The sequence below is a fragment of the Bos mutus genome, chromosome 8 (assembly GCF_027580195.1).
Source record: "Bos mutus isolate GX-2022 chromosome 8, NWIPB_WYAK_1.1, whole genome shotgun sequence".
Taxonomy (NCBI): Eukaryota; Metazoa; Chordata; class Mammalia; order Artiodactyla; family Bovidae; genus Bos; species Bos mutus.
The window spans coordinates 25,676,215-25,820,393 of NC_091624.1; the positions used below are offsets into that span (position 1 = coordinate 25,676,215).

At 44.2% G+C, this 144,179-nt stretch overlaps 1 protein-coding gene across 3 annotated transcripts; it reads left to right on the forward strand.

The window, feature by feature from the left end:
* Positions 1-7,323: 7,323 nt before the first annotated feature.
* SYK (spleen associated tyrosine kinase) lies at positions 7,324-115,021 on the forward strand. Of its 3 annotated transcripts, none has more exons than XM_070375229.1 (14): positions 7,324-7,484; positions 57,458-57,872; positions 60,171-60,331; positions 76,942-77,077; positions 80,325-80,406; positions 80,791-80,834; positions 82,502-82,570; positions 91,607-91,694; positions 93,355-93,532; positions 97,261-97,470; positions 98,329-98,518; positions 108,016-108,156; positions 109,300-109,412; positions 112,657-115,021. In XM_070375229.1, exons 2-14 carry the CDS (start codon positions 57,471-57,473, stop codon positions 112,727-112,729), a joined length of 1,887 nt encoding a protein of 628 aa, XP_070231330.1. In that variant the 5' UTR covers positions 7,324-7,484; positions 57,458-57,470; the 3' UTR covers positions 112,730-115,021. The 3 variants fall into 3 exon arrangements, with proteins under 3 accessions (XP_070231330.1, XP_070231327.1, XP_070231329.1); XM_070375226.1 differs by lacking the exon at positions 7,324-7,484 and adding an exon at positions 50,044-50,144; XM_070375228.1 differs by lacking the exons at positions 7,324-7,484; positions 82,502-82,570 and adding an exon at positions 50,044-50,144.
* The last annotated feature ends 29,158 nt before the right edge of the window (positions 115,022-144,179 follow it).

Sequence of the window (144,179 nt, forward strand, 5' to 3'; positions counted from 1 at the left end):
CTGTGATGAACACTGGGGTACATGTGTCTCTTTCAATTCTGGTTACCTCAGTGTGTATGCCCAGCAGTGGGATTGCTGGGTCATATGGCAGTTCTATTTCCAGTTTTTTAAAGAATCTCCACACTATTCTCCATAGTCGCCATATTAGTTTGCATTCCCACCAACAGTGTAAGAGGGTTCCCTTTTCTCCGCACCCTCTCTAGCATTAATTGTTTGTAGACTTTTTGATAGCAGCCATCCTAACTGGCGTGAGATGGTATTTCATTATGGTTTTGATTTGCATTTCTCTGACAATGAGTGATGTTGAGCATCTTTTCATGTGTTTGTTAGCCATCTGTATGTCTTCTTTGGAGAAATGTCTATTTAGTTCTTTGGCCCATTCTTTGATCGGGTCGTTTATTTTTCTGGTATTGAGCTGCATGAGCTGCTTATATATTTTTGAGATTAATTCTTTGTCAGTTGCTTCATTTGCTATTATTTTCTTCCATTCTGAAGGTTGTTTTTTCACCTTGCTTATAGTTTCCTTCGCTGTGCAAAAGCTTTTAAGTTTAATTAGGTCCCATTTGTTTATTTTTGCTTAGTAATTATATTTTTAAAGAGTAGCCTTCTAGGCAAATGCATGCCTACCTGTTCAGACTTGTGAAGAGAGGACTTATTTTTGAGCATAAATTTTCCCATCCTTTTAAATCTTCAGTGCTTGGGATTATGTCTGACAATAAATGACACACAATACCTGCTTGCTGACTTAAACTTCATGGAAAACAAGAAACCAGAAATTCTCACAGAAGACTTGATTTTCTCAGAGCCACAAGAAAGGGGGAGCACTGGGATGACAGCCCAGGCTTAGCAGCCTCTGCTCTGTGTTATCACTAGCTTAGATGCTGGCATCCAAGTTCCAATGCTTTACTTGGTTCTTAAGTAATTTTTCTCTTTCTCTGTCTATTCAAAACCTCACTAACTATAAAAAAAGAAGGAAGTCTGTAATTTGTAGGTGAAAAGTCACACTGAGATCATGGTTGAATTGGCAGGGGATCCCAGCAGCAGAAAGAGGCTCTTCCTCCTGCCATGTTCAGTGGCATTTTAGAAGAGGGATGGATGTGGCCAGGTTGGGGAAATCACTGAGATAAAGGAATTCATCTCATTACTCTGCCAGTGATTCTGGCTATTTAACCAAAATTGACTTGTCTTCATAAGATAAGAAAGGGCTGAGCTATAACATTTTTTTTTTTTTGAGCTATAACATTTTTAAAAGTTTCACCTACATTTTAAAATTATTACAATGGTAAATTTTGTGTCATGTGACTTTTATCTCAACTTAAAATAATTTGTATAAAAGTACACCTGATAGTGTCCTAATTCCGGGATTTTTCTCCTTTATATGTCAGCAAAATTTTACTCTTCAATCTTCTTATTTCATTTTTAAGTATTTATTTATTTGGTTGTGCTGGGTCTTAGCTGTGGCACATGGGATCTTTGGTCTTTGCTGTCACACGCGGGATCTTTAATTGAGGCGTGTGGGATCTAGTTCCCTGACCAGGGATCGAACCTGGGCCCCTTGCATTGAGATCTCAGAGTCTCAGTTTCCCAATAAATAAATTGAATTATAGTTGATCTACAATGCTGTGCTAGTTTCAGATATATAACAATGTGATTCAGTTTACATATATATATAGTTATAAATAAATGTTCTTTTTCAGATTATTTTGCCTTATAGGTTATTACAAGATATTAAGAATAGTTCCCTGTGCTGTATAGTAGGTCCTTGTTGGCTATCTATTTTATATATAGGTAGTATGTATATGTTAATCCCGAACTCCTAATTTATCCTTCTCCTTTGGTAAGTATAAGTTTGTTTTTTATATCTATGAGTCTATTTCTGCTTTGTAAATAAGTTCATTTGTATCATTTTTTTGGATCTCACATATAAGTGATATCATATGATATTTGTATTTCTCTGTCTGGCTTATTTCATTTAGTATGATAATCTCTAGGTTCATCTATGTTGCTGCAAATGATATCATTTCCTTCTTTTTTATGGCTGAGAAATACTCCATTGTATATGTATGCCACATCTTCTTTATCCATTCAGGATGTGGAGAAAAAGGAACCCTCCTACTCTGTTAGTATGTATTAATCTAACATCAGTGTTAGAATGTATTAATAAATTGGTACAGCCACTATGGAGAACAATATGGAGATCCCTTAAAAAAATACAAATTGAGCTAACATATAATTCAGGAATCCCATTCCTGAGCATATATCTGAAAAAAACTAGAACTCCAATCTATACATGCACTCCAGTGTTCATAGAAGCACTATTTACAATAGCCAAGACATGGAAGCAATCAAAATGTCTGACAGCAGATGAATCAATTTTACTGTTTAAGCAGTTGTAGTTAAATATTATTTTATTTGAAAACTAAAGTGTCATGTGTAACTGTGTATTTTTTATCTGAAAGAGAAGAAAAATGAGGACCTTGCATTCTAAATTTTAAAATATATGATCTATACTCTATAAGAAAAAAAAATGTGTGGCATTAAATTTTGGATAAAAGTGGTGAGATATTCAGGGAGTATCAAGCTTATACCATCTAGAAAAAAGATAAAGAACCCTTCCTTCCCTTTCACCCCTACCTCTCTTCTACCTCACCCAATAAAAAAAGGAAGGGGGAGAAATAAAAATGTAAAAGTTACCAACAGTAACCAAATGAGAAAAGGAGAAAAGGAGAAGCCCTTAATGGCATGAACTTAGAAAAGCGCTGGCTCATCCACAAAACAGAACTTTGAGAGTGTCACGATGAGGCCATGTCCCCACCTCCCAGAAACCTCATCTTGTGAGTCTACAAAATCCTGCCAATTCTTGCTGAAATCTTGAGAGAAGTAAAAAGGACTGTTCTTTTTCCCAATTTTGACCAAGAAGTAGTGAAAATAGTTGCTGTGGAGATGAGGGTAAAAAGAAAAACGTCAGCAATCTGGCATGACTCTGTCATGCATGTAAAGAGTTGGGGAACTGAGCGAATGCCCCAAAGTGCTCCCCAAATAGTTAACTCTCCCTTCTTCCTCTGCCAAGGAGGATTGCACACGCTCACTCAGTCATGTCTGACTCTTTGTGACCCCAAGGACTGTAGCCTGCCAGGCTCATCTGTCCATGGCATTCTCCAGGCAATAATACTGGAGTGGGTTGCCTCCTCCAGGGGATCTTCCCTTGTCTCCTGAATTGGCAGGCGGATTCTTTACCACTAGTGCCACCTAGGAAGTCCCAAGGAGGAGTGAACCCTCATATATTTATTATGTGTGATGTGGGAGAGAGGAGCCCAGTTAGTACAACACGACTCCAGCTAAACATCCCCACCTTCCCTGTGCAAAGCCTATAGTAAAACAGGCATTAAGTGAATAAATATTAATATTTTATTATTCATATCAATAATAGTATTTTATTATTAATATAAAACTACCAATATTACCCAGACAGAGGAAAGAAAAAGATTCTGATACAAGATTCAAGGAGCTATCTCTCACAGGTGTGCTAAGTCACTTCAGTCAGGTCTGACTCTTTGCAACCCCATGGACTGTAGCCCTCCAGGCTCCTCTGTCCATGGAATTCCCCATGCAAGAATACTGGAGTGGGTTGCCGTGTCCTCCTCCATGAGATCTTCCTGACCCAGGGACTGAACTCAGGTCTCTTACGTCTCCTGCATTGGCAGACTGGTTCTTTACCTCTAGCGTCATCTGGGAAGCCAGTCTGGCACAAAGAAGCAGAACACAATGAAGGGTTGCCAGCGTGGGCAAAACAATGAACTAGTAACAATGCCAAGAAGATAAAGAATCAGAATAAAAGTTGAAGGATGCAAGATGAAGAATCAGAATGGTTTGGAATTCTCAACAGCAACACTAGAAGCAAAAACGCAATAGAATAATAACTTTAAAATGTGAGGAGAAGTCATTTTTGAACTACTATTTTCTATACAGTCTAAACCATCAATCAAATTTGACAGTAAAAGCATTTTGGATGTGGAAGGTCTTTAAAATACCTATTTCCACTTCCTTATCTGGGATTCACATCCCCGTTGGCAGTCAGCTAGAGCTCTAACCGCTTTGGAGGCCACTACTACACGGCTTATCTTATCAGTGTTAAGATACCCACCACAGGTATTGATAATTACCATGAGAGATATTAAATATAGAAATATATGACTGCCTAAAGTATTTTAGAGACATGCATCGCCCTTGAAGATGAATTGTGCTGTATCTTCTTCTTATTATGTTTCTTTTTTAAAATAAATATCTATGTAGAAGATTGTGTTCTACCAAAATGATCAAGTGAATTAAAGGAGAAAAAAACATGGAATACAAAAAATATGGACTCAAAGATAGAAGAAATGTGAAAAGAAGCACAAAGCAGAATCAGAGCAAATGAATCCTTGAGAAACTGCAGCCACAAGTTGACCATAGAAAGAAAGAAAGTGAAGTCGCTCAGTCATGACCGACTCTTTGCAACCCCATGGACTGTAAGCTACCAGGCTCCACTGTCCATGGGATTTTCCAGGCAAGAGTACTCAAAAGTGGGTTGCCTTTTCCTTCTGCAGAGGATCTTCCCAACCCAGGGATCAAGCCCAGGTCTCCCTCACTGTAGCCAGATGATTTACCATCTGAGCCATCAGGGAAGTCCAAGTTGACCATAATAGTGCCCAAATTTCCAGTCCAGATTCATGTTCCCTAGTTGGTCCCTAAAGACATAAGCTGAGAATTTACCTTAAATTGTTGACATACTAGTTGCACTCCAGATTGCTGACAGAAGCAAAGGCAAACTCTCTCTGAAATAACAGACAAACAAACAAACATACTTTCACCCTGCTGCTGCTGCTGCTAAGTCACTTCAGTCGTGTCCGACTCTGTGCAACCCCATAGATGGCAGCCCACCAGGCTCTCCCGTCCCTGGGATTCTCCAGGCAAGAACACTGGAGTGGGTTGCCATTTCCTTCTCCAGTGCATGAAAGTGAAAAGTGAAAGTGAAGTCGCTCAGTCGTGTCCGACCCTCAGCGACCCCATGGACTGCAGCCTACCAGGCTCCTCTGTCCATGGGATTTTCCAGGCAAGAGTACTGGAGTGGGGTGCCATTGCCTTCTCCTGGGCCTCAACTAATTTCCATAAATAACTTTTCAAGGACAAGGACTGGCTCACAGTCCAGTGTAACTAAGTACAACTAAAAAAGCCAGGCACTGTAACACTCAGACAATATAAGTATATAATCAAGACTTTATAAGGTGGAATTAACACAGTAAAACCATATATATATATATATATATATATATTTAGTTTTGAAGAAATACAAAATAAAGAATCTATAAGGAACAGGAGATTTTTTTAAAGTAACTGTGTCTGGAGTCTGTAGGACCCTTTGGGTACAAGGCTTTGTTAGGAAGGATTCCATAATCATAGCTAAGATTTATCTCAATGAAAGCTAAAACAGCAGAGTCAGCAAAGGGAAATGACACATTGCAATGAAGGAAGAAAGATTGGAAGAAACATGTTGACTTTTAGGAAGATTTTTTTTCCCCTAGGTATTTCCGTGATGATTTTTTTTTTTTTCATCTATTTATTTTTGGCTGCACTGGGTCTTTGTTGCTACCTGAAAGCTTTCTCCAGTTGCTACAAGCTGAGGCTGCTCTCTAGTTGAGGTCCACTGGCTTCTCATATCAGCACTGGCTCTAGCTCACACAAGCTGGTAATTGTGGTGCATGGGTTTAGTTGTCCTTCCTCCCCATCCCCAGGTGGAATCTTCCCAGACTAAGGATCAAACTCATGTCCCCTGCACTGGCAGATGGATTCTTAACCACTGGAAAACCAGGGATGTTGATAATTTTAACATTTTTTTTAAAAAATCATGAAAAGCAGGCTAGTTAACTTTAAGATGACTCAAAGGTGGGAAGGACTGTAGCAGTGCTAAAAGGTGGCTTAGAGATGGATGGAAAAACCTCATCTTATCTCCCATAATCATTATCTAAGGAAACATTGTAATCTTAGTAAAAAGCAAAACAGATTCTGTAGCCTCTGTTTAGACAACAATGGCTATTTCCTTGGCTATTTGCAGTAAAATTAAGTCCTGTGGTTAACAAATAAAGTGAAAGTCGCTCAGTCCTGTCCGACTCTTTGCAACCCCATGGACTGTACAGTCCGTGGAATTCTCCAGGCCAGAGTACTGGAGTGGGGAGCCTTTCCCTTCTCCAGGGGATCTTCCCAACCCAGGGATAGAACCCAGGTCTCCCGCATAGCAGGCAGATTCTTTACCAGCTGAGTCACAAGGGAAGCCCTAACAAATAAAACCATAATAAAAATCCTTCACTTGAGTTAAAAATTTAGTGGTAAAAATAAATGGAAGAGAATGTTTCAGTGGAAAAGTCTGAGGGGTCCCACTGGAGTCTAAATGCCTCTTATTAACGTTTTTTTCTCCATGGCAACTTTAATCTAACACCCTATATATTTTATTTTATTGATTATATTTTGGTTCAGCAATGGTAGGCAGAGTTACCAGGGCAGCCAGGGTTTGAAGCTGTTTTACGGGAAGATTCTAAAGAGGGCTAACAGGAAAAAAAAAAGGGGGGGGGGGGAGGAGAGAGAACCAGGTAGGAGTTTTTAAACCATTTTAAAGACTACAGAGAAAGATGAAACTTTATTTAATTAAACGTCAGAACCGCTTGTGGTTAAGAGGGAAGCAAGTTTAACTCATTGTCAAGAACCTTGTAATAATTAAAGCCATCAGACAACGGATCGGTTGGACAGGCTGGGCTCACCCAAAGGTGAGCTGTGAAATCTGATGTTCGCTTATGTCAGGAGACCACCTGGGACGACGACGTGGGCCTTCTGACCACCAGTCAGCAGGAGCGTCTTGGGCTGGTGATTAGAAATAGACCACACTGTGACGAAGATTCTCTTCTCAAAAATTGCACCGCAAATGGGCGTGACCCTGAGTGCCTGTTGGTCCTTGGAAGAATCACGCAGCAGGCAGAACAGGTGGCCAGAGGGTCCAGTTGTTGGCCATGCCCCCTTTTTGCATATGAAGCCCCCTCGTCTGGGCTTTCTGCGCCCGGGGAGTTGGAACCGAGCGCCCACCTGGCTCCCTTCCCTGCTCCCCTCCGGCCTCCTGCCTTTCAGGCCGACCCCGGGAGCCTGGTTCCGGAGAGCTCTGGCCGCCGATCCTCTGCGCTGGGCGCTGGGGGCGCACCGGGCACACGGGGCGCACGGGCGGCAGGGCGGGCCTGGGGCAGCGGGGCGCGGCAGCTGGGAGGAAGTTCAGGGCCTGCCAGGGCGCGTTAAGGAAGTTGCCCAAAATAAGGAAGCGTCGTGCACTGGGCGACTGAGGTGACTCCGGCGATTGGAGCAGCGAGGAGGAGCGGGTGGCTCGGCATTGTGCCCGAATTGCCCCCGCGATCTCGCCCGTCCGGTTCTCGGAGCCCCGCGCCCCGCCCTCGCCTCACCTGGCACAGGTAGGTGGGGCCGCGCGATCCCTCCGCTTTGGCTGCAGGGCTTGGGAAGGCGGCATGGGAGGGGAGAAGGCGCCGAGAGAGGGAAAGATGCGGCCCTTCCTCCTTGGCCCGCACAAGACCTGTGCCCCCAAGCACACCCGGGCAGGTACGCTCAGGGCCTTCCTGCTTTGAAAATCGGAGGGAACGTTTGATAAAATATTTCGATTGAGAGTTAGTCGGTTGTGCCAGCTTTTCTCCTAAACCTAGTTAGTGTCTCCTGGGCTCCGGTTTCTGTACGGGAAGCCAGGGGCGGGGCCTGGGGGCCTGGGGGCTGTGCGATGGGGCCCCCAAACTCCAGGTGCTGCCGCGTGCGCAGCAAGTGCGGAAGCTGCTGGGTCCTGGAAGACTAGCTGGAATCCTCAGGCACAAGAAACTCGATGTCGGGTCTCGGAAAGAACATATTTTCGTTTGGCCATTTACAGAAGTCACTGGAAAATTCCACTGAATTTATGGAAGTGACTCAATGTAGAGATGTTCGTACGCATGCAAAGGTTTTATTTATACTTTTACTACAGAAAGAGCAGTTGCATAAAAACATGAGAGTTTCTGAACCTTTACTAAAATGTAGCATGATTGCCTTTTTTTTTCTTCCTTCACATTCTCATGGTAAAATAACTTAATTAGCCAGTGAATGACTTGAAGAGCAGGAAAGTTTGGTGTAGTAAAATGCGATGATTTTGAGTTAAAGATTTTTTTGCACTATGGCAGTATGGCTTTAAAGGGCTTCCCCTGTGGCTCAGCAGTAAAGAATCTGCCTGCAATGCAGGAGTCTCAGATTGGATCCCTGTATTAGGAAGATCCCCCGGAGTAGCAAATGGGGTCTTCAGTATTCTTGTCTGAAGACTCCCCATGGACAGAGGAGCCTGAAAGGCTACATTTCATGGGGTCGCAGAGTCAGACACGACTGAAGCGACTTCACGCATGCGTGCACGGCTTCAAAACTTTAAACCTAACCTACATAATGATACAAAGGCGATTCATTTTTTGGTTTGTTTGGATATCAAGAACTAAAAAGACAACCACTGGAGAAGTTAGAGTTTGAATCTTTGGCCGTTTGCAATGCAGTTGCTTGGCAAATAGACTCCTTCATTGTGCAGTATATTCACAGGAACCAACCCAAGACACTCCTGTTGACTGGTGACCAGCTGGCCCTTACCATCTTGCCAGGTGGCCTTTGGAAACCGGATTGCAGATTATTTTAATGAGTTTGCCTGACTCCATCAAAGATTCCCATTGACCCAAATAAAACTGTTGGCTGGAGTTGTTCTTTTTCTTAAACCCTAGAGGTAGTTCTGCTGCTGCTAAGTCACTTCAGTCGTGTTCGACTCTGTGCCATCCCATAGACGTCAGCCCACCAGGCTCCCCCGCCCCTGGGATTCTCCAGGCAAGAACACCCAAGTGGGTTGCCATTTCCTTAGAGGTAGTTCAGTGTGTAGTTAAAAGACTTGGAGATAGCTCACATCTGAATCTTTGTGTTAAAAAAAAAAAAAACGGGGGGGGGGGGGATGATAGAGAATTCCTGAAAGAAATGGAATTGATTCTAGTATGTGTTTTCTTTGTTGTAGTAAAAACAAATTCATTGCTGTTACTCAGGCAATATTTTCATTAGATGCAACTAAATTCGTTGATGTGCACACCTCTCTCCTGTCCCCGGATAACCAAAACAATGAATTTCACCTTTTTCTCAAGTGCACATGGAACCTTCTCCAGGATAGATCACATCCTGGGCCATAAATCTAGCCTTGGTAAATTCAAAAAAATTGAAATCATTCCAAGCATCTTTTCTGACCACAATGCAGTAAGATTAGATCCCAATTACAGGAAAAAAAACTATTAAAAATGGCAACATATGGAGGCTGAACAACAAATGCTGAATAACCAACAAATCACAGAAGAAATCAAAAAAGAAATCAAAATATGCATAGAAACGAATGAAAATGAAAACACAACAACCCAAAACCTGTGGGATACTGTAAAAGCAGTGCTAAGGGCCAAGATCATAGCAATACAGGCATACCTCAAGAAACAAGAAACAAGTCAAATAAATAACCTTACTCTACACCTAAAGCAACTAGAAAAGGAAGAAATGAAGAACCCCAGGGTTAGTAGAAGGAAAGAAATCTTAAAAATTAGGGCAGAAATAGATGCAAAAGAAAAGAGACCATAGCAAAAATCAACAAAGCCAAAAGCTGGTTTTTTGAAAGGATAAATAAAATTGACAAACCATTAGCCAGACTCATCAAGAAACAAAGGGAGAAAAATCAAATCAATAAAATTAGAAACGAAAATGGAGAGATCACAACAGACAACACAGAAATACAAAGGATCATAAGAGACTACTATCAGCAATTATATGTCTTTGAACTAAAAGATTTAAATACGTGTAAAGTATTAGATGTTTTAAGTGAAAAATCTTGTCTACTAAAATTATTTTATCAAATTGTTTTGTTTTATCTACACTGAACTTTTGCTTTGAGCTGTTTAGAGAAATGTTGCAGTAAGATAGAAACTTTATATTTCTTTATTTTACTTTTATATAAATAAAAATTTATTCTTTGTATTTAGAGTGCTTCAATATGTAGGATTTTAGGAATCATCTAAATAACTATAATGTTCTTAATGTTTTAATCCAGAAATAAAAATAAGGTGTTTATTTTATTTTATTTTATTTTTACAAGATATTTTTGTTGTTTATTAGACTTGTTTGTATTTGTGTGATTTTGGTGAGTTAATCAACAATTTTCATTATCTTTTTTTAAATATAAATTTATGTATTAGCTCTTTACCTTTCCTGAGGGCTAAAATTGTCAGAAAGTTCATTTTATTGCTAGATTTGCGTTTCAGAAACCATTCACCTTAGCCTTTTTTAGGTTTGTATTTATTGTTCTAAGTGCAGGTTTGATTTCTCTGTTTTTAAATCAAAGACTTCTTAATAGAATGTAACTTATGCAGCACATAGCACATCCATAATCATTATCCAAAACCCTGTGCCAAGATGATGTTTTGGAATTCAAGATTTCTCAGAATTTAGAATTCAAATTTAGAATATGAGTTTCAGCCTTGAGAAATCCATTTCTCAGAATTTAGAAAGGTGTGCAATGCAAACTGACGCCATATACGGCACACCACTCCGACAGCCTGGGCAGCCTCCTGTAATCCCACGTGTTAATATTTCTGCACCAATAGTGTGAAAAGTCTCACTAAGTGGAATAAAGAGAGGCTACAAATACTGTGTGCCAGTTCAGGGCAAGTGTTGTCACTTATGAGGTTCCCTACAAAACTCACCCAAAACCTTGTTTTTCAGAGCTTTGTGGAATTAGGGCTAAGGAACTGAGACGGTGTTAGACTTCATGGAGCTACTGTTTGGTTTTGAAAGCAAATTGCATTTCTGTTGCCCAACAAGTCATACTTTCCAGTAATTAGACAAATAGTTCCCCCGCCTTTACAGAAAGTTTGAAATAGCAAGACTTCCCTGAATTTTCAATGATAATTAAAATACAGATCCTCTGAGTGAGAATAGGATGTTTCATCCTTTCTTAGAGACTTTTCAACAGCAAAGTTTCTGCCACTCTGATTCTAAAAAAAAAATGCAAGAGTTACTTAAAGAGGAGGTATTATCACCCTTCACAACTACAGCCTGTCTTTGGAAGAAATATTGCTTCCTGTTCACTTTGTTCTATCTGTCTCCGTTATCTGTGCCTAAGGAATGGCCCAGTATTTTGTACAATCTAAGCTACTGTTTGCTTTCTCAGCCTTCCACCATATAGATTTTTTTCTGATTCCCTAAGTCACCCCCTGCCCCGCCCCACAATTTCTTCCACTTCTGGACTAATTTAGCAGCAGCAGAGTGGAGAGAAAATTAGGAACTTAGGCCAGTGAGTGAAATTTTTAAAAAAACGTATATACGCTGAACATTGCTTTTCTTTTAAAGCAACTGAAATCAAAAGACAGAGTCTTAAAGAGAGACTGGAATTAAATTGCTTGACTTAGTTATGTCTCACCATCTTACCTTTTACTTTGGAACTGAACAAGTTGGGTTTGTTTTTTCATTCAGGAAAAAAAAGAGACTTTTTTTTCCCTTTCTCTTTAAAAGTGGGTGAAAAAGAGAGGAATTGTAGGAAGATTAAAAAAAAAAACTCAGCTGATTGGATTTTAAAGGGACGGTTTTATTCATTCATTGTGGCTTTGCATCAGCAGGAATATTTTCTATTAGCTTAGAATTTTTTCTGGCAAAATGTTAGCTTGTATCAATTTGATTTTTTTCTTTTAAGAATTAATTATGTAAGTTTTGCCCTATGAATCCTGAAAGGTGGTTAAATTGAAATCTTAAATATAGTCAAATTTAGCCACTGCCAAAGACACCAATAGAAGGAAGAATATTTAGTTTCTATTACAGTAGGTTTAACAAATCAAAAAGGACTCTCTCTTGATTCTTTTGTTTCTGGGAAATTATGTATCTATTTGTGGTGGCTGCTAAAGGCTGAAGATAGGAAGAGAAAGGTGAGGATGATGTAACACCTCAGTTACCAAGGGAAGTGTACTGAAAACTTATGATGGACGGTTTCTGGTAAGTAGCTTTCTGTGTCCTGAGGGTACCTGGCTCTGAAACTGGAATTCTAGCTTCTGTTGCTGGAGAAGGCAGTACCTCTCAGTGCTGTGCTAGAGCCCTGGAGGGGAGCACAGATTTGAGAGGACATTGGGCTTCCAGATTGGCACACTGTGTGTGAGGTATTTGATCTGAGCAGAGGCTGGGCAGACTGCAGGATTGACAAGGAGAGTGTAGGGCTGATATCACGTAAGTGAGGCTTAGGCCTGGATACAGTCAGTGGGGCAGTGTGAAAGGATGGAAGAGGGCTGAGCACCAAATTTTAGAAAAAGTCACAATTTAAACATTGGTTTCTTTAGTTATACTCAGTGAGGCTACAAAGAGCATTTGAATATGCAACAATTAACCTTCTCCTTTCCCACTCCGTCTTCTGTCTTAAATGCTAAATCTTCATGCTGTGCTAGTCAGTCTGACAATTTATTAAATCTATCCATTTCTGTTCAGCTGTCATGGAAATGTTTTGGTGCAACCAGAGTTAATCTTTTTATTTAATTTCAATATATAACAATACCTTCCCATCCTCTAGTACTGGTCCCCAAAAGCAATCTTTTAATATTTTTAGCTATTTCTTCTAGAATTTTCCTTCTTATTTCCTGATGCTGTGTTCACTTGCTTTTTATATATATATCAGTTTAGACAATGCTGATTTCCTATTCTGAGAAGTAAGGACATGGCAGTCCTAGGATAATTATTATTATTACCCAAGATAATCTTTCTGTGTGCTTCCCCAGTCGATGGCTCAAGGGGTAAAGAATCCGCCTGCAATGCAGGAGACACAGGAGACATGGGTTCAAACCCTGGGTCGGGAAGATCCCCTGGAGGGGGAAATGGCAACCCACTTCAGTATTCTTGCCTGGAAAATTCCATAAATAAAGGAGCCTGGCAGGCTACAGTCCGAGGGGTCACAAAGACTCAGACCCTGCTGAACACATGATGAATGGATGGCTGGAACCTTAGCTGGTATTTACCTTGAGATTTTGTTTACTAATAGAGCATGTTGTATAGTATAGTTCTATTTTCTTTCTTGAACCTCAAACTGTTTTTCATGGGGTAAATTCTTGTTTCATTTTTGTGTTTTCTCAGTTGGTCCTGTGCCTGCGGTGGTTCGCTCCCCAATTCTCTGACATGAAGCTAAACCGCATCCCCCACTCCCAACTCGGACTCAATTTCTTACTGAGTCAAATATGTCAAGCACTCTATAAGTTCCATTTCTTTCTTTTTCTGGAAACCCCTGCCTCTTTGCATCAGTCTGACAGTTTCTTTTCAGTCTTGCTACTCACCTATTAATAACTGAAGTATATTTGGGGGTGTTGGTTAGCTAAATATATTTTCTGCAAGTTGCTGTCCTGTACGCATTTTGGAGTCTTAACTCTTATCAACATTCATGTACTTTTTAAATCCATTGTCATAATTGTTGAAAACATTTCCCCCAAATTTTTGATTTCTATGGTTATTTGCTTATTTGTGTAATTTATTACTTTTTGTAGTTTTTGGAATTTTTATACTTTCTCAGCTCGGGGCATATTCTGAATCATGCTTAGTGAAAGATTATTCTTAGCTCCAATTTAGCGGTTAGCATCTATATTTTAAATCAGTCTCAGTGTCACCTCTGTATTTGCTCTGACCCTGATGTTTTATTATTTGATTAATGGGAATATGTACTTTCCTGGGAATGGGGACTCCACAGATTTTAAAAATCAGATGACTGGCCTCAATTCTCTTGATTTCTGAAGTGGGTGCTATGCAGTTTTAAATGGTATTTCCTAGGAAGCTTTCCTTGCTTAACGTTTCCTTGTTTCCTTATTCTTAGACAGAATAAAGCTGAGTAAGCAGGATCATTGTCCTGGGCTTGCTCATGGCGTTTGTACAGGTGGTGTGCATGGTCAGGGCACATGTCACTGAACTCTCACACCCCTGTGATCGTGGGATACACTGGTTCTTGGAGCATCTTGTATACCGGGGCTCCCCAGGTCTATTTTGGGGAAAAGCGGGTAACCTGCTGCCCCTTTACAAGATCCTCAGGCTTTGCTTAGACGGAGGCAGAATGCTAAGTTTATTTTCATCTCAAACACTAAGAGTATTGGAATCACTTGATTGCCCTAATGCTTCAGTCACTGAATATTTTTTATCAACAGTGGTTGAGAGTACGGGGCCTGAAGTCTCATCGGGTTCAAATCCCACTGTTTTCAAGCTACTCTTTCAGTCTTTGTAGATGGAAGGATTACAGGGGATTTCCTTGTGGTGCATGGTGGAGACAACATATGCAGTAATCGTACCTGGCCTGTGGTTAGAACTGGCATAACGGTCACAGTCTTTCCCAGGTGGGTAGCTCTGGGAGTCTGCCCTGCAGTCTTGGCTGGGACTAATAATAGCAGTCCCAAATAGGTCACAGATGAGTAAGTACTGTCTCTGAAGCTTTTTTCTCTGACCTCCAAGATGGGAGAACTTTCTATCATTTTCTTTTTGAAAGGTGTTGACTTGCATAACTGATGTCTGAGTACATACCCATTGGCGAAGAATTCAGATATGACAGGTGACACTGGAACCCTCATTGACCACCACCCTTTGCCCCAGCCCACCCCAACTCAGGGAGGGCAGCTTGATGTACAGTGTTCTAATCTAGCATCCTGTGCATTCATGTGTGTATATATATGTGTGTATTTTTAGAAGATATAGTGTGTGTGTGTGTCTTCTTAATACCAGTGTCATCCTGCAACTAACTTTTTTAATCAACAGGCTTGGGGGAGCTCTTCCTATCAGTGATCCTTGTGTCTTATTCCAGAGCAGAAAATATGATTACTTATTGACAGACATTTAGGATTTTTCTCTAATTTTTGATATTATATACAAAGCTGCAGGGAATGCACTTTTTCTTTCATCTGTTCCCTCTCTTTTACCCTTTTCATTGCACTTCATGGAACTGACAAGTTGATCATTTGCTCAAGAAAGATCTTCAGCCCTGTCCATCCTGTTTTTCAGTCCAACTATTGAGTCATTTGTATTTTAGCAAATAGGTGGGCAAGCAAGGAAGGAAGGTAGTTAATTCTTTTATTTTTTAAGTGATACTTTAGGCTCTTCCAGATACTTGTTTTTGTTACTGCTTCCAGCATGGACATTCTCTTCTTGCTTCGTGAGCTCTATCTCCTTTGACACCTACTCATTTGTTTGCCCATTTGGTTCCTTACCTTTGTGGGGTTAGCTTTCTTGTTGTGCTAGGATGTGTGCTGGTCTTGTTTCAGAGATGGCTTTGGAGTTAGTTTTTAAGGCTGTGTATGTTGCATGGCCCTCTTTTTACCTGTCACCCATGAGGTGGGTCTGGAGAAGGGAATGGCAATCCACTCCAGTATTCTTGCCTGGAGAATCCCAAAGACAGAGAAGCCTGGCGGGCTACAGTTCGTGGCAAAGCAAAGAGTCGGACACGACTGAGCGATTAACGCACACACACACATGAGATGGGAGGAGTGTGAGATGTGAGCAGGACAGGATGAGCCAGTAACCACGGTGTGGGGTGCAGGCACTCTCTGTTCTTTGCAGATGTGGCCATACTCTGCCTCTCCAAATGCACGTCTTTCCTGCGGAGGGCCTTCTGCTGCTCTTAGGGGTGCCAGCAGCTGAGGAGGTGGAGAGGGTTTGGCAGCCTGCCTGCTTCCCACTCTGCTTCTCCCCCACCTCACCCACCCCATCCCACCCAGGCTTTGTCCTCACCCACCCCATTCCACCCAGGCTATGTCATTTCCAAGGCACCACGCCCTTGACTCTTTGCAGCCATCCCCAACTGCCTGCACTTAGGCTGTGGTTTCCTAAGTTTGAGCCCATCTTTCTTTGAGTCCTTCAAGGGTAGTGAGAGTTTCCATTCCACTAGCAATCTGCTTCCTTTGCTCCAGCATGGTTATGGATTTATATTCTATATTCTTGTTTTTAGTGCTGTTTCTTTTCTTTCTCTGCATTTTAAACTGCTGTTTATACTTGAAGGGGAAGTCCAACACTTCCTTTTTTTCAGCAACACCAATCAGCTGATGGTCATAGCTGTGAAGGAAGTGACAGGAAGGAGGAGGAAGGGGAGCTCCCTAGAGCAGCCGTGAAAGGCAGACTTAGGGGTTCTTTCATCTTCCCTATTGCCCTGGGAGCTGAGCTAGCCCTTCTACAGCTTAGGCAGGAACTGTTTCTAGAGAGAGGGCTGCATTGTCAAGTCTCTACTGATCATTAGGCAATTGCTAGTCCTGAATCATGTTTCTTAGAAGTGTGTATAAGGATGCCTGGGATGTTAGAGGGGGGAGGGATCTTAGGGACCATCTAATTCAACCCCCTGAGAAGCAGTGAGGCCCAGAAAGATGATGTCACTTGGACTTGTCCAGCCACTAAGCAATGCTGCTGTGAGTTGAAACCTAAGACCCAGGTGTTTCTAATCCAGAATTAGACTCCGTATCCAATTCTCTAATGAGGAGCCTAAAGGGACCTGCTGTCATGCCTGGTGCTAAGATTTAAAGTCCTATCAGTGGAGGCAGCCAGAGGACAGAAGCCCAGTTTGACATGTCGATTTCACTCTTTTACCAGTAGTTTTAGAAAACTTGTTATCTTCACAAGTTTGTGTTGAGAAATTAAGCAAATTCAGTAGGAATAGGACCCAAAATTCCTGAATCCATGAGAAGTTAACGTGGGAAAGGTTAACTTTCAAATCTACCACCCAGAGTGAACTAAAGTAATGTGAGAAGATTTAAGTAAGGTGTAAAAGGATACTTTGAGCCTTTGTTTGCTCAGATATCAGGCTGATATCTCTGCCACTGTCCCCACACAGGATAGAATCACTGCTCTCTGCACGTGTTATTGTTGAGAGGGTTGGGAGGGGGCATACATGGTGTCCTGAAGATCAGAATGAAGCAGGAGATAAAGGAAAATTTCAAGGGAAGTTCTGTTCCATGGTGGAAATATTTGTGATGCAGGTGGGATTTCAATGGTTAGAGTCAAAGGAAGGCAGGTTGAAAACTGCAGGGGAAGGATGCCTTCTAAAAAGAAGATAGAAAAGTCATGCATGTTTCCCCAAGAAGCCAATATCTGCAAAAATATGTGCAAGATATTCCTTCTAGCTTATCCATTTTCCACAGAAAACTCTGGAAACTATCCACATTCATTAATAGAGGAATGGTGTATTAGTTTTCTAGGGTCCCTGGAGCACAGTACCACAGACATTTATCACATCACAGTCCTGAAGGCTGGAAGTCTGAGATTAAGGTGTGAGCAGAGTTGGTTTCTTCTGAGGCCTTTTTCTTTGGCTTATGGATGGCGTCTTCTCTCTGTATCTTTACATCTTCTCTCTGTGCATGTATCTGTAATTTCCTCTTTTTATAAGGATATCAGTCATAGGGAATTAGGTCCCATGCTAATGACCTCATTTTAACTTACCTCTGTAAAGGCCTGATTTCCAACATCCCATTCTGAGGTACTGGGGGTCTGGACTTCAACATATGTATTTGCGAAGGGAAGTAGTTCCTCCTACAACAGGTAGTTAAGTGGAGCCTGCCACCTCACCCCCCACCCCACCCCCCACCGTGGACTTGCTATGTAGCCACAGGAGCATGAAGGAGCTCTCCATTATCACAATGGAGAGATTTCTTAAGCCAGCTGAAGTGAGCTCTGTGCACAGAAGGTTATGAAACAAGATGTACATCACACATAAAACTAAGCAAGTTAAAATGCTCATGATACACTCTTCGTTCCACCTTAGACTGGCAATTTTATTTTTTTTTTTTAAATGAAACCTATGAGACCCAAAGGAAAAAAAAAGAAAAGTAAGAATGATGAAGAGAGACAAATTCTACAAGATCTTAAGGGAAAACTGCAAAGGAACGTGGGGCAACAGACGCAAACTCCACATGGAATTTGGTGCAAAGCAAGGGTGGCCTTTCCCATCAGTCAGGAAAGGGAGCATAGGTTATTAATTATTGGTCGTGAGAAAGCTGACTGATGATTTGGGAAAAATAAAGCTTTGCTCTGTGAACAAAAATAAGTTCTGGATTGAACAAAGAATAAAAATATAAAGTGCTAGAAGAAAAAAATTGAGTTATAAAATAACTGGAGTGAAGGCCTCTCTAAATATGGTAGAAAATATGAAACCATAATAGAAAAAGGTTGATGAGTATGATTTTCTAAAATTGCAAACAAGTCCTTATACAAAGGGAAAATATAAATAAGTGAGGGAAGAAAAACACAAAAGATACATTTATTTTCAAGGTCTGTGGTAAAGGATTAGTAGCTTTCATAGGCAGTGCTGTGCTGTGCTTAGTTGCTCAGTCATGTCCGACTCTTCAATCCCGTGAACTGTAGCCTGCCAGGCTCCTCTGTCCATGGGATTCTCCAGGCAAGAATACTGAATTGGGTTGCCATACCCTTCTCTAAGAGATCTTCCCAACCCAGGGATTGAACCCTGGTCTCCCACATTGCGGGCAGATTCTTTACCATCTGAGTTACCAGGGAAGCCCTCATATGTAGTGAGTTCTTATCAATGAGAAAAATAAACACATTCCAATAGAAAGATCAGTCAAGGACACAAACAAGCAGCCCAAAATGCAAATGAACCAAAAGCATGAGAATATGCTTTGCCTCTCTGTAAACTCACGTTGATTTAAGGGTTTACTGTATGGTGAGACGTGGGGAAGGACACTCCCACAGGTCAGCACCTGCAAGGCGGTTGGGTAATGTCTTTGGAAATATAAAACACACATGTGTTTTGACTCAACAATTTCACTTTTAGGAACTTATTACATGCATAAATTGATAAAACTGGGGAAATATATATATGCATACTGTAACTCATTGCAACATTTTATTTTGCAATAGGAAAGAAAGAAGGAAGAAAAAAATTTGTATCAGGCTTGATTAAATGAACTGTAGTCTCTCCATATACTGGAATCATATGTGGTCTTTTTCTTAAATGTGGAATCTTATAAAGTAAAATATAAAAATGTTCAAGTTAAAAGCAAGATGTAGTATGTCACTATATTTTTAAAAACGCATGCACATAGCAATGTAGGCTACACTGGAATGTTATTTGCTATAAAAAGATGCAGGTCTGCTTATACCCGTGTGTGTGTGTGTGTGTGTGTGTGTAAATATGTAGAGAGATTCTAAAGCAAAGGCACCAAACTGTGAGCAGCAGTTATCTAGTGAGGGCAGCAGGGGAATTGGTTTGGAGAAAAAAATGTGAAATGTGCATTTTTACTTTGCATACAGATGTTTCAGTGATTGTAATGAAATGATGAGGTTTGTTTATGGGGCTGGAGGCTAAGTAGGAAAGGACCGGGAAAAGAATTAATTCAAAAACAAAGCATCAGTTATGGCTGTTGGGACCGTACTGTCTCTGAGGTGTTAAGTTTGGAGAGGTTGGGTAGTTTGCCCAGAGATGTACAGCCAAGGTTTGCAACATGCCTGTACACATCCATCATCTGAGCTTGTCTCACTCACTGATGCCCAGGCTGCCTCCAAAGTTTCTGACGTGGTCTGGCATGTGACCTGCCTTGGATATTTATTGTTAAGGTCTCCTCACCCCTCTGGCACCAAGTGCAGCAGCCAAGGTTGAGAACCACTGGTTTAGAATTAGTTTGTGGGATTGTATAGCACACAAGCATAGCCTGACACAGTTCCACCAAATGTGATTTTACTGGTACACTGGGTATCATGGCAGCTATGTGTGCCTCCGATTGAAGAGACTCTGGGCATATTAGGTGGTACATCCCCACTTTGTGTGTGTGTGAGAGAGAGAGAGAAGGGGGAAAGGGAGAGAGAGATTGACTGAGAGAAGAGTGATTGAGATAGAGAAAACTCACATATTTTTATGCTTCAAGCACTCTACTCTTTGGAAACTTGTACTCATAACATCTGGAGGCCTGTGGAAGTTTTGGAAGCATGAGTGAGAATGTGAATGTGCTCTCAGCACCCTGCTGTGAGACTTGTAGGAGGTGAGAGCACCTGAAATGATTGTCCAAGAAAGAATGTGTGCACTGGTCCGATCAGACAAACCACTCATCACATTTTTTACCCAAGATAATGTGAATGATTATCTTTCAGACCAGTTTTTCGTTACTCCAAGTCCACTGGCCTTATTTACTCTCAGACAGTGTGTCGTCTGCCTGTTTCATGTGAGATGGTTTTTTCTCATGAGAAGGATGTAAATAGTCTTGCTCTGGGTGGAGAGCTGGGGCCTGGGTTTCCTGGTGACTGTGGCTGCTGGGCTTTGAAGGCTGCAGCAGATGTTGACGGAGGGGCCACTCTCTGTGTGGACCATTTAGGGACTTCCCAGGGGCTGGCTTCCCAGGTTCTGGGCTTCCTGGTACTGACTCTGTCCATCCAGGCATACACGTTGGGGCACTGAGCAGCACGCACATGGGAAGCCCCAGGGGCTCATACGTGCACTCACATTTATATTGTGTAATGAAACTTCTAGGACCATGACTGTGACCTATAAATGGCCAGCTCTGAAAGTCTCTCTGGGAGGCGGTGTGGGTGATGGGAGCAAGCCAAGCCCACGGCTCTGATTCTGTTACCGACCAGGGTTTGTGGCCTCCTTAATCAATGGAAAGTGGTCAGAGGCCAGACAAGAAATTCAAACGAAGCTTTATTGGGGCACCCACAGCAGTGGGGAGCAAAAACAAGGAACAGTTTTCCTTGCTTGCTGCCCTAGTGAAAGTGCTTTACTTCCTTATATGAAGTGAGGGTAGGGGTGGGTCCAGGGGTCAGACTGGAGGGGTGGCTTAGGTGCGCTGCCCATTCCTTTAGTGGTGTTGAGTGCAGGGCGCATGCACAGTACCCTACTTTTGCTTTCAACCCACAGCTTTTGTTCCTGGCTCTTCAGAAGTGATGGTTGAGGCTTGTAGGTCTTTTTTGTATCTCATCCATAATTTGCCCCAATTGCACATGCACACAGTTACTTTAGTCCCTTACAGCTTCTCTGTAATTTTTTGCTTAAGGAGAGGTTTGTCCAGGTACAAACACTGCAGCAAAGGGTCCCAGGACCCAACCTGGGCTAGGTGTCCTCACCTGAGCTAGATGTCCTCACCTGGGCTAGGTGTCAGAGGCGAGCGGCAGGCAGTGCCCAATTCCATCATTCCTTGAAACTGCTTCAGCCCTGGCCACCTCATCACCAAAACAAGGCTGGAAAGACCTCCCCTAGAGTGACTGTGGCTCCAGAGACACTCTGTGCAGAGCTCTCAGCAGACTGGCTTGCAGACAGGTAGGTGCTCTGCAGAGCAGTCATGGTTGGGTAAAGATAGTCAAGGAGCTATGTAGCCTCTGGTTGCCTGGGGATTGAAAAAGAGGGTCTGTCAGGGGCAAAATGATATTAAAAGACTTTATGGGAAGGTCACAGAAAGAGTCAAACCTGGGAAACATAGTAAAAAGTGGAGACATCACTTTGCCAACAAAGGCCTGTATAGTCAAAGCTATGGTTTTCCAGTAGTCATATACAGATGTGACAGTTGAACCATAAAGAAGGCTGAACACCAAAGAATTGATCCTTTTGAACTATGGTGCTGGAGAAGACTCTTGAGAGTCCCTTGGACTGAAAGGAGATCAAACCAGTCAGTCCTAAAGGAAATCAACCCTGAATATTCATTGGAAGGACTGATGCTGAAGCTGAAGCTTCAGTCTTTTGGTCACCACCTGATGTGAAGGGCCTACTCAGTGGAAAAGACCCTGATGCTGGGAAAGATTGAGGGCAGGAGGAGAAGGGGACGACAGAGGCTGAGCTGGTTGGATGGCATCATCAGCTCAATGGACATGAGTTTGAGCAAACTCTGGGAGATAGTAAAGGAGAGAGAAGCCTGGCATGCTGTGGTTCATGGGGTTGCAAAGAGTCAGATGTGACTGAGCTACTGAACAACAACAACAACACAGAAAGAGTAGCTCTGGCCCAAGTGTCACTTGACTCTGAAGCAAGTGTGTGTCTATTCTTTGGTGGTGCCCTGGGGAACCCTGCTGGGTTTTAACAGGCAGCTCTTATGGTGTGTTCTCTCCTGTCCCCAAGTAACTGGACAAGGACAACCAGCTCAGGGGGTCCTGGCAGCACTCTAACCCTGAAGCTCTAAAACACAGTATGACATTATTTTGGACCCCAGTCGTGTACTTTTACATTGGTTTGGAGACCATGCTGAGGACATTGTTGTGAGCTCTATGCTTCCAGCATGGGGCCCTCTGCGCATGTGTAGAGACTTTTAATGTCCCCTCCTTACATTTCAATATGTCACATATAGTTTGAATACAGTAAGCTAGGTATTTGGAATAAAGTGTGTCTCTTGTTAATTAAGAGAAAACCTGGAGCCCCAAGCTTGGCCCAAGTAGAAAAAACATCTGGAAGGGAGAGGTGTCTGGACCACACAGCGTGTTCCTTGGGGTGAATTTATGAGATTCCCATTGCTGACCTGCAGTCCTATCACATTGGTCCGATGGAGGAACTGCCTGCTGCTCACCTCTGACATCTTGCCCAGTTGAGGACACGTGGCCTCTCTCCAGCTTCCCTGGAAAGGATCTAGAACTGTGCTGCTCAGAGCATTGCTACCAGCCACATATGGCTGTTTATACTGCAAATGCTTAAAATGAAATAAAATGTAAAAATCAGTTCTCGATCACAGTGGCCACATTTCAGGGGTCACCAGCCTCATGTGGCAGGTGGCTCTGTGTGGGGCAGAGTAGAACTAGTATCTCCACTGCAATATAGTTTTGGGACAGATTAACCACTCTGTGTTATACCTGAGCCCTATGGGGTCCTTCCTGGGGAGCGAGGAGACACAAGGTTCTATCCCCCACACACCGTTCCTCAGCCTTGGTACTGCTGTGTGTCAACAGTGCATTGTTGCACTCTTTTGCATGTGTGGATCCTGGGTGCCTCCTGTTTCTTTAAAGGACTCAAGCCTCAGAGGTGATGGTGTCAGCAGGATGCCCACATCCCTGAGATGAGACCACAAGAATCAGGTCTGGCCCTTTCCTTCCCAACACAGCAACCTCCATCACACAGATACACACACAGCACATATACATGTGCATGCACACACATGCACACGTGCACACACCATGACAGTCTAGTTTAGTGACAGGTCACTCACATAGGGCCTGAAATGGCTCCCAGTTGTGCTCTTGGAGCAGTCTAATGGGAACCCCGTCTTGGAGAATACTAAGTAATATATCCTGGAGTTAAGCACGCTTGGTTCAGTATAGTTTCTGAAAGAATAGGCTCCTTTTTTGTTCAAGAGGATTTAGAGTTAATGGGGAAAATTTTAGTACTGATTACCTTCTCTGCAGTAAAATAGAAAATCCAATGCCATTTCCTCAAAATACCTGGAATCCAAAGTCTGTCCATTTTAAAAGGAAGATTTGAAGAGGGAATGTATTCTTCCTCAAGGCAAAATGAGGAATACTGCAATGCTGATCACATGACCATGTTCTGTTCCTGCCAATACAAGAAAACAAAAGACTCTCACTTCTGGGAACGGAACGTGACCCCGTGCATTTGAGAGCTCCGAGGGCAGTGGAAAGGGCAAGGCGGGCTGAGAGGCAGGTGCATCCTGTGGCAGGCAGCACCCGTGGAGCCTGTGATGGGGAGGGGACGGGCGGAGGGACCCACCCTGTGCGGGGGACCCACCCCAGCTGGGCGCCTGCCCGGTCCCCAGGCTCCATCTTTGCCTCATCCTCATTCTGGGCGGCGTAAGAGAGACGTGACATTTGCCTGTCTCTGAAATTCCTGTGCTGCTCAATTTCGGGAGAGATAAAACACCACAAGTGAAGCAGTTGGACGGGTTTGCGAATTATAGAACTTCCTTTCATGATTCAGCCCGACATCAGGAAGTGCAGCAAAACGTGTGGATTCCCAAGCGGACTTCATGCCCCACCCCACCCCCGGCCGTCACGCACGCGCGATGGGCTAGGAGGACTTGGGGGCAAGACACTTCTACCTGAATCGCTGAGTTAGCACAATCAGTATGTCTAAAAATCAGTGTGTGCGGAGGCTTTACTGAACTAAACATGATTTCCTGAGTGCCTTTCTTATTTCTTCTTTAGAATTCTGTGTAAAACTTTGAATTTTCTACTCTTTCCATTTTTCTTCCATTCGGTAGCCCACGCTGTTGCTCACGTCATCAGCCAGCTCTGTTTGGGCCAGTTTTGAACCTTCGGTACAGAGGAAATAATTCTAGAATAGTGGTTCTCTGTCCCCGCTGCTCACGAGAATCACTTGGAAAATTAAACAGACAGTGCTATCTCAGCCCCACCTCTGGAAGTTCTGAGTTTGGGTTAAGGCACGATCACCAGTACTTAAGGTACCCGGGTGGTTGTTACCTGGGTCCACGTGAAGAATCACTGTTCCTGCCTAGAGCTTTGCTATTGAACTTACTGTTGAAAACATTCTTCTGTGATTTTATGTGCTCACACAACACTGGGGCCAGCAGCACAGGCCCTCAGACTTTAGACTCTGTAGGCTGCTGTACCGACCTCTGTCCTCCCACCCCCATCTGCACAATAAGAAGCATCTGGAGTGATTTTGAAGCAGTCTTGGAGGTGTAATGGGCCTGCTTGGCCTTTGGACTCTTGGCAGAAGCATTAGAACCTGTCTACCACCCACAGTACTTTCAGTCCCTGTCCTGAAATTGTGATGTTTGTAACCAGCCCTTAGCCCAGCTGAACCTTTTGTTTCTGGTCTAGACATGCCCGACCCCTCTGGGAACATCTGCCCTCTGTCTGCTGGCTTGGAGCATGGCTGACAAGAAGTCTGAAGCCCAGAACTTTCCTTCCTTTCCTAAGATCCTGGATAAGAGAATCCAGGGGAAGTTGAAATTTAATTGAAATTCTAAACATCTTTCCCACCCCTTTATTTAAATTCTCTACTTCAGGAATGTCAATCTTACACACTTTGGTTCTCCTCTGTCCTTCTAGTCTTCTTCTGTTGTATGCTTCCACTCTTTGTTCATTTCATTCTTTTCAAGCTACTCCATCCTGTCCATGGCCTTATTCACAGTGTTAGTATCTGTTCTCTTTTTTTCTGTTGGAAATAACAGACATCATTTCTTTCCTGTGTTTCCCCCTGATTGCTGGCTTATTTCCCATGACTTTTCTTGCCTCCCCACCTCATCCTCTGCCTTTTGTGTCTCCATTTAGAGCTACTGTTTCTAACAGTGGCTGTTCTGTTAAGTCCTTTGGCTCCATGGTGGTATGTGTGGCTGTGATTTCATCTGCCCCTTGGGACGATTTTCCAGCCAGTGTTCTTTGTGTGCTGTTTGTTTCTCTTGTTGCTTCTCTCCTTTTTTTCCTCTTAGTGTCACTGTACAGACACAAGGTAAGTTCCTCATCTCGGAAATGAATCATGTCAGGGAGAGGCCTAGGATGTGTTCTAGCCTAACAGAATCTTTTCCTCATTTTCAGTAATGCTGTGTGTGTTTCTGTGTGTGTGTATGTGTGTGAGAGGGAGGAGAGAAAAGGAAGGAAAATGGAAGGAAGGAAGAAGGAAAGAAAGGAAGGAAGGAAGGGAGAGAATTGGCTAAACCTTTACTTCTTTCAGGGTGGCTGCCAGCCATTCAGAATCTCCTCTCTACCCCCAGGGGATGGCAGGCTGCCTTCCACCTGCTCAGTAGAAGCCCCATCTCTGCAGGCTTTGAGGTCTGCAGAAGCACCTCTGCTTCCTTGACCATCTTCCTTAAAGGAATTCATGCTCCCAGGACAAAACTTTGCTGCATTTTCCTGCTCCCCTCAGATTGTTGTTCAGGGTGAGTGGGGTCTATTAGTTTCATGGCATTTCTCTTGTTTTTTCTAGAGGGTGATTTTAGAATGAAGGGAATTGTGACATCTTTACTCTATCAACATCCAAGCTATCTGATATTTTGATATTTATCATATATGACAACCTAGCATGTTTGGCATTTTTATGGAGCAACTACATTTCTACAGGAACAGTTAAGAACAAACACACAGAAAACAACTTCAGAATGACCAAAAAACTTCATGTGGCACTCTTTGCTTCTGCCAGCCTCTCCAATCTACCTGTCCAACCGAGGCTGTTTTGTTGGCTGGTTTCTTGATCTGTTCATTATATTGATTCACTGAATACCTCTCACCAGCCAGGAACGGTGCTAGGTGCTGGGGCTATTGCAGTAGCCAAGATCCCTCTCTGCACTTAAGCTGTTTCCAGTCAAGTTGAAAGAAGGAGCAGGCCCAGCACCAGGACTTGATCAGATATGATCTCATTTATTCTTCACTGCAACCATTTAAAAACTTCAGAAAAGTGCAACATCACTCATAATTAACAAACACTGCTGATTTACCATTTTTTCCCTTTCTTTCCTCTAAAAGAAGAGCATCCCAAATAAAGTAGAAGTTGTACCCTTTTTGAGGAGAGTAACTTCCTAAGGCTGGAGAGCTGGTGAGCAGCAGGGCCCTCTGAGTGCAAAGTCTGTTTATTCCCTTACTTATTTGCTGCATTGCCTTGTGTATATGGCATTGATTATGACATGTGAGCTGTACAGCTCATCTACAGCAAACATCAACACCTACGATAGTAAACCAGACAGACTTTTTTTTTACACAGTAGACTGATTTTTAGTAAATGTAATTACTGCTTACATTTTTTGAGAGTCCCAAGACACATCTTATTCGAGAGCCAGCAAAAAAAGGAAAACGTGGTTATCAGGAGGGAGCTGAGATGAATTGAGATATAAATTTCCAAATATTAGTATCTCTTAACCCTTGTGTTGATGTTTTACAGTAGCCTGTACTTTTCCATCTACTTTGTGACCACTGAGCCCCCTTGTGAATAAAAAATGAATCTAAGACTTATATTTAGCTTTCCACAGGTTCCATATTTGTAAATTTGCCTGCTCACCAAATTTTTTCTGTGACCCCTGAATCAATACCCATGATGCTTCTGTGGCCCTTTGTGGACACATGCAGAGCAGCAGAATACTTGAGTCATCTGATGTGCTTGTCCCTAGCTTAGGCTGAAAAAGGTGAAGTTCTGCCTTCTAGTCTCAGCTCACCCTAAGAATGGTGCTCTTTTTGACATCAGTTGAGTAGTGTATTTTTTGTGCTTTTTTTGATGATTTTACAGTTTAAATTGATCCCCAAACACAGTGCTGAAGTGCTGTCTAACGTGCTGTGCACAGGAAGGCTGTGATGTACCTTAACAGGGAAAACACGTGTGTAGGGTAAGTTTCCTTTTGGCATGGGTCATAGGGCTTTTTTGTGAGTTCAATATTAATGAATCAACTATATATATATATATAATACAAGATTTCTTTAAACAGGAACATCCAGAAAACAAGGTTATGTATTATTCGGTTAATGAAAAGATAACATGAGACTCTTAGGAACTTAGCCATGTATTGCCCCTTGTAGCAATGGGTTCAATATTTGCTAATTCAGTGTTAGTGGCAACTTTATAAAACATAATTACCACAAATAACTAGGAATGACTGTTTTATTTCATTTTTGTACAAATCAGGGAAATAATTTTTAAAACCCAGTTAAATGTGATTGTTTTATGAGACATGGTTTTGAAACAAATGGACTATTTTATAATCCAGTGAACATCTCCTTAGCCTTGCATTTTGTATAGTTATTAAATTAGCAGGTTTTTTCTTGAACTCCTACCGTGCGCCTGTCACTACTCTGGTACCAGGAGGACATTGGTGAACAGGTTCAGAGGTCAAATGAATCCTTTTAATTCATCAGAATTTAAAGTCCTAACACTAGGACTTCCCTGGCAGTCCAGTGGTTAAGTCTTAGCCTTCGAGTGTAGGGGTGCAGGTTCGATCCTTGGTGGGGGAGCTAAGATCCCACATGCTGTGCAGCCAAAAAGCCAAAGCATTATTGTAACAAATTCTTTAAAGATTTTAAAAATGGTCCACATCAAAAAAATCTTAAAAACAGAAAACATCCTCACGTTTCACCAAGGTCATTTCTGTTTAAATTTGATAGCAAACCTAGTGATTTCTCAAAATAAGAATCAGATTCTTACATTAGTGTTTTTCTTATGAGAGATTAATTTTTCATAGCTAGTATTTTTAAGTAAATATCTTTATCATAACCAGGGACTGATTTTATGCCAAGTTCCCTCCCAGCTAGGTGCACAGTGGGAAGCTGGTAATAATATACAGTAATATGAACCCACCAGAAGGTCCTTGTGTCTCACTGTATTCAGACCCTCAGTCATCACAGCTCATATTTGGCCTAGGCTGACTCAGAGGCTGTCAGACAGAAACCCCTCTGCACAGCAGGGTGCCAACAAGCGTTTTCCTCCAGTGAGGTCTTTACTGCATCATACAGCTTAGGTGCAAAAAGACAGGTCCACGCCTGGAGCATGCCTGGGGAGCCAGCACTCTCCTTGTACAATACTCAAGACAGCTTCAGTGTCCCACTGGAAACAGGCCAAAGATTTGGTTTTTGTCAGAAATTTATAGTTCCCCCAGTCCAGATGCAATTTATAAAATAAAATGCTAATTAGCATGAGTATAAGCAGTGCTGCCTAAATAGGTGGTCACCACCCAGCCAATAGGAGAAGGGCATCTTCTAGGGGGAGCAGAGCTTATTTTTTAGGTGGGAAATGTTGAACCTAAACAATTCTTGTGATAAAGGTCATCTGTTCCTTGGAGGGTAAAATGGTAGTCATTTTAGCAGTTGGAGGTTTCTGTGAACAAAATATTTTAGGTAACATCATAATAGAGAATATTTTGTTTCAGGCTCTGTGTTTTCAAAGTTTCTTGTACCTTATTCTTTGATACGCTCCATCACTTTATGTGCTTGGAGAGGGGGTGTTTGGGTCTAGCAGGCTGTGGTCATCCCCACTTTTTCCAGTAAGACCCATGTGCTGTGCTTAGTCACTCAATGTCCAATTCTTTGAAACCCCATAGACTGTAGCCCAACAGACTCCTCTGTGCATGGGGTTCTCCAGACAAGAATACTGGAATGGGTTGCTATGCCCTCCTCCAGGGGATCTTCCTGACCCACAGATGGAACCAAAGTCTCTCACATTGCAGGCGGATTCTCTACCGTCTGAGCCACCTGGTTAGCCCTAGTAAGACCCATAAATCCACACTTTTTCCAGTAAGATCCATAAAGCCCAGAGATGTCCTTGTGGATAATCGTGGACCCTCATGCCGTCAAAGTGGTGGTTGATAGGGACAGGCTTAAAATTTGTCTTTAAAGCCCATATTATGCAAGACAGGTTTTATGCTCATTTTTAAAAATATTTTTGCATGAAAAAACTTACATTTTTATCTTGAATATTTTCTAATATGCTGACCCGTGTATTATGCATATACTCAAAGCTTAGTTGTGGTACTATTTTGCCATATTTTTTTCTGAAGTGCACTCCAAGTAAACTACAGATGTTATGAAATTTCACCCCTAAACACCTCAATGTTCCTTTCATAAAAAAAAGGCATGATAATAATAGAGTTATCCCCCTCCCACCACAGTTAGCATTAGGGGAACACTTGTAATTACGGTGTCATCTGAGCCTGCTGACAGCCACAGAACCATGGAGACAGGTGAACATGCCATCCTAGAAGTGAAAGGATGAGAAAATCTACCGAAGAAAGTCATTTCCACCAATAGTGAAGGTGCACGCTGTTGTTACCCTGACTGCCACTAGGCCACCCTCATTATCAACCTGGGGCGTGTCCCAAGTGCCAGGCCGTGCACTGTGAGCACTTCATACACACTGACAATGGAATCTCCACACCACTATTGGAAGTGGGTTCCAACATGACCCTTATTTTCCTTATGAAGAAAGCTGAGGCTCAGCTGCCTGGTTTAAAAGCAGTGGAATCAGTGTTTGGACCCAGGGACTCTGTCTTGAGCTGGGTCCCGTGACCATGTCACAGACCACCTCTCCACCCCAAGAATGCAAGGCTTTCTGTGACTCTACAAGAAGGTTCTGCCTAAAATAAGGCATGGAAAATGCAGCTTGATCTTACTATTCAGGTAAAAGGGAAATGTCAACATTGCTTTCAAAGCACAAGGCCCTTAATTTTGCACAGTTATTGTAATTTTCTTGGTTTAGGCCTCAAATGTTTTTAATGGTTAAGCAGAAGGAAAAGAAGGGAATTAAGACAATAAGGTCCACAATGTCCCTGTAATTTGCCACAAGATTATGATTTATTAATTAACCAGCGCTTCCCAGGTAGTGCTAGTGGTTAAGAATCCACCTGCCAATGCAGGAGACTTAAGAGACGTGAGTTCAATCCCTGGGTTGGGAAGATCCACTGGAGGAGGAAATGGCAACCCACTCCAGTATTCTTGCCTGGAAAATCCCATTGACAGAGGAGCCTGGTGAGCTACAGTCCATAGGGTTGCAAAGAGTCAGACATGACTGAAGTGACTTAGTATACATGCATGCAAGTAACACGGGACAGTATCTAAATGGGACATACGAAGGTTTTCTAACTATCGTATTTGGGGAAGAGTAATTTTTTTTTTCCTTCTGCATTCCAGATCTGCATGAAAAAAAAAGACATCCAGTCAGTTGAGGCAGAAGTAGTTTAGGACTGGTCTCAGAGTTCCTGGGGAGAAAGTAGAGAAAGGGTATGCACTGTATGTCAGAGGATGTTGGGTTCTCTAGTTATTTAGAGTGAAATTGGGTGGACCAGACTTAGGACCCTGAAGTACCTGTGGGTTGCCTTAGATTTGAGATGGGTCGCCTGTCTGGAAAAAACTGCAATCACACATCTCACTCACTCACTCATTCATTATTCATTCGACAAATGTTTATGGATCAGATAATCACATCTGAATCATTTATTCATTCATTTATAAATTCATAGGTATGATGTAGTTATAGACCATCTACTATAGAAAAATCATATCTGATTATTCATTCTTTCATTTGACAAATGCACATGGATCATCTGTTAAGGAGTAATCATATCTTATTACTTATTCATTTATTTATTTATCTGACAAATATTTTTGGGCCATCTCTAATAAGACAGACACCAGGTAAGGGTGAAAGAAAAGAGACACCATCTTCCAGTTTCAGCTCCAACAAGTAGAACTTGTTGGAGTGTTGTCAACTTTTATTCTTAGACTATTACAAAGCTGGACTAATTGAGAATCAGTGATACTTTTTTAGATTTGGGAAACAGAGGTCTTAGGACATATTGGCACCTAGAAATTGTAGATTTGAGATGAACTATTAGGGCACCCATCTGGATAAAACTGCAGTTACATCTCACTCATTCATTCATTATTCATTTGAGAAATGTTTATGGACCAAATGTTATTTTTGGTGCTTCCAGAAACACCAAATCCTGCTTACCTAGAGCAGAAGCTATTGGAGCCCTAAAGAGACAGAACTCTTAAATGATCATTTTGGTGAGGCCAATTGTGGACTAGGTTGAAAGAGAAATTTCAGTGAGTCACAGTCTTAGGAAGGTCTCCACTTTCTCTGGCTTTATCTCTAGAAACCTTGTTTTAAGGGTACCTGGGGTATGGTAAGACACACAGACCCAGAAATAACTGTCATGAAGATAGAAGTTTTTATACCCATCAGATCAGATCTGATCAGTCACTCAGTCGTATCTGACTCTTTGCGACCCCATGAATCACAGCACGCCAGGCCTCCCTGTCCATCACCAACTCCTGGAGTTTACTCAAACTCACGTCCATCGGGTCAGTGATACCATCCAGCCATCTCATCCTCTGTCATCCCCTTCTCCTCCTGCCCCCAATCCCTCCCAGCATCAGAGTCTTTTCCAATGAGTCAACTCTTCACATGAGGTGGCCAAAGTACTGGAGTTTCAGCATTAGCATCATTCCTTCCAAAGAAATCCCAGGGCTGATCTCCTTCAGAATGGACTGGTTGGATCTCCTTGCAGTCCAAGGGACTCTCAAGAGTCTTCTCCAACACCACAGTTCAAAAGCATCAATTCTTCGTCACTCAGCCTTCTTCACAGTCCAACTCTCAAATCCATACATGACCACAGGAAAAACCATAGCCTTGACTAGATGAACCTTTGTTGGCAAAGTAATGTCTCTGCTTTTGAATATGCTATCTAGGTTGGTCATAACTTTCCTTCCAAGGAGTAAGCATCTTTTAATTTCATGGCTGCAGTCACCATCTGCAGTGATTTTGGAACCCAGAAAAATAAAGTCTGACACTGTTTCCCCATCTATTTCCATGAAGTGATGGGACCGGATGTCATGATCTTCGTTTTCTGAATGTTGAGCTTTAAGCCAACTTTTTCACTCTCCACTTTCACTTTCATCAAGAGGCTTTTTAGTTCCTCTTCACTTTCTGCCATAAGAGTGTTGTCATCTACATATCTGAGGTTATTGATATTTCTCCCGGCAATCTTGATTCCAGCTTGTGCTTCCTCCAGTCCAGCGTTTCTCATGATGTACTCTGCATATAAGTTAAATAAACAGGGTGACAATATACAGCCTTGACAAACTCCTTTTCCTATTTGGAACCAGTCTGTTGTTCCATGTCCAGTTCTAACTGTTGCTTCCTGACCTGCATACAAATTTCTCAAGAGGCAGATCAGGTGGTCTGGTATTCCCATCTCTTTCAGAATTTTCCACAGTTTATTGTGATCCACACAGTTAAAGGCTTTGGTATAGTCAATAAAGCAGAAATAGATGCTTTTCTGGAACTCTCTTGCTTTTTCCATGATCCAGCAGATGCTGGCAATTTGATCTCTGTTTCCTCTGCCTTTTCTAAAACCAGCTTGAACATCAGGAAGTTCACGGTTCACATATTGCTGAAGCCTGGCTTGGAGAATTTTGAGCATTACTTTACTAGCGTGTGAGATGAGTGCAATTGTGTGGTAGTTTGAGCATTCTTGGCATTGCCTTTCTTTGGGATTGGAATGAAAACTGACCTTTATACCCATAGATCCTTAGAAATAGGAGGTATAGCACACCATGCAGGGCTACATTAGGAAGTGCCAGGGTTTGCCAGGATGCAGAGGGAGAGAAGAAAATGCTTACAAGAGCCTTGGTTGTGGTTTCTGTGGGAAAGAACAAATGAGATAGAGTAGGTAAGCTTGGAATTGGCTAGTTTGAATAATCTCAGTGGACTCTAGTGCATACAGGCTGTTCCTAGTTGCCTGGCACCTGACCCTGGGATGACTGGGGAACACTGGCTTGGCATGTAAATGAGGAGGGTGAGGGACTGCTTGTTTCAAATATAAAGGATACACTTGTAGGAGAGTCCAGTTGAAAAAACAAAACTGAAACTCTTACCTACAGAGGAATAAGGATAATAATCAGAGCATACGTCTCATCAAAAACAATGCAAATGAGAAATGGTGTGGTGAAAGATATGAAGTGTTGAAAGGAAAGAGAAAAAAAAGCAACAACCTAGAATATTATATCCATCCAATTTACCCTTCAAAAGAAGGATAAATAAGGACTTTTCAAAAACAGAAAATTCGGGGACTTCCCTGGTAGTCCAATGGTTAAGACTTTACCTTCCAATGAAGAGGATGCAGGTTCAGTTTCTGGTAGGAGAGCTAAGATCCCACATGCCTCATGGCCAAAAGAACAAAACATAAAACTGAAATACTATTGTAACAAACTCAATAAAGACTTAAAAAAAAAATTCACCACTAGCTGACTGCCCCTACAGCAAATATTAAAAGAAGTTCTTACTATTTAATAGTAGAAGGAAAATGATATAGGTACAAAGCTTGGATCTATGTGAAAAAGGAAAAAAATAAGTTATTTTGCTTTTCATAATCATAATTGGTCAGAAGGTAACTGTTTAAAGCAATAGAAGTAGCAGCATATTGGATTATTATAACATATGGATACACAAAATGAAAGACAGCATTGTCTTGAAGACAGGATGGAGGAATTCAGAACACCCTGTTATGAGGTCCTTGTATGTGTAAAGCAGTATAGTGTTATTTAAAGATGGAATTTAAGTTTTAAAATGTATAGTGTAAGCTACAGGACAATCACTAAAATTTTTAAAGGACATGCTGAGAAGATATAAAATGCTTGATTAAAACCACAGAAAGCTGAAACAGGAGGAAAAAAAAGAAACAACAAACAGCAGTGAGTAAAAAAAAAAAAGATACAAGCGTTGTAGATATTAATCCAATTAAGTCAATAATCAATTTAAATGCAGATGTTATAGTGAAGTCGCTCAATCATGTCCCACTATTTGCAACCCCATGGACTGTAGCCTACCAGGCTTCTCCGTCCATGGGATTTTCCAGGCAAGAGTACTGGAGTGGGGTGCCATTTCTTTCTCCAGGGGATCTTCCCAACCCAGGGATTGAACCCAGGTCTCCCGCACTCTAGGCAGACGCTTTACCCTCTGAGCCACCACAGATGGTATAAGCCTACAAATTAAAGCACAGAGATTGTCAGAATGGTTTAAAAAACAAGACACATCTACTATCTACAAAAAACCCACTCTAAATGTAAAAACACATATAAAGTAAAAGTAAAGTGATGGAGAAAGATATTCCATGCTAACACTAATCAAAAGAATATCAGAGTAGCTATATTAATTTTAGACAAAGCAGATTTGAGAAAATGGAAGAGTATCAGAGATAAAGAAAGAGGCATGTTACATAATAATAAATGGATCAACCATCTAAGGAGACACAACAGGCTTAAACATGTGTGCACATGTTTAAGCATCAGAATACATAAGCCAAACACAGAACTGAAAGGAGATTAGACAAGTCCACTATTACAACTGAAAATTTCCATCACCTCTGCCAGTAATTGATATATGAAGTAGATAGAAAATCAGAAGTATATATATGACCTGAGCAGCACTGTTTCATCGACTTGATACTTATAAGATATCCAATTCAACAATGGAAAAAATCAAGCAGACCTTATTTTGTTGCACTTCGCTTTATTGGGCAAAAGCCATAGCTCAGATAGTAAAGCGTCTGTCTACAATGTGGGAGACCTGGGTTCAATCCCTAGGTTGGGAAGATCCCCTGGAGAAGGAAATGGCAATCCACTCCAGTACTATTGCCTGGAAAATCCCATGGACAGAGGAGCCTGGTAGGCTACAGTCCATGGGGTCACAAAGAGTCGGACACGACTGAGCTACTTCACTACTGCCTTTCCTCCCTTGAAGTCTTTGATGTTAGTACCTGGATCTGAAGTTCTGTGTCTCTGTAGGAGGTTTTCTGAGAGACTGTATGCTTGCATTTAAGGGCTTCCCTGGTGGTGCAGAGGTTAAAGCGTCTGCCTGCAATGTGGGAGACCTAGGTTCGATCCCTGGGTCGGGAAGATCCCCTGGAGAAGGAAATGGCAACCCACTCCAGTATTCTTGCCTGGAGAATCCCATGGATGGAGGAGTTTGGTGGGCTACAGTCCACGGGTTGCAAAGAGTCGGACACGACTGAGCGACTTCACTTCCATTTTCACTTTATTGTGCTTCATGGGTATTGATGCTTTTTACAAATTGAAGGTTTGTTGCAGCTCTATGTCAAGCGATTCTATCAGTGCAGTGTTTGCAACAGCATTTGCTCACTTCATGTTTCTGTGTCACATTTTGGTAATTCTCAAAATATGTCAAACTTTTTCATTATTATATTTGATATGGTGATCTATGATCAGTGTATCTTTGGTGTTACTATTGCAAAAACTTTATGACTCATTGATGGTTGATGGTTAATATTTTTTAGTAATAGAGTATTTTAAATTAAGATATTTATATTATTTTTAAAACAATGCTACTGCTCACCAGTATAGTATATACATAATATTTATTAATATATGCATGTACTTCTTGAGAAACAAAAAAATTAATGTGATTAGTTTTATTGATATTTGCTTGTGTGCCAGTACCCGTTCTTCTCAAACTCACATGGAACATTCACCAAGACAGAACAAATTCTTGAAAAACACGTAAACAAATTTAAATGAAAAAAATATGCAAATTATGTTCTCCAAACATAATGGAATTAAACCAGAAATTAGTAACAGAAAGTTATAAAATCCCCAAATGTTTAGAAATTGAACAACTAACTTTGAAATACATTGTGGGTTCAGAAAAAAGTCTGAAGATAGATTTTAAAATACTTTGAACTGAATAAAAATGAAAATACAACTTAACCAAAATTCACGGGATGCATCAAAAGCAGTGCATACATTAGAGCATTAAGTGCATATGTTAGATAAAAATAAAATATAAAATCAGCAAACTGTTTTTCAACCTGACAAAACTACAGAAAAAAAGAGCACATTTCTCTAAAGCAAGAAGAAGAAAATAATTAAAATTGGAATAGAAATAACTGACATTGAAAACAGGAAGACAATAGAGAAAGTTGATAAAACTCAAAATGGGTTCTTTGAAAAAGATCAATAAACTTAATAAACTTTTAGTTAAGGTAAACAGGAAAAAAGAGAGAAGACACAAATTAGCAATATCAGAAATAAAAAAGAGGTCACTGATTCAGTGGATAAGTGGACAATAATGAAATAGGCCTGGCATGCTGCGATTCATGGGGTTGCGAAGAGTCGGACACGGCTGAGCAACTGATCTGATCTGATCTGATCTGATAACACAATTCGGTTCTCACTAATGTGGTAAATTAAGTGAAACAGACTGTCTTGAAAGACACAAACCGTTGAAACTCATAGAAAGAAAACTAGCTTGAATATCCATGTCTTTTCAATTTAAATCAATAATTTGTAACCTCCCTTCCAAAAAAGCACCCAGAAAAGACGGTTTCATTGGTGAATTACTTAAGGAAGAGATTATATTAATTTTCAAAAATTTTCTCTTCCAGAAAACAGAGGGATGGAGAGACATCAGTAGAAACTCTCATGTGGATTCATACAGATACAGAGGGATATATACAGAAATATTTTAGACATGTATTACATATACAGGTTAAGTATACACATGTATTTCTTTGCTCTGTCATGTAACAAGGTCTAGAACAGTGACATCCTGGTAGCAGCAAGCATGCCTAGTGCCCAGATCTTGAGTCCCCAGATCCTCAATAAAAAGGAATACAAACCACAGATTTTGTGATAGGAACAAAAAACAAACAAGATAAGCTTGGAGTATCTTGTCATGCCAAAGGTAAAGAAAACAAAACAAAAAAAGTCCCCCAAAAGCCCCACAGTGATGCAGGTGTGTCAGAGGAACACGGGAGCCAGTTATAAGTGTTCCCATAACCAGGCTGGAGTAATTTAAGCCACAAAATAAAGTAGCATTAGATTACAACCTAATGGATAAAAAAATAAATATCCACGAATCCATACTTACCTAATAAATGGAGAGAATAGACAAATCTACTCTGCAGGAGAATTTCAAACAATTGATATAGATACTCTCCCCTCAGGGAGGTATCTCAGCTGTCCTTAAGTGCAAGTCATGCAGAAATTCTTCCTTCCAAGGAGGGTAATATGGAAAGGGGATGGGGTGGGAGAGCAATGTTGCGGTGGAGAAACCTGACAACCACCACCTCTGCCAAGGATCAAAGATTAACATCAGTGGTTACAAGTCGTGTTGATAGTACGCAACTTACGTCTGTGTTCTTCCTCCCCAAAACATATAACCCCCAGAGTAACCATGAGAAAAACATCAGATAAACCTCAGCTGAAGCACATTCTGCAAACCACTTGACCAGTATTTCTCAAAACTGTCAAGATTATAAAAAACAAGGAAAGTCTGAGAGCATGTTGTAGCCAAACAATTGCCTAAGGAGGTATAACAACTAAGTATAATATGATATGTTGGCTGGGTTCCTGGAACAGTTAAAAAAGTTACAGTAGGTAAAGACTAAGGAAACCCAAAGAAAATAATAAAGTATAATATAATAATTTGTCACTGTTGGTTCACTAATGGTGAGAAATGTGCCATACTCATGTAAGATGTTAATAATAAGGGAAGCTGGATGTAGGGGTATAGGAAAGCTCCCTGTACAATCTTTGCAACTTTTCTGTAAATTTAAATATATCATAAAATTAAAAGTTCATTTAAAAAGTGAAAAAGAGAGAGAGGGATGAATAGATATCTCAGCCTGCATTTTTCAAGATAGGAATTCATCAAATAATCACACACATTTAAGTAAAGGTAAATTAAAATTAAGTCAGAACTGTGGTCAGTATTACAACAGAAAGGCACATGGTACCTTGAGGGGAGGTGGATGGTCTGAGCACATCCGGGATGCTGTACAGAGAAAGCCAAGGGTAGTAAGATCTGAGGGTAACTGATGTGGATGCTAAGAAATTGGTGTTCATCCTGAGATCAGAGAGCAGACAGTGATGAATCTTTAGCAGAAAAGTGGTGTGATTAGGTTTTGATTGAAAAGTGGATGTGTTTGGAAGGTTAGAAGATAAGGTGCATGAGATTGGTGATACATTATTTTCAGGAATGAGGAGGGGAGAGAACTGTCTGAAAGGGCTTAGTTTTTTTGTCTGCAGCAGTTACATGGATGGAGTTCTTAAGCCAAAATTCTTGCAAATTGCTGGTGATGCTCGTGTTGCAAAGCCCTGAGCTTGCATTTGGATGTGTTGATAGAAGCGTCTTTTCACATTCAGCTGAGGACCGGAAGGCAGTAGCTAAGAGAAGGGCTGGCTTCCCACACTGGCTCTCCCACTAATACCTGTGCGTGTTTTGAGAAGCAACTGACTTTTCAGAGCCCAATACCCAGATGTGTGAGTTGGGGATTACAGCAGCCACTATCTTTAAGGATATTGTGCAGGTCAGCCAACACCCTGCAAGGGAGCTGCTTCTGCTTGCCATCCTTGTCATCATCCATCTCACAGTCATCAGATGTCAGCACTAAGCTTGTTTGTGCCTTGGGTTTATCACTCATAAAATGGTAATGCTTTTTTGCATTGAGCTGTCATTTTTGCTAGCTTTAGGTACAGATTGGCTACTGTTACTTTTCTGAACACATCCTTGTGAGTGTCCTGGCCTCACCCAAGAAAACCACCCGCCGAACTCCTTCCAACTTCAAGTGTCTGGAGAGGGTGTTTCTCCATCTTGCCTTTCCAAGGATATTTCCTCACCTGTTTCTGGGTGAAGCCTGGCTAGGCTCCTCCACCTGTTTTTCCAGGTGAAGGGAATGGCACAGCCTGGAGTGAGACATTCACATTTGTGCTTCCTGCAGAGTGTGTGGGTGTTTGGTAGATCCTTGGAAAGCACCGCCTGTCTCAACTTGAAGGACCTCACAAAAGGCCCTTTGTGAAGTTGTGTCTCCTGCTGGTACTACAGGTGGCTGTCTGCCAGGAGGTCTGAGAGCAGAGTCAGAGATGGCTGGCATGGGTACTCTGACGCTGAACTCTGGCCTTCCTGCCATAAAGACCATATCTGCTCACCTCTCCAATCTCCAGACAGAAATTAGCATCCTGAGATTGCTGATAAGTCCTTTCCTAGGATTTCTCTCTTATTTGATCCAGAGTTCAGGTGGAATTTGATATTTATAATGTCCTAGGGCTGTTTATGGCACCCCACTCCAGTACTCTTGCCTGGCAAATCCCCTGGACAGAGGAGCCTGGTAGGCTGCAGTCCACGGGGTCGCTAAGAGTCAGGCATGACTGAGCGACTTCACTTTCACTTTTCACTTTCATCCATTGGAGAAGGAAATGACAACCCACTTCAGTGTTCTTGCCTGGAGAACCCCAGGGAGGGGGGAGCCTGGTGGGCTGCCGTCTATGGGGTCACACAGAGTCGGACACGACTGAAGTGACTTAGCAGCAGCAGCAGGGCTGTTTAAGGGATTTCCCGGGTGGCACTACTGGTAAAGAACCTGCCTGCCAATGCAAGAGACCTAAGAATTGCAGGTTCAATTCCTGGGTTGGTAAGATCTCCTGCAGGAGAACATGGCAACCCACTCCAGCATTCTTGCCTGGAGAATCACATGGACAGAGGAGCCTGGTGGGCTACAGTCCATTGGGTCTCAAGGAGTCAGACATGACTGAAGTGACTTATCACATACGCATGCATGCAGGGGCTGTTTAAAGTATAAAATAACCAAGATGACTTTGGTATACCCCAGCTAGCACTTCGGGGCTTCCCTGGTGGCTCAGATGGTGAAGAATCTTCACCATCCTGCAATGCAGGAGGCCCAGGTTTAATCCCTGAGTCAGGAAGATCCCCTGGATAAGGGACTGGCTATCCACCCTAGTGGGCTTCCCCAGTGGCTCAGCATAAAGAATCTGCCTGTAATGCAGCAGAACCTGCTTCAATTCCTGGGTCTGGAAGATCCCCTGGAGGAAGGCATGGCAACCCACTCTGGTACCCTTGCCTGGAGAATCCCGTGGACAAAAGAGCCTGGCAGGCTGCCTCCATAGGGTCACACAGAGTTGGACACGACTGACGTGACTAATCAGCAGCAGCAGCAGTATCTACTCCAGTATTCTTGCCTGGAGAATCCCCATGCACAGATGAGCCTGGTGGGTTACAGCCCTTCGGGTCACAAAGAGTCAGACACAACTGAGTGACTAACACTAACACACACCTAGCACTTCAGGACATAGTTCCTTCAGTAAGAACCCTTGGGAGAGTGAATTTCCTGACTGGCTCAACACAAGCAGGCTAAGCCATTGGCACGCTCTGTTCTGGTGGGTTCCATGTCCCTGGGGGGTCCATTTGTGCAAGTGAACGAGGCCAGTTGCGTGGGGATCTGCACTTCTGCTTTCTGGCTGCTTCGCTGAAATGGGAGGAGAAGGCCCACTTCCCTAATTGCAGACACAGCGCAGACAGGAAGGACTCCAGTTGGTAAGGCTTGTCTTCTGCTTTCTCTCCATATCTGCTGTTTCCCCTTTAAATACGTCTCTCCGTCTTGGGCTTTTTCACTTTCCATGCTCCGTGCTGTCCTGGGCTTCTAACTGCAGACCTGCACTTGAATCCAGAAAAGGAAGGTAGGTCAGATGTGTGGGAATCAAGTAAATCCAGAATGGTGACCTTGGAGCTCTCCCCTCTGTGACTGCCCACAGGAAGGGTGGTGCACTCGTATTTCAGGGAGTTCATGTCTGTGCTCGTGCGCTGTGTGTTCTCTGCCCTGTGCAGGCAGTCTTCTCCCACTGAACACACACCCAGAAGAGCAGGACTCTGGTCTTTGCCATCCTACTTCTTGCCTATAGTTACTGTGTAGTCAGACCATCTCTCTCTTTCATAGAACCCTTTGCCAGCTATGTAAGCACTGGATATATTTATGTCACAGGTTTATGACATCTAAGGATACCGTCATATGTTTCTATAGTATTTTGCCATCATGAATCACCCATAATTATTCTTTCACTGACCAGAAAAAAAGGGATGGCAATTTTTCATGTATGCCTAGTAAAACTTTTAGTAGCTGTGATCCTTTCATTTGTGTGTCTATGTGTGTGTGCTCAGTCATGTCTGAATCTTTGCAACCCCATGGACTGTAGCCTTCCAGGCTCTTCTGTCCATGAGATTTTCCAAGCAAAAATACTGGAGTGGGTTGCCATTTCCTCCTCCAGGGGATCTTCCTGACCCAGGGATTGAACGCTTGTCTCTTGATTCTCCTACATTGGCAAGTGAATTCTTTACCACTGTGCCCCTTGATTTAAATGTGGTCTGGTTTCTCCAGCAGCTGCAGGTCCCTGTGAATATCGTGTGGATGAGGTGGGGGTACAGGAAGGTAAAATAGTGCTCAGAAGCCAAAAACCTTCTCCAGGTACCGCCAGAGGGGACAGGACAGGCCAAGTTACTGTGAGGTAACCATGGCTTTGCGAATAGGTCCAGACGTTCTCTGAGTGGGAAGGGGTCTTGGAGGGTCATCTGGATCAGGACCAGGGAAAACTCAGTAATTTTACTGCCTGTTCAAATTTCCTGTGGGATATGCCCAAAGGAAGAGAAGGGCAGTGAGGGGTATCAGCCACCAACAATGTGAATTCTCTCATCTATGACTTTATCTGTTGTTTTTAAATTTCCCAAGAGCAGAGTGTGTGACCAGGTGGTTTTCAGGACACAATGGTTGAGTGAGGTCCATGGTGGGGGTTGGAGGTGGGGAGATGTCCTAGGAACCACTCTGGGTTGACCCAGGCTTCAGCCCACAGTCAACAACCCCAAGAGAGCATGAGAGGGCATCACTAGTGACCACTTGGATGCGTTCCTGTGCTCACTGATTCTTCACTAAGTCTAGCTCACTTTTAATAACTGAATCCTTGTGCATAAATCCAGCTTCATGACGAGCATGCCTCTGACCCAGTGCCCTGGCAGAGGAGTGTCTGGATAACCTTCCCTCCCTAAGGGAGTTGGAGCTGGATTTTCCTGCCTTGAGGTCAGCAGGCACAGTGTGGGGGACTTTAAACTTCTTCCCTGGTTCCCTTCCCAGTTGTGGCAGCAGGCAGCCCAGTTTCACCCCATCTCCAGACTCCCTTCTTCCCTACATCCTGGAGGGAGACAGCTCAATTCCCTTCTCTCTCTACCAGCTCCACTTGGGGAATGAAATATTGGATCATGGCAGAGGTTCTCAAATAAGAAAGTGCTTGAAAATTGCCAGGAAGTTATTTAAAATCCAGACTTGCCTTCTGTACGCTGTGTCTCTGGGCCCAAGCTGGGTCGGGAACCCCATTTCCAGGGCTGAGCCTCAAATGCACAGTGTAGTGAATTTCCACCAAGACGTTACATCTGTAGTGGCTCTGGCCAGTCACACTGGGAAGCGAGGAGAAGTGTAGACAGTAGAGAATCGGGGTCTTCACAGTCCTGGGGATGGAAGCAGGGCCCCTGGAGAAGATTCCACCACCCATGAGCCACTTCTGCTTGCTCATTGTCTGGAGGCAGGGAAGTCCCCTTCCTATTCCAGGGGTCCTCAACAAAATGAACTGCACATAGAAGATGCCCAAAAAACATCCTAAATGAATAAATGATTCATATTTTGAAATTAAATTCACAATGGTGGGCTGGTTGCTTATTTGTAACCAAATATATTGAGAGTTAGAGAAGGCAATGGCACCCTACTCCAGTACTCTTGCCTGGAAAATCCTATGGACGGAGGAGCCTGGTAGACTGCAGTCCATGGGGTCACGAAGAGTCGGACATGACTGAGCGACTTCACTTTCACTTTTTACTTTCCTGCACTGGAGAAGGAAATGGCAACCCACTCCAGTGTTCTTTCCTGGAGAATCCCAGGGACGGGGGAGCCTGGTGGGCTGCCATCTATGGGGTCGCACAGAGTCTGACATGACTGAAGCGACTTAGCAGCAGCAGCAGCATATTGAGAGTTAATGTTTATGTTAAGTGTTAACGTTTCTGTAGGCATTGATTGTATCTGTGATTTGTGTTAATCATGTTGAGGCAGTATTGGGTGGATATAATAAAGAAGTTCTTGAACATCTTTGTGGAGCCTGAAAATCCAGATGTTGGCTGAGATACATCAGTATTTCCTTGATGCATTTTCAGCACCTTCAGGGTTTTGAAGGCAAGGCAAAAGAACTTGGTTTTGAAAGTTTGGATAACATTTTCAAGTATTGGAACATCTAATCTCTTCTAAATATCAGTGTAACAGTGTTCTCTCCAGCCTCAGACTTACTTTCTGTGTCTTAAATGCGTGTCTCTGTATCTAAGAATCTCTGTGCTTTACCACAAATGCAGAACAGGGACCACTCGGCAGAAGTTGTAAAGTATGCCTCTGCCTTGGGAGACCCGGTCTGAGGCAGTGTGACCAGCCCAGCAGGCCTCAGAGGGCCTGGGGACAGCCCTGCAGGGTGGTCTCCCAGAAGGCCAGCTGGTATCACTCAGGAAACTGGACGGATATGGGGCCAACTCAGGCTGGGGACTTGGGTTCTGTTTCTCCGTGTTGCAGCCACAGGTCTGTTCACCTGTTTTTTTTTTGTTTGTTTTTTTTTTTAATTGCAGCCAAATCCTATTGCAGAAGGTAGTGCCCAGAGCCCTTTGCAGACTGATGGAGTGCAGTCATCTGCTGGTGTTGTTTGGGATGGTCCCCCTGCGTCTCCCTTTGCCTGATCATTTCTCATAACTCATCAGCCAGAGCCTGACTGGCCCAGGAAGAACTCTTCTTCCCCCCGGGCCAAGCTCTGTCCTCTTACTTATGAAAATTAATCAAACCTACAGATGCGGTTTTGCCTTTTACCCAAGTCCAAGTACTTAATTTTCTCAGCTTGAAGCTGCAGAGGGAATTCCCAGGCCAATTTTATCAGGGTTGCTTTGCATTGAGGTGCCTGTGTGGCGTTGAGCAAGATATCTTTTTCCATCTTCCTGATTTTGTTCCCCTCCGTGGTAGGGCTATGACAGAAATTGTCCCTAGATGGTGTCCCCCAGAGCACCATTAACTGTTGGCACTGTCACCTCCGTCCATATTATAAGGGGAAACTGACCCTATGATGAGAAATCAGCCTACCTTTAATGTGCTAAGGTTCTCCACAGGAAGTAGAAAGGGCTGAACGCTTAGTCAGGGGCAGCACCTGCAGTAGCCATGGTTTGATGGGTCTTAAAAAAAGCCGTGAAGTGCAGGTCAGGGCTGGTGATAACCAGGGCAGATGGGGTTTTTTAAAAAGAACTTGAAAAAGAAGAGACACATGCATATGTATAACTGAATTACTTTGCTGCACACTTGAAACTAATATAATATTGTTCATCAACAATACTAAAATACACAATAAAAATTTAAAATATGAGGGGGAAAAAGAAAAAAAATACAAATAAGCAAATGATCAATTTGTAACTGAAATTTTTAGCACTAAAATACTGGGATTTTTTAATGGAATCTATGATTAAGATAGACATTATGATCAATAAAAATATTCCACACTCTAAAAGATAAAATTAAAATTTTTTAAATTACAAAGACGTAGGCTACCTCTTCTAGTTCTACACCAAGTTTAAAAGCACTGAAATGAACACAGATTTAGAAAATAAGAATAATACATTTAAGTACACAATCTTATGTTGCTACTGTTTATGCACTAAGTCATATCTCACTCTTGCGATCCCAAGGACTGCAACCCACCAGGCTCCTCTGTCCATGTGATTTCCTAGGCAAGAATATTGGAATGAGTTGCCATTTCCTACGCCAGAGGATCTTCCTGACCCAGGGATCAAACCTGAGTCTGCCGCATTACATGCAGATTCTTTACCACTGAGCTACCAGCAAATCCCTTATACCAAGGCATCATTGTGTTTCTACCCATGAAGTGGAGGCTCTTCGGGGCAAGTGGGAGAGAGTGGAGGAGAGTCACACATAGCCGATCCTCATTATTCATGGATTCCATTTTTACAAATTCACCTTCTTGCTAAAATAGATTTGCAACCCCTACATCAATACTCACTTTGATTTTGTGGTCATTGGTCTACATGCACAGGACAGGGAAAAATGTGAGTCACTCAAGTCGTTCCCAGCTGAGGTTGAATGAAGGGTCACTCTGTCCTCTTGTCTCAGCTCATCCTGCAAACAGGTATCCTTTCCATAGTCTCTTTAGTGCCATGTTTTTTGTATATTTTTGTGTTTTTGTTGTTGTTGTTTAAAAGGGCCCCAAGCATAGTGCTGAAGTGCTGTCTGGTATTTCTAAGGGCAAGAAGGCTATTAAGTGACTTATGGAGAAAACACACACTAGATAAGCTTCCCTCAGGCATAAATTATAGGGTTGTTGGCCATGAGTGAGCTGTTGATGTCAATCATATATACGAAATGAGTTTCTTTAAACAGGAACACACATAAAGTGAAATTATATATTGATCTGTTGACAAAAATATCATGGGTCAGAGGCTCAAAAGAACCCAACCCAATCTTTCTGTATGAGCAATAGTTCAGCATTTGAAAATTCATTGTTCACAACACCTATATAGAACATATATATGCACGCTAAGTTGCTTCAGTCGTGTCTGACTCTTTGCGACTCTGTAGACTGTAGCCTGCCAGTCTCCTCTGTCCATGGGATTCTCCAGGCAAAAATACTGGAGTAGGTTGCCATTCCCTTCTCCAGAGGATCTTCCCAACCCAGGGATCAAACTTGTGTCTCATACATTTCCTGCATTGGCAGGTGGGTTCTTTACCACTAGCACCACCATAGAACATAACTAGTCACAAATAATGACAGTCAACTATGGTTTGTTTCATGCATTGGATGAAAAGAGAATAGAGCCAAGGGTAGCAATATTGACATGATAGAGAGAGGAGGAAGAAGGGAAGGAAAGGATGCTATGAAAGTGAGTGAGTTACAATGTTGTCAGAGACAGTAACTTACTCTCAACTTTAGGGTCTGCCTCTGATCCCGGTTTCCAGGCTTGGATACCAAGGCCTTTGCAGGGCTTGGGGTCAGTGCCTCTGATGGTCTTCAGTGTGTAGAAGTGGGGATAGAGGAAGACAGACTGGGGTGGCAGTTCCTAGGGGCACTCACTAGGTACGTGTATCTCAGTTCCCTCCCTCCTGACTTTAGGGGTTCATCTCTTCCGTCCTCAATACCTGGAAGTTTTATTCTGACTCTGCCAGAACCTAGCCTCTAGGTACTTCCCTTACTCAGTCCAAGACCTGGGGCCTTGTTCATCAACAAGTCATTCAAATATTTATGAAGCAGCTTTGTTCCTCTCATCTGACCCTATTCCAGGTGCTGTATTAGTGATCTGTTGTTCTACAACAAATTTCCCTCAGCTTAGCAGCTTAAAACAGTAATAATCATGTAGTAACCCTCACAGTGTCTGTGGGTCTGGTTTTGAGGTGGCCTGGCCTGGCTCACGGTCTCCTGTGAGGCTGCAGTCACAAGTGCTGCATTGTCTGAAAGCCCATCGGGGCCTGGAGGACCCTCTTCTGAGGTGGCTTTCCCTCCTGGCAAGTCCATGCTGGCTGTTGGCTGGAGGTCTCAGTTCCCCAAAGAGCTCCTTGAGCATCCTCATGACTCGGTATCTGGCTTTCCCCAGATTGGGACTTTCCTGGTGGCTCAGATGGTAAAGAATCTGTGTGGGTTCAATCCCTGGGTCAGGAAGATCCCCTGGAGAGGGGATTGGCGACCCACTCAAATATTTTTGCCTGGAGAATTCCATGGACAGAGGAGCTTGGCAGGCTCTAGTCCGTGGGGTTCCAAAGAGTCAGACACGACTGAGTGACTAACACTGTCACTTCTTTTTCCCCAGGGTGAGTGATCCAGAGACGGGAAAATTGTAAAGGCCTTTATAGACTAGCCTCAGGCATCACACATTATCACTGTGCAGTCAGCCGTCAGTCAGGGTAGGAGGGCTGGAAAGGATCTGTGGAGCCATCATGGAGACTGGCTGCCACGTATACATTCTAATTTTCCACCAAGCTTTGCAAGGTGGAAGCCCATTTTTAGGGGTGTCTCTGTTCTAGACAGGGCTTCCCTGGTGCCTCAGATGGTAAAGAATCTGCCTGCAATGTGGAAGACTCAGGTTTGATCCCTGGGTTGGAAGGATCCCTGGAAAGATCCCTCTAGTGGCAAGCAAACCCACTCTAGTATTCTTGTACGGAGAATTCCATGGACAAAGGATCCTGGTGGGCTACAGTCCATGGGGTCACAAAGAGTCAGACACAACTGAGTGACTAACACTTTCTGTTCTAGGCAACAGGAAACAATACAGAAACACACTGATCCTTATGAAATATCTATTCTAATGGCTTTCAAGATGCAGACAAGGAAAAAATAGAAGGTTTTAAAAGCTGAGGTGGATGAGCGTGCAGATTCCAGCCCTCCTTTCTCATGCTGAATTCACTCTGAGTGTTCTCTGCTAGGGAAAAAATTTCCTTCCACCTGAGTTGTAGGTTCTAAACAGCTTTTGTAGCTGCTATCCTGGGTGTGAGCGGCTGTACCTAACCTTGCACGCAGGCTGCTCCTAGAAGGGTGACTTTTTCTTTTAACTTTGCTAATCTTATCTGAGACATTGTGTTCATGATGACAAGCATGGGCTATTCCTCTTAATCTATGAAACTGCTGTATGATAAGCTAGAACTACACAAGTGATATTTTCCAAGCTAATTGCATTGTAAAGGGCAAAGGTTGTGCAGGCAGCCTTGGCGCTGGAACTGGGGAAAATGGACTTTGAGAGGTTAGTTGGAAGGGGAGATTGTAACATGTCAGAAGTGCAGAGCACAGTGCTGCTTAAATGGAATGAGACAGTCAGGAGGATGCTCGTCGGATTCCAGGGGTTCATCATCTGTCCCATGAATCCGTTTCTGTAGGCTCAAGGCGGGGCTGCTGATGGGGCTCCTTAGGTGAGGCAGCCAGAATCAAAGCCCAGTGATGAAATAGTCTCTATTCTAGAGATAACTCCTCCGAGGGCGTTGAATGCAGTATGAAGCCTTAGCTGATTAGGCAGGATTTAAAGTAAGGAATCATTGTCTGTGGTTCAATTCGAGCTTCGCTCATCCTTGTGTGAGAAAGTGTTGCGGGTGGTGTGCGCACATGCACATACACAAAGATACACACTCACATCACACACTCCTTTCAAGTGCGGGCTGCCCATACCTCCCCCTTCACCATCCTGCCACGAACCATTCCTTTTGTTTTTTATTCAGAGCCTCCGTTCATGGAGTCCCAGTTGCCATGGGCAGCCCCCGCACCATCCTTTGTGACTGTAGTGAGTTACGGTGACTTTGGTGCTAGTGCCACCACTTTCATAGGTACAGAACTGTGGCTCTAAGGGGCCTGGGAATCAGGAACTGGGATGGGATGCCAGCCTGTATGGCGCTCAGGCTCTGCTCTGCACCCCTGACTCTGCTACCTTCAGAGTCAAGGCACACTTACCTCCACAGGGCTCTGTTCCTTTCCACCCCTCCCTGTCCTGTGCTCAGAGTGATCATGGTAATAAATGAGAGAGTGGGATATTCATTTATCTAATTTATTGGTGAAGATGCTCTAGCAATGGAAAGAACACGCAGATTTGTGGGCAGACCTAATGATTAACACAATGACTTCCAGTCAGGGGACATTTGGGGACTGTGTCCAGGGAACTTTTGGCAGTGTCTGGAGATGGTTTTCATGATTAGGGGATGGGAGAAAGCTGTTGGCATTACTGGCAAAGGCCAGGATTCCTGCTACCCAGCCTATAGTTGATAAGAAGCCCCAGAGCAGAGAATGATCTGGCCCAGATGTCAAGTGTATGAGGTTGAGAAGCATGGTGCTGATGCATTGAGAGGTGACAGATGGAAATGGGTGATACCAATCAAAAGAGTGTGAGTTGGGCACATGCAGCCTTCTTAGTATGTAAATAGAGGGTGAAGGACGTGCTTTGATCACATGCGATAGGGCAGCTTTTCACTTGCCAGTAGCCCAGTATGGCTACCAGGAGCTGAGGCCAGCCAGGGCCACGTCTATGGGCCGCTGACAGCAGCTCCAGAGGGACCTGTGCATTTGTGTGTTTAGATCTTGGCCGTGGTGTCACAAAGCCAGCTACACCCTTAAGAGGGTCTTGGGCAAAATGGAATTGTGTGGATCTTGAAAGAGGTTGGACGCGTGTTCTCCAAGGTTCTCTCACTCTGGCACCATGCTCTCCACCTGGGCAGAGCAGCAGCTGCACAGTGAGAGTTTATATACTAAAGTAATATGTATTCACTGTGGAAACTCTAAAAAGGAGTGAACAACGCATTTCCCTTTATTAGGTATTTTGTGAGCACCTGGGAAGCCCCTAAGTGTTCAGGATGCGGGTCAACTGTTGGGGTTGCAGGTCAGTTTGTGGACCTCGGAGCTTACATTATACATGGGCCTGCTTGTGGTTAATGGATTCAGGAAATAAACCTTTTCAGGAGATGAAGATAAAGGGGGTCATGAAGCCACCTTAGACTCGGCCATCAGCATCACCCCTCTGAGGAGGTGACATGAGCTGAGACCACAGGCTTGAGAAGGAGGAAACCAGCCAGTGGTGGGAGGGGGTGGGCGGGTGCAGGGGGAAAGCGCCATGGCCAGGACAGGAAGAAGGGTGGCGTGGCTGGATGTGGTGAGCACGGGTGAGATGGGCAAATGGGCAAGAGAAGGAAGGGGCTTGGGCCAAATCAAGTAGACTTTGAAGGTCAGGGGAGGAGGATGTGTCTGAGAGAGGGTGATGCCTCTGCCTGCTGGCGGGGGGCGTCACGGTGGACCACCAGAAGAAGGGTCGGATGGAAGGGGGAACTGACGAGGTAAGACTTGCATTCGCATGAGCGAGAGCTGATGAACATTCCACCCAGGGAATGTCAAGGGAAACAAAGAGAAGCCATGACTTTGGGATACCTTTTAGAGGAAAACTGATGAGAGCTTCCTGGAGATCAACTGGTCCAACTTCCTTCAAGAGTCCTTGATGGAGACCCCAGTCCTTGATGGAGCCCCTTTGGTCTTTGAATGAAGCTCACTGTTTCCCAAGGGGACACATTACTGGGTGGGCTGGACCCATCTGAAAGAAAAGATGTTCTTTTTCTTAATTAATTTTTAGTGAAGTATAGTTGATTTATAATGTTGTGTTAGTTTCTACCATATAGCAGAATGAATCAACTATGTGTATACATGTATCTCTTCTTTTTTGGATTTCCTCCCTGTTTAGGTGACCACAGAACCCTGAGTAGAGTTCCCTGAGCTATACAGTAGGTTTTCGTTACTTATCTGTTTTATATATTGTGGCATATATATGTTAATCTCAATCTCCCAGTTCATCTTGCCTTCTCTTTTCTCCTTTGTATCCATATGTTTGTTATCTGTATCTGTGTCTCTATTTCTGCTTTGCAAATAAGATCATCTAGTTAGCAGATTGGGCTTCCCAGGTGGCTCAGTGGTAAAGAATCTGCCAAAGCAGGAGACACAGGTTCCATCCCTAGGTTGGGAAGATCCCTGGATGAGGGCACGGCAATCCACTCCAGTATTCTTACGTAGACAATCCCGTGGACAGAGAAGCCTGCCAGGGTACAGTCTATGGAGTTTCAGAAGAGCTAGACATGATTTAGCAACTAAACAGAAGCAAGAAGTGAGTGGATTAAACATGCATGATGAGTGAAAGGGAGGGATCCTGAGTCTTTAGGGTCTTGTCCTGAGCAACTGGTTAGAGTTAATGTCATTTTCTTAATTAAGAGAGGCTCAGGGAGACCATACATGAGCAATTGAAAGCCCATTTTGGGCATCTGAAGGTTGAGTTGCCTTTTAGATTTTCAGTGGAAGCATCAGATAAGCAGTGTTTAGTTCAGAAGCTCAGCCAGGAGAGGTGGATGTGGGATCCATGGGCACATGGAGGCCATATGCAGGGAGAAGACGCAGATGAAGACCCCACACAGGGCTGCAGAGTAAGCAAAGGAAGGAGCCATGGTTGGGGGAGGAGTTGGCCAAGCAGAGGGACTGACCCACTAAAGTGTGGGTTCTGGGCAGCACCCACTGCTAACAGGAGATCAGGAAGGACAAGGCCCTCGGAATGACCTTGAGTTTGGCCATGTAAAGATTGATGACACTGGTGAGAGTAGATTCATGGAGCATGGAGTAAAGGCCAGGCAGAGGATGGTAGGCAGAAGAGGAGGGGGCAGAGTGGACGCTTTGACAGAAAATACAGAAGAGGCCAGTAAACCCAGCCACAGCCCTTCCTCCATCCCCACCGTCCCCTCAGACCTTCTCTCTCCTTTCCCACTCTCCAGCTGTATATTATTATGTACTTTCATACATACAACCTTTTAAAAGCAAAACTGGATTACTCTGGACACATTATTTTGAAAACTGCTTTCACTTAATCATACGGTTACCAAGCCCGAGATCGCCACACCGCAGGCCAATAAGTTGAGCACGAGGTGTAGGGACAAGGAATAGCAGCTTTATTCAGACCGAGAAGATGGTGGAGTACTGTCCCCATCTCTTCTAGAGCAAAGCGGGGCGGTGAGAAGATAAAAAGAAGTTGGCGCTAAGTTGTTGCAAATATTTCTTGGTTCCGGTCAGACTGCAGGGGATGTGCTAATTTCTTCTTTCCTGTAGTCATTCACAGGTTGACCAGGTCAGGATATTTCCTGTGAGCTAACCAAAGATATTTTAGCTTAATGTTCAGGCATGGGAGGTAGGGTTCCCAGAGGTGGGTTATTATGTGTACATTAAGCTATTGGGCTTCCCTTGTAGCTCAGCTGGTAAAGAATCTGCTTGCAATGAGGAAGACCTGGGTTCAATCCCTGGGTTGGGAAATCCCCTGGAGAAGGGAATGGTTACCCAGCCAAGTATTCTAGCCTGGAGAATTCCATGGACTGTATAGTCCATGGGGTCAAAAAGAGTCAGACACAACTTTTACTTAAGCTATAGGCAGCATCCTTTAAGAGACTGCTCAAAGCCAAAGCAACAGAATACAAAGGTTAAAGAGAAATAGATCCAATATGGAGTCAGACTTGTTCTTCCCATTATAATACCTGGGGCTTCCCTGGTGGCTCAGCAGTAAAGAATCCACCTGTCAATGCAGGAGACACAGGTTTGATCCCTGGGTTGGGAAGATCCCTTGGGAAAGGAAATGGCAACTCACTCCAGTATTTTTGCTTGGGAAATCCCATAGACAGAGGAGCCTGGTGTGCTACAATCCATGGGGTCACAAATAGTCGAACATGACTTAGCAACTAAACAGCAACAACATCACAATGCCTGCTGCTGCTGCTAAGTCACGTCAGTCGTGTTCGACTCTGTGCGACCTCATAGACAGCAGCTTACCAGGCTCTGCTGTCCCTGGGATTCTCCAGGCAAGAACACTAGAGTGGGTTGCCATTTCCTTCTCCAATGCATGAAAGTGAAAAGTGAAAGTGAAGTCGCTCAGTCATGTCCGACTCAGCGACCCCATGGACTGAAGCCTACCAGGCTCCTCCATCCATGGGATTTTCCAGGCAAGAGTACTGGAGTGGGGTGCCATTGCCTTCTCCACTTAAGTCTCCACTTAAGTCACAATGCCTATTAGTCAACAAATAGTTTGACCACCTGCCGTATACCAGGAGCTGTTCCAGGCATCAGGACAGGGCAGTGAACAAAATCTTTCTCTTCTCACCTCCCAGAGCTGGCACTCTGGTGGGAGGACCAAGACAAGAATCTGTCTTCAATAGCAGATTACCACATATTAAAAGGTTGTCACCCATGGAGATGTGCTCTGGAGAGCAACTTAAGCTGGGAAGAGGAATGGGCTACCCCAGGAATCACAAAACATTATTTCATGTTATAAAACATTTTCTTGGTGTGAAATCCACCTTGAATGTGTCTCATAAAAAAGCCCCAAGAGCCAGTGATGCTGCAGTGTTTTGAGGTTTTGCTTTAAGTTGAAGTGTAGCTGATTTACAATGTCGTATTAACCTCAGGTATACAGCAAAGTGATTCAGCTATACTTATATACACACTCTTTTTCATCTTCTTTTTTTATTATAGTTTACTACAGGACATTGAATATGGTTCCCTATTCTATACAATAGGGCCTTGTTGTTTATCCATTCTACATAGAATAGTTTGCATCCACTAGTCCCAAACTCCCAATCCAACTCTCCCCAGTGCTGCAATGTTTCGAGGCTCTCATCTGGTAATAGCATGAAGCCTCACCTTACTCAAGAGCTACCTATGCAGGTATGCACCAGCTGAGGTGATGGGGGTGTTTGGGAGGAGTTGAAGGGCCTGGTGGAGAAGGAAATGACAACCCACTCCAGTGTTCTTACCTGGAGAATCCCAGGGACAGTGGAGCCTGATGGGCTGCCATCTATGGGGTCGCACAGAGTTGGACACGACTGAAGCGACTTAGCAGCAGCAGCAGCAGAAGGGCCTGGTCCATGGAGACCAATGGCCTTTTTCGTTTCCCAATTTTTGAACTTTAGAATAAAGTGGTTTCACACATGGCAAAAAATAACTGGGAAAGTTGAAATAGACAAAAAACAGGTAGCAAGTTCTAGGCACTGTCGAGGAGAATATTACCCTTGTTGTTATTTAGTCACTCAGTCGTATTTGACTCTTTGTGGCCCCATGGGCTGTAGCCCACCAGGCTCCTCTGTCCATGGAATTTCCCAGGCGAGAAGACTGGAATTGGTTGCCATTTTCTCCTTCAAGTGGATCTTCCTCACCCTGGGGTAGAACCCGCATCTCTTGCACCTTCTGCATGGATTCTTTACCACTGCACCACCTGGGAAGCCCCAGGGATATTATCCTATTACCCTGGAAGGCATATTATTCTAGTGGGTGTTAAACAGAGTTTGAGCTACAGATTTCCCCTGGGGTCCAGGGAAATAGATTCAAGCAGTGCCTGTGAGACAGTGCAGGCGGAGAGGGGAGCATGGCAGCAGGGAAGGAGCTGTCTGTACCGCTTTAGCAAAGTGAGCAGAGCTACTGTCTGAGGAGCAGGGCTGAGAACAGCAGGGTGGGGATGCAGCTTCTGGGCACAGTGGCTACAGCAGAGGTGACCATCGCCCGTCACCACAGCCTGTGCTATGGAGAAGGTGTCAGGTGGGTGCTGGTGGGACCTGTCTGAAGAAGGCATAAGAAGAGCATCACAGATGTTGTTCACCCTCCAAATTAAATAGCCCAAGAATCTTCCTTAAGCTGTCCTTGCAATAAACCATCTCTACTGTCAAAACCACCACCGAGAGCAACGGCCCAGTGCATCTTCGTCAGGCCCTCGCCCAGTGTCACCTCCAGCACAGGAAATCACACCATCAGAAAAGGGCTACTCGGCCAGACACTGCTCACACTGAGGGCAGCCAGGCTTTGCTCTCCCAGGGAAGCCAGAGAAGTGCCACCTGCTGAGGCTGAGCCTGCCATGCTCCATCGGAGCCATTCAGGAGCCTCCCACTTAGGGCCTGGAGGATGGGCCTGGCAGGCTGCCTTTCTGCCTGTCTCCTGTCTTGTCACATTCATTCACTTCAATGTGGGATTCGCAGCAGAAGGCCAGCACTGATGTAAATGTTAGTTGCAAACTGATGAATTTTAAAAATGATAGTGGTTAAAGGTTTATATAAATTAAAAATACTTATTAACACTTACGATATTGTTTTTGAAGACTTAACGGTTTTCGTTGAGCCTAATGCTGGGTGGCAGCTCTGTAAAAAGTCCCCAGAAGTAGGAACAGCTGAGAGTAAGGGTGCATCTGAGGCAGGTGTGCAAGATGGTGTGTGACCCAAGCAGAGGGAGTGTGTGAGCCAGGAAACAGGAGGGGGCAGCCATGGGCTGTGGACTGAGCCTGCTAGGAATGAAGCTGACAGGAAGAGATGGGTAGGGTGAGCTGTAGGGAACTGTGTGGATATGGGGCAGATGAAGCAGGAATAAGAGGGGAGAGCCTCGAGGGGAAGGGGAGGGCAGTGATGCTTACAGCTGTGCAGTTGGGGAGATGCGTTAAAGAGCCAGTGGGAAGAGATACAGGGGGCTTCCCAGGTGGCGCTAGTGGTAAATAACATGCTTGCCAATCCTGGAAACATGAGATGTAGGTTCAATCCCTGGGTCAAGAAGATCCCCTGGAGGAGGGCATGGCAACCCACTCCAGTATTCTTGCCTGGAGAATCCCATGGACAGAGGAGCCTGGAGGGCTACAATCCAGAGGGTGTCAAAGAATTGGACACAATGGAAGCAATTTTACATACATGTATAAGGGATACAGAGAAACAGAACACATGCCAAAGCCACTTGAAACACAAGCCCAAGAGAAAAACAAGTATTCTCAAAGGCTGTGGGTTCCTGGCTGGGGTAACGCCTGGGCTTTGGAAGGTAGGCAAGTGGTACGTGGAAATCGCAGCCTCAGATGCAGTCAGAGCCAGCTTCGACATCACCCAGATTGCTGGCACTGCAGCGAGGCTGGTCCCTGCTCTTAACGGAGTTCAGGTGATGTGCAGGCACATGGAAGCTGGAAAACTGATGGGCTGCAGGGGACAGGAGTTGGAAAGGCAGGGGGGCCCACAGCACATGGCAGGTGAGGACCTGAAAGCCCCATTGCAAGAACAGAGCAGAGCATGAGAAAGGAGTGCAAGGGCCATCACCGTGGAGAGGGGGCTGAAGTTGTAACACAGACGGCACAGACGTCTGTGAAGGAGACTTAGCCTGAGAAGGAGAAAGAAGCAGAAGAGAAATATTGTTCTGGAAAGACATGTCTACTCACTGTCTTTCCAGAGAGTGCTTTTGGTTAATAGCAGATGTCTTTGCCTTAAGAGAAAATATGAGCTGTACTTTTAAGAGAAAACAAAACCTTGCTGAGCAATGAATGTTTAGAAACTTCCACAAAGAAAAAATAATGATAGTCAAATATTAAGAGAAGTAAGCAAGAAAATTATTTGTACAACCAAATTATAATAAAACCTATCTCTTTTTCGGGGAGAGGGGGAGGTGCTCACTGAGAAATATTGATTTGGCAATATTACCTGGAGAAAATTTTTACCTCTACCAGGCAGGTATTATGTTTTATTGTCCTTTTAAGGTAATTCCTATTGAGAAGAAACTGTTTCATGTAATCATGTGTGCGTACAGGTGTTTGTGTATCTGCGTCTCTGAGTGTGTCATGTGTGTGCATGTGTAACATGAAGGGGTGTGTGCTTTGCTCTCTCAGTGTACAGATGTAGTCATCTAGATACTTTTCCATTGACGACAAGCCGCTTTTGGATTACCCTTTTGTATACTTTTTCGACTGGTAATTTAGATTCTTCTCATCTACAACCACAACTGATCAAACAATCTTCCTGTCAAATCATCTTCACATTTCTCTTCTGAAGTGTGTGTCTGTTTAGTGCAAGAGGTAGCTTTTTTGTGACAGATGTCTTTATCAAATGTGGAACCTACACGATGTGTTCAATATCAGCCATGTGTTTGGTACAAGGTGGGTGCCAGGAAGTGGTATGGAGGAGAGCAGGGAGGGGTCTGCATGTTACTGAGGCCTGGGGTTTCAGGAGGATGACACTTTTCATGCCTCAGGGCAACTGCTTGCCTGTCCTACCTCCCACCCAAAGGTTTGATGTGATATATAAACATGGCCAGTGCTCAGCTCTCTGGGGTCCAACTACAGTATATGACACAGTAGTCCCTCAGTGTTTACGTAAAAGGAGTCCAGTAACATCTTCACTGCACGTAACTGACCAACATGAGTGGTCTTGACAGCCATCTCCATCTCCAGAGAGCAATGGACTCCTCTGGGTTCTGTCCCTACGTCCCGGTGACCGGAGTGAGAGCTCCTGAGTCTTATTTTGCAGGATAACTTCTCTTTTTAGTTTGTCTCTTATAATTCTTTGTTTACAACAACAACAAGAAAAAAGAGAGACAGAGAGCTTGATTTGGCTACATTGGTCCAATGCTGTTTTTTGGTTCAATATTGAGAGGATGTGTTTGAAAATCTAATGGTTATGTGGGCAGAAAGGAAGAGGGCAGATTAGCTCGGGCTCTAGACCCAAGTCCCAGAAGGAAGAGCATCCCGCTGACTGGAGGACTTTCCTCCAGGGCTGGAGGGTGGGTCCTCTAACAATGTCTTGCCATTCGGGTCTTGACCACTGCCTGATCTCTGTTTTGCCTGAAGGAAAGGCGCAGGCATGGGTGACGGCGCCAACAACCTGCCCTTCTTCTTCGGCAACATCACTCGGGAGGAGGCGGAAGACTACCTGGTCCAGGGGGGCATGAGCGATGGGCTCTACCTGCTGCGCCAGAGCCGCAACTACCTGGGTGGCTTTGCCCTGTCAGTGGCACACGACAGAAAGGCACATCACTACACCATCGAGAGGGAGCTGAATGGCACCTATGCCATCACGGGTGGCCGGGCCCATGGCAGTCCAGCCGAGCTCTGCCACTACCACACCCAGGAGCTGGATGGCCTCGTCTGCCTCCTCAAGAAGCCCTTCAACCGGCCGCCAGGGGTGCAGCCCAAGACTGGACCCTTTGAGGACTTGAAGGAGAACCTCATCCGAGAATACGTGAAACAGACATGGAACCTACAGGTGGGTGGCGGGCAGTCCTCTGGCAGGTGTGATGAAGGGTCTTATTGCTCACAGGGGCCCTGGAATTCCACACGGGCACCCAGTTGCATAAGAGCTATGCAGTGGTGCTTCAGATAAGCAACCTTCTCCTTAGTCATCAACATGGGCCCCCAAATGTCTCACTCCAAGAAGGCAGCCTTTCCTCTTTTGTGGTCACGCTTGAGAGGGTGGGCCCCTTTGTGCCAGCAATGTGGGTTTCTCCACCACAGGAAACCACTGTCACCCAATTCATGCTGGGCCCTTTCAAAGCAGGATCACTGGGCAAATACTTGTTTTTATTTACCTAAGAGGGTCATACTGAACACACTGATTGGCACTTGATTTTACCCCTTCCTAACATCTCTTCCAGAATTTTCCATGTCAACAAGCACACAGCTAAATCAGCCCCTTACTGGCCATCTGATAGTCCCTCCTGTGGACTATAATTCATTTTACTAGCACATATTGGTAGACACCTTCATTGTTTATAAACAGTGCCCCCCCTAACATTCTCCTAACCTTTTATCAATATCAGCAGGGTAACCCCAAACTGGTTGGATTGAACACAGTGAGGGATTTGGATGTGATGACAGGTTGTCATCCAAAAAGGTCCCAGAGGTTGTGACAACTTACATTCCCACCACACACTCTCCATAGCACTTGGTATCAGGAGGCTCCAGGCTGGTTGACAGTCTTCTGATCGGACTCACGTGTTGAACCATTTCCTTGCACTTTTTGAATGTATGCTTTTTATATATACAGGTGGATAACAGTAAACGCTTTTTGAAGATTCTATCCACTCACTCCTTTACTCCTATAATATGCTCTGCACTGAATTCAGTCTTGCAGACCAATACTATGGATTCTATATTTTTCACTAGTATTTATTGGATATGATTTATACCAAGGGTCCTCCAGGATCCAGTGCTTGATGATCTGAGGTGGAGCTGTTGTAGTAATACCAGAAATAAAGCTCACCATAACTGTAATGTGATTGAATCATCCAGAAACCATCCCCCATGAGGTCAGTGGACAAATTATGTTCCACGAAACTGGTCCCTGGCACCAAGACTTAGACCATCCTTTTACTCTTTTAATCAGTGAGGTATAATTTACACACTATGAAAATTCATCCCTTTTGAGTGTACAGTTCTATGATTTTTTTTTTTAACAAACAGGTGACATCACGTAGCTCCATCCCCAGCCCCAATCAAGATATACAACAGGTCCATCACCCATCAAGCACCCTCAGGACCACCCCCGACTCCAGCCCCTGGCAACCCCTTACCTGATTTCTGTCCCTATAGTTTTGCCTTGTCCAGAATGTCATGCAAATGGACTCACACAGCATGTAGCCTTTTCAGACTGGTTGCTCACACCCAGTATAACACATTTGTGAGCCAGTTATGTGTCAGTGGTCCCTTCTTTATTGTGGCTGAGTAGTATTCCACACTCTGTTGCTTTTGCCCTTTGCTAACTTTGAACCGGTTACCTCCTTTGTATGTAGCTATTACTGCTTTTGTTTTTCCTCCCATCATGAAGCATGACAAAATGTTCAGATTCACCTTCTCTTCTACCTCCCCTCCTCTTTTCCCTCGCCTCAGGGGTTGGTTATGTTTTTATTTTCACTTCTTCTGGTTCTTTTTATAACTTTGAATCATCAACTTGTGTTCTTCATTTACTACTGTAATAGGTATCTATTTCTCTGCTACTAAGTATGATTAGGAAGTTAATTCACCCAGCTGTCAGCCTCCTTCTCATTCTTGTTTTCCATGTTGTCATTTCTGCATTGTCAAGATTTATCTCTTTTTTCTGTGACCACATCTGCAGTTACAGGCAGCAGCATGTGTAAACACTTAGTGTGAAGCCTTTTAGGGGAAGACAGGAAAAAAGCACGTCTCTTTGCTTGCACACATCTTAAGTCTTCCAGATTATCATTAAATGATCAAGGTCTAATATAAAACAGTCAGTTCTAGGAGGTGATTGATTGGGAGAGGGCAGGAGGCCCATTCTCTAGACTTCATGGATTATTCCTGATGGTTTCTAAAGCCCGATGTGTCTTTGCAAAGGCCAGCCTCTGTATTCTAAAATCTATTTTTTAGTTATACACTTGAAGATACTTTAACATACAAGGTCTATTAACTTTCTTTATTGAATGAACAAACAAACAGATGTGATTTCATTTTACCGTTTTCAGGACTTAGGCCAGATTGGACCTGCTTCATGTGTCTTTCTTGTCACTTTCACTTATTATGGCTCCATCTCCTCTCCTTGTGACAGGGTCAAGCTCTTGAGCAGGCCATCATCAGCCAGAAACCTCAGCTGGAGAAACTGATCGCCACCACAGCTCATGAAAAAATGCCCTGGTTCCATGGAAAAATCTCTCGGGATGAATCTGAGCAGATTGTCCTGATAGGATCAAAGACGAATGGAAAGTTCTTGTAAGTATTATGTCTTTTCCCTTCAGCCACTGGCACCAGGCCTGCTTGGACAGTTAGGAGTCACTCAGCCCTCCCACCCCTGAACTCCTGGTGACCTCTGAGAGGGATCATGTGCTATCAACTGAGACACGCATGTTGGTTGTCATATGAAATTGACAAATTTCATATGACATCTCAAATTGAAGCCATCTCATGTAATTCAGCATTTGTTTTGCTCAGTCTGGCCCCAAAGTGAACCCTCTTCTTGGGCACTGAGGGACATTAGTTAAGAGAATCTTTTCAGCCACATATTCTGCTTTTAATGACAAACATGGGATGTGTAATAGTATGCATCCACCCATGTTAAAAAACAGTGCAATATGTTTGCTCACATTTGCCCCAAGATCTCAGACTTTGCTTCTCTTTTTACTTGGAGAGACATGCCAATGGGGCAGATAGAAAAGAAAATTTTCTGATAGTCACTCATATGAAAGGTTAGCTCAGGAACTTGATCACAAGCAGGTGTGTGAACTCTGGCCTCATAATCTCAGAAATGAGGTGTGCATCCAAAGCCCTGCTCACTATTATTCTCAATGGTCAGTGCACCTCAATCCTGGAGCTGCTGGAGATGCAGGTCACCTCAGGGCAGGGTTGGGGGTCCAGAGAAGGCCAGGAGCTGTCTCAAACAGGTGTTGATCTCATTCCCCTGAGATGCTGTGACCAAGGGGATGGAGGTATGCTCACCTGTGCTTGTCGCTACTCAGTGATCACACCCTAGCTGTGCTGACTGGGTGCCCCATCCTGGCCTTGGACAGTTACATAGCAGTGTTAGCCCTGTAACCAAGAATGTGGAGACACACCCAGCTGGTGTTTTAAATTTTTCCTATAAATAAAAGTGTTTTCTCTGAGTATCCATCTATTTAAAGAATCAAAGTAAATTTAGTTGCTCGGTTGTGTCCAACTCTTTGCAACCCTGTGGACTACAGCCCACCAGGCTCCTCCATCCATGAAATTCTCCAGGCAAGAATACTGGAGTGGGTAGCCATTCCCTTCTCCAGGGAATCTTCCCCATCCAGGAATCAAACCCCAATCTCCTGCACTGCAGGCAGATTCTTTACCATCTGAGCCACCAGGGAAACCCGACTTTACCATAATCCCTTTTATTTAAGAGGTGAGGTGATCTTAAACACAATACTTTTTTAAAAAAGTGATCCTAAAAGCAAGCATAGAGCAGCCCGAGTGGGCACACAAGGTAACTGGGATGATACTTAGTGGATGCAATAACAGCCACTGGTAGAGATCCTGGAGCAGGAAGACATTTTCCCCTCAGTGTGGCACCTCTTGGCTCATTTCCCATGAGGTTTGGACTTTTACCACCTTCTTAAGAGTAATTTCCAACACACGTGTCATGGGACTGGGCCTATGGCCGCCTGTGGGTTAAGTCAGCCCTAAGTTGTATTATCCAGACAGCAAGGCCTCCTGCCTTCTTGCCAGTTCAGAAGCTTGCTCTCAGGCTCACTGGGGAACAGCTGCACTCAAGGAGGCTGCCTTCTTCCGACCTAGACAAGGGGGTGCTGCAGGGGACACCCACCGTGGAACAGCCCCACAGCTATGGAGTCCTTCCTACTGAATCTTCTCGGGCCTCATTCAGGTTTCCCTAAAGAATGTGTCTCCTCCACACTATCCCATCATTTAAATGAACTTGTCCATCTGTGGACCAGCATTTAACAGTGTCCACAGCTGTGTGTGTTCTTGGGCTTCCCTCATGGTTCAGATGGTAAAGAATCTGCCTGAAATGCAGGAGACCTGGGTTCGATCCCTGGATCAGGATGATCCACTGGAGGAGGGAATGGCTACCCACTCCAGTATTCTTGCCTGGAGAATCCCATGGACAGAGGAGCCTGGTGGGTTACAGTCCATGGGGTCACAAAGAGTAGGACATGCCTGAGTGACTACACTTTCAGAGTTGTGTGAGGATCTAGATGTTGACTCCATCTTGGACTTTGGAGATGGAGATCTCTGCCTTGTGAAGTCCACATCTCACTGGCAGAAGTAGACACTGAACAATTGAACAAGGGCTGCCCAGTGCATTGGCGCATTTAAGGAAGGGACTAGAACTTGCTGTGATTGGCGGTCTGGGATTCTGTTTTATGCTGGGTAATCAGGAGGGGCCTTGCTATGAAGGAGACATTTGAGCAGAGACCTGAGGGCAGCCAGGAGCCATCCTGATTGAGGGAAAAGCCTGTGTGGGTTCCCAGAGGCAGGAGTGTGCTCGGAGAGTGAGGCCACCATGAGGCCACTGTGGATGGTACAGAGTGTGGGGGGTATGGATGGAGGATAGGGGCCAGGCCACTGCGGGCTCTCCAGTATTAAGAAGACTTTTCTTTGGGCAAATCAGTACATCTACTTTTGGGGAGATGTTAGGGCAGATACAATTGAAGTTCATGGGGACCCATCTGGCTGGGTGTAGAAAGAGCCAGTGCAGAGGAACAAAAGTGAGCAGGCTCACCAGGCCCACTTGTATGCGATTATATACATTTAAACCAAAGTATGATGTCCATTTTTCTGCAGAGATTTCAAGGCCTTCACCTTCTCATGTCTGAGCACAAGAACTGCCTTTAATGAATGTTGGAAGGGGGAGTGACATGGGTGTGGTGGCTGCACCAGCGTGGCTGGGCTCTGTGTCTCTCCTGTGCATTCGGGCCCTTATTATTGGGAGCAGCAGTTCATTTGCTTCCTCTCTTGTCCCCAGTGACCCTGGGGAAGAGGCCAATTTCAGCACCAACCTTCTCTTACCCTAATGTTTACAATTCCTTGTCCAATCTCATCTTGCTGCTTGATTTTATCACTCAGGGCTGATGATCCAGCTCATCATTACTTGCAGTTCTTATGCAGGTCCATTCCCAGCCCTCTGGACATGGTTTGACTCCAGTTGGCCGCCCATGACCACCATGTGCTTCTTATACCGCCACCAACCTCTTCATACCGGCTCAGAGGTGCTTGTTTCCTGTGCCACCCTGTCTAAGACTTGCCAAGACTGGCAGATCTTACCTGGAACACGCCCACAGCACATGGAAGATGTTGAGAATGTAGGAGGTTTTCAGATTCAGAAACAGAACCCATCCTCTGTGATTCCTAATAATGGGCTTCGTTGTGGCTCAGACAGTAAAGAATCTGCCTGCAATGCAGGGACATGGGTTCAATCCCTGGGTCAGGAAGACCCCCTGGGGAAAGGAATGGCTATCCACTCCAGTGTTCTTACCTGGAGAATCCCAGGGACAAAGGAGCCTTGTGGGCTACAGTCCATGGGGTCAAAAAGAGTCAGACATCACTGAGCAACTCATACATACATGGATAGCGCATGAATAGGTCACACGTAATGTTAAGTACTTCATAGAAGGTTAATACATATAAGTGGATGTCGAGTCATTAATGAACATAGGATAAAAGGCCAAGGGACACCCATGGCTAATGTTGAAAGTTTACAGTTTACATTTAGGAATATCTTGGAGAATCGAGAGTGAAAATATTAGATTCACTCTGGAATCTCTGGTCTGCGTTGTGGTTCAATGAAGCAGATCCCCAGCCTTCATCGTAGAAAAACAGTTTTCTTGCCACCCACAGAAACCATATCTTAAAATGTCTGAGACCTAAATGAGGTTATAAATCCTCTCTAATGCAGTTTAAAATGCAGAAGGTATGGTCCAAAGACTCTTAACTGTTGAGATGATTGTGTCTGGGGAATCTGGCCAACTCAGATTGTAGTTTTTCCTCCTCTTGAATTATGGTATGAAGTACATTTGTGGTGGCAGAACTTCTGAGCCAAGAGGGACCTCACTGCTGATGGTCTAAATCCTTTGATTTTCAATCAAGGACTTAGGTGGAGAAGGCAATGGCAACCCCACTCCAGTACTCTTGCCTGGAAAATCCCATGGATGGAGGAGCCTGGTAGGCTGCGGTCCATGGGGTCGCTAAGAGTCAGACACAATGAGCGACTTCACTTTCACTTTTCACTTTCATGCATTGGAGAAGGAAATGGCAACCCACTCCAGTGTTCTTGCCTGGAGAATCCCAGGGATGGGGGAGCCTGGTGGGCTGCCGTCTATGGCGTCACACACAGTTGGACACAACTGAAGTGACTTAGCAGCAGCAGCAGCAGCAAGGACTTAGGCACAAGGGAACTTGCCCAGGACTGTCAGGCAAGGAGGAGATGAGGGCTGGAATTTAGGGTCTCTGATGTGTTTGGACGGAGAGATTGCTATCATTCAGTTGCTCAGTCATGTCTGACTCTCTGCAACCCCATGGACTGTAGCACTCCAGGCTTCCCTGTTCTCACTATCTCCCAGAGTTTGCTCAAACTCATGTCCACTGAGTCAATGATGCCATCCAACCATCTTATTCTCTGTCACCCCCTTCTCCTGCCTTCAGTCTTTCCCAGAATCAGGATCTTTTCCAGTGAGTTGGCTCTTTGCATCAGGTGGCTAAAGTATTGGAGCTTTATCATCAGTCCTTCCAATGAATATTCAGGGTTGATTTCCTTTAGGATGGACTGGTTTGATCTCCTTGCTGTCCAAGGGGCTCTTAAGAGTCTTCTCTTTTGAACCATAGTTCAAAAGCATCAGTTCTTTGGCACTCAGCCTTCTTTATGGTCCAACTCTTATATCCATACATGACTACTGGAAAAACCATAGCCTGAGAGGAAGCAGCAGCAAAATCCATTTCCAGGGCCTCTCCCAGGCCCCAAGCCACACTGCTCTCCCCATGTAAGGCATGGTGCCAGGGTGTGTCACTCAGAATGCACACTCTCTGCCTTGTCTCCTGTCCACATAGCGCTGCTGGGGCTGCTCAGGAGTGGCTTTATGAAGAGTGGCCAAGATAGACATTATACTGTCCTTGGATAATAATGGATGTAAGCATAAAGGCTCTCTACAGAGGGAATAGACAATGTGGTCTACAGAACCCCCCACCCCCACAGTCACCTGCGGCATTTCTAGAGGTAGCTTTTCATCACCTGCTATAATGGGCTGAATGCTGTGTCCCCACAGATTAATATGTCGAAGCCCAAGCCCCCAGTGTAAGAGATTTGGAGGTGGGGGTTTTGGGAGATGATTAGGTTTAGACAAAGCCACAAAGATGGGTCCCCATGATGGGATTGCATACGAAAAGGAGGAGACAGGACTTTCTCTGCCTGCGCACACTGAGGCAAGGTCATGTATGTGAGTGTACAGCCAGATGATGATGGTCTACAAGCCAGGAAACAGGCTGTCACAAGACATGGGCTCAATCAGCATCTTTTTAAGAAACGTTTTATTTTGTATTGAAGTCTAGTCAATTAGCAATGTTGTGATAGTTTCAGGTGGACAGCAAAGGGACTCAGCCGTACATTTACATGTATCCATTCTCCCCCAAACACCGCCCACGCCCCCAGGCTGCCTCATAACATGGAACACAGTTCCTGTGTTATGCAGTTAGGACCATCATCTTGATCTGAGAATTCTACTCCAGCACTATGAGAAAGAAATGTCAGTTGTTTAAGCTCTCCAGGTGTGGTGTTCTAAGGTACTTGTCCATGTCTGGGGTCTAGATGGCCAAGGACCATCTAGGGACCCCCAGCCAGGTCCTGTGAATGGCGGCCAGAGCTCTGCCTCTTTCATGACACCAGGGACAGAGGCAGAGTGGACAGGCTATGTTGAGAATGTATCCCCTCGGCTCTCTGAGGCCTCATTTGACAGCATGGTTTGCGATTTTGAGAGATTAGTCACAGCTCAGGTGTGACTACAAAATGAGTTTGTTAGGAAAGGGAAACAAAGCTTACTTTACAAAAAATTTGTATCCTCTCCCCAAAAGGAAAGATCCAGAATTGGTGGGGTTCAAAGCCTGTATAATTTGTAGATCTTCTTTAAAAAGAACACAAAATTAGGTACAAAATACAGTATTTTAGAGTCAGAGAAAAATCACAATGAATTGCAAGCTTCTAAAAAACTGGTAAATACTTCAGACATACAAAATTTTGAAAAGTAATATAATTTTTTTAGTTAAGTGCCTGACATGTGTCTATAGCACTTTTTATTTTCTGTGTCTTTTGACTGCATAGTGCTTGGTTGCCTCTTCATTTAACAATAATTTGGCAATATTTCCTGCATATTGAAAAAAGAAAACTTGGTCCTTCCTCTTGGGTCACAACTCATTCTAAGTAACGCATGTCCATTTTTAGGATTACTCTCAATTCTGGAAAAGGAAGTTGGAGTGGAAGAGAGAGCGGTCTTCTCTGGCTATGATGAAATAACTTTTACAAATTATATAAAACTCTAAGGCCATGTGGTCACACTGCTGGACCTTGCTTGGGCCAGATGAGCCTATGGGGATGGGCTGTGGTCAACAGGCCTCTGACCATCTCGTGTATAAATATCTCACCACGTGGTTCATGCAGGGCAGCTCAGAGCTCTTACACCGGCTGCCCCCAAGAGCACATCATGTCTGTTGAAATGTAATGTGCTGGCCCCTTCATGTCATCATGGAAGCTATCTCAGAACAAAAATGCTCTACCCATGCCATGTTCTGCAAATATAAAACAATGGAATTGTCACTTTCTTTGTATTTAGTCTCCAGGTAAACATTTTATTGTTTTTGGCTAAAGATCCTTGCAAGTCTTAAAGAGTCGGGAGGGAGTTCAGTGACCTTTAAAACACACAGATGGTGGCTTCTCCAAATGGCTGAATTAACCTTGCACAGAGAAGGTAGTAGTTTAGATCTATCAAAGGAATCATCACACCAGTAAGTCGCCAATGCCATTTTCACTATGGTTCTTATTGTCTGACTTTAAACAGAAGTATGCTGTTTAAAAAATAGCCTTTCATTCCACAGAATAATGAATTCCACCAGATATATACCAGGCATTGTGACAGCACCGTGACAAACGAGACAGACTTTGATCCCTGCCCATACCGTGCTTGCCTAACTGCATATTGTTGCTTCAGTCATGTCCAGTTCTTTGCAGCCCCATGGACTGTGGTCCCCCTGCCTCCTCTGTTCATGGGATTCTCCAGGCAAGAATACTGGAGCGGATTGCCATTTTCTCCTCCAGGGGATCTTCCTGACCCAGGAACTGAACCAGAGTCTCCAGCATCTCCTGCATTGCAGGTGGATTCTTAACTGCTGAGCCATCAGGCAGGCCCTTACAGCCTAGGGGAAGATGTCAAATTTAGAAAGACATGCTGCAAAATGTGTCATGTGCCCCACCCATCATCACAGGCTTCCTATTTAATGATACCAGGGACACTGACTCTCAAGCATTATCTTTATTATATTTCTTTTCACGTGTCTATTGTCTATCAATCCACTTATTATGAATGCCTATGGCAGGGCCTGGCATCTTCTCAGCTGGAGCCCCAAAACTCAGAACAGGGGCTCAGTGGTAAGACTCTGGGGAAAAGGACGTTTAAGCTGTGCTCTGAGCAATGAGAAGAAAATTAGTGGAGAAAGAAAAGACAAGAAACTGGGGACTTCCTTGGTGGCCCAGTGGTTAAGAATCTGCCCTCCAATGCAGGGGCTATTGGTTCAATCCCTGGCTGAGGTACTAAAATCTCATATGCTGCAGGACGACTGCCTGCACACCACCACTAGGGAGAAGTCTGCTTGCCTCAGCTAAGACCCAACACAGCCAAATGTTAATTTAAACAGCATATTATGTTTTGAAAAATAAAAGAAAGTGGTCCTGGGCAGGAGAAAGTGTCAGTGCAATGTCTTAGGGGTCAACATTGTGACCTGAGTGTGACTTGGCCAGGAACAAAGCAAGAGTGACAGGGAGCTCATCAGGCAGGGAGGTCATCAGGCCAGACTGGAAGTCCCTCCAGATCCTAAGGGGTGGGCCAGGGAATGGACTGTCCACTCAAGGACACTTTGAGAGTAAGAAGGAGCCAATGACAAGATGGAAAGGGGTATAGCAGAGGATAACAGGACTGTCTCAGGCCAGATGGTCATCCTTTTTTGCACTAAGTGTAGGATTTGCCAAATGATCCTTAAACTGTCTGATTAGATTTAGCTGAGGCTTCTCAGGGGGCACCAGTGGTAAAGAACCCACCTGCGAGTGCAGGAGACATAAGAGATGCAAGTTTGATCCCAGAGTTGGTAAGATTCCCTGGAGGAGGGTATGGCAACCCACACCAGTATTCTTGCCTGGAGAATCCCATGGACAGAGGAGCCTGGTGGCTATAATCCACAGGGTCGAAAAGTGTCGGACATGACTGAAGTGACTTAGCATGCACACACGCACGAGATGGTGAAAAGGCAGGCCTGACCTCCTCCATCAGGAGGGAGGAAAAGACACAGTGGGACAAGTGCTGGGCGACTGTACCCAGAGCTGCTGGGCGAGAACGGTGGAAGGAAAGGGATGGGTTGCAGGTGCCGACTGCAGGTCTTATTTTTGGAAATGCCTGGTGAATGCCAGGCCAGCATTGCCATGGGGCTGGGAGGTAGAGGGGATTGAAATAGAGATCCCAGGAGAGTGGTGGGTTTGAGCACTGCCAGGTCAAGTCTCCAGGGTCAAACCAGTTGGGCTGTCAGGTCTGGAAGACTTGTGAGGTCCTGAGGGAGACCCTGACCTCTGGGCTTGCCCCCTCCCCAAGTGTAAAGAGAGAGGGGGATGAGGCTTCTGTGGGGAGAGAGATGGCAGAGAGTCAGGTCTTGGACCAGGCACAGTAGTTTGCAGAAGTCAAGAGCGAGTGTGGCCTATGTGGTAGCTGGGTTGGGCGGGCAGGGGCAGGAAGGTGAAGACTGAGGCCAAGAGGAAGCCCCGGGGAGCTGGAGTCCAAGGGTCTGAGAGGCACCTGTGCTGGGGAGCGTGTGAGGAGGGCGAGACTTGTGGCCTGTGGGCTTCCCCCGTCCTGAGGTTATAGAGCGGTACAGCTCCGGCACTTGGGGTAGGCCCCAGCACCCTGCGCCGGCCTGTGGTTGTTGCATGTGATGGGTGGGACCCCTCCGCCTGCTCCTTTCCCATGTCAGCTTTTTAATATGTCAGAAATCATCTCGGGTACCCCGGGGCCCTGTATGCCGAGGAAGAAGAGAGTGCACAGGCCTCTGAGCAGGTGCCAAGTAGTGGTGCCATTTGCCCTTCTCAGGCCCTCCACCATCATCTTCTCACCCAGCCCGCTGGAACAACTGAGTCCTCCTATGTGCTCTGCATCTGAAATCCAGGTGCCCCAGACCTTCCTTCTTCATACCGTTCGAAAAGTAAGCCCTTTGACCTTTGCGTCGTCCCTTCCTCATTAGCCATTTTCCAGGAGTGTCGCCCGCTCATCATTTCCTCCCTTCCTCCCTTCCACTGCCCACTGAATTGATTTTCATTATAGCCCCACGCCCCTCACACCCTCACCTCCCTTACACACATGGGTGCACAAATTATGCACACACATACACATTCATTTATTCATGCCTCTTACATTTCGGGGCCCTGTGGGAAGCCCTCCAGGAGAACTTACAGGTAAAGAAATGAGCAGCGTGTATAGATGGTCTGATGAGGGTGTCCCCCATTCTGTACACAGCTGGATCCTGGAAGATTTGGTGACAATGCCTTTCTAAGGGAAAAGGTTGTGACCACCCAGAATCAGAGGTCTACAAAACCGCATGGTCCTTGTCCAGGATGGACCTGGCTTGGGGACACCAGATAACATATTACCTGCCACCCCTGAATCTTAGAACAATGCCCTCCCCCCTCCCCTGCCCCTGTCCCACCAGGTGGACTGGGAGGCAGGTGGATGTCTCTCTTTGGAAAGAGCTATGAGATATCTTTTTCAGCGTAAGTACAATTCAGTATAAGGTAGCCAGGAAAAAAAAAAAGTGTATTCAGAATGTGACACATTTTTCAGAGACAGTGAGAAAGCTTGTAAGAATACACACTTGTATTCCCTATGAGCAAGGAACAAATGTAAGTTAGGAGAAAGGATGAAGAATGAGGTTCCACAGGATGGATACGAAGTCCAGAGCAGATGATGTAAGCAGTGGTTCTCAACATTCTGTTTGTGTGCAGATCACCTGCAGGCTGGTTAAAGCACAGATTGCTGGGTCAAACCACAACCCCCTCACCCAGTTTTTAACTCACCAAGTTTGGGTTATGACTCAGAAATTTGGATTTCTGACAAGTTCCCAAGCGATGCTGGTCTGGGGACCACATTTGAGCCTGTTCAAGATGCCCAGTGCCTACCTAAGCAAAACTAAGAACAGTGATAATTTGAGATGTTCCAAGTTCATTGGAGGATCTGTAAGTATATGTGCAGTAAGGAATTTTTCTGTTTTATTTGATTGATTGAGACACTGTTAACCTTGAAACTGCTTCTGTTTGTAGAAACTTAAGTTCAGACAAGTACAACCATTTAATAGCTCTGTGACTGACAGCCTAATTAATCTCTCTGACGTCAGTTTACTGAATGATAAAAAGGGAAAACTAATGTGCTATCTGGCTTGTTAATCGAGATGAACAAGGTAATGTGTTTAAAGCTCAACCTGTGGCTGTCCTGTACTTGTGCTTCCTGCAACTATGAATCTTTCTTTCATCAATCCTGGAAAATACTCTATTTTTTTTTCAAATATTACTATCCTTCTTTCTTATCATTTCTTCCTTCATAGCTTGCTATTAAACATATTTTAGCCCTTACTCCATCCTCAATTCTTTCTTATTTTCTGTTGCCTTTTCTCTATGTGCTGCACTATTTAATGTCCTTAGATTGTCTTTTGGTTCATTAATTTTCACTTCATCTGTATCTAATCTACTTTAAACTCATCCACTGTTTTTTTTCCATCAGTTATACATTTTAAAAATTTCTAGCAGTCCTGTTTGTTCTGGTTGTTTCCCAAATAGTCCTGTACATTTTTTAGAGCATCTTATTGCTTGCTAGTTTTTGTGAGTCCCTCATTTGTTTTTTGAACATTTCATGCATAATTAGCTTATATTCTAAATCTAATGATTTCAATACAGAAAGTCCTTAGTGTATAAATCTATGTCTCTCCTGCTCTCTTTCTTTTCCTGCCCTCTTTCTCATAACTCCTGTTTCCTTTGGTTTGGGGTGATCTTTTGAGTTTGTATTTGATTGATATTCATCTGTGGGACTCCTGAGTGTTCTGTGCCAGGGACACTGTCCTCCGGGGTTGAAGAGGTTTTCTTCTTCATGGTCCTTGCTTCATTGTGGGAATCCTAGGTTCAGATGCTCACCTTGCTGCTGACCCCAAGAATGGGATGTTCTCCCTGTGTCCACACCAGTACTGATATTGGTATTTGTCATTAGGTGAAACACACTTTTTTTTCTTATTTGTCACTCACTTTTCCCTGCTCAAGTTATAGCTCACTTTTTTCTTATATACCTGCATTTCAAAAGCAATCTGTGGGTTTAGGGGAAAAAAAACAAAAACCTTACTTTTGTTCACTGATGAATGAGACTGCATGACCCTCATATGCCCACAGTAAAAGCTGAGTTTTTTGAGTGCTCTCGTGTGCTGCCATCAGGGATCAAAGTGTGCCATTTCATTCGACACATGTGGCTCTGCAGCTATAGGTCAGCAAAAAGAGTCACGGCCTGTCTGAAGAGAAAAGTTTAAAGAGGGTTATGGACTGATGTGAGTATCTCTTCATTGGTCTGATCAAAGTCCCCATGAAGCTGGAGGAGAAGCAGTGTGACCTGTTTCACCTCATGAGTTAGAGCAGAGGGAGAGAGGGGGGTGTTTGTGATAAAACTTTTAAAAAGGCAGATGTGTGAAAGAAGAGCTTGGCATGGCCCTGTATTTGGACCTGTGTTCCATACTGATTTTGCTTTCACTGCATGAGTGGAAGTCTCACGTGCCTCAATTTTGCTCAAGTGCAAGACAGAAGCACCCAGAAGTTGCATTTTCTTTTCTCTTCTGTGGATCATTAGGGCTGGTACCTCTCCTGAGTCCAAGGATGCTCTCGGCATGATGCTGGCAAGCACACTACTGAGCAGGGTTCCCAGGTGGTGCAGTAGTAAAGAATCCATCTGCCCAATGCAGGAAATACAGGAGACATGGGTTCAGTCCCTGGGTCAAGAAGATCCCCTGGAGTAGGAAATGACAACCCACTCCAGTATTCTTATCTGGAAAATTCCGTGGACAGAGGAGCCTGGCTGGCTACAGTCCATGGGGGCACAAAAAGTTGGATGCAGCTGAGCACACATACTACTGAGCATGCCACTCCCACATCTTCTCCCCCACTCCCAGCTCCTCTCTTAACAAGCCACCGTCAGGCCCCATGCTGCAGTATCTGACCACCTGATACAGCATCAGCTCTGGAAGGGAACCTCCCCACCATGTCTCTCTGAACTTCCCATCCAGGCCATAGATATACAGCTCATCCCCAGAGCCCTCCTTTCCCCCGAGCCAGCCATGCTCTGCTCTGCCATGGGGAAAAAAAAATACGCAGACAGTGAGAATGCCTGGTGGGCCAGGCTGTGCCCCGGCTGTTCTGTTCTGTCTGCAGCAGACACAATGCCATGACCCCAGACCCTGGTGGGTGAGGGTCACCTTGAAGGTCCTACCACCGCTTGGGTCCTTACTTCCCTGTGAATGTCTGGGCATCATTACTACGTGTTTTCTCTGATCCAGGAAGTCATAGGAAGCCCTCCAGGCTGTGTCTGGCAGAATGAACACTCTCCAGACCTCAGTTTTGCTTGTGCCTCATGTCTGTGATGTGCAAAACCTGCTCATGGCAGAGCCTGAGACGGTCTACAAGGAGACAAGGTGGATCTCCTGCTGTCTCAGCAGGGACCTCAAGTCAATCTTAAGGCCAATTAGGACAGCGTCACAGTTTGAAAGCACTGAAGTCCCACACCTTGTAATAGCAAAACACAAATCTGTCATGAGCCAAGATTTGTCTTGGCTTCTTCTATCTGCTTCTTCCAAGAGACTCCCTGGAAAAAAATTCTTCTGGGGCTTCTGGGAATGTGCTGAAGATAGCTAAACTGGAAGGTGGTCAACCTCAAGAGAGGCTGCAAGACTAGCCTTTTCTCTTTCCGCTTTGGGCATCCATGTCACAAACCCGGTGGGTGTCCCAGGACACTGGGGGTCTTTCTGAGGAACAGGACGGGGCCAGGAGGAGGAGGAGCTACTTCAGCTTCCAAACCAGTATTTTCCGTATGTCAGATTAAAAATAGCCCAGCCCAGGATCTGCCTGCAGCCAGCCAGCAGACACCTCACAGTTGCTGGCCGTTAGTGTCACCAAGCCTCTGGTCTTTGCCACCTACAGATGCTGGGCCTGTGGGTTTCCCTTCTTTGCCTCGTTTCCTGCCAGCTGCCTTGGGGGCCGCTGAGGCTGCATGTCCATGGTCTGTCCCTGTGCCTGCTGGTCCTTAGACTGTGCTCACCAGGTAGCTGTTGCCACTGGTGTCAGGAGCTCTGCAAGAGACAGACTCCTCCAGGGCCTGTTCATGGGAGGATCCTCAAGGAAGTGCGTGCCTTTACAGAAATTGCTGATCTATTTCTGTCTCACACCAGCTCTCTTTTAATGCCATTTTTCTTATGAAATATTCAATACTCACAAGACTGCCTCACTCTATACGTGTATCTTAGTGGATAATTATAAAGCAAATGCCACCAAAGTCAAGAACTAAAATAGGAGAAGCATCACAGAAGGCCCCTCACTCACACCCATCCCAGAGAGGACATCACTTTCTGTATCCTTGTGTCCAGCATGCTCTGGCTCTTTTCTTTCACTTGTTACCACCTAGGTATACATTTTTCAATGAAATCGTTCAAATTTACCTATCTGGGAACTTCATACAGGTAGAATCACAGTGTCCATTTATACTTATGAGAGTCACTTGTGCTTTGTATCATTTGATACAAACATTTGAACATTTGTATCATTTGAACAAACACTGTCCTTTGTTCATTTTATTCATGACATTCTGTGGTATGAATACCCCAAGACTGACTGACTCTGTACTCAGCAGATACTTAGCTTGTTTACAATTTTTGATAATGACAAATAAAGCTGATATAAACATCCCCACACACATTACAGGTGCAGAATGCATGCATTTTGTATATCTTGGAGTGGATCACTGACTCAGGGAATACATAGGTTCAGTTTCAGTAGAGAATTCCAAATTGTTTTCCAAAATGATTGAACCAATTCATGCGCCTGCTGGCAGTAAATGAAGGTGCCTAATGCCCTCATTCTCAGCAATTTATTATGTCCAGTCTTTTTAACTTTTGCCAGTCTGGAAGGGGCATAATGTTATTTCCATTGTGGGCTTCATTTCCATTTACCCATTTCTAATGAGGTGATTGCACCATTTCCCTGTCATTCTGCGATCCTCTGTCTGTTTAACAATAAAAGATCAATCAAGACCTGAGGCAAGATAGAGTGGTGGGCACTGGACGTGGATTCAGAAAGTCAGAGTTCAGATCCAGTTAATTGTCTCCAGGACCCAAAGGTCCAAGATACAAAGGTAAAAGTAAAGTTAGTTGCTCACTCGTGTCTGACTCTTGGTGACCCCTTGGACTGGAGCCCACCAGGCTCCTCCATCTGTGGGATTTTCCAGCCAAGAATACCAGAGTGGGTTGCCATTTCCCAATCCAGGGACTGAACCCAGGTCTCCAGCATTGCAGGCAGACTCTAAGCCAGCAGGGAAGCCCAAGACACCAAAGACTTGAAATCAAAGAGAATGGTATTTTGGAATGGCCTATGGACATCGTTATCTGGAGTTAACCTTTTATATGTATTTGCATAAAGTCTTAATGCTTCGTATTTAGAATTTGTATAATTCTTTGAATCTTCAAACTATCCTATTTGTTTGCCACTGATGCTTATAAACTAAGCAAAGCAGGGGTGAATAATCCTGCCTTATAAAATAGCTTCCCTAAGAGATAAACTCAGTTCTTCCTCATATAAAACTGTTTTTCCTTTTCTGTGTGGTTGTTTTTCGATTTGACAGCAGCCAACTGGCCTTAATGGGCCATGTGACCATGAAAGGGAGCTTACACTTTGGGGTGCAGGCGACCTGCTTGGGTTTGGGGGAAGGACTGTTTTCACAGTGCAGAAGGTTTCAGAAGCAGTCCTGCAGAGGTCGAGGGGAGTCTGGGTGTGTCCCGCCACCCACACCAGCTGCCCTGAGCACTGAGGCATGGAAGGAACCTGTTCGCCGCGCACAGCCAAGCACAACTTAAAAGAAACTTATTTTTAAAACAAAGTTCCAACCCCATGTGACGCAGCTTAGTTCTCATGTCCTGGGTTCACTTTTTGAGATGAATCTACAAGGCCAAAAGTGACTGTGTCAGCTTCCAAAGCTGGCCCTGTGGATGTGGTCTCTTACAGCCAAGGGGAGGCATCAGAAATTTCCCCACAACAGGGAAATCCCACAACAGTTTTGGCACATTTGGGCATCTTCCCAAAGTACAGTTGACTGGACACATTGCTTAACATTTGCGGGCCTCAGTTCCCTCATTTTAGAAAATGACAAGGCCGGCAAGGCTTTCTGGGACCTTCTGAGATCTCGGTGACTTACCCTCTCACATCTTGTGATCCCAAAGGTTTGAGTTGCTGAGAGGGGAAGATGGGCTGAGGATGGTGATGACTAAGGAGTTCAGTTGGGGGAGGGGATTCACCTCCATTCTGTGCCTTTGCAGCCCTCACCTAGACTGCACCCTCCCACAGTCCCACAGGTCTTCCTGGGCAGGGCAGAAGACCTCCCCCTACAGTGCAATGGGTGTCTCTGTTTGGCATCAGGCTCACAAGTCTCATCCCTGGATAAGGGAAGGGAGTGGCATCAAGGAGGGGACCAGGAGGCAGAGCCTGGGCAGCCAGCACAGCCCGGGTCCTGCTCATTGGTCCCCAGCCCCCAGTGAAGGACATTTTCTTCTCCTGGTGACATCATCTGACGCTATCGCATGGTGGTTTAGTCACTAAGTCGTGTCCGACCCCATGGACTGTAGCCCCGCAGGCTCCTCTGTCCATGGCATTCTCCAGGCAAGAATACTGGAGTGTGTTGTTATTTCCTTCTCCAGGGGATCTTCCTGACCCAGGAAACGAACCCAAGTCTCCTGCATTGTAGGCAGATTCTTTACCGTGGGACATTTTAAATCCCAGTCCTGCTTTCTCCTCCCTGTAAAAGGGAGAGTGAGCTTGACGGAATGAAGAGGGTCCTAGGAAGTGGGAGCCTTTCCTGGCCTCCATCTGGGGTCAAGAATATTCCCAGTTAAAATGCCCACCAAACACTCCCTCCAGTGACACACCCTGGGCTGGGCAGGGGATCTGCAGTGTCTGGAATCTAACCCAAAAGCAGACCTCATGGAAGAGAGGAGCCGAGTGCAGAGGGCTGCACAGGCTCCACTGTTCCGGGGTGCTATGGGATTCATCTGCCCGTGCTCTGAGCCAAGTTGTGCTCCAGGTGAATGGAGGACTCACCCCCAGAGCCTGGGCCTCTCCTGACATCCCCTCAGTGCTCCCAAGCCCGCTGGGTGTTCCTTGTCTGGGACTCGAGGTGTCATCGAGCTGTGAGCTGGGCCTCCCTGGGTACAAAGCCCTTGACCCAGAGGTCAAGACGCTGCTGCAGGCGGCCTGCCCAGGGCACTCCTCCCCACCCCGGGCAGGCAGTAGGAGTGATGGTGCCGCACTGTCTTCTCTCTTTCAGGATCAGGGCCAAGGACAACGGGTCCTACGCCCTGTGCCTGCTGCACGAGGGCAAGGTGCTGCACTACCGCATCGACAAGGACAAAACGGGGAAGCTCTCCATCCCTGGCGGGAAGAATTTCGACACACTCTGGCAGGTACATGTCCTCCTGGACCTTTGTAGAAGACCTGGGTCCTTGCTGAGACCTGCCCAATCAGAGTCTATGGTGCACCCTCCAGGTTCCTGGATGCTTTGGTCTAGGGTTACCATGTTAGTTGACTGAGGCTCCCATGGCTTGTTCAGGGCCCCTCAGCTCTTGGCACCAGGCAGTGGTACCTAACCAGGACTACACGTGGTTTAACAGGAGATCCTGCCTTAAGGCACTGGATCCTGCCTTAAGGCACTCTACCTGGAGCCCAGAGTAGCCTTTCAGACAAATACACAGTAAAGAAAGGCATAGATGGCTGGGAAGGGAGTCTTAGAGGTGGCTAATCAGACTATTCTTTGAATTGTGAAAGGCCAAATTTAATATGAAATGTCAAGTGCCATTCTCGCTGCAAAATGAATCACTGCAACATTAAGGCAACCTAGTGGTCATCATTTCCTGCGTGTCAGGCCGCCACTTGTATAGGATTATACACACCTGGCCTAAAAAGGGGTTCTTCTTAACCTGCTACTGCTGCTAAGTCACTTTAGTCGTGTCCGACTCTGTGTGACCCCATGGACGGCAGCCTACCAGGCTCCTCCATCCATGGGATTTTCCAGGCAAGAGTACTGGAGTGAGGTGCCATTGCCTTCTCCGCTTCTTAACCTACCTGATAGTAAAGCCCGAAGCAATGTGTAATATGAGAGTTACTTAGGCGCTAGTGAGCTCTAATCCGGTGTTCACCCCTGCTTTCCACCAGGTACGAACGACTTGGCTTCATTCTAAATGAATGAAGAAATGAGAAAATGGCAGAACATCCTATAAACTGTAGTGGGCCCAGAGGCAGAGAAAACCAAAGGACTCTGCCACCCCAAGAACGACAGCTACGTTGAGTTTTTGTAGGTGCAGGATGTCACTGGGGAAGGGTTCAAATGTCCACACCAGGCCCCACTAGGAACTTCATGGGTGGCACCAGCAGGAAAGTACCAGGCTCAAAAAATCTTGTCTTTTTAAAACCTGAGATCAGGGATCCCCATTACCTTTAAAGCACTCAGAGTAACCACCACATGATGTATTTTGGCTCTTAACTGTAGCTGGAAGAAAATCTTTTTCTTTGAATGCTGGGTATTTTAATATTCATGCATATTAGTCATAACGCTGACATTATCTTTTGGTTTGTAGCTCATTGACGTGTAGCTCATTATTGACCACAGGCTTTGCTTTATTTTAATGGTATCGTTTTGAAAGGGTGTTTGCCCAGTGCAAATCAGAGAGATGAGTAGGGAATATTGCCTTCTGGATTAATTTCCCATCAGAAACTCTCACCTCCTACAAGAATCGCTGAATGTGTGCATTGAAAGGCACTGGCCTCCATCCGTCAGTCTGATGCTTGAAGGTCCTGGGCTCCATCACTGCTACACAGCCATTGGATTTCTCCTGAATGACCATTTTCCCTGAGTGAGTCCACTCACAGTCTCCAAGTCTGCATGCTGACTTTAATGTTAAACATCTTTAATTGTTGGAAAATTCCTTCCCAGGACTTTTTCCCGTATTTACTGATTCCGCTACCATATCGTAGTAGTCAGCCTTAATTAAATCTTTCCCTTGTATGTTTGTTTAAGAAAGAGCCTCGAAAGTGCCAGCAGTACCTTCCATTTTCATGAGTGTGATTTCAGTGTTCTTTCTTGACAACAGTAAGGTTCCACGGTACCCTTCCCCTACCCAGGAATTTGGTGCTGTTTTTCTGAGAGTTGGTAATTACTTCACTACTCTAGTTTTCCTTTCTGTAGAGAAAGAATCAACACACTTATGGATCACGTCTGGCCCTGAGCTGCTTTTGTGTAGTCCTTGAAGAAAAATGGTTTCTATATTTTAAAAATATATATATTTTTTTAAATAAAGAACTATGTGACAGAGATGATATGTGGAATGAAAAGACCTAAAATACCAGTATCTGGCCCTTTACAGAAAATGTTTGCATACCCTTGCCCAAGAGGGAAATCTTTATGTATATGCCCACCTCCCACCCATCCTTTTGGAGTAGATTGTCTGAAACCATAAGCATGTAAGGAGATATTTGAATGATAATGGAGAGATGCATGGGATATTTCAGCTGTTGTAGGGATTTCAATACTATGTCTGAGAACACACTGTTGCATTTAACAGATCAGAGAGAGCTTTGCTGTCCATTTCAGTAGTGCGTTAGGGCTGGTCATACTGGAATATTTACAAAGAGGGTGTATCTCATGTTGTGTTCTTTCCACAACAAAATAAAATTTAAAAGAAGAATGCTCCCTGGAAGGATAAAATATACTCACTCAATGAACATTTACCCAAATAGGTAAGTTTTGAGATAAAAAAAGGTTTAGGAGCCAAGAGTCCATAAATGGAAAAGGAATCAATAAATAGATATGAAAGAAATATCAGATAGAAGGATTTTAGTTTGTCTGAAGAGGAAATATCTGTTTGAGAAAAGAAAATGTGAAAACTAAGGCTGTCTTCGTATTGCATAATTTTGATTAGATATAAATAAATCTACTTACCATTCATTTCCTTTTTAATGTAGGAATCAGACATCATGATTCATAGTTTCCTGGGCACCATTAGCCAAGGGTGTCCATGTTCTGTGAACATAAGGCCATTCTCCAAAGGGTCAGCTTTCTCCATGGCCTAGATCTTGTGTCACTTGTGTGGTGATGTCTTCTCTCCGAAACTTTTGGGCTGAGTTATTTGGTCCCTCCAGAGCCTTTACCTGAAGCACTAATACAGAATCAATTACTCTACCTTATAATTCATTTATAGCTTTCTCCACCAAGGAAGTAAGCACCTCAACAGTAGGAAATGTGTCTCATTCACCATAGTCTACCTTTCGTCCTCTCTCAGGGCCTACCAAACAACAGAATGTTTGTTGAAAGACTGAATAAATGAATTCATTGTTATAGTATCACATGGATATAGAAGAATATAAACAAAGACATGCAACTTATCACCAAAGAAAGAAGGAAGGAAGGAGGGAAGGGAGCAAAGAGTAGAATAAGATTAAAAAGGGAAGGTGGCATGTGGACTTCTGCCGGAAGTCTGAGGGTGGTGGAAAAGAGGTGTGGGGAGGAATCAGGAAGATCACCAAGGAAGCAACTTTTGTTGTTTGGGGCTGTCCTCGAATCACTTTTAAAATCCAAAAGGGGAGTCAGCTGCTCCAGGTAAGGAGCATTTCCTGCCCCCATTATTTATGATACTTTCTTACTTTTTTCTTTTTCAGCTGGTCGAGCATTATTCTTATAAATCAGATGGTTTGTTAAGAGTTCTTACAGTTCCATGTCAAAAAATTGGCGGGCAATCGGGTGAGTAGCCAAGACATTGGAGTCTCACTCCTTCAGATGCTGATAATAATCAGCCTCTGATTTTAGATTTTAGATTTGATCTGTTGCAAAGTCAAACCAGATGGGATGAGACTTTGGTTTTACTGATTGATTAAAATGATTACTCCAACTGTATATTTATCATTCATCAAAAACTAGTCAGTAACTTTAAAAATGAATTTGTTTTTATTGCTTGTATGAGAAAATTGAGTGAAAGAGGATAACAAGAAATGTATGCAGAAAATATATCTGCTTCTCAAGCAGTAATATTTTACAGTCATGTTGATTGATCTGCAGTGGAGGAGGGGATAAATAGATGGTTTTCACTGACACAGCAGTAATTGTGCATGTTTTTTTTCTAACCAGGAAATATTAACTTCCGTCCACAACTTCCAAGTTCTCATCCTGGGGTAAGTGTTACTTAGCCAGGCCATTAAAGATGAAGCAGTTGTATATTAGCACAATGAAAAGTATTTTTAGACAAAGGAGTAATGGTCATTGCTTTTATCACACTTGATAAACTGGGATTGCTGGTGCAGCTAGAATCAGCCTATTTTCAGTTCTGAGCTAGCTAAGTTAGCTTCTTTGGTAGGTTAAAATACCTCCATTTTCTAAAAGTATATGAAATATCCATGTAACCCAATGTTAAATCAGAAATATACCTCCTGGTAGATTTTGGAAATGGTAACATATTGTTCAGGCTCAGCCCTGACCCATCCATGAGGAGTCACGTGTATGATCCTTGTGACCACATGCATGATGGGTAGTAAGCTGGGTATATAAATTGTCTCAGTGAGGTTGACTGCCAAACTCTTTTGGTTAAATCAACCAAGACATTGTTATCAGAAAACTCACCCTTTCCAGGGGAGCTGCTTTGGCCATAGCTTGGTGGAGGAAGGCTTGGAATGGGGGTGCTTGCTGCTATCACTTGAGAGAAGAAGCCTCTAGAAAAGGATGGAGTTGAAGGCTTGGCAAGAACCCACCACCCACTCCACATCAGTGGGTGGTGAGAATGTGATCTCTCCACACTTCTACATGTGGGTTTGGCCAACACGTGCCTGATGCTTCTGAAGAGAGAGAATTCCAGCTCTTTCTTCCCTCCAGACTATTAGGAGCTGACACACAGATTTATACTCCAAGCAGGAATGATGTCCTGCTACTTTGAAGGGGACCTTACTGTGGACCTTTGATGCCCTTTAATGCCATTTGTGAGGTCTAAAAATTCCCCCAACATGAGCTGTGTGCTCTATACCTCACTTTCTGCCCGTTACCCCTTAAAATCTGCAGAAGTTAAAATGAACCCTCCACCCATGGTAGGGGCTATTGACTTGTTCAGAAGCTGCACCTATGCTGAACCAAGCAGTCTGTCTGAGGCAGCTCTTGTCCCCGAATCAAGGGAACTGAAATGCCAGTGAACTTTGGGATCAGCTTCTAAAGTAAAGCACCATTATGGAGTCATCATTTTGTTTTACCCTTTACACGACTCATGGGCCTGGCAAGTCAACTTTAAGATTTTATCCACCATGGGACAGGTCCATTTTGCTCTAAGAGGCAGGTGGGCTTAGAGGTGAGAACTTTAAAAGAATATCACGGTTTCTCTTTAGTTGTGCATCACGTAATGGCTTCAAGGAGTTGGACATTTTGGAAAAATTTTTACCGACTATATAAAAATATGCATGTTCCCTAAGGGTCCAACTCAGTGAATTTCCACAAATATCATAGAACCAGCACCCAGAAGTAACAAAATTGGGCTCTCAGAATTAGTTTCTTTAGGATGATTTGTCTTCAGTTTGACAGTAATTATATATGAAAAGTGGGCTATTTAATATGAAAACTTGAATCTTATAGCCTTTCATGGAAAATATTGCCAAAATATTTTTCCAGATCCTTCTACTCAAATAGTAGGTTTTTCTTGAAGCCTTTCTAATGATCACATGTTGCCTCTAGTGCATTTCATCAACAGAATCTGGAGGGGGTTACTGTAATTATGGAACAGCTAAAATAACATGTCATGTAAGGCAGCCTGTATTTGTTTTCTGAAACATTTACTATTCCTCTTTGCCATTATGGTTTCTAGACTTGGTCAGCGGGTGGAATAATCTCAAGAATCAAATCATACTCCTTCCCAAAGCGTGACCACAGAAAGGTGCTAAAGAGTCCCCTGCTTGCTGTCCCTGACTGAGTGGTAGGACAGACCCGCACTCAGCACCCACGCTCTGCCCTGTGGCTGCCCCTCCGTGTGCACTGCTGCCGACCCTCCTGCTGCTCTGGTCTCATGTCCCTGCCATGTGTAGCCCTCATGGGCAGCCCGTGCCCAGTACTCATTGTGCTTTCCATGTGGGTCCAAGGCCCTTTGCTGCAAAGTCCATTACCGTGAGCACGCTCTCTCTGCTACAATGCGCACTTGGAAGTCGTCTCCGCCAGTGTAATAGGTGGGAGGGAATTCTCATATGGGAAAGTCTTTTCAAAGGAAACCAGAATCACATGCTGCAGTGTTATGGTAATTGACTAGATAAATTACACATTGGTGGAAGGAATAGCCAAAGTAGAGTGGATCCTGCCCAGTGACTACACAAGGTCATTGATTTTATAAATATCAAGTGCCATAGTAACTTCATTGTAGCTGTAGAGTTCCAACACAGAACCTGAAGTATATCATATATAAAGACAAGGAGGAATTTGAGGATTAGAGCATCATTTTTACTTATGAGACAGTAAAGCGGACATCATATGGGCTCTCCTGGTGGCTCAGTGGCAAAGAACCCACACGCCAATAGAGGATACACAGGTTTGATCTCTGGCTCTGGAAAATCCCCTGGAGAAGGAAATGGCAACCTACTCCAGTATTCTTGCCTGAGAAATCCCATGGACAGTGGAGCCTGGTGGGCTACAGTCCACAGGGTTGCAAAAGACATGACTTAGTGACTAAACAACAGCAACAAAAGCTGACGTATAATGCATATTCATATTTTGCTGTATGATTGAATTATGAGGTAAATAAAGTTTTTTTAATGACTCAGTTTTAATGAATCACCTTCCTCAAAAAATATTTATAACATGTATATGGATTTCTTATTTTTTTAGTTTTATCATTGTGGTATAAAATTATTTTATTAATAATTCTTTCCACTTTCATATCCAGTTAGTACTTTTCCAGACATATGTGCTTAGTTGCTCAGTCGTGTTCCACTCTTTGTGGCCCCACGGACTGTGGCCCACCAGGCTCCTCTGTCCATGGGGATTCTCCAGGCTAAAATACTGGAGTGGGTTGCCATGCCTTCCCCCAGGGGATCTTCCCAACCCAGGGATCAAACCCAGGTCTCCCACATTGCAAGTGGATTCTTTACCATCTGAACCATCAGGGAAGCCCAAGAATAATGGAGTGGATAGCCTATCCCTTCTTCAGGGGAACTTCCCAACCCAGCAATTGTATTGCAGACAGATTTTTTATCAGCTGAGCTGCCCATGAAGCGCCTTTTCTAGACATGTCAGCATATAATCAAGCATCAGTTCATGAAGCAGATTACCTGAAGTACTTAGCAGAAACAACATAAATGAAAAGCATAAAAGCCCTGAGATTTTCTTTCCAAGTGGGCTGTTATATTCTAGATATTTTCAATCTTGTTGACTACGAAAAAGAGAAGTGAGTTTAATGTAGTGTTTGAGGGGGAAAGTTAGGTGATAAATCTGAATGGAGGAACTATCTGTTTTGAGGCCACATTCTCAGTCAGGGTGGATCAGCTCATGGGAAACATCAATTATGTTGGGCTATTGCTCTTAGAGGACTGACCCTGAGAGCGTGTCCATGCCATGTTAGGAGCTGGAAGGCTGGGAGGTTGTCAAAGGAATGCATGCTCTATGCCAGTACCCCTTTTGCCCCATGACTTGGTGTTTGTTTCAAGCCACCAGGGCCAATAGGTGATTGAGGCTTTGGCCTTGAAGAGGTCAGTATTCCCCGTGGTCCAAGGTGAAACTATCCATGGCTGCCACCTTCTGGCCCTCCTGGCCCTCAACCCCTGTCGGCACACACCCCTTCTCCTTGGGGAGGGTGCACCTAGTTGTCAAGATGGCATCTCATAGGACCATTTTCTGGGGAAAATAGGCCAGATGGTGCCCCATCAACTGAGGTGATTCAAAATATGCTCTGGTTCAGGGTGCTTTTCAACCATGAGTCATCTCTTTGAGTCCTTAATCAAACACTGCAGTGACAAAACTTCATATTATAGTACAACCTGGGGAAGGACACTGAGTTGCCCATTCATGGAGCCCCATCGGCAGGCTTAGAACCTTTCGCGCACCTGGCTTCCTTGGCCCCTTCATGCATGGAGTCTGTGTGGCAGCCGTGGAGGAGTCCCTGTGGACTTGGACCACACTCCTGACTCCCACCACCTGGTTATCCATCATTCTCTTTCTGACGGCCCAAGGCCCGTGTGCTGATGCACAGTCCTCCATCCATGTGCAATCCCAGACATAAGCAATTTCACTGCAGAGAAGACACAGCTTTCCACATTTACCTTAATTCTGTAGTGTCCAAGGGCATCATTCAGGGTTCAACCAGGAGAATGTGATCAGTCAGAGATGTATGCATGAAACACCCACATTGCACTCACACACATACACACACATAGGTAATTTTTAACACACTTAAGTACATATTTATATACACATCTGTATACATGTACACACACACATATATATATTGACTTATCACTAGGGCTTGCCTTCCACAACTGTTGGGGCAAGTTCAATGTCCATAGGGCAAGTCATCAGGAAGGGAGGATATGCAAGGTGGAACTGTCATTAACAGCCAAGGGTCAGTCACTCCCCCACCCCACCCCTCTTAGAAAAGTCTCAACCTCTTCTAAGAACTCTTGACTTATTAAGTCAAGCCAACCCAGGATAATCTCCCTAAATAAAATCAACTAATTAAGAATTTTAATTACCTCTCCAAAATCCCTCCACAGCAGTACCATGATCATAGCTTGAGTCAATAACACAGCACTATCATTCAGGCCAGTCAGGGTGACACGTCAAGACGCTATCACCCCAGGAAACAGTAACCCAGTGCTGTGAAGAAATAAGCCCCTCTCCCACCCCTGTCCTTATTCCGAGCAGCCCGAACCCACTCACCCACAGTGATACAGAAATATGCAGAAGATAAGATCTAGTAGGCCTTTAGATTAAAGAAGAATGTCTAAAGAAATTGAAGAAAATATCAGTAAGACTACCAAAAAATAAAATACATGTGTGGATAAGAATCAAAACATCTTCCAAAGAAACATAATAAACTTGGAATAAATATTAGTAGTGATCATATATGTATATATACACATATACATATATAAGGTCAATATCTTTACTATATAAAGAAATTATATAAAGCAATAAAAGTTTTAACTATCTACTAGGTTAGTGGGCATAGGATAGTTTATAGGAAAGAAAATATAAACACTTCTTAAGCATAGGAAAAGCTGTTGCATTTCATAAGAGAAATGCGAGTTAAAACTATGGTGCTCTCTTATGTCCATCTGTAAAACTAGCCCAAATAAATAAGCTTGGTGACACCACACAACAAGTGTGTGGTGAGTAAGCTGTACTTTATTGGAGAAGTGTGAAATGGTACATGTCTAACATTGCATCATTGACAAAGTCTGGAAATAATTTAAAAATCAATGGGAAATAAATGAAATCAGTTATAAAATTCATACCACGATGGGTAGCTGAGATATAGAGTCATTTCCAAAATGCAATGTTAATTGAAGATGACAAAGTCGGGCACAAATATATGTGCAGATACAGTGTAGAATGTTCTAGAAGAATATAGCAAATACTGATAGCACTCGTTGCCTTGGGAGTAGGAAATGGCATGTCAAGGAGACCCATTTTTTCATTGAAATCCTGTTGTGCCTTTTAAAATTTGCCCCTCTTAAATTACTTAATCACTTTTAAAAGACAATTAAATGTTAGAAGCTAATTAATCTGATTAATACTGTGGAAATACTTTTCTGGCTAAAAGAGGGCTATTGACTATTTAAATTTATAACAGCTTTGAAGTATGCATTGAGCTTTCATAAAAGCCAAAAATATCAGTAGTTCATTAACAAAGAGAAGCATTGTATGATTTAAGCAATGAATTAAAAATATTTTAATTGCTCACCAGAAATATTTTAGGAGAACTAATACTTAGGTCTTAAAAAATAAAAGAGGAATTTTCCATTATTTAACCAGTCATGAAAAAGACTTGTGGGAATTATGTCAAATATCCCATCTGTTAAGGTATAAAAGACTTTCTTGAATTTGTTTATTTGTTCAATATGAATAGTTGTTTTTTAAATAATTCAGACACAAAATGGATGTGATAGAGCCTGAATTAACTCTAGCATGCAGATAGTTAATGACAAATGTGTTATGATTTGCAGAATATTATTAATCAGATAATTTGAAATGTTATGACAAAAACTTAAGGGCAAGAGTATTTTTCTTTAGATATTAGTAACATTTTAACACTTGAAAACATGAATGAATTTAACTGAAAATAATACAAGCATAATCTACCCTCTCCTTGCTTCCTGCCATCACTTACTCTAAGGACTGGTAATCCTTACATGAATAAAATCCCTCCTATTGTTAGCATTGGAATATTTTTCTTTGCTGCCTTAAGTATGTAAACCAATCCTTCTATTGAGGATGACTGTCAGTTTGAACAACAGCAGCCTTAAAGACTGTGCTTCTGTTTCAGAGTTCATAGGCACGTTCTCTAAGATGAAACATAGCGTTCACATTTGTCTTCGTTGTGGAAAAATGTTCTAGAATTTCACATTCAAATCCATTTTTCAGGTTTTATTCCAGCACCTACATTGCTGACTGGAATACTTTTAGACATTTTAACACGATTCACGAAGAATCAGCTAGGAGAAAGAAAGGAGTTCTTAAATCATGCCCATGTACTTGGTAATGTGGAAGCAGTGGGCCACACCCTTGAGAAAATGTTTCCACATCATTATAAAGGACCAGCTCTTAGAGCTTTGCTTCTAAGGTGAAGGAAGATTAATTAGGACAGCCAAGTGCTTATTTTTATGGATCTGAAGCAAACGGAAGGTTATTTCATGCCCTGACCAAGGAGAGTCTGCCTTTAGCTCTGGACACTTGGACTGGGACCAAAGTCATTCCACTGAAGACCAGAGCTGTGTCTGGTTTGGGCAGCTGCAATTTCTGAAGCCTACTGGCTATTTTTGTCATCGCAGTGGTTGAATATATTGTCATCATTATTACTGCTGTTACCTGACTTGAAAATGTGTTTTAAGTCTAAAAATTAAGGTCTAGAAATGAAAATCAGAATACCTGGCAAAAAATGTTCCCGAGTCAGGAAACTCTGAATTAGCTCCGTAAAAGCAATGTATTTTTCTTTTTTGTTCACTTCTGAATCTGTACTTCTTAAAAATAGGCACTCAAAGGATATTTGTCAAATATATTTTCTGCTTGCAGCTAAGTAGCCAACAGGAGATCAGGGATCATAATTTATAACCTGTGCTTAGTCACTCAGTTGTGCCTGACACTTTTCAAGCCCGTGGACTGTAGGGCGCCAGGCTCCTCTGTCCATGGGGATTCTCCAGGCAAGAATACTGGAGTAGGTTGCCATGCCCTCCTCCAGGGGATCTTCCCAACCTAAACAAATCCTATTTTTATTATTGTGGAGTGATCTGTTTTTACAATTTTTTGAAAATTGTAAAAATACAAGTTTTAAATTTACAAAACTTAAAACTCACAAATTGCGCTTTGGAAGGTGGAACGCTAAGGTAGCTAGTACCATCTAGTGGTGTCCTGTGGTTTGACTTCGGTTTCAAATATCAGCAAAAGTAGAGGGAAAGCAACAGTCAACATTTCATTTATACCTTGTTCTCTATGCAGAAAAGGGGATGTTATTGATTAGGGCAGAATAAATGATAAAATACAGAGCAGAAATAATAACTACAGATGATATAATGGATCAGCAATATATTTTTCATTAAATTAAAAGGCATTTCAATTCTAAGCATTAACAATACTTTGCTAATTTATCATTTTGCCTTAGAGTTCATTGTTTACAAAGTCCTCAAATCTTCTTTTCAATCAAGCATTTGATTCCATAGGGTTTTGTTGTTCTACTGAATGGTAGAATCACCAAGTGCTTTGGGAAAGATGAAACTTGCATTTGTAGCTTCATCTTCAAATAAAGTCAATACGGCCTTTTTAACAGACACAGTAGAAAAACCTCCCGTTTCTTCCAAAGAGCATTCTCTTTGGAGTGTATTTCCATTCTCTGTCCCAGTCAGGGTAGGGAGGGCCGAGGGGTCCAGGCAGGGAGCTGATGTGGTTATTGAGGGAAACTCTGGGTTTAGGCTACAAAGTCTGGTAACCACATGGGGGTCTAAGTGGGCAGTGTTGAAATGAAGCCCTTGAACCACCTTGGCTTTAAAGATGGGGCTCAACCTTCTCGAGAGGAGACCCACAACCCATTTTCTTATCCATAGACAAGACAGACAAGGGATGGACACCACACAGCCAATGAAAGTATGCATCACTCTGTCCAGGGCTGTAGGCAAACTGTGGCCATCACTACTGATTCCTATTCCTCATGCCTAGTGTCTTTTTCAGTACTTTTTACATCCCCACCTCTGTTTTTAAATTCTCCCTGGCAGGATTCATATCACAGATCATTGCATTCTGGCTTCAAATGTAACAGCCTTTATGAAGTCTTTCTGCTCCGGAGAACATCCCATCAGGGTGGAGGGGCTGCAGTCCTGGGATACATCCCTAAGTGGGCAAAGAGTGGGAGGCCTTCCAGTGCAGAGAAGGGGTAGCGGTGCCTTCTCCTTGTCCATAATGGCTGGTCCTGGGATCATGGTTTTGCTTTTGAGTTCAGAACCTTCCTACCTCGAGGGAAAAAATTAGAGAAGTTGAAATGATAGTCAATGCAAACCTAAAAGAGAATTTATTTTTTAATTTGAAAACTATTTCAATCTTGTAGTTTGATTACCGGAGGGGACTAAGCAGAGCAGGAGTATGGCAAGCTTTGGGAATTACCTAGTTTCTCCTAGGACAGTTCCGTTGAGACAGGGTAATTATAAATAAAAAGTGAACTAACTGTATATCCAAGAGTCTTATAATCATATGTTAATTTTTTAAAGTGGTATATTGTTATTTGGAATTATCCACACCTATTAATAGAACTTGAGAGAGAATTCATTTTTAAATCACATTAAAAGTGTTTACATTTCACACCTCCCAGTTTGAAGTTTATCTCCATTCACTCGTTCATTCATGTTATGTTTGTTGAACACATTTTTATTTAGCAGTGGTTGAATGAACAATTTAGCAACAAAGCTCTGGTGCAGTGAATAAATGATTATATCCCCTGTAACTTATATTCTATTTTCATTCTTGATACATCACAGCTGTTTCTATTAAACAGTTTGATAAGAATGCTGAGATAGTCATCAGAAAATGGATACAGTGGCATTCCATTGACACATAAGAGTGGATGTCCTTTAGCTTGTCAGAAGGGCCTTTGCAATGGTGAGCCAGGGCTCTATAGAGCTCGGTAAGCAGCAAGAAGACAGTTTCAGGCACAAGTGACCATGTCGCAGAAGTGATGCACTGTGACTTCATTACTGTACTTTTGGATCCCGAGCTGGGGATGTCAGGAAGGCAGGTGAACATTCTGTGTGTGCCAGTAGATAAGCGACTGTGTAAAATTCAGCTTACTGTCTGTTTCTCTAAATTTCTCCAAAATATGGCAGTATCTCATTTCTTCATGGCCAGTGTTTGGGCACTGCTAAAAAAAAAAAATGGGTATATAAAATTTCTTTCTACTCAACTCATGCCAAAAAGATAATTTGAACCATGGTTTTTCTGTGAACCAAATTTAGTAGCAATATTCTTGTTTGGGGGCTTCCCAGTTAGCTCAGCTGGTAAAGAATCCGGTTACAGTGCAGGATGACCCTGGTTCGATTCCTGAGTCAGGAAGATCCCCTGAGAAGGGATAGGCTACCCACTCTAGTATTCTTGGGCTCCCCTGGTGGCTCAGACAGTAAATAATCCACCTGCAATGTGGGAGACCTAGGTTCAGTCTCTGGGTTGGGAAAATCTCCTGGAAGAGGGCATGGCAACCCATTCCAGTATTCTTCCTGGAGAATCCCCATGAACCAAGGAACCTGGCGGGCTACAGTCCATGGGATAACAAAGAGTCAGACATGAGTGAGTGACTAAGCACACACCTTTGTTTTTAGTTGAGGAGAAAGGTGGATCTCCACTGAGATGGAGACTTTTGGAAGGGAAAAGATATAGAAATATAACAGTGGATTTCCCTCCATTATTTCCTGCTGCAAATTGATGCAAATCAAATAAATAATAAGGAAAGGTTGCCATTAATAATGGCCAGCAAGGCTTTTTTATCTGCATCAGTTACCTGCTCTGAGTACAAGGAAGAAATACCTGCCTTCAGGTTAGCAAAATCAGGCTTCCCTGTCTCAAAGGGTTGGTAGATGAGGATGATGACAGTAGTGACAATTAACAGGGGGGCACTAGACCCTGGGATGCTAGCGGCCGCTTCCTCTTGGTACCTCTAGCTTACTGACCAGACCCACACTACCCTCTGGCATCTACCCAAATACTGCTAGATCTCCACAGATTGTAAAGATACATGTGGATACTGGGAATTCATGGATGCTTTAGAGTTGGGAAGTGGGCTGAAGCAGCTGGTGGATACTTAGTGTTTGTTTTTCAATAACTTCTCTGTAATATTAGAAAGAATTAATGGAGGAGAATGAATCCAAGGGGATAATGAAAATCCTTAGCATCTTTTAGCAAGTGGAAGTAGGATTTGAAAGGGCAAGTAAGTAGGCGGGAATTCCACCGAAACAGTTCTGGTTAATTCTCTCACACACCCCCTGGGATCCCTGCAGGCCCCTTCTGTTATAGAAGCATGAGCTTTATTTAGCCTTCACAGCATCCCATCAGTTGCCCGGGGAATGAGATAAGCCGTGCTGTTGTTGTTGTTTTCCTGTCTCTTTTCCTGGTTCCTTCCTTTGTCTTCCCTGCTTAAGTTAAGATGTGATTATTTGAAAATAAAAATTAGTATTCAGGCCAACTCAACAGTGTTATTCATGAAGAAAAATGAGCTGTTATCATTTGTGTGCCTCAGACCCGCACATCCTCAGGGAACCAGGTGGATAGTTCTACAACATTCAACCCTTACGAGCCAGACCGAGGACCGTGGGCCAACGAGAGAGGTAAGAGCTGCCCCTTTGGTCCTGGGCATTCACAGCGCAAAGATGCCTCCCACAGTCCCTTGCGAACGGCAGGGCAGGCTCACCCTGCTGTCAGCAGCTGTTACAGGCACTGCTTAGCAGTGAGTGATCCTGTCATCTGGGGGCAGGTGGAATATGCCATGTGTCTGCGAGTAGTGGTGTCTGTTGGATGAAATGGTCTGTACAGCCTCCCTCACAATAAATCAGCCATGTTGAAAATATCCTTCAAACCCCCTGCTTCAGAATATTTCACCTTTTCCAGTAATAACTGACGCTACTTAAAGTTTCCATTTCTAAGATCTGTTCTTGGAAAGATGTCTGTGTCCAGGAGTAAATTCAGATGGAGGTCCAGCAATGGGTAGCTGGTAAAAACTGAAGAAACGTCTAAGTTTTGGGATTCTAGACATGTTCAGAGAACTGCAGTGATTCTGTGAGGGCAGGAGAGGAAGCACCCCTTCAAACTCACGAGGCCTCTACTAGACTGGTCAGAAATGGGGCCTCTGGACCAGCTTCTTAGGTTTTCTAGGTGGCCCCAGGTTTTTGTTTTAGTTGGTAAACCTGATCTATTTAATGCTACAAAAAATCAACCCCAAAGTTAGTAGCTTAAATCAGCAACAGTTATTTAATTATCTCATGCAGATCAGGAATCTGGGCAAGGCTGAACGGGGCCATGGCAGCATGGGGCCTCTTACAGGCAGATAGGGGGTGGAGCTGGGCTAGCAGGATTGGAGACCGTGGTGGGACTAGAACCAAGGCACTGGAGGCCAGCCAGCATCTTTCATCTCCAGGATATGGAGCCTCAGAGACTCTTCATCTGGTCTCTCCACCTGGACTGGCTGGGGCATTCTCACAGCATAGAAGGAGCCAGGGCAGTTAAACAACTGCATGAAGTCTGAAGCTTCAAGAGTCCCAGCAACCCAGACAGAAGGTGCATGGCCTTTAGGACCTGGCCTGAGTATATCACAAGCATCACTACTGATGTACTCTATCGGTGGACATGATTACAGAAGCCACGGAGGGGAGGTGGCGTAGACCCCGCCTCTCAGTGAAGGAGGGCCAGGATTTTCAGACGGAGTTTAAAGGCACCACAGTCCATTAGGAGTGCTAATGGTAAAGAATCCACCTGCCAGTGCAGGCGAGGCAAGAGATACAGGCTCAGCCCCTGGGTTGGGAGGATCCTCTGAAGTAGGGGGTGGCAACCCACTCCAGTATGCTTGCCTGGAAAATTCCAGAGGAGCCTGGCAGACTACAGTCCATGGGACCCCAAAGATTTGGACATGGCTGAGCACATCTGTCTCTGCTGCTGACAGGAAAACTCTTTCTTGATGTACTTTAGTGCAAGAACAGGGGTCAAGAACAACAAAGATGAGGGCCTTTTTCCTACCTTGCCATCGCTGGGAAAGGCTGTGCTCACAGGCGCTATAAATGCCCAAGATAACCAAGGTCATGAAAGGCAAGGCATGACCCCAGGAGGCAAGAGCAGGGGACAAGGTCATGAAAGGCAAGGCATGACCCCAGGAGGCAAGAGCAGGGGACAAGGTCATGAAAGGCAAGGCATGACCCCAGGAGGCAAGAGCAGGGGACACGGCAATTTCACATGGGATCAAGTTCACAGGCTGCAAGTTTCTTAACTCCTTTCCAGAAGCTCAGAGAGAAGCCTTGCCCATGGACACTGAGGTCTACGAAAGCCCCTATGCAGACCCCGAGGAGATCCGGCCCAAGGAGGTCTACCTGGACCGGAAGCTGCTGACCCTGGAGGACAAGGAACTGGGCTCTGGGAACTTTGGGACTGTGAAGAAGGGCTATTACCAGATGAAAAAGTAAGTCAAAAGTTTGCACCATTTCCCTGCACTTATTCTCATGTGAGCTTACATTCTACAAACTACCATATATACATATATCATGTTCTTTTAATCCCAGACACAAAATGTAATGTGGCATGGCTAAATCCTTTGTGATTGACTGTATAATTTTTGTTCATTTCTGGTACAATTACAATGAAAGCATCCATTATATATATTAACTGTGTATGTAATAGTTTAGATGTATTGTGTGTCCTTTATTGCAAATTAAGAAATAGAGTCAATGAAAACATAAGAAAATAAAAACATCATATTTTACCACTCAAACACTGCAACCGTTAACAAACCTGAGTGTCTATAATTTTCAGGTCTCTATATGCACATGCATGCACATATGTATTATTTAAGATGCAATCATTCATTGATAACAGTGTTTTCACTTACTTTCTTTGATTTTTAAAAATTGCGTCTCATTTCTCTTAGCCAGAAAATTCTTGATGACAAGTATCATTAGTATAATTATTTATTTGCTCTAGTCTATAATTTCAAAGAACAGTATGTATTATGTGTGTGCATGTGCGTATTAAGGTGCTCCAGTCGGGTCCGACTCTTTGCAACCCTATGGACTGTAGCCCGCCAGACTTCCCTGTTCATTGGATTCTTCAGGCAAGAATCCTGGAGTGGGTTGCCATTTCCTTCTCCTGAGGCTCTTCCCAACCTAAGGATTGAACCCATGCCTCTTATGTCTCCTGCATTGGTAGGAGGGTTCTTTACCACTAACACCACCTTGGAAACCCTAGTATGTAGTATATAACAATTAAAATTGCTAGATTACTAAAAATCTCTTTGTACTTTATTTGGTGCTTAGAAGGCATCTGTCATGGAATTTTCAGTAAAATTGGTTTCTAAAGTCCTTTGAAACAAATCCTCTGAAAATCTATGTCCAAGCTAGGAAGTTACTGATATGAATATAATTGGGTTTGGTTGTTTGATGCTATTTTAAATTTAAGGAATTTGTATACAGTTTTTTTCTTGAGCAGATAAAAGGGTCAAAAATACGAGCAAGAGTAGGCACAGAAACATGCTTTTAATCATACGCCTTTCACCATATGTGTTTATATATGTGTATATATATGTTATTGTTCAGTCACTAAGTTATGTCCAAGTCTGTGTGTGTGTGTGTGTATATATATATATATGACATATGACAGATATATAAAGTCATATATATATAGATATATGACTGCTATGCTTACTTTTAAATAAATTAATATATGTCCATTATTTTATAAAATGAATACAAATTATCCTGTATTAAGGTATAAATTTTCTCAACTTGTTTGTGATACTCAATTCCTTGCTTAATTAAATATACAGATTGACATGGACATGACCATAGATACATAATTTCAACTAGAGATGTGGGGAGAGGAAAGGCCATATAGGTTAACTGGGGGCAAAATGATGTCTTTACAGTATTGAGTCTTCATATCAACAAGCATGACTCATCTTTCCGTCTACTTGGGTCTTTAATTTCTCTGAGCAAAATTATTTAGTTTTTTGTGTAGAAGTCTTGCACAGCTTAGTTGCTGGATTCATTCATAGGTATTTAGTATTTTTGGTTTTATATGTGGTATAATTTTAAAATTTTTACTTGCTATTCCTTGGCCTTGCTTGAATGCACGAATATGATTTTGTCTGTTTCCCTGATGTCCAACAACTTTTCTTAAAGTCTTCTATTATTTTTCACTCATTATTTCCAGTAGTTTATTTGTGTATTGTTTGACCCAGAAATATATCATCTATAAATAACAAGAGTTTGATTTCATCCCGTCCAATTCTCATACTTCTACACTTCTTCCTTGCCTTATTGTATTAACTAGAAACTGTGGTTCAATGTTAAATAAAAGTGCCAGTGGTCACATTCCTCATTCCTGATTTCAGGGAAAACTTTCGATATTTCACCAGTAGGTTCGTAGCTGCTCTTTATCAGATTATGGAAGTTTCCTTTTATTTCTACTTTTCTGAGAGATTTGTTTTTAATTGTAAATGTGTGTTACATTTTTGGTTTATTTTTTCTCCTCTGCTGATAGTCTTTTTCTCCTTTGTTGTGTTTATGGATGAATTACACTGATTGATTTTCAGATGTTTCACCCAACTTGCATTCCTGGATCAGATGAGATCAGATTAGATCAGTCGCTGAGTCATGTCCGACTCTTTGCGACCCCATGAATCACAGCACGCCAGGCCTCTCTGTCCATCACCAACTCCCGGAGTTCACCCACACTCACGTCCATCGAGTCAGTGATGCCATCCAGCCATCTCATCCTCTGTTGGCCCCTTCTCCTCTTGCCCCCAATCCCTCCCAGCATCAGAGTCTTGTCCAATGAGTCAACTCTTCCCATGAGGTGGCCAAAGTACTGGAGTTTCAGCTTTAGCATCATTCCTTCCAAAGAAATCCCAGGGTTGATCTTATGAATTATATATTCATTATATCCTTCTCATAAAGCACTAAATTAAATTTTCTAATATTTCCCTTTGCATTTTTGCATCTACATTCATGGGAGATATCAGTAAATTATTTTCCTGTAATTTTTTTGTCGGTTTTGGCATCAGGCTAATGATAACCTCATAAAATGAGTTGGGGAGTTCCCTTCCTCTTTTTGTTTCTGGAAAAGTTTGTGGATGTTCTTTCTTCCTTAAACATTGGAAGAATCAAGAGGTTTATGCTTGTTAATTTTGACCCTTACCTCCCACCATACGTGAAACTAATTCCAGATGGATGGTAGACTGAAATGTGAAAGGTAAAACAATAAGCTGTCTAGAGATGGCATAAGATTATATTTCCTTGATCTCAGGAGGAGGATGCAGAGGCTTCTTGGGTACTGGATAAGTTCTATACTTCCATCTGTGTAGGAACTACATCTTGTGTGTAATGTGTAAATACTCCTGAGTTCTACACTGCAGCTATATGTTCTTTTCCAAATGTATGTCAGACTTACTCTGTTATTATATTTTTTAACCTATTTTATTTGATACTTCTGTTTTTATTTTCTACTTTTGAAGTTCAGCAAAAGAGTTATACTTCCTGCATTTGTGGAAACTGTATCATGAAAAGATGCAGTTTTTCAAACTGTACATAGTTAAGTGCTATTTATTTATTTAAGCCCCACTATGTCAGGATATTTTCAAGACTTTAAACATGACTTAGATGATGCTGTTATTCAAAAATGGAAAACAATTAGTTTTTTCAAACATTTTGAAGCATGCTTGAAATGAACAAAACTCAGTTTTTAGAAGTGTTTTGTAAATTATAAGCTTCAACAGTGCATGCTTTTTAATTCTGCATCTGGAAATTCATTGTAACACATATTAAAGGCATGTTGCAATTACATACATTATACATAATAATGTGATAAATCTCAAGATGTTACTGGAATCCATGCATGTCATAGTTTTTAAAGTTTATTTAAAAGTTATTTAAATATTCTACAGTGTGTCAGCTTTCTGGTTGGTTGGGATATTCTTCGGCACTCTCCCATTATTTTCAGCTAATTAGGTATTACTCCCTGTCTACAAAATGAGAGAACATGATTGAAGAATTAGCCATGTACAACAGACACATTTCCACTCTGTGGCAGGTATTTCCATATCATCATTTCCAGCACAGGAATTATGCTTCATGGAAGATAATTATACGTGAGCCACTTTGAAAAGTGTCTTATGTGTTCTGATTTCTTTTGCAGAGTTGTGAAAACAGTGGCTGTGAAAATCCTGAAAAATGAGGCCAATGACCCTGCTCTTAAGGATGAGTTATTAGCAGAAGCGAATGTCATGCAGCAGCTTGACAACCCTTACATTGTGCGCATGATAGGGATATGTGAAGCTGAGTCCTGGATGCTGGTCATGGAGATGGCAGAACTTGGTCCACTCAACAAATATTTACAACAGAACAGGTATCCTTAGGTGCCTCAGCAGCTCATATGTGAGGGGCAGGGCCTGTCTACCCAATGAACATCATAGCCTGATTTCTTCCAGAACCCTTGTCTCCTCTAGTGCCTTCCCAGAGTTGGCCCACAATCAGGGACCTTGAGTGGGGAGGTTTGAGAGCTGTAGTCTTTGGATTAAGTGTTCTTTAGCTCTTAATTTATAAAGAAAAACTCTAATTCAACAATGTGGTCTCCTTTGCTCATGTCATACTGGCCTGGTGATAGAGTCAGCCCTAGACTATCTTGGCAAGCATTCTCCCCTTACCAGGCAGAAAGAATGTGCTCTTTTAAAAGAAACAATTAAATAAACATTTTATATGGGAAATCAGTGATATTTTACATATCTGGCTCACTACTGCATTCCCATAAGTAATTATTTTTGAAAATACCCATTGCTGTTAATTCATTGCAACCATCAATGGAGTAATCATGCTATGCTCATCTCCAGCCATGGTTGAGATAGAGAGTCATGAGGAATAAGTCGTAACAATAGCCACTGATTACTTTATCCCATTTGCACCTGTTTGTACTTCACTGGGACTCAAGGTTGCTGTTCTTACCTTTTCAATATTGGAAAGAGGGTTCTAACTGAACCCTGGCTCTCCATGAGACAGGTCTGACCACCCTGTTATACTGCTTTTCATGTAATTCAAAGCACATGTTGAAAATTCTAGCAGCTGAATACCAGTCACCACCACTTATGACTCTTGCTTTAGAAGAATAGGAAATAAGTTGGTTCATATTCTCTCTGTATAAGAAGCATGGTTGGTTGTTCTGAAATGGACTCCTGTTCACTATCATTAATGACATATGTGTGACTTTCAGGCATGTCAAGGATAAAAACATCATAGAGCTGGTTCATCAGGTGTCTATGGGAATGAAATATTTGGAAGAATGCAATTTTGTGCACAGAGATCTGGCTGCAAGGAATGTCTTGCTGGTTACTCAACATTATGCCAAGATCAGTGATTTTGGACTTTCCAAAGCACTTCGTGCTGATGAAAACTACTACAAGGTATGAACAACTTACCCACCACTGAGAGCAGCTGGTAGTAAAAATCTGAAATGCAAATATATGGTTCTTTATTTTATTTTGGTAAGATTTCAAGAAGCAATGTCCCCATAGAAAAATAACTGTGTAAGAAATGTTCTTCTTAAGCTTTGATTCTATTGTTAAAAAGATGGAAATAGTCTAATATGTCACAACTTGAGATTTACTCAGAATAGTATGTTCCAAACTATGTTCCTTAGAATAATGGGGAATCAAGGTATTAATGATGATTCAGCTGGAAAAAACAAGAATAGAATTCATTTGTTAAATTACTTTGGAAAATATGTATTGGACAGGTTGACTCTAGTAGGATTTTTCAAAGCTCCTCTATGAATCCTCAAATGAACTAATAGCAAGTAAAAGAAGGGAAAAAAAGTAAAAAAGCCCCATCCTCATATGAACTCAGTCACAGAGTGTATGTAGAGTCTACCCTGGCCAATTGGAAAATGTAACAGAGACCAGATAGTATAAAAGGGTGTCAAGAACACATTCTCAACTCTTCATGACCCTGGGAATGTCCAGAAGTCTCAGGAATAGATGACATACCCTGATGATCTAACTAGTGAATGGCAGGATGAGAGTTGTGGAGTTTCCCTGAGTGCCACACCACAAAGTGGCTGGAGAAGACACCTAAGTGACCACATACACCCACCCATGCTTTCTCTGAGAGACAGCAGCAGGTATGGCAGCTGGTGATGGATAGCAGATCTTAGTCAGTGAAGGGTCAGCACAAAGGCTGAGAAGCAGAAGCAGAGCTCCCATCACAGCTCCTCACTCCATTCTTCATAGACAAGCTGGCCCCAGAGAAGCCACTTCAGAAATGAGACAGAATGTGTAAAGCATCAAATGATCCCTTTGATGGGACTGCTAGGAGATGGAGCAAAGGAAACAATAACCTTCAAATAATAACCACACATACATACCAGAAAAAAATAGATTTTAAAGTTAGAGACACTTTGGAACATGCACTTCATGATGATAAGTAGGAAGAAGAAAATACAGACTATCTAAAGCAAGGGCTTAAAGAGGAGACAGAGAAGTTTAGATAACAAATAGTCCCAAAACTTGTTGCATTAAAACAACACCAAGCATTTATTTACTCACAGTTCTGCAGTGTGGGCTGGGCTTGGTGGAAATGGTGCATCTCTGCTCCATACAGTGTCATGAGGGTGGTTCCAAGAGGTCAGGAGGATTTATTTCCACTCTGCTCATTCACACCATTAATGACTGATTTGGCATGGGCCATGATCTGGGACTTTCACTGGTCTGTATCCATTTAACAATAACTTATCTACATGTGGCTTCTCCATGTACCCCTGGGCTTCCTCACAGCATGGCAACTGGGTCCTGAGACCAAGTTACTCAAGAGGCAGGAAGTAGAGATTGTCACACTCTTAACTTCAGGGCCTAGGAACTGGCTAGGAGTCTTGTCCACTTATTCTATTGGTCAGAGCAACCCCAGATCACCCATATTCAAGGCAGAAGGGAGGAATGTCCAAGAACATGAGGGTCAATTTTTTCAACTGCCACAGATATTAAACAGCATATTTTGAAAAGGGAACAAGCAGATCTCTGAAAATCTGTAAAGAAGGGAAAGAAAATGTAGAAGATAGTGTAGTAATAAAAGGCAAAGCATCAGGAACAAGACAGTGGGGTAGGAGATCCAGATTCTGTCCTCCAGAAATGATCAATGGTCAAATAGCTATCCATGAATGAAACAGCTTTGAGAGCTTGTTGTTCAGTCACTCAGTCATGTCTGCCTCTTTGCAACCCCATGGACTACAGCACGCCAGGCTTTCCTGTCCTTCACCATCTCACAGAGCTCCAGAGAGAACTCTGGAGTCCACTTAAAAAGCTTTAGCAACACAGCAGAATGAAAAACATGAGAATAACTGCACTAAAAGGAAAGAACAATAACTTCATTTTGCCTGCATCATCCCATCCTTCAGGTCAGTACTACTCAGTGCCAGGCGAGAACCCAGCTAGAAAGAGTTCTCTTCATCAGGAAAGGGAAAGCCTCAAGAATTCCAGACCCCTGTCTCTGCTTCAAGAGCCCCTGACCCCTTCCTCCTCTCCTCAGGGACCCCACACTTCTTATCAACCTGCAGAGGAATTGATTCTCTCAGAATTTGCCCAGTGGTCCAGTGGTTAAGAATCCACCTTCCAATACCAGAAACATGGGTTCAATCCCTGGTCAGAGACATACTTCAGGGTAGCTAAGCCTATGCACCACAACTTGATAGCCCATGCACTGCAATTGGAGAAAGCTTGCACACCACAACAAAGGCTCAACACAACCAAAAAACTGTCTTAAAGAAAGGAATGAGGAAAGCCTATGGGACTTATGGGGCACCATAAAGCGAAATGAGTTATGTATTATTGAAGTCCAAGAAGAGAGAATGAAAGGGGCAGAAAGCTTGTTTTTAGAAATAATGACTGAGACTTCCCAAATCTGAGATCTGGGCATCCAAGTTCATGAAGCTCATAGGTCCCAGATAAATTCAATTGAAATAGATCTTCTCCAATACACACAATAATAAAACTGTCAAAAAATCAGAAAAAGAATTGTAAAAGCAGCGAGAGATAAAAAAATCTTGTCACTTACAAGGGAGCTCCCCCTAAGGCTACCGACAGAATTCTCAGCACACATCTATAAGCCATAAGAGAGTAGAATGATACAGTCAATGTACTGAAAGAAAAAAAAAAATGCCAACCAAGAATACTATATATCCCAAAGAACACTTTATGTCCTTCAGAAATGAAGAGATAAAGACTTTCCCAGCCAAAAAAAAAAGCTGAGGGAGTATATTACCACTAGACCTATATTATAAGAAATTCTGAATTCTTTAAGCTAAAATAAAAGGATGCTAATTAGTAACATGAAAAATATGAAAATATAAAGCATACTGATAAAGGTAAGTATCTAATCAAATTTAGCATTCCCCATTACTGTAATATGGTGTTATGTTAATCACTTAATGCTGGCATAAGGGCTAAAGGACAAAAATATTAAAAATAGCTATGGGTACAATAATTTATTAATGGATATATGATATAAAAAGACTTTAATTGTGATATCAAAAACATAGCATGTATGGGGAAGAGTGAAAGGGTTAGAGTATTTGGATACAATTAAAGTTAAGTTGTTATCACCTTAAAATAGATTTATATTTGTAAGATATTTTATGTAAGCCTTAGGGTAACCACAAGGAAAAAACCTGCAGTAGATGCATAAAGGATAGAGCAAAAGAGACTAAGTATACCACTATGGAAAATCATCAAATCAGAAAGGAAGACAACAAGAGAGGAAGAAGTGAACATAGGAAATCTAAAATATCCAGAAAACAATAACATGATATTAGTAAATCTTTACCCGTGAATAATTACTGTAATTGTAAATGGATTAAATTTGTCAATCAAAAACCATAGAGTGACTGAAAGGACCAAAAAAAAAGACCCAGCTAATATACTGCCTACAAGAGACTCATTTCAACTTTAAGGATACACAAAATCTCCAAGTGAAGAGATGGAAAAATATATCCCTTACAAATGGAAACCAAAAAGTAGCAAATGTACCTAGGTTTGTATCATACAAAATAGACTTCAATCTAAAAACCTTAGCCAGAGACAAAGGAGGTCAGTCATCCTATAATGGCAAAGGGGTCAATTCATAAAGAAGACATAATAATAGTAAATATACATGCCCCAACATTGGAGAACCTAAATATATTAAGCAAATACTAACATATATGAAGGGAGAAATAGATAACAATATAATAATTGTGGGGGCTTTCAATACCCCACTTTTAACAATAGATAGGTCATACAAACAGAAAATCACTAAGGAAACATTGGACTTGACCTATACTTTAGACCAAATGGACCTAACAGAATTCATAAGAGAATTCTATCAAACATATCAAGAAGAATTAATGCCCAAAATGGAAGAGGAGAAAATATTCTCAAATTCATTTTACAAGGCCAATGTTATCCTGATACCAAAGCCAGATACAAGGAAAGAAAACTATAGACCAATATCCCTGATGAACTTAGATGCAAAAATTCTCAACAAAATACTAGCAAACTAAATTTAGCAACACGTTACAAAGATCACACATCATGGTCCAGTGGGATTTATTTTTGAATGCAAGGATAGTTCAATATATGCAAATCAGTAAATGTGATACCTCATATTAATAGAAAGGAAGATAAAAATCATATGATCATCTCATTAGATGCATAAAAGGCATTTGACAGAATTCACATCATTTCATGATAAACAATCTCATAAAGTTTGGTGTAAAAGGAACATACCTCAACACAATAAAGGGCATGTATGCAAGCCCACAACTGATGTTAAACTCAGTGGAAAACGGTTGAAAGCTTTTTATCTAAGATCAGGAATAAGATGAGTGCTTATTAAACAGTACTGGAAGTCCTAGCAAGAGCAATTAGGGGGAGAAAAGGCTTATGTATCAAAGTTACCTCAAGTTAAAAAAAAGAAATAAAAGGCATCCATACCTGAAAGGTAGAATAAAGTTGTCTTTATTGACAGATGACATAATCTTATACAGTTGACCCTTGAACAACACAGATTTGGATTGTGCAGATCCACTTACACACGGATTTCTTTCACTAAGTATGTACTATAGCACTACATATTTCACTCTTGGTTGAATCCATAGATGCAGAACCATGAAGATGGAGAGCCAACTGTAAGGTTATACATGGATTTTTGAGTATATAAAGTGTTGGCACCCTGAACCTCCACATTGTTTAACCCCCACATTGTATATAGAAAACCCAAAGACTGCATCAAAAAGCTGTGAAAACAAATAAACAAATTCAGTAAAATAGCAAAACACAAAATCAACATACAAAAATCAATTGCACGTCTATACACTAACAGTGAACTATCTGAAAAAGACATGAAGGAAAAACTTTCATTTGCAATTGCATCATAACAATAGATATTTAGGAATAAATTTAGCCAAGAAAGTTAAAAGATCTACTGACTGAAAATAAGACATTGATGAAAAATTGAAGAATACACAAATAAATGGAAAGATATCCTGTGTTCATGGATAAAAAGAGTTAATATTGTTAAAATTACCATACTACACAAAGCCATCTACAGATTCAATACAAATCCCTACAAGAATTCCATTTTTCACAGAAATAGAAGAAATAATCCTAAAATTCATATGGAACCCCAAAGACCCTGAATAGACAAAGCAATCCTCTGAAATAATGAAGCTGGATGCATTATGCTTCCTGACTTTAGACTATACTACCAAACTATAGTAAACAAAACAGTGTGGTACTGACATAAAAACAAACATGAAATCCGATGGAACAGAAGCAAGAGCCCATAAGCCTACGCATACATAGCCAAGTAATATTTGATATGGAGAGTCAAGGATATCCAATGGGGAAAAATACTCTTCAAAAATTGGATATTCACATTCAAAAGAATGAAAGTGGATCCCTGGACTATAACACTCACAAAAATTAACTCAAAGTGTATTAATGAATTTAAATGTAAGACTTGAAACTATAAAACTCCTAGAAGAAAACATATGGAAAAAGCTCCTCAGCACTGGTCTTGGCAATGATTTTTTAGATATGAAACCCAAAGTACAAGCAACAAAAGCAGAAATCAACAAGCAGGACTATATCAAACAAAAAAGTTTTCTGTATAGCAAAAGAAACAATCAACAGAATTAAAGGTCAACCTAGAGAATGGGAGAAAATATTTGAAAACCATCTATCTGATAATTGGTAATTACCAGAAATATATAAGGAACTCATACAACTCAATACAGCTAAGTAGCAAAAAAACCCATATAATCCAGTTTTTAAATGGCAAAGGACCAGAATGGAAAGATTCTATTTTTCCTATATTTCTATAACAAAAGAAGACATACAAATAGCCAACAAGTACGTGTAAGGGTATTCAACATCCCTAAGCAACAGGGAAATGCAAATCAGAACCACCGTATGTCTCCTCATACCTGTTAAAATGGCTGTCACCAAAAAGATAAGAGATAGAAAATGTTATTGAGGATGTGGAGAAAGAGGAACCCTTGTGCACTATTGGTGGGAATATAAATTTGTACAGTCACTATGGAAAGCAATGCAGAGTTTCCTCAAAAAATAAGAATAGAACTACTGTTACCATTCAGCAATCCCACTTCCAAGTATATATTCAAAGACAATGAAATCACTATCTGGTAAAGATATCTTAACTCTCATGTTCATTATGGCATTATTCACAATGGCCAAGACATGGGAACAATCTTTATCCATCAATAGATGATGGATAAAGAAAATGTGATGTGTGTGTGAGTGTGTGCATGTGTGTGTATGTGTGAGTAGGCTTAAAACTGTAGACAATACATGGGAAATATCCAGCCATAAAATAGGAGGAAATCCTGCCATTTGAAACAACATCAATGTACCTTTGGGGCTTTCCTGGTAGCTCAGCTGGTAAAGAATCCACCTGCAATGCAGGAGACTCTGGTTCAATTCCTGGGTTGGGAAGATCCCCTGGAGAAGGGATAGGCTACCCAGTCCAGTATTCTTGGACTTCCCTGGTGGCTCAGATGGTAAAGAATCTACCTGCAATGAACCCAGGGAGACCTGGGTTCGATCCCTGGGTTGGGAAGATCCCCTGGAGGAGGGCATGGCAACCCACTCCAGTGTTCTTGCCTGGAGAATCCCATGGACAGAGGAGCCTGGCTGAAGTCCATGGGGTTGCAAAGACTCGGACACAACTGAGCAACCAAGCACAGCACAGCACACAGACATACCTTGAGGACATTATGCTAAGTGGAAAAAGTCAGCGAAAGATAAATACTATAAGACCTCACTTGTATGGTAGAATCTAAAAAATGCCAAAGTCATAGAAACAGAGAGTAGATTGTGGTTGCCAGGAGCTGGGAGGTGGGGGAAATGAGAAGATATTGGTCAAAGGGTACAAACTTCTAGTTATAAAATAAATTCTGGAGCTCTAACCTACAAGCCTAGAGTTAAGAGTACTACATTGTATGTGCTTATACTCAGTTGTGTCCAACTCTTTGTGACCCCATGGACTGTAGCCCACCAGGCTCCTCTGTCCGGTTCTCTAGCCAAGCACACTGGAATGGGTTGCCATTTCCTTCAGAGGATCTTCCTGACCCAGGAATAGAACCCACATCACCTGGGTCTCCTGCATTGGCAGCTGGATTCTTTACCGCTAAGCCACCTGGGAAGTCCACTACATTGTAAACTTCGAAGTTACTAATAAAGTGGATCTTAAATGTTCTCACCATTTCAACAACAACAACAACAACAAAATGGTAATCTTGTCAGGTGAAGGATGTGTTAACTAATTTTATTGTTGTAAATATTTTGCAGTATATACATGTCTCAGTCATCACACTGTATCCAAAAAAAGCCATGTGAGAAGCAGCCGAAAGAAACTGAACACATGTGAAAAAATGAGAACATGAAGAATTTCTTTAAGAAAACAAAGTGAAATGAAAAACTTTAAAAAGTTAAGAAAGATTAAGGAGAGATGATAGTGGCAGAAGCGAATTAGCTGGGTTTCTGGAGAACTGTGCATGGCAGCATGGACTTGTGCAGCACCAGGACCATAAATACAGATGCCCTTTGATCCAGCAGCTCCTTACAAGTACTCCATACAGAGGGCAAATACACACTGTCAGTAATGTTCACCCTAGCGTGATGTGTAAGAGCGAAAATCAGGAAAAAACTTAATGACCTCTCAGCAGGAGGCTGGCTAGATGAGTCATAGCAGATTTATGGAAAGCATGCAATTAACTCTTCTAAAAGTGACTTCCTTTGCAAGTGCTGACAGAAATATATCTATGACACATGGCTAAGTAGAAAAATTAAAAAGTAAAGTATAAGAAGTATATGCCTGTAGCTTGATTACCTCTCAAAAAAAGCATGTATTACTTATTTATACTTGTATATAGATTTTTCTGGAAGGACTCAAGAAAAATAATCAAATGTGCTGTCTCTGTTGATGAGACTTGGAGTCTGTGGTGGAAAGAGACTCATTTTCCCTCATGTTTAGGATTTGTCAAAGGTTTATCTTGTAATCAAAATTCAGAATAAACTTCAAATAACATACATGACTAGATTGTTCAAAAAAATCTGAAATCAAAATCTAAAAATAATGCATAAAATGAATGAGGCAAAAGTATAAGCAATGTGCCGTTTAGAGAAGATCTCAGATTAAAATCCCTGAGTTGTCCCCCTCTGGCCACCATAGGGCAGCTGGCCTCCCTCTGTCCACCCCAAGAGATGCCACCAGGGTTATAGTGACTTCCAGGGGAGGTAGTAAGACTTGTCCATGTCACACTGAACCTCATGTCCCTCAGAAAGGGTTTTTCTGGGCAAAATTTTGATCTTTTTACCACCACTTGCTTTTTTAAATTAGAAAGTTTGCAACTTTGTTTTAAATGATACTAGGAAATCTTCTCCCCCAAAATAATCAGGGCTGACTTAAAACTGTGGACAAATGTACAATAATAGTTAAATATATTGTAAACAGCCCAAAAACCATTAAGTAATACTCAGGCCTGACTCCTGCATTGTCATGCCAAACTCCAAGAAGCTGTGAGCAACCAAAGAGGTGAGAGAAAGAGACTTTGAAGATACAAAAACTTCAGTCCGAATCTTAAAAATACATATTTAAACCTTAAAACTTTAAGATTTAATCATATTTTAAGATTCAGACAGAATATATATACACAGACATTTTGTGAGTCATGATTTTATTGATTTTTAAAATTGCAGTAAAATACACATAACGTCTGGAGGAAGAAATGGCAACCCATTTCAGTATTCTTGCCTGGAGAATCCTATGAACAGAGAAGCCTGGCAGGTTACAGTCTGAGGGGTACAAAGACTCGGACACAACTGAAGCAGCTTAGCACGAGCATACATAACATAAATTTTACCCTTTTACCATCTTAACCATTTCAAGAGTACAGTTCAGTAGTGTTCATTCACATTGCTCACAACTCCTCTCCAGAATTCTTTTCATCTTCCCAAACTGAAACTCTGTGCCCATTGTAACAGCTGCTCTCCATCTCTCCCCCTCCTCTGGCCCCAGGCAACAGTTATTCTACTTTCTGTCTCTGTGACTCCAGAGGTCTCAGTTGTGTGGAATCATGTATTAGTCCTTTAGTGACCTGGCCAGCTTATTTCACTGAGCATAACACAAGGTAACTGCATGGTTCATCTATGTTATGGCATCTGTCAGAACCCCCTTCCTTCTTAGATGTGCATCCGCTATATCAATATACCCCGTTTTGTGTACCCGTTTACTTGTCAATGGACACTCGGGGAGCTCACGCCTTTGGCGGTTGTGAATACTGCTGCCGTGAACAGACACGGTGTCCATCACTTTATTCTTGATGGAACATCTCCATTTGCCTGGTTTTCAGGCCCAGACCCACGGAAAGTGGCCTGTGAAGTGGTATGCTCCGGAATGCATCAACTACTACAAGTTCTCCAGCAAGAGTGATGTTTGGAGCTTCGGAGTGTTAATGTGGGAAGCGTTTTCCTACGGGCAGAAGCCATATCGGGTGAGTTACTTGTGCCTCGTGTCCTAATTATCAGGCCGTCAGAACAGATAAGCACCAGATTATCTTTACAGGACCCTGAAAAACATCAAATTTGGTCACCCTTCCTGAGTCTGTATCTTTTGAGAGTGCAGAGCTAATGTGATCTCAGTTTATTCTAAACTGAAAGAAATATTTGAAACTATCTGGACAATATGTGGTTTTTTTTCATTGTCTATTATACACATAAATATGCACTCATATGTCAACAAAAATTCAGTGAACTATCAAGTTCAGAAGGAAAAAAGGGAATTTTATCTGAGCCAAACTGAGGCTCATAACCCAGGAAGCAAATTCTTAGAAGGCATTGAGAGTTATTCCACCTGTTAAAAGTCGAAGGCACAGTCTTAGAGATAAGATCTTTTGAGACAAAAGATTATACATCAAAATGACATACTCGTTCACTAGGGATACACAGTCCAGGTGAGCATGTACAGAGGGAGCAGCAAGTCACCACGACCCCCTCAGAGCCAAGAAAGAGCACTATTTTTTAAAGAAGTGACTTTGCCAGTGTCAGAAGAGAGAAAGAAAATAGATCTCTGTGGTCAAGCAGGTCCTCCTGTCTTTGAGGAGCTCTGGTTAATGTGTACTGCAGATACACACTGCCCACTAGGGAGGGAGAGAGAAGGTCAAAACACACAGAAAGGATTTTATATTTAATTCTTTTTGTCCTGCCTTAAAATACGAATATTACTTAAACATGTACCCAAATCAACATGCATTAGAGTTGAAATAAAAATAATGGCTGCTCTCATTTGCAAATGTGCAGTTCAGTAATCTTTTCTAAGATTTTTTTTTTCACATCAAAATATATATACAGAAAAGTGCACAAATCCTAGGCTACAGCTTGATGGAATTTCATAACTGGGACATGCCCATAAAGCCAGCCCCTCAAAGCAGAAACCGAAGCTCCCTTTTCCCCCTACATGCATAAGACTTACCCCAAGGGTCACCCCACCTGATTCCTGGCATCATAGGTTAGGTGCTTCTGTTTCTTGTACTTTATATAATTGAAGTCACACAGCATCTACTCTTTCGTTTGTTTTCAAGGATGGGTTCTATTTGTTTTGTTTTGTTGAATGCTGTGCTTGGTTTTGCCTGGTTTAGGGAATGAAAGGCAGTGAAGTTTCTGCTATGCTGGAGAAAGGAGAGAGGATGGGGTGCCCACCAGGGTGTCCGAGAGAGATGTACGAGCTGATGACCCTGTGCTGGACCTATGAGTGAGTACCTAGCCCTTCCTGCCATTTAGCCCAATCCTCCGGAGGCCGATGGAATTGCCAGGCACTAATAAGGACCATAAATGCTATCTTTTCATGAATCAGGGGTCGGCTCCCTTCAAACAATCGGGAACAGGTCTTGCTTCCTGGACCATACACTTCTGTTCTTTAGTCCAAAGAGTATACAATTACTCTAATTCCAGGTATAAAAATTTAAATGTAGATGATATCAGTCAGGGTTAAGGGGTGTTCAAAATAAAAAACAAATGTTCTTAAGTGTCTGGTCTGGGGATACATGCCATGTTTGGTAAGAGAAGATGATGGAAGTATTTAGCAGGGAGATGTCATACTGTCCTAATTCCTGATCACCTTTCAGCCTGAGGCATGATCACGGATGGATTGGCTCAGGTTGCACTCCCCCAAAGTGACTCAGAACTTGAAACAGTGGCCCTAGAGTCTGCCCCAGTGGCCTTCCAGGCAGAGCACATGTGACATTGTAGGCAGGTGATGTGCAGGGGAGCTCAGCTGGCCAGGGAAACGCATTGCCCCTGAGAATCAGGGACATGGCCTTTGACCTTGCCTGGGTTTGGCTGCCTGGATGTGCATTGTGGAGAAACCCAGGGCCAGGGTCTCCATCCCTCTGGCACTAAAGTGTGCTGCAGAGCCCTTGTAGCTTGGAAAAGATGCAGGTCTGTAATCAGGAGGAATTCATATATCTGCCAATAGATTTAATATTTTGAGGATCAGGTTTCTTCTCAGGTATGACATCTGATGCTGCAGAAGCATCTCCAAGATGATGGATATTCTAAGTGCTTTCAGATGTAACCTGGAATTCTGCAACATCCCAGGAAGCATCTTCCATGACTGTAGCTGGGAATGGAAGTTAAGAATCTCTTTATTATCTAAAAGTGACCCGGGGTCAGCCAAGGGAAAGAGCAACTTTCCTCATGGAAGTCAACAATTCTGGGCTGGGCGAACAGGAAACAAATTAACCAAGCACTTAAACACATGATTACATATTGTGATGGTGCTACAGAGCAAACCACAGGGAGCTTTGAGTGAGAGTAGAGAATTTCCACCCCTGGGTGGGGAAGATCCCCTGGAGGAGGAAATAGCAACCCACTCCAATATTCTTGCCTGGAGAATTCCATTGACAGAGGAGCCTGGAGGGTTACAGGCACATAGAGTTGGACACTACTTCGACTGGTAGTAGTCGAACCCTACTACCATACAGTCGCAAAGAGTCAGACACGACTAAGCAACCGAGTACAGTACGGCACACACACACAGAATTTGCCAGGGGTGGGGATTATACTTCCATTGACAAGTCCATATTGGCCTCTTTTAGGAAGGGGTGTTCCAATTGAGAACTGCAGGCTGAGGAACTTGAGTGCAGGAAATGAGAAGAGAAGGAGGCTGCTGGGCACCAGGGTCAGAGCAACAAAAGCACCCCAGACCGGGTACACAGAAGTGGGCGGGACACCGGCAAGCACACAGGACCCTTGGCCACGCTCCTCTGCAGAAGCTCAGAGTTTCCCTGGCCTCCTGGCAGCAGCCTGGCCCGTAATGTAAAGGAGAGATTCTATGGGAAACCTGGCCAGGCATCTTTGCTGAGAGTCATTCTTTATTCCTATTTCCCAACACTAGCTCGCTTGGCGTGTCAGGGGATCCCTGGAGAAAGGATAGGCTACCCACTCCAGTATTCATGGGCTTCCCTGGTGGATCAGACGGTAAAGAATCCGCCTGCAATGCAGGAGACGTGGGTTTGATCCCTGAGTCGGGAAGATCCCCTGGAGGAGGAAATAGCAATCCAGTCCAGTATTCTTGACTGGAGAATCCCATGGACAGAGGAGCCTGGCGGGCTATGGTCCATGGGGCTGCAGAGTCGGACACGACTGAGCAACTAAGCACGGCACCCAGTACAGGCTATTAGGTGGATGAAACCCTCACAGTAAGACTCTTAGGGAGTTTTTGTGCATTCGGTCAGAGGAGAGCACCCTGTTTGGCAAAGATGATGAGGTTGTGCTCTTTAGTTGTAGAAACTTAGTAGCAGGAGGGAAGGTTTCCCTCTGTGTGGACACATTTCCACTTGTGGTTCTGCATCCCAGGCTTGGCCATCACTTCCACTCCTGCGCACACCTTGGTGGCTGGAGACACATCTTCCCACAGTGAGACAGAGGAAGCTTTTGTCTCTAACCATGACCACAGATGACATACTTCAAGCAGCTTTATTGCTTGCTCTTGAAAACCATAAGTGCAAATGAAAACCATGAGTGCAACCATTTATTTTGATGCCATTTGCTAGAACAGCCCATTCTGGTTCTGTAGAAACCACTGCTCTTACAACAGTGAGTGAGTGATTTTTGGTCCCCATGTGGGGTGCCTGGCTATTCTCTCATACCTAGACTGAACCAAGTGAAGTTGCAGCTGTTGTTGGTCAAAAAGGTTGAATGTGGACAGTGTATGCAGTTTAACCTCAAGTTCTGTGTCACTTACTAGGCAATTTTACCCACTTGCAATATTGCCAAAAATCTTGCAAAATAAAATAACTTCCAAGCAAGGACATATTCTCAGAGTTTTAAGAAATACTTGCTTTCAGCTGATCCTGTTCAGTATGCCCATGTTAGAGGAAACAGAGATGCCTATAAATGTTTGTTTAGAGGCTGCAGATTGTTAAAAACGTTTACCCATGGTTTGCATACACCATCGCCTCACCTGCTAACAGTGACAAAAGTAAGACCTTGCCACATTACGGTGTGTAATAGCAGCATGTTTTCAGAAAATCTAGAGCCATCTACTGGGGCACAACCTTAAATTGTGCCCACATTTTTGTCTTAAAAAGATTAGGAGCTAAGTGTTAAATGTATATCTACAGCACACTGATCAACTAAGTATTTTCAGATGCATTCTGTTTTGCTAGATCATAAAGAGACCATCTCTGAAAGTGGGGTTTAAAGATCCTGACTCTGAGTACAAAACTTTCCCACCTTACGTGGACAGGAGTCACCTGGGTACTCTGTTGTATGCAGGTTAGTTCTGTGGGTCTAGGGTGGGCCTGACACTGCTCCCCAGAGACTTCTGGTCACCTGAGCCCAGAGAAGGGGTGTGCTGTGACTGCGGGTTCCTGAGGAAGCCAGCAGAGGGCGCTTCCACTCCACTCGCACTTGGCCTGCAAAGGCCCCAGCTGTGATCAGCGCTTTTTCACAAGCATTGATAACAAACAGTAATACCTCTCTTCCCTTTGCAGCGTGGAGAACAGGCCTGGATTCGTAGCTGTGGAACTGCGGCTGCGCAATTACTACTACGACGTGGTTAACTAAAGGCTCCCACACCGTCTTTCAGAAGATGAGCGGCTGCGGGAAGACTTTTCTAGTGCGTTGATTTTGAGCCTTCATCTCCCTCTGCCCACTGGGAGAGACGGCTCAGGTGGACTGTGTCCGTGACTGTTGTTCCCCCAAAGCCTGTCCTGGAACACACCCTCCACAAAGTAAACCCGTCCCAGAGAAGCGGTGGGAAGACAGACAGACAGGCAGCAGGACTAAGGAACCTATGGATCCGTGTGCGTTTCTTGTCCATGTGGCACGTTGTTTGCAGGATTTGTTTGCAAATTCCTTTCTCATTTTCCAGTTCTCAGGCTCCTGGGTTGCATTTGAACACCAAGCATCACCATGGCGTGCTGAGCCTTCTTGCCCACCTTGGCTGCAATTTCTGGAGGACGCCTTTGGCTTGTGACACCTGCCAGGGAGGGAAAGGAGAGGAGAAGGGGTTTGACTGCCTCTAAAACATGCTCTGACAGGTCCTGAGACTGAGTCCTGCCACTGAAAAACTTTCCCCAATAAAAGTGCTTTGAGGCTTAAAAACAAACAAAAATCAGGCTGCATCAGTGCTATTTCTAAGCCTGTAGCCCAGTTCAGGGAAAATCTGCTTTTGCTCTGTGTGTTCTGAGGCAGAAAGTTTGGGTCTACGTGGAAAACAGGGCCTGTTAGAATGAATTGGCTTGGCCTACTCTCCCCGCAAAAGCCTCTCTCCTTCAGACTCTCAGAAGGCTGTACTTGACTGAAGACTAATAAAGAAGGTTTTTTGTAAAGATCCAGTAGAGGAGAAGGTGCCCATCATCTCAGGTCTGACCAAGGACAAACAGCAGGGTGCTGCGGGCTGCTGTCTGCTTAGCCAAGCTTCCTCATCCGCAGCTGGAATTCCCTGACTTTCTCTGTATTCATGGTAAGGGACAACCTGTTGGCCAAGGCCATCTAAAGATAAGTTTCTGAAGCAAGTATTAATTCAAAATAAAGCCAAAGACCCTGTCCTGCCCACAAGTAAGCCTCATTGAGTATGATTTTCAGTTGAAGCTACAAGACCCAGGAAATCTTTTCTAGTCCCCTACTTCTTGTTAATCCTGACTATTGTTTGATCATATGTAGGGCATCAGCTCATTGATATCAGGTTTGCTGTAGCCCTTGAAGGTAGGTGTTAATTGGCCATCCTTCTTAGGTCTGTCAAGACACATAAACTCAGACCATCTCATCATCAGTTGCATCTACATCCAGCTGATGGCCAGAGGAGGAGGCCCCACTTCCTAACAGGGGAGCTGGGAACAGAGAAAGGCAGCAGTCAGCACCCCAGCTTAGCCAGGCAAAGACATGACTCCCCTGGTGGAACTTGTGTTAAGAAACTTTCAGAACCTGCCCATGCTTTTTGGAATCGTGCCACCTCGTGGTTTATTCACTGTGTTAAAGAGAGGATCCCTGTGTGCTGAGCAGATACTCAATGCACAGCACACTGAAATTATAAAGATGGTCAGGCTGTGTAGAGTTATCAGAGGAAGATGTGGATAAAGCAAGGATGGCATCTAAGAAAGAGGCCATCCATACACACTGCTGGACTCCCAGGGTCCTTCTTCAGCCCTAAAGTGTGTCTGAGCTGAGGCCACATGAATACAGGAATAAGGGATGTGCATGTAATAAGTGTGCGGAGCTCTTTCCTTCTTTCTGGTGGGATTGTCCACTGCCTAGCATCTCCTCACCCCTCCCTGGAGTCCGGGGAGGAAGGCCATCTAGAATGCTAGTGGGCAAGAGAAACCCAGCCTGGGAGGCAGCCAGTGCTTCCCCCTCCCACTCTGTCCTCTGCTTCGCCCCCCAGTGGAGAGAGACCTGAGTGTAGAATTCCCCCTGTGGCCAATGTCCATGTCTTATCTAATGAAAACTGTGTCCTGTGTTATGGATAACTCTCCTTTCCCCTGGGGTCACAGAGGAGGGGACACAGGGAGAGGCAACCTTGTAGAAGAGGGATTTGTGATGTAAATGAGCAAAATTTGGAAGGTTAGGGCCTCCTCTGGGGCATCTGGCCTGGGCTGGGCTTTCACATGCACACTGCCCTTCTGATGGTTCTGAGCGCATCTTTACCCTGATATGGGCTCACTCCACGTGCCTTCACCTTTCAGTCCACGTTTAACAGGAACAAAAGGACAGCATGATGGACACATTGCCCTGGCCGGCATCAATTGTCTGCTGATGCCACGAACACCTTGTTCCTCAGTGGGACCAAAAGTTTTTGTAAAAGAAACATAATTCATTCTGTGGTTAAAATAATAAATGCTTTTTGTTTGAACCTGTTCTTTCCCTGCAATTGCTGGTATCAGCCTTGCCTTTGCCACTGGATGGTGACTTCACATCTACTCCCAACCGATGACTACAGAACCCCACCTGGGTTTTCACATGTGGGGCAGACTGCTGGATTGTCAGGCATCCAGCCTCCCAAGGAGCACAGCTGACCAGTTCATCTGGGCGTCGTATTCTCCATTCATTTCAGAAGAGCAATCTTTTGTCACTGGACTTTTTTTCAACTGTAATTTTTAATAAAACATTTAAATGAGCTTTGTGATGAGTTGCATGGATGTAATTAAAATGTGATAGGTGTGCTCGGTCACTCAGTCATGTCCGACTCTTTGTGACCCTATGGACTATAGCCCGCCAGGCTTTTCTCTCAGTGGGATTTCCCAGGCAAGAATACTGGAGTGGGTTGCCATTTCCTCCTCTAGGGGCTCTTCCCAATCCTGGGGTCAAACCTGTGTCTCTTACACCTCCTGCACTGAAAGGTGGGTTCTTTAGCACCAGCACCACCTGGGAAGCCCCAAATAGGACAGGTATACTGTCAAATACACTGTCGAACAGCATGTCCAACGTGCGGCATGCTTAAAAACAATGTTAAGTCCCCAGCCATGGTCTAAAATGGTGGATGTTTGCAGGCTGGTGGGAGTGGATCTGGAGGTTTCTGCCATGCACAGAAGGGAAAGGCCTATTGATGAGGGCCCTAAGCCACTGAGCTCCTCTGTTCACAGGCAGGGGTCTGCCCAGCAAGAGCCTTGCAGCTCACAATGTACCCTAATGGGATGTGGGCCGACAAGACAGAAATCCCAAAAGGGGCCAGAGCAGGGCTGTGGGTGTGAACTTTCCCTTTCTCTGTACACATAGCTTAGGGAGCACTGGGGGTGACAAGGAAAGAAACCCATTCCCTGTTTTTAAAGGAGGTTACACACACATGCATGGCCATCACATAGACACATACCTTGCACATAACATACCTCATAAACACACATGCCACACATATACACTGAACCTTATTGCAAACGACCACTTCATTGGAATTCAGTGCAAGTGTAAGGCAGACATCCTGCCGTGGGAGATATAATGGTGGCTCGTCATCTCTCTTCTACCTGCTCTATGCCAGGGTCAAGTACCAGAGTCTCTCCTGGGTGCCAGCCTCCCTCCAGCCCCACTAGAATTTCTCCGGCTCCTGGCAGGCAAAGGTTTGAAGGACACCTGGGTTGACTGGCCTCACTCTCCCTTGGTGAGCCCTGAGGTCAAGACGGCCCCAGGACAGGAACAACACAGACCGCCAAACAGCCCCTTGGCGGGTTGCCCCCGAAGCAGAGCATGACAGGTGGTCTCCAGCACTAACCTTGGGGGAGTCATACAAACTCAGCCTCCTAATGTGCAAAACTGCAGCTGAGGGTTACCCACTGACTGCCCTGGCACACTTAAGTGCTAGGCGCAGAGGCGGGATCGCGGGGCGGGGCTGCATATTCTAAAAATGCCCGAGTCACCGCAGCACCTGGCCTGTGGGAATTCTGCCGGCCAGCAGGTGGCGCTGAGTGATGGCGCAGGAAATGACTTCTTCAAGCTCAGGGAGAGAGTAGAAAACTAGCAATCCCGTTTGTGATCACTGTGAGGAAGCAGAACCCAAGCAATCACATGTTTGTGACCACTGGAAACGGTGACGTGAAGTGGCTTTATCACCAAACTGAGCTTGGGCTGAAAGAGATTTTAAGACCTGTGGCTTGACCTTCCAAAGGCAGGAAGAGACTTCAAAACCAGTTAATAAACACTTTCTCACTTCAGAAAAAGCGCCTGTTAGACTTTGTCTGTCCCGAGCTGCAGTTAGGATGAGAGTTGCTGGGGCCCAAGGGAAAGGGGTTGGCAGAGAACAGCCGCCTTCCTGTAAGCTGGGGTGACTTCTTGTCCACTCACTAGTTCCACTGAAATTGTCGACTTGAGAAAGAGAAGGCATTTTCCCCATCGCCCCCACACAGGCCAAACTGAGGAGCCTGAGAAGTAACCCCCTTTATGGAAAGTCCTGTGATTACTATAAAGAAACATACCCAGTGACCACCTGATAGAAGGAAATGACAACTCCTCATGTGATCCTGAACTGCCCACCAACTGAACTGAAGGCCAGGAGTGGCGATGGCTCCCAGCTTCTGAAACATACAGCTGATTTTCAGAAAAATAAAAATACCTGAGAGAGCCAGAATGAGATCTTAATTCAGGACAAACGATGCCGGCATTTCCCACTTTAGGCAGTAATTGCTTCCTTCTAGACATTGGCTTGTAGCCTCAGGATGGAATTCATCCGAACCTTCAGGAAAAACCAGTCCTCTTCAATCATGGCCTTTTTCAGGCACTGGAAGCCCAGCAAAGGCAAAGTGCACTCAAGCACTCAAGCCCTACCCCTTCTCCTTCTCCCTGCCATCACCCAAAGAGAAGCCCAATAAACAGCTCACAAATGTCTTCCCTACAAATGTGAGTCTGGAGACAAAGCCGTGCTGTGCACGCAGCAGTTCCCTGGTCTAATAGCATGGCTAGGAGCATTTCCACATAAGAATCCCAGTGTCCCCTTAGCCCAAGGTTCAAGGAATAGCGCAGCAAAGAACTTTTCACACATTTTTTTCTAGCTCATCATTTTCCTGACTTCTTTGACCATAGAGCCATCATTGTACTCAAGGACTACTAGCAAGACGGAGCTGGTGCTCCTCACAGACTGGGAAACACCACACTTAACACTCAAGAGGGAGGGATCTCTACAGCAGATGCAGTGTGTTTGTGGGAAGGTGATTCTGTCCCTGAAATCAGCCAGGGAAGCTGTTGTTGTCTAATTGTTAAGTCATGTCCGACTCTTGTGTGACCCTATGAACTGTAGCCCCCTCAGTGCCTCTGTCCATGGGATTCTCCAGGCAAGAATACTGGAGTGGGTTGCCATGACTTTCTCCAGGGGGTCTTCCTGACCCAAGGACTGAACCCGTGTCTACTGTGTTGGCAGGTGGATTCTTTACCACTGACCACTTTACCAGGGAAACTCAAGGAAGCAGTTACCATGTATTTATTGCTGAAAAACTAGCCCCATCCTGTTCTCAAATGTGGGTTATTTATACACCATATTCTCTCTCTGTCTCATTCACACACACACAATGCCAGGACACATATAATCACTCTTTCCTTTGAAGAAAAAGAAATCAAACGATGACATTTTCATACAGAAGGAGGGCGCAGGGCATATAACTTGATGTTTCATCACATAGAACTCTTTTTAAGACCACTTATTGTTTTGTAGTTTTACAATATTAACCTACATTAAGAAAGAACATGGACTTTCCTAGCAGTCCAATGATTAAGACTCTGCACTTGCGCTGCAGGGGACACAGGTTCAATCCCTGGTCAGGGAACTAAGATTCCACATGCCACACAGTGTGGCCAAAAAATGTAAGAAAGAAAGAACACATTCCCAGAGCCACTACCCCAAGTCCAGCAAGCATCCACCTGGATAGCCAGCACATCCTGAGCTGTGATTTGGCCCATCTGTGCCTGTTTGAACTCGTGATCTCACCAGCCTGGCACTGCCAGTCACTGCCCTCCTATGGGGTATTCGCTGACCAAGCGATGCTCTCAGCCCACATGCCACTCAACTGAGGCCATTTCCAGGAGCTATTTTTTCAGCTAGGCGTTATTTTACCAAAGCCATGAGTCATGAGACTTGATGCCTTTGCAGTCTTTGAGGTCTTTGAATGACTCAGTTTTCCATGACTACCATTCAGCTGTGGAACAGTGAGTGGAAAATGAATATTGTTCACAAACAACTCTTTCTCATTCATAAAAGTAAAGAGCCAGTGTCTAGCTGCTGTTTATTCTCCACAGCACATATGAAGTAATGACATCATGAATTTTCTATAAACCACCAAGGTTGTCAAAGCTGTTTGGAAGATGATGCTGTAAATACTCATGGCCTGTGAACAGCTGCTCAAGTCCCTTCTTCCCTGACATGGGGGCAGGGTAGAGGCGTCAGCATCATAGGCAGTGAGCAGGTGAGGAAAGGAAGGAAAGATTATTGATCAAGAAAACCATTTTGGTAAGTTCAAGCCCTTCTCAGGGGCCTTGGGCCAGAAAGAAAATGATTTTCACCAGAGTAGGCGAGTTACCTGCATTCTCTGCGCAGGAAGCAGTTTTTGATTGTGTGATGTACCCGGTGATGCTTGGAGAACATCAGGAGTGGCATCTCTCATCCTGAAGTCACCCTGGAGAGCATGACCTCTGGGTACTGGATGTGTTCCCAGGGAGGCCAGGGAGCTTTCTGCCTGCCCAGGTGCCCAGTGGGCAACCTTACATAGCAGTGTGCTGCCCCCCAGCACCCACCAGAACAGAGGCACATGAGCTGCCCAGTAAGCCCCCATTTCGCCACCTTCCCCCTCCTCCTCTTGCTTCTGTCAACATTCAACCCTGAAGAAAATAAACAGGATGCTTGATGAAGCCAAACCCACTTATCTCTCCCTTTACCTCAAGCGATTATGTACAAGGCAGGAAAACCAGACAGAAAGAAGGTGACCTAAATACACAATCTGTTTCAGGACATCAGGACCTGAGCAGACTCCACTTGGCTCAGAGATGAAGCCAACCTTCCGAGACAGACAGAATTGAGCGGAGGTGATTGCTCCCAAGAAAAGGGCTGCCCAGCTAAAGCACAGCACAGCAGAGAGCCATGGCAAATGATTTGCTCTGCAATCAGAACATTTAGACATTTGTTCCGTCTGGGACATTCAAGTCAGTAAGATGTCCGCTCCTGAATGTCCTGCAATGAGATTTTTCTGTATCTTTCCTATGCTTCGTTCTTGGGCACTAAGTCATCATGTCCCCCAGTCTGCTTTCTCATTTAAGGTGAGGGTTCGCCTTAAAGTGCCAGTGAGTTCCTTCTACTCCAAAACCCTACTTCTGTATGTCATAATTTTAAAACACAGAGTCCAAAATTGGCTCATGGGGCCTGTATTCTGTTGTAATGTTCCCCAGGGATTCTGTGTGAGTGTGTGTGTGAAGCTGTGTCAAACAGGTGTTCAGCCTTTTTCCTTTTTTTCAGATCTGCTTGTACTTAAAAAAAGAAAAAAAAAAACTTTTCACTTTTTATTGGAATATAGCTGAATAACAATGTTGTGATTGTTTCAGTGGACAGCAAAGGGACTCAGCCATACACATACATGTATTCATTCTCTCCCAAACACCCCTCTCATCCAGGCTGCTGCATAACATTGAGCAGAGTTCCCTGTGGTATATAGTAGGTCCTTGCTGTTTATCCATTTTAGTATAGCAATGTGTACGCATGGATCCCAGACTCCCTAACTATCCCTTCCCCACATCCTTCCCCCTGGCAATTGTAAGTTTGTTCTCTAAGTCTATGAGTCTGTTTTTGCTTTGTAAATAAATTTGTTTGTATCATTTCTTTTTAGATTCCACACACAAGGGATGACACATGCTATTTCTCCTTCTCTGACTTTCTTCACTCAGTATGACAATCTCTAGATCCATCCATGTTGCTGAAAATGGCATTATTTCATTCTTTTTAATGGCTGAGTAGTATTCCATTGAATGTATGTACCACATCTACTTTATCCATTCCTCTGTTGATGGACATTTAGGTTGCTTCCATGTTTGGGCTATTATAAATAGTGTTGAAATGAACACTGAGGTGTATGTATCCTTTCAGATAATGTTTTTCTCTGGATATGTGTCCAGGAGTGGGATTTCAGGGTCATATGCAGACTTTCTTGTACTTTTAATACTCTTCTCAACATAAAAATAACTGTTCATTGTTAACAACCTGATCACTGCTTTCCCCACTTCAGTTCTCAGTGTGCAGAACTGGTTTCCCCCACTTAGCAGCATGGACCAAGGGCATGTTATTGATATTTTTATAAGAGCCTAATGTCTCAGTGCACAAGAAAAGCTGCTTTGCCTGCACTGCACAGAGACTCGCCTGCTGCTCTGCAGTGAGAGGGTCGCGTGGGTGCTGGGGAGCCCCATTCAGCAGAGAGGCAGGGCTACTGAGAGCACATGGCACCCTTTCCACACCTGCAGGTGCATCCTCAGTGGAACTTAGGCTTTGGCTGTGACTCCTTGTCCCCCTGCCCCTGAGGAACCAGCCCACTGGCAGAGTGGGCTTGCACGGCGCTTGGAAGCTAGCCATGTCCCAGGTTGTCTCAAAGACAACTCCCTGCATGGCTAACAGGGGCAAGGACCCTTCCTCAGCCTCGGTTGAAGCCTCAAGCCACTGTTGATTCTTAGAGACTTCACCAGGAGAGAAAACAAAGTTAGCCCACTCATCCATGCCACTTGAAAGTGACATGCAGCTTTTGGATCATGCCCGGTGAACACACGTGGGTCAGAGGAAAGAACTCCCACGTGATGCCTTCTGGCAACCCATGGCCTGCACCTCTGACCACTGGGACAACCAGCACGCACAGGGCTTTAAAATCGATTTTTAAAAAATCAAGCAAAGTATGAATGCCCAGAACATCGCTCACACACACCTGGTTCAGCTTGCTTTGGTAGACTGGCAAATGTGTGTGGTGTCATTTTTGAGCACTCTATAATAGAAGCTTCATTTGCATAATGTAGCTTGCAAAGCCTTTTGAGGTACATCTTCTATTTTTAGTCTAAAAACAATCAACTTTTGAGATGATTATGATCACTGATTCCTCATTTTACAAATGGGAAGTTCCTGACTCAGAAAAGAGCTGCCCAAAAGAGGCCAACCCAGATGTCTTCATCTAATACCACTGGGTCCTAGGCCTGACTGCACAGTAGAGTCAGCTGGAACCTTAAAAATGCTGGTGTCCAGGCTGCATTCTCTACAGCGTTCCCACAGCAATACTCCACTCATCTGGAGTGGAGCTTCAGGGGCCAAGGCATGGATAATACTTAACAGAGCAACCCATCCCCCTTGTGTGGCCCATCACTGGTGCTCCTCTGTATCAGGGCTCTAACTTGGGCGACTTGGAACCATTTGGCGCCCTGGGACAGGAAGTTCAAGTCAGAGCCCCACCTGAGTTCCAGGAGGTTGGGTTTCTTCAATGAAGGCCAAGTGGCATTGACCAACGTTCTCTATGATGGGTCATTGAACACCCACCAGGACAGTTCCCTAAGGGGCCCCGGCAATTGCAAATCATCTCATTGAAAAGCGAAGGTCTTGAATTCCCTTGACTGATAGAAATCTGACTTGGTGGTTTTGACTGTTAAACCTCATCATTTCCCTGTGATTTGGGTTCCAACTTTTCACGAAAGAACTGAGAAATCTGTGGCATGAAGAAGTCAGTGTCGTGATCAGCTTGTCGGTGTTGGCCAGCAAATTGGCAAACAGCCTAGGAACTGAACTGCCTCCTTCACTGCCTCTCTGTCTGCAGAGTCTCACAAATAGGACGATAGGGTGTCAGGGGGCCTGAGAAGGTGTCAGGAGCTGTCATCAATCAGCAGAGGGTGACTTGGAGGAAACTGTGAGGTTCAGGCCTCGTCCAGGAAAAGAATCTGGGGACCTCAGCCTCAAAAGCACAGCCAGCACCTGTGTCCCAGATGAGTTGCAGGATGCCCAGCAATGAGCAAAATCCATGGTGATGTCAGTCTGAGCCATTCCCGTACACACATCCTGGTGGAGACCCACAAGCTGGAAGGCTTGGCTGAATAACTCCCTCAAACAGGGGGACTAAATATCTTTAATGTTTATCCTGGAGGGTGTAGATGGTGTAAGTGGGGGTGGATGGACAGTGCCTAAAAAGAGGAGAGAAGTCACCTTCCAGGACCACACTCTGAGTTCTGCCTGGATGCTTACCACCTGCTCTGTACCCCCAACCTGGGTCCCCTGGAGCTCAGCCCTTTCAGGACATCATCAGGATCCCCCTGGCCCCCACATTCTCTGCTTCCTTTTCCCAAGATCACACCATCTGTGGATGAAACCAAGGCTAGATTCATAAAGAAGATAGAAACGTCCTGATCCCCGGCATCTGTGAATGCCCCCACCTTACTGCTGAGCATCCTGGGATCTCACGTGTAGCTCCAACAGACTTTGTGATCCCTGGCAGGGCAGCCTGCCCTGAATCGATGCAGACACCAAGGCCCAGCAGGACTGTTCCTGGCCCATGTCTCACGGGACAAGAACAAAGTCAGGTTCTTCAGACTATGCCTGCTGCATCGGCCTGCACACCTAGGTGTGTGTCTGGAGCTGCGTGTGGCCATCAGGCCCTTCCCCAAAAAGCACGTTTTACATGCTCTTCCCTGTGCCCAACCATTGTCTGAAGCCAGCAGCTTAGAGTCCTCCCCGGGTCAGCATCCCTGGGTGCGGCAGTGTCCCAGAGCTGCCATAACAAAGCACCAAACACAGGGCAACTTATATAGCAGACATCTCTAGCCTCACAGTCCTAGAGGCTGGAAGGTCAAGGTCAAGGCATCAGCAGGGTTGGTTTCTCCTGAGGCCTCTCTCTTTGGCTTGCAGACAGCTGTTTTCTCCCTGAAAAACGTGTTAGTCCTTCTGTGAACATCTGTCTTTGAGACCAAATTTTCCCTTCTTTAGGATTTTAACATGGATTTGGGGAACATGACTCAGCCCATAACACTGTGCAGATGGACTCTTCTGTCACTGTGCTCACTGGTTCATCTCAAGAGCCTGGAAATAGCTGGGTCCCCACTGGAGTCCAACCAGAACCTCACTCCCAGCACAGAGAGATTCTAGCTGACCAACCCCATAGTTCAGAGATGGGCCCCAAGCCCATGCCATGTCTTTCTGAAGATGACAGGGGCAGCCGAAGCCAGGCTGGGCCTTCTAAGGGACTTGCTGCGTTTCCTTTGGCTGAGGGTGGCTCTAGCCAGTTAGGAGGCTGCAGCACCGACCTCGCCCTGAGACACTCTTGGAAAGATGTGGTTGAGCTGTGTCCCCAACAAGATGCTGAAATACTAGCCCAGTACCTGTGAGCACGATCTTACTGACAGATGAGGGTCTTTGCACATGATTTAGGTAAGATGCAGCTTTCCTGGTGGCTCAGACAGTAAAGAATCCACCTGCAATGCAGAATACCAGAGATCGATTCCTGGGTCAGGAAGACCCTCCAGAGAAGAGAATGGCTTACTCCAGTATTCTTGCTTGGAGAATCCCATGGAACAGAGGAGCCTGGCGGGCTCTCTGAGTCAAAGAGTCAGACACAAATGAGCAACTTTCACTTTACTTTCCACTTTCAGGTAAGATGAGGTCATGTGGGTGGGCCCTGGTCCAACATTACTTTGTCCTTATAAAACAGGAAATTGGACAGAGAGACATGCACACCAGGAGATGACTTGTGAACCTGAAGACAGTCTTTTCCAGGCCAAGGAGAGAGGCCTGGAGCAGATCCTTCCCTCACAGTCTTAGAATGAACCATCCCGGCCCATGGTTTGATCTTGAACTTCCAGCTACCAGGGCTGTGAGGCAGTATGTTTCTGTTGTTTAAGGTGCTCAGTCCGCAGTGCTTTGTACAACGGTTCCAGGAAACGACCACGAGCATCCTCAGGGAAACCCAGGGTCCGGCGGCCCTGCCCGCACTAGGCGCCCTTTCTCTCTGTGGAGCGGAATGAGGGCCAGGGAGACCCGAGAGGGGACCAAATGGCTCCCAGTCACCCTTCTCAGTGCCTTCCCAGGCTCATGGATCACACAGATCTGGTTGAAAAGCAGATTCTGAAGCAATGGGACTGGGAAAGCACACTTCATGCCTCCCAGCTCCCAGGTGAGGCTCATGGGGCCCCATGCAGAGTAACAAGGGGCCCGGGCTCTGGTGGTTGACTTGCTGCCCTCCAGACTTGCCTGCAGGGGTATGTGGTGCTGGTCTCCTTGGGTCTGGGCTATGGCCTGGGTGTTGACAATGTTTAAAGGCCGGTGGGTAAGTCTGATGTGTGGTCTCCAGGAGGAACAGGCTCCCAAGGTGTTTGGGGCGGGGCGGGGGGAGCAGAAGCACTTCTAGTTCTGTGGGGCCTGAATCCGGTGCAGCCTGGGAACCGCTTGTAAGAATAGACAAGTATGGATACACTGGGAAGGCCCAGAAGGGAGACCACAGTCTCAGGCACTGGGGTCAAATTGTGTCACTTTCACTTCCCCGGTGGCTCAGACAGTAAAGAATCTGCCCGCAATGCGGGAGACCCAGCTTCAATCCCTGGATTGGGAAGATCCCCTGGAGAAGGAAATGGCAACCCATCCCAGTACTCTTGCCTGGAGAATTCCATGGACAGAGGAGCCTGGTGACCTATAGTCCATGGGGTCGCAGAGAGTCGGACATGACTGAGCGACTGACATGTTCACTTTCACTTCACTAGAACACAGGGTTACATGAGCAAGTCATTGAGGTGCCTCCCTGTCCTAGGGGGGCAGAGAGCGAGGCCCATCCTGACCATTTTCAGCTGTACAGTGACCCCCTCTCTGGTCACAAGTGGAGCCACAGGGAGGAGCTCCCAGGACTGAGCCTGAAGCTGTCCCAGAGGGAAGCCCAGGGCCTGGAGGTATATCTTGGGTTTCCAGGAGCCCCATTTCAGCCAGAGGGTCCACAAAGCTTCCCAGCACAGGCGGACATCCTGAGGGACGAGGGACATCACCTCGTCCAGGTGGGCTGTCCAGGTCTGTGCAGGTCTGGCGTCTGGCCCTCCTGGGACAGCTCTGCTGGGCCACACGAGCCCCGTGGGAAGGCGGCTGTGGCCCTACCTCTCTCCACTTCTGGTGTGGAACCCACGCTCTAGCTGATAAACACTTGCACTGACGTTTCCTTAGAGTCAGCTTCTCGGAGGACCACCTGCTTCCAGACTCTTTCCAAATAACCCAGTGCCCCCAGGACTCCGGTCCTGCGTGTCCTGTGCTGCCATGCGTGTGAACTGCTGGGGGTCAGAGGGCGCTGCACTTCAAATGCTGACAGCTGTGGCCCGACTGTCTCCAGGACTCCACCACTTTCTCTGTGAGGGTACTTGGCCTGACCCCTTCTGCTCCCTGCAGCACTAGGCAGGTTCCTGATCCCTGAGCCAGAGGAGACCGGACTCTGTTCCCACAGAGTCCACAAGTCTGCAGGGGTCGGGGTCAAGGTCACAGGCAGGAGGGCAGTACCAGTCTACCAGGTCCTGCTCACCCTGGGTCCCAGCACCCAGACCAGCACAGGGTCAGAACACAGTGCTGTGTAACTGAGGACATCTGTGGGCAGGTAGCTGACCAGGACTGGTTGTCCCTGCCCTGAGGCTCTCCCTCTTTCTGTAACATGGGCTTGCCCACCTGCAACAGACCAGGCTCTGGCCATGTCACCCCAGCAAAAGCGCAGGGCCCTGAGAGTCCTTTGAGAAGCCAGTTGCCATCGCTGTGTACCCGTGTGTCTGCTCCTGTGTCCCTGCAAGGCCCATGGGCTCAGAAATGCTGACCTTAGAGGAATATTCTCACTCAGAGAATCTGTGATCCAGCTGACTCGTGGCTCAGATAGTAAAGAATCTGCCTGCAATGTGGGAGACCCAGGTTTGATCCCAGGGTCAGGAAGATCCCTTGGAGGAGGGCACAGCACCCCACTCCAGTATTCTTGCCTGGAGAATCCCATGGACAGAGAAGCCTGGCAGGCCGGAACCCATGGGGATAGCAAAGAGTTGGGCACGACTAAACTAACACTTTGTTTCAGACATGATTATATTTGCATAAAGAAATACTTTTACCACGGGTCCATGCCTCCAATAGCCTGGCTGGGCACTGCTACCCCCAACCTAGGCCCCCCCTGCTTCCAGATCAGGCAGAGAAATGGGAACCATCTGAGGCACCCCACTATGATCTCTGAACGGCTGTGTTTAACAGCCTAGAGACTTCACCCATGTTCATGGCCACAGATCCTTTCTCTGGCCCCAGCCTTCACCCCAATTCTGGCCAGTCAGAACAGTGGGCATGGCGGTGGTGGTGGTGGGGAGACAGCTGTCAGAAGTCGTCTGGACAAGAGGGAGCTCTGCTAGAATCCAGGATTCCTTCCCCCCTGCTCCCCTATGTCCAGCCCATCCCATACGGCCTCAACAACTTTTCATATACAGGGCCAGCCACAGGGAGACACAGAATTGCTGGGAGCTGGGGGAGGTCAGGCTCACCTGGAGAAAGTGCCCAGACATTGATAGTCGGTGTTAAACAGCCACTGTGTTTACCTGGTGCCGGGCATGGGCCACCCAGGTGGGCAGCAGGCAGGTAAAGACACTGAAAGAGGTTTCCCAAGACCCTCACCCACCTGGAAAAGGGAACTGTGACACGGTAGACAGGCAGGTCTGCCCAGGGCCATGTCCCCACAAGCTGCGGCTTCCTGGCTCTCATCAGGGCCTCTCTGTGGGGGTTTGTTCAGCCAGATCTGAGGAGGGATTGTGCCCAGTCCAGCCCCTGTGTTCTGGCTTTGCCCTATGACTCCACAGAGCCTTGGACATCACAACCCCAAGGTCATCAGTTCTAACCCGGAACTGTAGGGCCTCAGGGTGGAGCCCCTCCACTCTCCAGCCCCCTCCCAAGTGAAAGAGCTCAAGGACTTTGGAGGTCAAAGGCAAGTGTCACCCTCCCACCCACTGTCATCCGGAGGGACAGAGAAGCGCTGGAGAGTTGAGATTATATGTGGGAGACAAAGAGAGAGTGATTAAAAAGCTGAAGAGAGAAGAAAAAGCCCACGGGTTTTCTACAGCCCAGAGTAGCCCCAGAGCTATTACCTGAGGAAACATCCCAGGCAGCATTTTGCTCTAGTAAAGGTGAATTCCAACCTCCCAGGTAGTCGTGGTTTAGTTGCTAAGTCACGTCCAACTATTGCGACCCCATGGACTGCAGCCCACCAGGATCCTCTGTCCATGGGATTCTTCAGGTAAGAGTACTGGAGTGGTTTGCCATTTCCTTCTCCAGGGATCTTCCCGACCCAGGGATCAAACCCGGGTCTCCTGCATTGAACCTCCTAGGGAAGGACCATTGTGGAAGAGGAATCCAGAGCCTGTTTGTGAGATTGGACCAGGCCCCAGTTCCCTCTGCCTCTCTCACAGGAGAGAGGAAAAAGCCTGGAGAAAGCCACCTCCTCCCTGGTGCTGCTTTAGCTGCTAAACCAGTGATAATCATCCCACCTGTACAGAGGGCTTCTTGGGGAGGAGCTGATGGGAAGTCTCTGATCAGGGCAGGAGGCAGGAAGGGAACCGGGTGTGGGACCCTGGGTTCCTGCCACCCGGAGTCCACCACCCCTTGGGCCCACAAGCCTGTCTGAGGCCTGTTTCTCAAGCCGTCTGAGAAGCCCACAGGCACCAGCTCCGGGTCCACCCAGGAGGGGGATAGCATCTCTGTGCGGTTCATATTCAGGGAGGCACCCACATCCCACAAGCGTGAGCCTCTCTGAAGCCACCAAGTGACAACCTGGAGAGGTCGTTCTGGGCTGCTCGGCACCCTGTTACAATGACCTAGTGAACCAGGGGTGCCAGGGCAGAACCAAGATCCCCAAGTAAGCCATAATCCTGAAACTGAAGATTAGGGGTCTGGTCCTCCTGAATCTAATGGTGTCATCCTAACCCACTGGGGCTCAGTCAACCAGTGCCAGGGCCAAATCCAGGGTGATTTCTGAGACTTAGAAGCCTCCTCTCCAAGCAAAAACCTTGCCATGTGCTGCAAGGGGGTGCGGGTGGGGGGTTATTTCATTGGATTGAACCCCTTTTAAGAGATGGGAGGTGAGGAAAAGAAGGGAAAGACAAAGATGGGAGGGATGAACATCCCATCGAGTCAACATAGGCAGTCTGACCAGACCATGCCAGGAAGGCAGTAGGCTCCTTGGCTCCCCGCCAGGAGCATGGCTGACAGGGGAGCCCTTGGCTGCAGGACAAACACCCTTCGGGGCCGCTCCCCAAGTGGCCACTAGGTGGCAGCGCAACACCTGGGAGAGAGTTTACCAGTCCTGGAGGCAGCAATTTGCATGCCTGTGGGCGAAGTGACTTCAGTCCAGTCTTGACTCTTTGCGACGCTGTGGACTGCAGCCTGCCAGGCTCCTCTATCCATGGGATTCTCCAGGCAAGAATACTGGAGTGGGTTGCGGTGCCCTCCTCCAGGGGATTTGCCTGACCCAGGATAGAACCCGTTTCTCTTAGCCCTACTGGGTTCTTTACCACTAGCGCTACCTGGGAAGCCCCGGGGGCAGTGGTTTAGGTTCCGCCTATTTCCATAAAAGCCTGAAAGTCAACAACAGGTTGCAGCATTGGAAATCACGTTTTGGCCGGTAAAAAAGATGTAGTGAGTGATTTACTTCAAATGTAAGTGGTTGGCAGCTGGCTACTCTATTCAGGGAAGCAATTTCTAATCTTTGCCATTAGGTACTGACCAGTAGCAGAGAAGGCGATGGCACCCCACTCCAGTACTCTCGCCTGGAAAATCCCATGGACGGAGGAGCCTGGTAGGCTGTAGTCCATGGGGTCGCCAAGAGTCGGACAGGACTGAACTACTTCACTTTCACTTTTCACTTTCATGCATTGGATAAGGAAATGGCAACCCAATCCAGTGTTCTTGCCTGGAGAACCCCAGGGACGGCAGAGCCTGGTGGGCTGCCGTCTATGGGGTCTCACAGAGTTGGACACGACTGAAGTGACTTAGCAGCAGTAGCAGCAGCATTGACCAGTAGAGGGGATTTGAAAGGCTTCTTTATGCCCTTTTGTTAAAGATCTGCCTGGTGCATGTTCATTCCTGCTGGCCTTACCTTGAGATAGGCTCATTTTGAGGTGGGAAGCTGAATGGTTGAGGTGGAAGGGCCCCTCATTCAAGCCTGTGCTTCCCCAGTCTAGAATCTTTGGGAACTAAAGGACTCACCACATATTCCTGGAGAAGGCCACTCAGACTTCAGAAATACTCAGATTGCTTAATTCAGGCTTGTATAGTCCAAGCCTTTGATTAAAAGAAATCTATAAACAATGTGTTTGCTATGTAGTCAGCATGGTTTGAATGCAGGTTCTAAGCGGGTAACACAAAGGGTCCCAGGTCTAACCCACCCCGTTTTACAAGGGGAGCAACTAAGTCCCCAAGATGGGTGTGGTTAGAGTCCGTGGAGTTCATAAATGCTTACTCGAAGCTCTTTCTATTCCACCCAGGTCACCGATCATCAGCAAGTGGAGGAACTCCCACTGCAGGGCTGAAGTGTCGTTTCCCGATTCCCAGACATGGAGCAAAGCCAAGGATGACCCGCCTCCTTGACACACCCCTAAATATCTGAGAAATATCAAGAGTGACAGATCACTCTTCTAGTTTGGTGTTTCTACATTTTCTCTTACTTCCTTCTAGTTAACTGACTCCTGATCTGCGGATAACACTCACACAGAGGGCAGGGATTTAGACCCCAAACAGATGTGCTTTGTGGTCCAGTTTCCCCTGCACTTGGGCACACCACCATGAAGAATTTCAAGTGAGCCACTCGGGAGCTGCGTCCCAGCCCTCCCAGCATAGCACCTCCAGGCAGAGTCCTGGTCCACACATGGGGAGATTCAGCTAGAGAAATAAGCTCCAACCTGTGCATCATGCCTTATCACATTTTTCTGTAGCATGAGAGGGTGAGGCTAGAATTAGAACTTATGTGCATGCTGAGGAATGGATTAGAGAAAGAAGGACAGGCTTTGAGGGCAGTGGGGGGTTGTTGTTGTTGTTCAGGCACTAAGTCATGTCCAACTTTTTGTGACCCTGTGGACTGCAGCACTCCAGGGTTTCCTGTCCTTCATTATCTCACAATTTGCTCACACTCATGTCCATTGAGTCAGTGATGACATCCAACCATCTCATCCTCTTCTCCTTTTGCCTTCAATCTTTCCCAGAATCAGGGTCTTTTCTAATGAGTTGGCTCTTTACATCAGGTAGCCAAAGATTGGAGCTTCAGCTTCAGCATCAGTCCTTCTAATGAATAATCAGAGTTGATCTCTTTGCTGCTGCTGCTGCTGCTGCTAAGTCACTTCAGTCATGTCCGACTCTGTGCGACCCCATAGATGGCAGCCCACTAGGCTCCCCCGTCCCTGGGATTCTCTAGGCAAGAACACTGGAGTGGGTTGCCATTTCCTTCTCCAATGCATGAAAGTGAAAAGTGGAAGGGAAGTTGCTGAGTCGTGTCCAACTCCCAGTGACCCCATGGACTGCAGGTTCCTCTGTCCATGGGATTTTCCAGGTACGAATACTGGAGTGGGGTGCCATTGCCTTCTCCATCTCTTTAGGATAGACTAATTTGATCTCCTTGCTGTCCAAGAGGCTCTCAAGGGTCTTCTCCAGTACCACAGTTCAAAAGCATGAATTCTCTGGCAGCAGTTGGGGGGTGTCTCCCTAAACTTTGCCTCCCGGGCATCTACAGAGCCTGGCCTTACACAAGGAGTCCAAGAGGTCCTCAGCACCCAGGGGGCAACTCTGGGACCAGATGCCAAAGCTGGACACATAAGAGCAAGGGCAGCCACCACATGGTCTTCTTTTGTCCAGACTTGCCAGGATCAAGGGCCAAAGGCCTCTCTGTTCGCAAGTAGACCCTAAGGCTGGAGGGTTCTTTATGCCTGGGAGGTACTGCTAAAACCCAGGGCCAAACTTGGACTTGGCACCCTTGGATGGTCCAGAGTGAGTCTCCAGGCCTCAGCCACAGCATGGAGTCTGCTTCTACAGTGTAGATGCTACCAGACCTGCATCACCCACTCCCACAGGAATCCCCATTATCAATATACGCTTGTCTCTGTTTATAAATGACTGGACTTGAAAATTTCTCTGTGCACTTTCTCTTTCCAACCACAGAGAGAACAATCAACTATGACCCATTCCCTCACCTCTTATTCAGCCCCTCAACCCAGGGTCAGTCCTTTTTAGCCAACAGCAACTTTCCAGCTCCACATGCCGTTGATCTAGCAGACTGGATTAACTCCGCTGGGCATTAGAGTCAGGACCCACTTGTCCTATCTTCCAGCTACACCTGTCACCTCCTCATAACCCTCACAGCCTCCACCATTTGCTCACATCAGGATTTACAGGCTGCATCCTGCTGAGCAAAATAGAGTCTGTGGTTGAATTCTTACAGAAACCTGTCTAGATAATAGCCCTCTATCAGAGATCCAGAAAGCACATTTAAAATGCACAGAACTAAGTGGATGAACCTAGAGCACGTTACACAGAGTGAAGTAAGTCAAAAAGAGAAAAACAAGTATCGTATATTAACGATATATGTTCTTATATTAAACTAGTATCAGATATTCCACATATATATGGAATATAGAAACTGGTACTGATGAACCTATTTGCAGGGCAGGAATAGAGACTCAGACAGAGAACAGACTGTGGACACAGCAGGGGAAGGAGAGGGTGAGACAAATCAAGAGAATAGCCTTGAAATATACGCATTACCATATGTAAAATACATAGCTAGTGAAAAGCTGCTGTATAACACAGGGAGCTCAGCCTGGTGCCCTGTGATGACTTAGAGGGGTGAGATGGGGAGGCAAGTGGGAAGGAGGTTCAAGAGGAAGGGGACATGTGTATACCTACGGCTGATTCATATTGATGTATGGCAGAAACCAACACAAGTTTGTAAAGCAATTATCTTCCAATATAAAATAAACTTTTATAAAAGGCATAGAACTCCTGCAGCATAAGAACCTGTTAACATGACTCCATATGTCCCTGGGGTCCTTGGCCAGAAGTTTCCCTTCACGCCAGCCCAGTGAGGGTGCCTGTGTGCCTACCCTGGCCTCACTCTCTGGCCTGAGCCCTTCCAACCAAAGAAGTTAGCCCATGCCCCTTTCCCCATAAATCTTCCCCTCCTTCCACTGCCAAGCACCCACTCCCTTGCATCCCCTCACTCTCATGGTCCCTGAAACACAATGTACCATCCAACTTGAGATGTATGTTTTATGGACATCCAGCTATAAGTCCTTTGAAGCAGGAGCTGTATTTTGTTCCTTTCTGAGCCTGGACCAGCCCAGCAAGGATGGGAATGAGTGCTCACCTAGGGGATTTCCAACACCCCAGCCAACTGGGCTTTTTTGCCCTGTATCGCTTCTCCTGGATGGTTTGGCTGCATTTGTTCATTACGGCCTCTACCAAGGGATGAAGGGGAAGGGATGAAAGAGAAACCCAACTCCCTGTAACACCAAACACCAAACACCAGCTCCTAACATTGCCCAGGAGTTTGCTTGGCCAAAGTGAATTGTTTGTATATTTCCTTCCCTGGTTTCTGTATTTAAAGAGCCAAAGGAGAAATTTTCATCCTGTGTGTGTGTGTGTGTGTAGATGTCTCTGTGTGTGTCTGCATATGTGCATGTCTGTGTGTATTCTTAAGTATATGTCTGCATGTGTCCATGAGTTTGTGTGTGTGTGTATATATATATATCTGTGGAATGTATTTTAGTATTTGTGTGTTGTGTGTGTCCAGGTGTGTGTGTGTGTATGTCTGTAAATATGTGTGTCTCTGTCTGTCTGTCTGCAGATGTTTACGTGTGTCTGTTTGTAGTTGTGTGTGCGTGTGTCTATCAGTGCGTGAACTTAGGGCACGGACTCAGAGTTAGTCCTGGCCATCCTGACGTGGGTCACAGCAGTGCCCCAGGTGACTCAAGTGTCCTCCAGTGCTGGCCGCGTCTGTCGCAGCCTCCCCCACCCACGCCATCCTCCTGGGCTTTCTGCTGGGCCCCAGTGTCCAGGTGCCAGAGAAGTGGGCGCTTTGTTCCAACCTGTCCTGAACCACAGCCCAGCCTACAGCCCCGCGGGGACAGCCCAGCAGGCTGCGTCTCTGCACGTCCAGGAACCTGGCCCGGATCCAGAGCCAGCCCTGCCGGTTCTGCGAGGAGACGGCCCTGGGGATTTCACAACCAGCCACCTTACTACCCTGGGACGCTGGCTTCTCCACCTCCTTTGCTTTCTAGACCAGATGAAGACAAGGTCCCGCCTGGGCCACCCAAGTGTTGAGAGGCCGTGGGCCTTGCCGCACGGCCTCACCGAGTAGGGAGCCCTGAGGGGCAGCCACAGTGCTCACATCCAAAGTGGCACCATCTTGATCAGCGACGACATCCTTACCCAGCTCAGCCTTCACTTGTCCTGGTCACTCTCATTTCTTGTCATTGAACTCTCTTTCTGTCTCTGAAAAGCTCAAAAAATGCCCCTTTACCTTTGAATTTCCAAAAGAAACATGTTTAAAGTATATTCTGCTGTGACTCTATCAGGCCTTTTAAAGAGGGCCTGTTACCTCATTCACAGCACCCCGTGAAAAATGTAAATGCGGGGCCCTGTAAGACAGCATGCTTACAGACACCATAGTATAAAGCGTTCCTTTCCTTCACGGACTCTCTTGACTTGAATGGTGTTTTGGTGTGTTTTTTTTTATTTTTTGGATGTAAAATAATTCATTTATATGTTTCCCTTAAGGACATTCTAATATTTTCCCATACTTGTGCCAGTATTTCCATTACATTACATTTTTTAAACTTTTTATTTTGTCTCAGAGCACAGTTGATTAACAAACAATGTTGTGATAATTTCAGGTGAACAGTGAAGGGACCCAGCCATATAAATACATGTATCTCCTCCCCCAAACTCCCTTCCCATTCAGGCTGCCACACATAGAGAGCAGAGTTCCATGTGCTATACAGTAGATACTTGTTGGTTATCCTTTTTAAATATAGCAGTGTGTACATGTCCATCCCAAACTGCCTGTCTTTCCCCCTATCCTTCCCTCTAGCAACCATAAGTTTGTTCTCTAAAGCTCTGAGTTTGTTTCTATTTTGTAAGTTCATTTATACCATTTTGTTTTGGATTCCACATACAAGGGATGTCAAATGACATTTCTCCTTCTCTGTCTGACTTGCTTCACTCAGTATGACAATCTCTAGATCCATCCATGGTGCTGCAAATGGCATTATTTCATTCTTTTAAATGGCTGACTAATATTCCACTATGCATGGTGTTTTTAATGTTGTTCCAAATAAAAGTTAAAATGTTTCATTATTAGCATACATTTTAGCATTCACCTTCATCCTATGCAATGTCACTTTAAATGTAAATGCAAGAGCATCTGAGCCACGTGAAGAACCATTGAAATTACATAGCTTATTTGTGTAATTCATGCAGGTGTATTTCTTTCTTTAAAGAGAAAAATTATTTGGCTGTGCTGGGTCTTAATTGCAGCATACAGGATCTTTGTTGCCATATCGGAGAACTAGTTCCCTGACCAGGAATCGAACCTGGGTCCCCTGCATCGGGAGCACAGAATCGTAACCACTGGACCACTAGGAAGCCCCATGCAGGTGTATTTCATTCTTACCCAAACAATGGAAATACTGCACAGAACTAACTCAAGCATTTTTAATTCACTTATTGACACTTTGGCCTGATGAAAGAAGGAAGAACCAGATAAGAATGTGCTTCCCTTTCCTGCTGTGTTAGCGCTTTAGAGTAGTGGTTGGCTGATACACAGATGTAAATGGGTAAGGGAGGCTAGGCCAGGGTGCCTTGGTGCCATGTTGCTGAGACGGCCACTGCCTTCCCTGTGCATCTGAAGCAAGTTCTGGTCCAAGTAGAGGGTGGCTTCGCAGAGCTGTCACCACCCCTTCACTTGGCTGTAAAGCTACACACTTACCTGTACTCACTCTGAGTCTTGCTGAATGAACTCCATGCATCCTGGTGCACAATTACTCTGTTTATGGGGCACTGTGAATTTGAATCAGGCAACAGGAGACCAGCAGACGCCAGTTCTGCACAATGTCTCCTCTGTCACATGTATGCTCCATTATTCCCGTTTGACATAAATTCAAAGCTTAAATTATTAACAATTTCAAGTCAATGACAGCAAGGTATTAAGTCAAGTCGACAGCCTTTCAAGCGTAGGGCCCCATAGACTGAAAAGGTCACACAGCAGTAAGGCTAGTCCCGCTTAGAACTGAAAATATCTGGTAAAGATTCTTCTGTTTTCCTCCCTGGATTCTGTCTGTTCTCCTCTAACTCTAGGAAAATAAGTGATGAGGCTTCTGACTCTCCCCTTTATGTGTTCACTACTCTCTCCTATTCTGATTTTCTTGTCCTCAGGAATATTCTGTAAGAAATGACTGGTCTTTTAGTTCACTAAACCATTCTTCAATCATGTCATTTGCTACTGAACCTACTTATTGAGGGTCTTTTTTTTTAAGCAATCATTTTTTTTTTTTAATTTCCAAGTTGCCTAGTTCTTTTCCATAACAAACTGTTCTTGTTTTATGAATAGTTTACATTCTCTAATCTCCTTGACTATATTATGATTACCTTTAAGACTTTGCCAAATGGGCTCCTTCCATATGTTGAATTGTTGCCTTTTCATAATGTTCAATTTTCTCTGATGTTTGAGAGTTCTCAGTTATCTGCTAATCTTTCTGTTTGGGAATCCTTGATCAGCATGCTTCTCTGTGCCTGGTTTTTCTGTTTGTAAAATAAAGGCCATAAGTAACTGAGTGGTTTTCAACTCTTTTTAACTTTGGTAAGTGTTGTCAAATGAAATCTTAGCACAGTGCGTAAATGGAGGTGGTGTGGCAATACTCACAGCAGGTGCCAACCCTGGAGGCACCGACTTGGAACTCCCTCTGGCAGCCCCACCTCAAGATAGGCTTTGATGGGACTCCTGGACCTGATGATCCAGATGGCCATTTCAAACTCAAATGTTGTGGGATTCCTTGTGTGTGTGTGTGTGTGTGTGTGTGTGGCTCACAGCGATATTTATTATCTCACTTTTGGTGGCTCAGGAATCTAAGTCACTGCTAAGCTGGGTCTTCTGATTCTGGTCACTCACAAGGCTGCCTTCTAGATGCCAGCTGAACCAGCATTGTCTGAAGACTACCAGTAAAAGAGTACTCCCAGGCTCACTCCTGTATGGAGGATTCAGTTCTTTGCACACTATTGGCCAGACTTCTCCCTTTACTCCTCACTATGTGGGCATCTTCCTAGAAGACTCACACAGGGCCACTAGATTCATGAGACTGAGCAAATGAGAAGACAAAAGAGAGCAAGATGGAAATCACAATCTTTTGCAACTTAGTATTGGAAATAACATCTCATAACTTTTCCCACTATATATTTATTAGAAACAACTCACTAGTCCCTGCTTAGATTCAAATGGAGGGTAGTACAGAATAATATAAATATCAGTGGGTGGGGATGATTGGGACCCATTTCAGAAGTTGCCTACCACAGAAATTACAAATGAGAAGGTGGCTTTCCCAATGTCTACACTCTCCATACAATTTTCCAAACTTCATGTAAAAGTGACTTTATTTTAAAAATTGATGTTCTAAGTACTTCATCTGTTTCTTGATACATTTTCTTTTTTTATATTTTAACTTTTTAAAAATTTATTTATTTTAATTGGAGACTAATTGCTTTACAATATTGTAGTGGTTTTTGCCATACATTGACATGAATCAGCCATGGGCATACATGTGTTCCCCATCCTGAACCCCCCACCTTCCCCATCCCATCCCTCAGGGTCATCCCAGTGCACCAGCCCTGAGCACCCTGTCTCATGCATCAAACCTGGACTGGCGATCTGTTTCACATATTTTAATATAGATGTTTCAATGCTATTCTCTCAAATCATCCCACCCTCGCCTTCTCCCACAGAGTCCAAAAGATATTCTATACATCTGTGTCTCTTTTGCTGTCTCGCATATAGGGTCACCATTACGATCTTTCTAAATTCCATATATATGCATTAATATACTGTATTGGTGTTTTTCTTTCTGACTTACTTCACTCTGTATAATAGGCTCCAGTTTCATCCACCTCATTAGAACTGATTCAAATGTATTCTTTTTAATGGCTGAGTAATACTCCATTGAGTATATGTACCACAGCTTTCTTATCCATTCATCTGCAGATGGGCATCTAGGTTGCTTCCATGTCCTGGATATTATAAACAGTGCTGTGATGAACAATGGGGTACATGTGTCTCTTTCAATTCTGGTTTCCTCAGTGTTTATGCCCAGCAGTGGGATTGCTGGGTCGTATGGCAGTTCTATTTCCAGTTTTTTAAGGAATGGCCACACTGTTCTTCCTAGTGGCTGTACTAGTCTGCATTCAAACGTTGTGGGATTCCTTATGGAGAACACTCACACTTGGAATCTGTGAAATCCCTTCCTACATATTCATTCAGGCATGGTTCTAGAAATAGAAGCAACCCTCTGGCAGGTACACTTGCAGTGACTTGAATCCCACCATACTTCGGATGGGAACAAACCTCCCACAAGAAGCTTCCAGATAAAGTCTTGACAAGGAAAGCTGCACATAACAGCAGTGACGTAAGTTACCAGGGAACAAGCAATTCTGTTTCTTTTCTTTAAGTGGCCCTCCTGATTCAAAGGAATCATTTCCAGAAAAGACTAGGCTCCAATCCTGACCTCTGTGTGTCATATCACAGTAGATGCTAAAAGCAGTACATTCTTGCATTCGATCATGAAAAAGACAAAACTGCCTTTCTGGCTTGACCCCACGCTGCTCTTTCCCATGCCCCGTAAAGAAGAAACGCCAGGTGGGACAGGGCTCTGTGACAGGACCTGCAATCCAGTTTCTGGTCTAGAAATAAGTCAAAGCACCAATGTGGAAATACCTGCTGTTCTTAAAATAGAACCGGGTATCTCAGTGTTTTGTTTTTTCCTTAAGTTCCCTTGAGATTCAACAAAAGAAATGAGGAAGTGAAAGTTTTGAATTGGTTTGTCCTCTTTTATCTCAAAGATGATGGTTCTGTTTTTAAGGGTTTCTGAGAGGAAAACTGAATTTATTCCTCTTAAGAGGTCAGTTTTACATGAATCAAACAAATAACAGCAACAACAATAATAATAAATCCTGGATTATACTTACAAAAGAAGTTTGCCACTGGAAACCCATTTCCTTGGCTCTGGGAGGTTTTCAGCTCTCATCCTCTCCCAGGCTTCTCCTCCTAGAGCTCTAGGACCAAGAGCTGCCCCCCACACCTTTGCTTCTTCTTGTATTTTTATCTGTTTCTCCTTCTGCATACATTCTGGAAGAAACCTGGATCTTCAACTTCAATTATCAAAATGCTCTTTAGTGTTTTCACTGTTCTGGATAACCTGGAGTCTTAATGTTAAAAGCGGCAATAACGATTCATATATTTATTTATTTTCACTTTTGTCAGCCACCTCAAAGCCATGATCACACAGTGGGTGACACTGGGGGATCCCACTTCAGTCTGTACTGGCCATCGCCTACTATAACCCCAGCTTGTCATTCACATCCCCCGGAGAGGAAACATAGACCAGAACACCAAGCAGGAGGGAAGTGCCATGGACGAGGAGACTGGTATCTGTGGGCCTCTCCTTCCCAGAGACCCACATGGACCTTCCGAACTCCCCACTCCACACAGATGTGGCCCTTGAATTTTTTTTACTTTTAAATGTGAGATACACATACATACACACACACACACAGCACATTTCATAAGTGCATGATTTATTGAAGTCTCACTAACTGCTCAACCCATACGTCCAGCCCCAGAACAAGAGCAAATGTCAGCAGCCCCAAGGAAGGACCACCTGGTTAGAGTGGGACTGTTACCCTAACTTCCATCAGCAGAGCTTAGTTTCCTGATTAGATGGGAATACCAGACCATCTTATCTGTCTCCTGAAAAACCTCTATGTGGGTCAAGAAGCAACAGTTAGAACAAGACATGGAACAACAGACTGGTTCAAAATAGGGAAAGGAGTATGACAAAGCCATATCACTCGGTTTATTTAACTTCTATACAGAGTACATCATGTGAAATTTCAGGCTGGATGAACCACAAGCTGAAAGCAATATTGCCAGAAGAAATAGCAACAACCTCAGATAAGCAGATGATACCCCTCTCATGGCAGAAAGCAAAGAGGAACTAAAGAGCCTCTTGATGAAAGAAGAGAGTGAAAAATCTGGCTTGAAACTCATTGAAATCTAAGATCATGTAATCTGGTCCTATTACTTCATGGCATATAGATGAGGAAAAAGTAGAAGCAGTGACAGATTTTATTTACTTGTGCTCCAAAATGACTGAGGTGACTACAGCCATGAAATTAAAAGATGCTCGCTCCTTAGAAGAAAAGCTATGACAAACCTAGTCAACATGTTAAAAAGCAAAGACACCACTTTGTCAACAAAGCTCTGTTTAGTAAAAGCTATGATTTTTCCAGTAGTCATGTATAGATATGAGAGTTGGACCATAAAGAAAGCTGAGGGCCAAAGAATTGATACCTGGAAATTGTGGTGCTGGAGGAGATTCTTGAAAGTCCCTTGGACTGCAAGGAGATCACACTAGTCAATCCTAAAGAAAATCAACCCTGAAAATTCATGAAAGGGACTGATGCTGAAACTGAAACTCTAATATTTTGGCCACCTGATGTGAATGCCAAGGCTGTATATTATCACCCTGCTTATTTAACATCATGCAAAATGCCGGGCTAGATGAAGCACAAACTGGAATCAAGATTGCCAGGAGGAATGTCAATAATCTCAGATACACAGATGACACCACCCTCATGGCAGAAAGAGAAGAAGAACTAAAGAGCCTCTTGATGAAAGTGAAAGAGGAGAGTGAAAAAGTTGGCTTAAAACTCAACATTCAGCAAACTAAGATCATGGCATCTGGTCCCATCACTTCATGGCAAATAGATGGGGAAGCAATGGAAACAGTGACAGACTTTATTTTGGGGGGCTCCAAAATCACTGCAAATGGTGACTGTAGCCATGACATTAAAAGGCACTTGCTCCTTGGAAGAAAAGCTATGACCAACATAGACAGTATATTAAAAAACAGAGACATTACTTTACCAACTAAGTCTGTCTGGTCTGTCTAGTCAAAGCTATGGTTTTTCCAATAGTCATGTTTGGATGTGAGAGTTGGACTACAAAGAAAGCTGAGCACCAAAGAATTGATGCTTTTGAACTGTGGTGTTGCAGAAGACTCTTGAGAGTCCCGTGGACTGCAAGGAGATCCAACCAGTCCATCCTAAAGGAAATCAGTCCTAAATATTCATTGGAAGGACTGACGTTGAAGCTGAAACTCCAATAATTTGGCCACTTGATGCAAAGAACTGACTCCTTGGAAAAGACCCTGATGCTGGGAAAGATTGAAGGCAAAAGGAGAAGAGGGTGGCAGAGAATGAGATGGTTGGATGGCATCACCAACATGATAGACATGAGTTTGAGTAGGCTCCAGGAATTGGTGATGGACAGGGAAGCCTGGCATGCTGCAGTCCATGGGGTCCCAAAGAGTCAGACATGACTGAGCGACTGAACTGACTGATGTGAAGAGTCACATTATTGGAAAAGACCCTGATGCTGGGAAAGATTGAAGGCAAAAGGAGAAGAGGGTGGTAGAGAATGAGATGATTAGATAGCAACATTAAATCAATGGACATGACTTTGAGCAAACTCAGGGAGATAGTGAAGAACAGGGAAGCTTGGTGTGATGCCGTCCATGGGGGTCACAAAGAGTCAAACACAACTTAGTGACTGAACAACAAACAGCACAAATGGAATCACAGTTTGTACTTTCCTGTTCAGCTTATTTGGCTCATGTTACATTTGCAAGCTCGTCCCCTGTGTTGTCTCGTGAGCTTGTAGGTCACTGTGTCCCAGTTCCAGTGGCATTCCCTCTCTGGGAAGAGTGGGGTGTCAGGTGATGCATTCACGCATTTCTTTGCTGATGGGCACTTGTGCACGTACTTGCATTTGCTTGGATGAGGGGCCAGCGCATTCAAGCGCATTCTTTAGCCACTATTGTCTAAAGAATTGAGAAATAAACCAATCCAAGTCCCACTAAATGTACAATTCTATCTGTACATAAATGTGTGGGGGAGGGGTGGGAGAAGTTACTTCAAGACCCCTGGATCACTGCCTCTTTCCTGCATTCTCTGGGACAGGCAGTGTTGACTAAGCTTATAAAGATCTTAGATAGCTGGTGAAACCTGGGAAGCTGCTCACCAATCCCACCCTTGGTCCACTGGAATATCTCATCAGAGAAGGAAAGATGAGTGGGTAGGAGAGGAAAGAAAGGAGGAGCAGGTGACTTCTTTCAAAAGGAACATTTTTTTAGAAACAGCTGTTTGCTGGACTCCAAAGATGTCTTCAGTCTTGCAGGTTTTGTGAAAAACACGACCACTTTATATTGTCCCACTAAGAAGAAAGTACAGTCGCAAAGGGTCAGACATGACTTGGTGACTGAACAACAGCAACAACTTCTAACTGTGCCCAGGATTTGAACTTATTAAGGAGACAAAATAAATAAGGGGAAAGAGGAGGCAGAGGACTGACTGCACATTTGAGAGCCCCTCCCTTTCCTTTCCTCTGCCTGTTAGATATGTTCTCAAGGAGGGTGAATGTTGTGGAAGGAATTTATCAAAGAAAGAGCCCCACATACAACATTTAGCCTCTAACAGAGGCTGTCTCTATGGAGACCATAGTATCAAAAGGCAAACCTTTCAATCTGCAAGAGAAAAGTATTTTGATGCTCAAAAAATAATTATTTAAAAGGATTTAAAAACTCAAAGACTGGTGGGCAGGGCATCATATTATCCATGAATAGTATATTGAATATGTAACTGGCCTATCCAAGGCTGGGGAAAGGTAGGAGAAAGGAGGATCACCCAGGGTTGTGGTCACAGCATCAGAGGGAGGAGGCCGTTGGCCCTGGGGGACATGAAAGGACAAGGTTGAAGTAGCCAAGGTAGGGCCACTGGCCTTGAGAAGAGGAGCTCATGCCTGCCAACCTCCCTCTGGTCCAATGAGCCTGGAGCACGTATTCCATGGAGAGGGCTGACATTAGCAGCCTCCTGGCTGTTGACCAGCATCACACCCCTCAGCTGTACCCCTCAGGTTGGCTGTCCCACAAGAGTGACTCTCAGGTTTGCCCAAGGACAAGTCTCAGTTTTTCTCAATAATTCCATGTGTCCCAGATGCTTCTGAGTTCCCCCCCACACACAACAGTGGTGAGTCCCAAGGCACCCAGACATCATAACTATGCACAGAAAGGTTAATTTTATGTGTCACTTAGGCTGGGCCATGGGGTGCCCAGGCATCAGCTTCAATGTGATTCTGATTGTGTCTGTGAGTATAATTCTGGATGAAATTCACATCTGAATTGGTGGACTGAATGAAGCAGATTGCCCTCCTCAATGTGGTGGGCCCCACCCAATCAGTTGATGGTCTGCATAGAACCAAAAAAAAAAAAGGCGGAGAAAGGGAGAATTTGTTACCTGTGCCTATCTTGAAGTTGTTGCATAGTCTTATTCTGCCCTTGGAATGTGGCCTTCAGCATCCCTGGTTTTCAGGCTTTTAGACTTAGACTGTACTATTCTATCAACTCTCCACCCTTTCAGAGAGTACAGAGTATAACTTCTCAGTCTCCGTTATTATATGGACCAATTCCTCATAAGAAATTCCTTTATATGAATATCTATCTACCTATCTCCTCCTATTGGTTTTTCTCCTCTGGAGAACCCTGATGAAGAGAGCCTCTATTTTTTGTCTGCTGATTGAAAAAAAGAAGATATGATTTAACTGTCTCTTTGAAGAGAACAATCAGTTTTCTCATCTCTCCCCATTCCCCCATCCTTTTGCTCCCCTGGAGAGAAGATGCAGAAAGGAATTATAGCAGAGGAATACTACTAGGCTCATTGTCATGGGGGGTTAAGTTCTTTAGGATCAGGGTTATTGTTGTTGTTTAATTGCTAAGTGCTGTCTAAATTTTTGTGACCCCATGAACTGCAGCATACCAGGATTCCCTGTCCTTCACTGTCTTCTGGTATTTGCTCAAAGTCATGTTCATGGAATCAGTAATGCTATCCAACCATCTCATTCTCTGCCGCCCCTTTCTCCTCCTGCCCTCACTCTTTCCCAATATCAGGGTCTTTTCCAATGAGTTGACTCTTCACACCAGGTGGCCAAAGGATTGGAGCTTCAGCTTCAGCAACAATCCTTCTACTCAGGGCTGGTTTCCTTTAGGATTGACTGGGTGGAAGTCCTTAAGTCAAGAGACTCAAGGGACAAGGGTCAGGATAGCCAAGCTTAAGCCTTCACTCTAGAGTCCCATCCAGAAACTACCAAAGGGGCCCAGAGACCCCTCTAAGAAAGAAGGGGCCAAGAAAGTAAACCCGGAAGGCTGAGTGACTAGAGTATTTGGTGCATGGCACTACTTGCTACTGGGGCCAAGATGA

What these genes read in the sequence shown, in the direction of transcription:
- SYK (XM_070375226.1), top strand. Translation starts at nt 50,050, where the DNA reads ATGTGTCTGAGAGAGGGTGATGCCTCTGCCTGCTGGCGGGGGGCGTCA. An exon ending in ACCGTGGGCCAACGAGAGAG is followed by an intron (nt 91,695 to 93,354) that starts GTAAGAGCTGCC and finishes ACTCCTTTCCAG; the next exon opens with AAGCTCAGAGAGAAGCCTTG. An exon ending in CTGATGAAAACTACTACAAG is followed by an intron (nt 98,519 to 108,015) that starts GTATGAACAACT and finishes CCTGGTTTTCAG; the next exon opens with GCCCAGACCCACGGAAAGTG.